The sequence below is a fragment of the Neopsephotus bourkii genome, unplaced genomic scaffold (genome assembly GCF_033783945.1).
Source record: "Neopsephotus bourkii isolate Nb327-2 ecotype Australia unplaced genomic scaffold, CSIRO-AGI_Nbou_v1 NB_947, whole genome shotgun sequence".
In the NCBI taxonomy this organism is placed as follows: domain Eukaryota; kingdom Metazoa; phylum Chordata; class Aves; order Psittaciformes; family Psittacidae; genus Neopsephotus; species Neopsephotus bourkii.
In genome coordinates this window covers 154,605-289,354 of record NW_026901441.1, presented here as the reverse complement: position 1 = coordinate 289,354, position 134,750 = coordinate 154,605, and the positions used below count along the sequence as shown (strand labels likewise).

Genomic DNA, 134,750 nt, shown 5'->3' with positions numbered 1-134,750 from the left:
GTGCATTGCAAAGGAACGGCGGGGCACAGAAACGCTATATATTGAGGGGTCCTTGGTGCGGTGGCAGCAGCCGTGGTGCTGCGACCATGTATGGCTGTGAGTGTGCAAAAGTGAGCAGCATCTCGGGCAGATGAAGTGTGACAGCCGTGTCCAAACTGGGGAGGATTTGCTGTGCAGGTGCTGGGTTTCTCTGTAAAATGCCCAGCCACTTGAGCAGAGTTACATCAAACATTACAACAATAAACGGCAGCATCTGCAGCACAGGGCCTTTTTATTCTGTATGCGCACAGTGCCCATTTCCTGGAGAGAGGCCTTAAAATGCACCAATATAAATGAATCAGCATCGTAGTTTATATTACATATAAACTCTATATGTAATAGGATTTTCCCTCCCAGAATCAGTGTTTTCCAACCTCAGACAAAGCTAACAACATGGTAGAGATCTTTAAGTTTTACAGGCTTTCAAATAGGAGCCTACCTCTGCTCCTTGGTGCCCTTGCCAGGGCTGAGTGCTGAGTCATTCTAAGGATCCCACCCATCATCTGCCGAAACCCTTGGCTTTGCTATATGTCAGTATCATCATCCTGATATCTAAATAACTGCCTGGAAAACTTAATATACTGGAAAATGGAAGAAAGTAAAAGACCTCTGGCAGCATATTCAGATATCTCATTTCACACGAGAATTTGCAAGCATCAGTAGAATGACTGAGGCTGTGTGCTAGTCATATAGTATTACATCTACATGAAAATGTGAAGCAAACCAGGACCTCTGTTCTGGTTCTGAAATTTAACCTAAGAGTGCCTTCTGTGAGTCAGACTTACCTGGAAGTCACTCTTAGAGCCAGAATTACAGAAAGAAACCCAATTGCTTTATTGTGGCAAAGCGTACATGAAGCACATTTTGCAACATTTTATGAGAAGTAAGACTTGGGTTGTAGTACTTGAAGACTTCAGCTTTGCATTTCTCACATTCTGTACTCTCCTTGGCCTTTCTGTACATACCACCAGAGAAAGACCCCAGTGTAGCTAGCACCCAGCCCATGAGGAAAAAAACCCGGGGGCCTATGGGCCAGGACTGATGTGCTGCACAGGGTCATGAGTATGATCACTTCATCCATAGACTGAACCCCTAGCTCTTCTTAGACTCATCATAACACAGGGAGGACAAGGGACTTCAGGGACTGGAGCGATAACCTCTTTGCTTTTACCTCTTATTTCTTCTCACCAAGGCAAGTTTTATCTTAAACATACCTACACTCTCAGAATGGGATAATGCCAACAAACCTTGCAATAGTAAGGAACGTGGATTTCTCTGCCTTGCTGCCTCCTTGGATGTTGCAGAAACTTGCTGGTGAGTGAATCTTCCTTGCTTAGTGACACACTGCAGGTTGTATGCTAGGCTGCTGCCTGTCAAACAGTGACACCTATAAATACAGGTTTAAGAGTGTGTGAGGAGGACTGAGCTTTGTCACAGCAGATAAGAACATAATTCCTTGTTCCCTGAAGGCTGACATTGTGTATAGCTGTACGTAAACAGGTGTCATTTGCCCCTGGCCAGCTGGTTGTTGCCTGGGCTCTGCTCTGCCAGGCTCTGTGTCATACTTGTGATGCAGTCCTGATGTAATGTATTAGAAGCATTTTCTGACTTTATTTATTTATATTTCTAAAAAGGCCTGTTGCTTGTATTCAACCACTTCTGCCCTGGTTACTTTCAATGCTGGATGCGGCTGTGCTCTGTACTAGGGTGGGGAAGTGTTGGAAAGTACTGCTCAGCACCCCACTTCCGTTGTCATCTGGCCCTACAGATAAGAGAGAAGAACAGCAAAGGTTTGCTCTTCCTTCCCTAAATCCAATCCTGACATTTTACTTAATCAAACTAAAAAGGCACACCACAGCATGTCTCGTGTAGAGCAGCAGATGGCTCTCTTTCCTCTGAAGTGCGAGTAGGAAAAGAAACGTTGCGATGGTGCCTATGTCTTAAGAGAAACTCCAGCCTTGTTCTTTCCAGTACCATGGCTCCTTAGGGCAAGCTCTCATGCTTATTCTGTGGAGCACACAGGGTACGGCTGTGATGATGTAGGAAAACATTTTAAACTGTTTAACACTACCTGTTCTAAATAGCAACCCTCAACCCTAAATGTTCATGTTTGCTTAAAAGATGAAGAAGGTGGCCTGGGAAAATATATCAGTGATGCTAATCTAAATTGCAACATTTCCTCATGGAGCAAGGTAATGTCTCTGCTGTCAGATTATGAAGTTTTGTGGGTAATAATAATAATAGTAATAAAGTTGCCTGTTTCAGAGTTCCCACATCCTTTTTAAGTATTTTTTTTAATTAGTATTACAACATACCCATATTTATTTATGCCTTTTTAAAGAATCTGACTTTTGAAGTCTTGTTTTTCAAGATAAACAGAAAAAAGTAGCAGAGAAATACAGCTCATACTCACAATATAAGAATAATCTGGTTATTCTTAAATAGCTGTAAGCAACATAAGCAGAGTTCAGTAAGTGAAAATTGAAATGCCTACTTTTAAATTTGCCTTAAGTCTCTATATGCAGTATAATATACAGCACTTTTATGTTATAAATGCCTAGCAAGAATATTTGTATTTTAGACTGATAATTTACAAAATGGAAGAATAAAAAGTTGAGGTACCCAATCATTTGGACAAGAAAAGATATGCACATGCAACCAAGGAAAAAATTCCTTAGGTTTCCCACAAAAGAGCAAGTTACAGTCAATCAAAAAAAGAAATATTTAGGACGCCTTCAGCTGTGCCGTCCTTCTCTACTGTAAAGTGAATATAAAATCATTACTAAATCATGCATAAAATGATGCTGACCAAATCAGAAATGGTTTGTGTCACTCTGGCAGTACAATGTGTTATCATCTGACTGGAAATATCCTGTCTGCTTCAAATGCCTCAGGGCTCCCTGTAGCCACGGATATTCTTCCCGGGGGGTTATGTTCGGAGAGGAGATATTCATCATACCAGCTTTTCTTCTCATTTGTTAGCAAAGGCACTCCATGCAGTTCAATTTTTGGCATTGGCCATGACAGCAGAAAGCTTGAGACTTCCCTCAGCAATGTTGCTTTCATGGGGAAGAAAGGAAGCATGGTTTCACGTTCTCTACAAAGTACTCCTCTGGGTTATATGACAGTGCTCAGATTCAGAGAAGTGATTTAGGATTCATATTGTTCAGATTTTAGTATTGTGGTATCCAGTGGCATTATAGATTGGAGGTACAGGCACTCTTGTTGTCTAGGCTCCCTTATATAAAGGTATTCTTCCTAAAGGAAATAGGAGTAGCAATGATGCTGAACATTTCCTATTGAACAGCTGGTGTCTGTTCAGGACACTTACCTGTGCATGGAAACAGGGATTCATATTTATCCTCTTTCAGTGGCATTTAGTTTTTACCTTTGCAGTGAATGCTGAATCTTAGGCAAGACACTGCACTGGGGCTTTGTGGAATCTTCTTTCTTTTTAACTATAGTTGTTTCCTCATGCATAGTAGCCATAAATGTCCTTAGGGAAAAGAGTAGATTCCCCATCAGCGCTGCCCCTCAGCCCTGTGGTTCATTCCTGTATTTGCTGGGTTAATGGTTCTAAGTGCTTCACTGTAGGGATCCCCCTCCTAAGGCATGTTGGAGAGCTCCTCAGAAGTGCAATGCTTTTGTCACTGGGCTTATAAAAACATATGAATAGCTATAGTGCATGAGACAATGATCCATTTCCCTCAGTATCCTGTCTCTCACAGCAGTCAACAACAAATGCTGAGGGAAGGACATGTACAGACCAAACATAGGATGATACATCCTCTGAATAGTCTCTGCATGTTTGAATACACTGACTGGTGACTCAGACCCTTCCTGAGTTGGATGTGGTAACTCCGCTCAGCAGTCTGACAGATCTGTCTGTCGAGACATTTATGTCACCTGTGTTTGAACCTGTGTAGAATTCAATACCCATGTTCTCTGTTGCAAGGAGTTTCACAGCTGAAATGTATACTATGGACAGGGGTATGCCTTTAGTGTCAGACTAAGCATGCTCTGAGAAGAAATGCTCATTTTCTGAATCCCTAGTGAAGATTTACCTCTCCCTGTGCACATGCCTAGCCATGGAAACATTGTTTTTAAGGCAAGTCAGGTGCTGAAATATTAGGAGTTTACAGGTTTTGGGGTGTAGTTTATGAATTCTAGTGGTGTTCACAAATGTTGGACTTGTGCTTTTAGTGGTTTGGTTCAGTGGAATCTTCTGCAAAGCCATGTATTTGTACCTGCCTGGTGCCAGGCTAGAATGTTTCTTTCAAGATTTTCCATCCCATGATGTGGTGCATTTTAATATTGCAGTGCTGAGGATGATCCAGTCTGTGTAAAAATTAAATTAGCTGACTTATGTTGTCATAAAAGATGGAATGGGATAAAAGATGCTGTTTTCTTATGGGTTATCTCAGTAGTTTTATCCTAAGCCTGCTGGGAAAGCCTGCTGGGTACTTGATTGTTAGCTAGATTTGCCAGAGCCCGGAGCTGCCAAAGAACATGCTGCAGCTGTCACATAAGTGTTTCCTAAAGTTGAATGAGAAGTCTGTATTGAAAGTTAATGAGGACATTTAAAAGAAATATTTCCAGTGGCGAAGAACCTTTACTTAATCTCTGCATAATAGGTGAGAGATCCTGAAAAGTATGTTTCTCTTGTCAATAACTAAGTAAATAATTCCTATTTACTAGAGAAGTCATTCAAATAGCATCCTGGTTGTGGTTTACATTATTTCAACTAAGATGGAAATGCATGAGCATTGCAGCTAAGGGTAAGTGCAGCTGGAAAATTTAAGAACTTTGTTTCAGACATAGTAAGGAATGCAATTGCAAACTTCTGAGCTCTGTACAGTCAGGTTTTGCAGTCTCAATCCTTGGAGCTTTTTAAGAACTTCCTGGATAAAGCCCCAGGTAACCTTGTTTGACCTCATCTCTCACCCTGATTTGAACAGCAGGCTGGATTAGAGGACATCCTGAGCTCTCTGCCTTGAATTTTCCTGTGATCCTGTGACCCCTCTCAGGGGTAAAAAACTTTTTAAATATAGTTTGTTTGGTTTTTTTTTAATATCTGAAGTAAATTCCTGCTAAGGAACAAAATGAGAAGGAAAGAAGAAACTCTGAAAAAACTGCTGTTAGTGGTAAGAAGAACCACAGGGTGAATCTTCAGCTTAAAAACAGGGCTAGGAGGCCTCAGAAAGTTGTCCAGCATAGGGCACATTTCAGACATATAACAGCAATTTCCAAACATTTGGTTGCTAGAGTAAGGTTTGGAAAGATGCAGCTCTTGGGTCCGCACCCTCTTCATTTAAATAAACACAACTGCTGCTGTGGTTGTTGGCAATGTAACAGTTGCTTTTTGGACAGCATGAATGAATATCCTATAGTGGTATTACTCAAGGGCTAAATTTATTTAGACTTCGGCTTATTTAGTGACTTGACATATGAAACCTTCAGTCACGTCCTTCATAATCACCAAGATCGGACTCCATGCCCTCCCTCCTTTCCTGTAGGCAGTATGTGGTAAGTTAGTCCTCAAGGAGAGACAACTGGTATTCACCTGTATTTAAACTAAACACAAAGTTTTGTGCAAGTTTTATAAATAGTGTTGAGTGTATTTTCAAAAACACAATTCTTAATCACTTACGTCTATAGAAGCCATTTTAGCTGCTCAATAAACTGATTCTGTAAGAAACAATTGTGTAACATGAGGCTGACTGTCATTATGTGATTGTCACATGGATGTAATCTAATATAGAATAGAGGTTCTGAGTGGTTTTACCTACATACCTAATGTCTAAATACCTCTGCTCTAAATACCTATTTCTTCTTGATACCATGGTGGAGCTAGCTGGAAAGTAGGAACTGCTTTCCTTGCTAGCAAAGGTTCAGTATGATAACCTCTGTTGATGTGCCTCATTGCTGCTTTGCATTTGATTGACTTTAATGCCTAACTATTAGTTCTTCTTACACTTTTCTCCCATAGATCAAACCCTGTTATTTTCTTCCTATGAAAGTGTCATGGAAGCTTCTCTCAGTCGTCTCTCTCTGATGAGTTAACATATATATCTCTTTACTCTGTTGGTTTAGGGCATTGTCTCCATACCTTGATTTACTTTTGTGTGAAATGTGGGAAACAGGTTTGTCTGCACTATGAATTCCTGTTAGGTCAGTCTACTTTTGAAAGGAAGCTGCCTCTGCCTACAGGGATACACAGGTCTATAAAACAGACTGCTGTACTAATACTCCTTTTTTTTTTATGGGTAAGTGAATGCTGTAAATAGCTATTGCAGAAACACACATTAAAAAATCTGCCAGTTTTACATACTTAATTACAAGTAAGGTTACAATGTATGAAAGCATGTACCCCAGAATACTGTGATATACGACGTTATGACATTATGGAAACACTGGTTTTAGAAATTCCTTTTTTTAAAGCTGTAATTTCAATTTACAGTTTAATTATAAGCTACAGTTTAAGATAATTGACCTCTTGGGGAATTCTCACCATCCTTAGAAATAAATAGTATGAATGCATACTAAATTATTTAATAAAAATAAGGTTTTTCTTGGCTGTTTCAGCAGTATTTACAATGTGGAGGGGTTGCACTGACATTTTGAAAACCTCCAGAGGACAAAGGGAATTCAGGCAGCTCAGATAAAATGATTAATGGAGCTTGGTAAATGGAATTTCATCACATACAATTGTAAAAACTACTGCCCTAGGAAAACAGATTTTTGAGGACAACATGTCGTAATTTGTAAGTTTTTAACTTCTCTCACTTTCATAAAAGCAGCATGTTTGTACATGTTTTAACATCCTCCTACTATATGATTGAGCATTTTACAATCAGATAAAAATGTTAAACAAAAATTCAGATATAACTTCTACTTTGCAACAAAAAAGGCATTATGTGAACCTTGTGCTCACATGTATCAGATAAGATACAGTATATCAATCAAAGTTAAAGGGCTAAACACAGCAAATAATACAAGAAAACTCAGTTCTTCATATCAAAGTTACAGAGATTTGAGTGAGGTGGAGGATACAGCTTTGAGTCCTGACCTCACTGAAGGCAATGATTTCAGTGCCATTGATTTCTGTAAAGCCAAGAGACTGCTCTGAGGATGCCTGTAGAGGAAATCTGAAAATTCAGCTATACATAAAAACCTGTTATGGACACCATGTTTACTTGCACCTTGGAAGACCTTCAGCACATCAGCAACAAGAACATAGGGTCTTTTAGCAGTAATTCATTAAGTTTCTGTGAGATCTGTGAAGTGCCAAGAGCTATTGTTCTGGGAAAAACAGAGCAAGGTCCTAATTTTCATTTCACTATCCTTCTGCATTGTTTGGTGAGTTTAAAAGGGCTGTAAGGCCAGAGATAATGGGAGCTGAGATTTGTCTTTGCTGTAGGGGAACTCCTAGATGTATAATTTGTAGATTTGCTCCTCTCACATTTCCCATAGTATAATTTTATCGTTCCTTCTTTAATTCTCTTTCTTTCTGAATCCCATTTCTAAAAGTGAATCTCTCAAAATCTCATGTAGTCTTCACCATGATGTCCTTCTACATTTGATGTGTTTCCCAAAAGAGAGTGCTTTATTTTGTGATATTTATAGTTGTGGTATTTCAAAGCACATATATAATACTGCACATAATAGAGTGTTTACAGGTTTGATCTGTACATCATTAATTTTTTATGGGTATGGTTAAAATTTGTGCAGGTATTTTAATAATAAAAATTAAAATATTATGAAAGTAACAAGCATATAATTCCAGTATAATAAGCTCTTTCTATGCTATATTAACAAAGAAGCATTTTTCCTATTTGGACATTGCTTGCTTGTTCCCATGCCAGCCTTTGAATAAATAGAACAAAATCCAACACCTTCAAACAGGCCCTGATCCAAAGCTTGTCAAAATTGATGTCTGTCTTTAGGTTTGATTCATTGAATACTCAGTGAGGATACTTAATCTATAGTCGTCTTACATTCTCTGCAGATAACAAGATATATTTCAACTACTTATCTTGAATCCCTGTTTAGACATTTAATGGAAATTGGTATTTTTAGGATGGGACTCACTTGATTCATTTAGAAGGCCACTTTTGAATGTCTGCTCATTCAGACATTGGTATCTTAATGAGTCTCATAAAGCTGGTCTGAAAAGTGCCTACTTCACTCCACTGTGCATCCAGCAAATGTAAATAACTAGTTGTAGACAATTTCAGAGTCCACATTTGACCAGGTGAATAGTACCCACTGTGCTTGGGATAACAGTTCAAGTTGAAAGAGAATTTGCAAATAACATTATTTATCAAGAGATGTCTTCAGGTACTGGCAAAAAAAAATATATTAATTGCAGTGCAGACCAGATTTTCATGAAGCTCCACCCAGATAGCTCAGGGCAAGTTTCAGTGTGTGGCACACCCTTCATCAGCATAGTGTGAGTAAAAGGTTTTGACTCATCCCATCATCAGAACCAGCATCAGAAGTGTTATTACTGGGCACTTCTGGGAGAGCATTATATGCTATGCTTCTATCAGTACTTTCCAGCAAATGCAAATTCTTCAGGCTTACATCCAAACAAGGAATGTACCCTCATACTGTCATGGAATGATCTTCCATCCACCTCTTTTTAACTATTTTCATATAATTCTTGTCCACTCGCTATGAGTGATAAAACAGACTTTTGCTTCCTTCCTAGTTCCATGAACTGCTGAATCACAGTTTCTGCTAGGACCTCATCCAAAGCCTACTGAAATTAATTAAAAGATTTATCCATCCCCTAAATGAGCTTAGTTGCAGGCCTTGAGTTCAGTGATGCATAAGGCAACTGGTTAAGCTTTTGAAAAGACAGAATATTGTGCTGGAAGAGACTATAGTGATTTTCTAGTTCAAATTTCCACATAACATAGCTCTTCAGATTTCCCTGAATTTGCCTGAATTTCATGGAAACATGCTTTGTTTGCACCACAGTCTGGTTGAATGCCTACTGAATCCAGCTGACCAGCCAAGTTCACTGTCTAATGCTAAAAGCAGGACAGGACATTGACCATTCAAGTCCTCACTGTCCTCATTTTTGCTGACATTTTCCAAAGTATTTTAAGTACTGCAGTGCTTAGGTTTTTACATTTACCAAACAGTTCTGTATGTGTGATACTAGAGCAAAGCAGACCTTGCTGTGCATGTGTTTATTTCCAGACAATCTTCACACAATTAGTAAGCTCTAAATCCTGCAATCCTTCTTCTTTACCAAGGCAGAAATAGCTTTCCAGACTCTTTAAGGAGTCATTACGGTATTCTGTATTTTAAACACATTTTTATTTAGAGTATAGCTAGACTGCAACTCAAAGGTGTGATTTTAGCTGATACTAGTGCATACATTTGGGCTAGGCTTAAGCTAAGTTGTATAGAAACACACAACAGTATAGGTGTTAGGTGCTTGAGACTGTAGCCAGTGCTGTAGATGACTTTTGCAGCCTTTACAGGCTCTGATTGTAAGAGACCATGAAAAAAAATAGGTTCCTGGGGAGCAATGAAGGTGGTAAAAGTGGAATTTTCATTATGGTGACATATCACAGATGGGAGTAAAATCTGAGTCTGGTAATGCTTGTTTAACCCCAAAATGTGAAAATTGAACAGAAGGGGATTTTTCAGCTAGCTTCTCTAGCTGGTATGCTGAACACAATGACAACCTGTTTTACCTCCCAAATGGTGTCTCCAGAGTGTTCACTTCACTGGCTTGGAGCAGTTGAAGATTATTAAATGCTTACATGCTAGGTTACACTCTTCCAAAATTATTCATAATATGCAGAAGTCAGGTTCAAAACAAATTTCCCTCTTATGGTGCTCTCAGTAAGTTGCTGTGCAGTTTGCTGCTTCTAGTTTTGTACAGAAATTAGTCTCTCAGGTGTTTGTCAGAGCTAGGCATTTAAAACCTGTTTATACCTGAGATACTGCCAAATGGTTGTTTCTATGGTCTTGACAATGATGTGTAGCCCTGCTAAGGTCTTTAAGTTAGTTAAACACAGAACTAGCAGTTTAATAGGACTAATGTAATTGGTTTCATTTGCCTGTGTTGGATGGACAGGTATGTTTTAGCTGAGGATGTTTTGTGCCCTATAACAGAAGCCAGTGATAATGCAAAAGTTTTTCAAATCTAGGTACCCTTAAGTTTAAATTTGACCAATTTAGCACAAACTGAAGTGTGGCTTGTTTTTTGTTTGAGTTACCAGTCTGACCTAGATCAAACCGAATAGTGATATGTAACTGCATAATGGAAACCTACTGTAGACAACCGTGAATGGGTTTGAGCAGATTAACAGTGTACAGTCCTGCAATCAGTCAGTAAGGTCACGAGATAAATTACGTTTACCTGAAGCACAAGTCTAACAAAACAAATAGTTAACACATACTGAGCATCAACAGGATACCAGCTTAGCTCAGTTCTCTCTGTATGCTTATTTCCCAATTACTCCTGGCTTATTTCTATTCTCTGCATACAGAGGAATGCGCAGAGGAGGTTTAAGATTAGGCTGGCTGTAGGGCTGAAGTTGGCCTAAAATTTCTTTATCTCATATCTGCTCATTCTCCACAGTTTTCTGTTTACATATTGTGCTAAAAACCACTGATGGGGCTGTATTCTGAATAGGGCCACTGAAATGTGCTGTTTTAGAAGTAAACCTTTGTCCAGAAAGAGCTGCATGGCATAAGCTGCAGAGCAGGACTGGGAGGGCTGCAGGCTGCAGAGCTGGGAGATGCCGAGTGGAAGAGAATGGGAGAGGTTGCTCCTGGGGCTGACTTTCTCATGGGAAGCATCCCACAGTACAAGTATGCTCTATTCGGGTATAGTATTTAGTGTCATTTGGCCATCAAAGAAGGAGCACATTTTATAAAAGAATGTAGGATTTGAAGTGGTGTTTTGGGGAAACCCCAACTCCTTTTACAATGAAAATTAGCAGCTGTGGAGGTGCAGAACACTTTTGAAAATCAAGACCTTGATTAGATGCTGGTAAGACGTCACTCTTAAAACTGTGTATGAAGTGGACTATTATGTATTTAAGTTTTCTGCCAACTGGGAACTTACTGAACCCTTATGTGCCACTTTTGTTTCCTAAATGGTATGTTTAATCATGAAAACCCTCCACATGTACCTACAGCACAGTATAACCTGTTTGGAACGAAATTACGAAAAGGGGCTCTAAGTGTCTTCTGACAAGGCAGACGAAATCAAAAGGTGGTATAACTCCAGAAGAGGAAACTCCATGTTGGATTAGGAAGTGAATTAATGGGGTATGTTCAGAGGACTCAGGGCTTCAGAGATCTCCAAGTATTAGGACTGTCATCCACTAATTTAACCTGTCTCTCAGTACATGGACATACCTGTAAGAAATGGAGCTTGCGTTGTTATGGAGTGGCACCTAACCCTTAATTTCTCTTTATCCATTTCTTACCAGCAATAGATCTATTCAGGACAGATGAAATCCTAATATTAATAATCCATTTCTTCTCTTACTTCCTTCTGTCAGATTCCTTTATTGGTATTTTTGTAGAACAGATCAAATACATATACAAAAGTATCTTTAAATAACAAGCCTTTACAATTAAAAAGGAGGATGGGAGTCCACAATACTATTGCACAAATGGGCAAAATCTGTGACATTTGTATACGCTTTGCTAACGGACTTTTGGGCTCCATCCATGCTAATGAATTAAACAGTGCCAGCAAATGTTCTTGGGACTGGAAATTGATTGTGTCTAAGCTCAAGCTGACCTTGGCATGGTTTTGCCCTGGCCAGCAAGTGCTCTCTTGAACAATTTGTTTGCTGTTTCAGGGTTAGCATAGACCATACCCAATAGGAAGTCTGGATATGGCCACCTTGTTTTGGAGATTAAGAGAGCTGATTAGTATTGATAGGTATAGTGGAGTGCCAGTTGGGCTCAGTGCCAGAGACTAGAGAAATGTGTACTGTGAGCAGCTTTACCATGCAAGGCTGGGGTGCTTGGGATGCAGCACTACTTGTAAGTACTCTTCCCCACCATCTCCAATGGAAAGGAGTAACAGCGACTGTGCATCTTCCCTGCCTGTTTCTCACAAGCAATGAATAAAGGACTTACAAATAACAACAGCAAACATCTGCTAAACTTTGCCTCATCATGCACTTTTTGCAGTTGAGAAGCTGCCCAGACTGACTGACCTTCCAGGCATCAGCTGTGGTGGCTGTAGTATCACCCCTTCCCTAGCCTACAGAGGTGGCACCCTCTCTCCTGTCACTACGAAGACTGGCACTCCAAAAAGAATCAGCAGAGGCATGAAAACTTACAAGGGCAAATTTAAAAGACATGAAAAGACTGCATGACTGCCTTGGATACTGTCAGAGCACAGCACTTATGTACATTTACTGTTCATACCTGATTTTCATAAGAACAAAACACGGTACTTCTATTCAGGGCTATAACTGACTGTACTTTGTCTGCAGAGGATGCCAGCCCAGAACTTGTGGTGGAATTTCTGAATGTCTTAGGTTTTTGCAAGGATGAAAGAATTCAGATGAATCCAAACATCTTTACGTGTGCATAGTCTACACAGTTACAATGAACATGCTAGAGGAACAGAATCTCATCCAAGCTGCTTTAGTGCCCTTTTTGGACTCTGAAAGTGAGTTAAAACATGTATGCAGACATGACCATATTTTGCACGTACTGGGCACACAGGACAGTCCAGTCAGAGCTACATTACCAATTGGTTCACATTTAAGGAGCTATGGGACTCCCTTAATTTCTCCCCGTTCAGACCCAGAAACGTTCCCTTCTTGCCTCCGCGCCCGAGTCCCAGGCCAGCGCGCCTCGGCGGGTTCACCAAGTCTCTGCAGTGCAAAGCCTTATCGGTACACGGGCAGCTCCCGACACAGGCTGCCACTCTGCTCGACGCTACAGGAGCAAAACGTTACTCCCCGCGTTTATTTTGTAGGACGTTGCGCTTGCCTGGGAATCCCACCCGTTCTCCAGCTGCATCGGCCCGAAGACGTCGGGTGCTAAGGCTGCGGGGAGCAGAAACGCACCCGTGGACGTAGACGAGTGCGTGCATGTGCCTCGCTGCTCGCCCCCCCCCCGCCCCCTGGCCGGCCTAGGGAACGCCCCCCGGGTGCTCATGCGGCTGCCAGCGGCAGAGAGTGCCTGGCGCTGGGGCAGCAGCGGCCTCTCCCTTCCCTTCCCTCCCCCGCCTGCGGCGGCGCCTCCCGCCCGGCCCCAGTCCCAGCGCCAGCCCCGGCCCGGTCCTGTCGTGCGCACAGCGGTGGACCCGCGGGCAGAGCTCACGGAGGGCCATGGCGCTGGGCTCTGTCCTCCTCTTCCTCCTCCTTTGCGGTTCCGCGGCGGCCGGGTACGTGGGGCCGGGTGGGTCGGGTGCGGGCGGGTGTGCGGGGCGCCGCGTCTCTCCTCCCGCCCCAGCGTAAAGCAGCGGGGCGCTCCCCCGAGGGCGACTGTGCGCCCGCCGGGCAGCCTGTCCGCAGCGCGGGCACGGCCAGCCGGCATCACCTCCTGCCTCCGCCGCGGGTGCGACAGAAGAGCCTTCCAACATGTATCGTACGTTGTTATGTGGACGCTGTTACTGGCCTGGGGATTTCATTTCTCTCTCTGCCCTTTCTCCCTCTGCCCGTCTGCATTTTCCAGCCCTACGTTCCTGGTGGCAGCTCCCTGGAACATCAGGCCTGGAGCAAACGTGAGTGTTGGGATAGCCCTGCTGCCGGATAGCCCAGCCCTGGTCACTGTAACGGGAGAAGTGATCAGAGATAACGAGACCATCTTGAGCAGGGAAATGGTCTTTGAAAAAGGTAAGAGAATGGAATTGGCCTGGGAGGATTTAGATTTGTGTTCTCCCACAACTATTTCGTTACTCTTAAAATATCACAGCTTCTAGGTGGTACTAAAATAGGAACTTGATTTTACCAAGTAGGAGTCACTTCTGGGAAAACAGTCTTGTATTCTGCTGGCTCTGTCTGCAGGCAGGTAACAGCACTGGATAGTGAGTGGTTGCATGGGTGTGCTAGCTCATTGTAGACTCTGCAAATAATCAGGTAGTAAAGTGAGATGGATGTGGGGTTTCTGAGGAGTCAAGAAGTACTCTGGTGGCCACTGAAGAAGTAGTACTAGCAGAGCTGCTCACTGGTAGGCGTGTTGTTAAGGTGCAAGGTGGAAGCAATTGAGTGGAATAATGGCAAGGGTGGAACAAACAAGGTGATACAGCATCTGGAGCTGGTTGCTTCTTATGCCCTAAGAAAGGGAGGACATGAGGACAACAGGAAAACGGAGATGACTGTGTGAGTTACCATTACTTGGAGGCTATGTGCATTTGCAGAAACATAATTTTTCAAGGATCAAGAACTGAATCGTGGGACAGGTTGCGAATTGACAGTAAGTAAACCTTGGAACAGGCTGATTTAGTGTTATGACGCCCTATGGGCAGTAGCAGAGTAGTGGTGGCAGCTCTGAGTAGTTGGAGAGCTGAGATATTTTTGTCATTGCCTCTTTTTATAAATGGTGGTTGGGAACAGAAGCATAAGATGTCCTGCCTGAGATTTGCCCTCATAAGAAGAAAATATTTTTGTCTGGATAATCCAGCGTTTGGACTGCTCGTAGCATGAAGAAACATAAATGACACCCAAGCTCTAGCTTTTTATTTGTTAGAAGGAGAGTCTGGGAGCAGCATAAAGCCCTAAAAAAATCTACCCTGCTATAATAAGCTTTCTTCTTGTTGGTGTCATCTGATTTTTCTGGAATGTCTTAATGTAGATGCCTTAACTGGAAGCATCACACCTTCATTTAAAAGCCTTCCTGAAACCCCACCTGTCTTCACAACCTATATACTCAGAGGCTTTGAATGTGATGGAGTGCATTTGACCAGATTAAGAAATTCATGGCCCCATATGCAGAAAAGCATGTCCGACCCAAACTCATCTGGCTATTTCAAGTATTCTGAAAAAGTTTTCCAGACCTGTGCCTTGGCAGGCTTTGCTTCAGATGGGGTATTGTTTATCCACTCTAATTCTATACTGTTATCAGATGTATGTCCTCCGGCAGCCAGTGTAAAAGCATAATCTTGAGGCAAATTTTATGTTGTGCTATGGGTAATTAAAAAAAAAAGAAATAGTTGATAAGTGTTCATTCCTGATTTATATCAAATTTATGTGCCTAATCTGATAGTGTCCACATCTAACACTGATAGTTGTGGTGATGGATGCCTAAGGCAGTTACTTTAGGAGCACAGATTTGCTGTTGTCTAAAATCTGCATGCAAATGAAACAAGCAGGCTGTTATGCCGATGGTCCTTTATCTCGAGTCTCCATAACACACTGCATGCCATATTTAGATCCTGTTTATGCAAAAGTACAGACCAAGCCTATTGGGCTAAATATGGTGGAGGAGTCAGCAGTGGATGAAGGAACATTCTTACTCTGTGGAGAAAATAACTTGTATTTGTTATGCTATCAGTAGTGAGCTTTCCTCTTTAATGTCATGATTCCTCCTCAAACCTTTCCTGACAATGTTTTGATACAAGAAAACCCAAGAAAAAGCAAACCCAAACCAAATTATTTACTGTTTTTAAAAGAAAAACTGTCTTTTCCTTTTCTTCCTCTAACTATGCTGGCTTTTATTTCCTGATTCTGTTCTGCTTAACATCAAGTTCAGTGAGCTTTCCATGAGTTTCAACCTGTGTGGTGGTGTCCTTTTCAACATTAAAAACCAGACAAGCAACTAGTAATTCCAGGCATGTGACAATGCATGGTTGTCTGTCTGCACAGCACACAGACAATGCTTGACACTAGGAGTTGCTGAAGTTAGAGTGACGGTGGGTGATAGGAACAGGAATGACATTTTATCAGGCTAGATACAGTGAGGAAGAAGAATAAATGCTATAGTACATTGCTTGAAATGCGTGCATTTATTGCTGATTTTCAATCTTTTTCCTGGCTTTAAAATATATATTTGGTTTTTCCATGCTTTTTTACTTGACAAATAGAACAGGGAAAAAATAAGAAAGGTGGTGAGCATGTAGTGTATTTCCTTTTGCAAAAACCCTTAAAATTTAGTATGTGGCCATCCATTCTTTAAAGTCAAGTTACATAATTTGTTAGTCATTCGTTCTCTGTGAACAAATTTGTAAGCAAAATTGTTATGGGCCAGGAGCAAGGGAACTGCCCTGTTCAACAGGATGTAGTGTTGAAGGCGTGTATCTCAAAGTGCTTCAGGAGTGGATACTCTGTTGTGAATAGGGTTGCTCAGAAAGAAGTCTGTTAGAACAGGATTCTGAAGCTTTGAATTCTTCACTGAAGAGCAAAACAACCTTAAAATAAGATATGTAGTGATATTGTTGTAGCTGTGTTAGTCTTAAGAATGTGACTAAAGGAAGATTGGGGGAGGTTTTATTAGGCCAGCTGTTGCAGATGAAGGAAAAAACGTAAATGTATCTCCAGGCACACAAAATCTTCTCTAAATGACATCATTGCTGCATATATTAGTGTGCAGAAAACGTTGCTTTATCTGTCACTTGGGCATTAGGTTACACAGAGGGGCTTATATAGTGATAGATATTACTGTTCCTGTGGTGCACATGAGTTTGATGACTTTTATTGCTGTATGTGTCTATGCAGAATAAATGTTAAGGAAGGCAGAGTGTAGCTGCAGTTGTTGACTGTGCTGCATAACCAGAAAGCTGGAACTGATTGCCTGTCTCGGTCATGCTGCAAATTCAGTGGCAACGTTTCCTAAGCTGGCTTAGTTATACTCTGTATTTTTCCTTGCGTGGTGACAGCAAAAGCAGGGGATTAGCTGCTTTGAAAAACTGATCTGACTGAAAAATAAAGTTTTGATTTTGTTGAATGTTTGTTTAGGCTGACAAGTTCCCTGGTTCAGTGTGCAAACATTTGTGTTGATGGAACTGAGGTGGGCACAGAGTTGGGAACTGGGGGCAGAGAAAAGGCTGAGGACAGTGTTTTTACTAGAGCTGTTTAATTTTGCGGCTGAGTTCAGCTGAATACCTAAGTGCAAGAGTTACTACATACCTGTCTGGCAAAGTGTATCTGGAGTTGCTTGAAGTTAAGGATGTGCTCTGGTTTTCCAGCAGCATCTCAGTATGGTGCATGTACTGGTCAAAATTTCTGAGTTAGTTTTGTAAAAGGATCTTGTTGAATTAAGGCACAGTTATTTTTCTTCATATAATGTAACTCTTGCTTTAGGTAAGAAATAGAGTGCTTGCTGTCTTACGGTTGATAAAATATTCCCTGCTTTAATGTTACTGGAAGTGGAATTTTGATAGCTGAGTGATTCTTGGGAAATGGTCCATTAGAGAAAGGCTTTATCAGTGGAGGTTGGTTCACATCTTTATCACGGTTTTCATATCACAGAGGGAAAAGAAATACATTTATTAATAAATGGCTACTTTTCATTTCTTGGAGTAAGGGAGAAAGTGTGCATACAACATACATTTAAAGAAGTGCTGATATTTTGGGCTTGTCTCAGTGTTCCAGAACCCAAATATACTGTGGTAAGGGAGACTGTTTAAGACCTATGTTTTGGTACAGAAATGAAATTAATTAGATTAAATATATGGAAAACAAACCAACTCAATGTCTGCAAGAAGGATGTTGCTGCTACAGGTAAACTTGTGAGCAAGCACAACCGAAAAAAAGGACAGTGCATCACCAGGAGAGAGTAAGTTTCCATTGTCTGCAGCAGACTTCTGAAAAACAGAGAACACTAACTAAAGCTGCTTCTGTGCACCGTATCAAGCCTTGACACATTTTTTGTGGAGATGCAGTATTGGAAAGATCCTCGCCCTGATTGAAAATGACTGCAGAAGATAACAATGCCTTATGTGCAATTTGAGTTGCTGGTTTTCTGGGTCAACACCAGAAAAATAATGACAGGAATAATAGGCAAGTCAAAATTTCTGCATGAATAGCTTGATTTTCAGTGATTACAATGAAGGCTGATTCTTGCCATGAATATTTATCCAGTCATTGATCAATAAAGATGTCGTATGCATTGGCAAGAAGCGGTGTCTTACAGGGTTTGCTACCCAGACATTGCAGTGTGTGTTAGTGCATGAGAAATCTTACACCTTGTTGTGAGAGCTTCTGAAAAGTCTGTCTTCCTTGCTGGTGCTAGAATGATTTGGAAAGAGTAAGTAGCATATAAGTTGAAAAACAAATCAGTTTTAAGAAAAGCTTTCATATGTATTGAGGTGTCATCATTTACCCGACTGCATGAAGGTTTTTAATTCTTAAGATTTAGTTAAAGCTTCTGGTGTTTAAGGTAAACATAATGTATTTAAGTCATGGTGAGTGAAAACTACTTTGTGAACTGAAGAATCTGGTTTTACAATAATATGAGTAGTTTGTATTCTCTGTAAATTTTTTGTTAATTAGTTTGCACTGCTTTTCTGTACTTCTAGAGGGGAATAAATGTACTTGTTGACAGAGCTAGAGCATGGTTAATACTCTACTAGGATTTACAAAACATGATAGAGTTTGTGAGACAATGTGTCAAGCTCAGACATGTAGTGATCATCCATATAGACAATGGAAAAACTGCTTTTACCAGAAGGCGTGCTTTGCATATTTAATAATACAGTTCTGACCATGTTAGTATGTGAACCAGTAAAACCTACCAGGAGTAGTAAGTTGTAAAGTAACAGCTAAATGGAAATAAATGGCCTAAGTATGCCAGTCCCTTTTGTTAACCTTGAGTTGTCTCTGCACCTTATTTCAGAATAAAATGGCAGACTGGTAACAACAAAATCCATGCTGAAAATCTACACAGTAAAGGGTTTTCCTGGCAGTTCAGTGGGACAGCTCCTTTATCTGCCCAATTCTGCATCAATGCCTAAAAAGCCAAACAGCAGGAGAGCAGGAGTCCCATGATTTTGCATCCATAACCTCCACCTCAACATGTATGTGTAACTATGCTTCATGAAAAATAAGTTGTCAAATAGTCAGCACATGCAGATAATCTGTGCAAAATCAGAATTAAGGCAAAGTTTTTTGGAAAGGAGGTCTTGGGGCTGGATCCAGAGACAAGGGAGCTAGTAGAGAAGAGGGTGATCTCTTATGAACTTTTCTATTGATGGAGAACATAGAAGAAAAAATTCCCAGATTTCTGTGTCCACTGTTGAATCCATCCAGGCTTAACTTTACTTTCAATTTCTTTATTTCCTCCACCCTAGCAGCGCAGGGGGATGGGGAATGGGGGTTGCGGTCAGTTCCTTACACCTTGTGTATGCTCCTGCTTCCCTCTCAAGGGGAGGACTCCTCACACTCTTCTTCTCAAGTGTGGGGTTCCTCTCATGGGGGACATACCCTGTGAACTTCTCCAGCGTGAGTCCTCCTCATGGGCTGCAGTTCTTCAGGAACAGGCAGCTCCAGTGGTGTTCCCTTGTGGGGTCACAAGTCCTGCAGCAAACCTGCTCCACCATGGGCTCCTCTCTCCATGGGGCCACAGGTCCTGCCTGGAGCCTCCTCCATCACAGTCTTCCCACAGGATCACAGCCTCCTTTGGGCATTGCCCTGCTCTGGCAGGAGGTCCTTCATGGGCTGCAGGTGGAGATCTGCTCCCCAGTGGACCTCCATGGGCTGAGGGCACAGCCTGGCTCACCATGGGCTGTACCGTGGGCTGCAGGGGTATCTCTGCTCCAGTGCCAGGAGCAGCTGCTGCCCTTCTTCTGCACTGAGCTTGGTGTCTGCAGAGCTGTTTCTCTGACATATTCTCACTTCTGTCTGTAGCTGAAGTTGCTGCATTTCCCCTCCCACCCTTCTTAACTGTGATGTCCCAGAGGCTCTACAACTGTTGCTGATGGAATTGGCCTTGGCCAGCAGTGGGTCCATTTTGTGGCTGGCTGGAATTGGCCCTATCAGACACAGGGGAAGCTTCTAGCAGCTTCTCACAGAAGCCACCCCTGTAGTCCCCGCTGTACCAAAACCTTGCCCTGTAAACCCAATACAGTGGGCCCTCACATGAGATGGAAGTAAATTATGGAACTCTGTCCCAGGTATAGTTGATGGAAAATGGGATTGCACAATTTCATGAGAAGTCCACCAATGGCTGGTCCAGTATAAACCCACTGATTTTGGCTTTTCAAGCCCCAGTCCTCAGATTGCATAGGCTGACAAGGCTATGCCAGGAAGGGTCACTCTGTACTTTATGCTGTTCAGATGTCTCTCCTTGACTGTTGCTGAAGATGGGACCTTGGGCTAAAATGACTTCTGGTTTGACCCTGGGAGTCTGTACTACGTTCTGGAAAGCGTTTGAAGAGAGATGGGAGGAATTGGGGTGAAGTGTCAGGAGAAGTGTGCTATGCACTTCACTGTTACCCTTCAGGTACAAAAAGGTAGCTTTAAAGAGAAAAGGAAGAGAGCTAACAGTGGAGCTCCAGATGGCTCAAGGGTGATGTTTTTAGTGGTGTCTAATTAGAAAGATCCAAACTGAAGTGTTGAGGGTTATACAAGTACCTGCAGCAGCAGGAAGCGGTTGGGAGATTCATGTGTCTCCAGTCATATACAGGTGACTTCTCTTTTCATGAGACTCTTAACGACTATTTGCACTAGCAGCATTGTGGGTTCCCATGCTCAACTATCCCTGACTACTTGCTTTTGAAGGCAGAGTTGAGATCGTGTCTGCAAAGGTTGTATAGTACATGGCAAGAGGTTGTGCTGGTTCCCTTGGGTTTGCTGTAGTCCAGATAAGTATGTGCATAGAAAACATGGCCAGGGATTTATATTGCCCTTATTTACTACTGAAGAAAGTCTCTGGTAATATTTTTATATATCTAAATAATTCTGTGATCTCAGAAAAGTTATGTGGCTTTATCATCACAGACTCTGAATGCATTCCAGAAAATGGAAGAAAAACGATATGAAAACAAACCTCCTTCTTTTACTCCCTCTTAATAGGAAACTTAAATACTTCCTGAATGCTTTATTTGCAGTGGCTGTGTTTCAGAGGTGACTTGGCTTTAGAATTTAAAAATAGAATTTAGAATTTTGCTCCAGTTGCAGCAACTGATGTGATGAGGGTGGTACTGATACTGCCAGATATTTGGTGTAGACAGGCTAAGCCACATTTTGTCCGAGTATGATTTCCCTGTGTTTTAAGTCAGAATAAAACTGCAGCTGCTTTAATCTGCAGTAATAGTGGCTTTTTTTGTGTTTACTTTATGGACAGCAAAGTGGGTAATAATGATGGCCAATAGCACCTTGAAAGCAGGATGTGTGGAAGCCTGTGAGTTTGTGTGTTTGTGTATAGTCACCAAGGGAAAACTAAATGAATGAAATTAATTTCCCGTTCAGTTACGTAAAAGGTTTAAGTCTGAGATTGGTCTGAATTTTTTGTGTAGTTTCATAGAGTGGATCTGCTGTTAAGAAAGGTTTCTTTGTAGTATTAAAAAACAGCTGACAGCTGTAAATGTATAATTCATGGGAATACAGTTTCTTTGGGTATGGTAGACAGTGATAATGTCATGTGCATGACAAAGAGTCCATGGATGGTTCTTAGAGGCCAGTCTTGGGCAGAAGCTGGAAGGAGCCTGCACTTGTGTTTAAGCGTCTGGGATGGTATCTGCTGGATAGCTGTCAGAAGGCCTGTGATTAGAGAGATGATTTAGTTCTGGAAACATGAAGCTTTTTGTTTTCCTACCCAGCATGCAGTGTCTCAGATAAACCACAGAGCATTTGAGTGCTGTCTTCTTGCAATTGGCTGCTCTATGACCACTCCGCTGACAATGGAAATAATAGTATATGCCATCAAGTTGGTTGTTTTACTTTAGGTGTGCTGAACAGAGAGTTAAATGACTGAATTATGACCTAAGTCAGAAAAGACATTGGAAGGAAACTTGGTGCTTGCCTGTGGAAGGGACTGTGGATGTACTACGTCAAGGGAATGGTCGCCTGGCACTGGCAGTGTCTGTCTGTCTGGGTGGGTAGGAGATGGAATTTTTCCTCAGGGGTGCATCTGGCAGTGCTGGTAAGAGAAGAAGGGCTGAAGTGGTAAAAGGGACAAGCAGGAAGGTACCATGACTCCTTTGGTTGTGAAGTAGAAGGACACAGGGAATGCCATGGTGAGGGGGTAGAGGAGATTAAGGACAGCAGTCCTTCTCTTCATATCTTGTGGTAAATCAGTATCTATTCTGTCCTGGCCATGACTGTTTCTGCTTGTGTTTCTTGTAGTTGGGTTTCAACCATTCTTATGATTGTGGAGTAAAACCAGACTGGAGAAAAACCTTTGGATTTAGCTGTAGAAATTTTTTTAGTATGAATTGTCCTGGTTTTCAGGAAAATATCCTTACACTGTGCATTGCGGACAGAAGATAGAAATTGTTAGTGACTGCAAACTGTGGTAACACGTGGCTTTAACTGCAAAAAATGTCTGTGCCTATTGCCTTTCTCCTGTCCTCTAGAGCTGAGGTGCCCTGTCTCTTGACCGGACCCTCAGGTGATAAGTTCTGGTACCATGTCAGATTGTTTCTTCTTTCCCTTGACACCTTTCCTCATAGGCAGCACTGCTACCCTGCCTCTCTTTACCTCCCTTTATAATTTCTTAGTGCTTTTAGCCAACAAAATTGCAAAAAATGACTGAAAAGACTGAAGGGTGGTGGAAATAGGGAGTAGGGTAATGGGTGGCTGTGGAGGGAACTGTATGTATTGCTGGCAGGCAGGAAGGGTTTAGAAGGCTTTGTGGAGCAAGTATATACCACTTTGCTGCAGGCCTGTTGGCTTCATTTAGCTTTGGATGTTAGCCTGCAGACTGCTATTTACTAGCAATCCCTATTGCATGCATTTGAGTGCTGTATTGCCCCTCCTTCTATCATGTGGCCCAAATTTAGCCATAACTCAACAGCAGTGGCTCACACTATGTATTTTTGGCTACTTGCAAAACTAACCATTGCTAATTTGGGTGCTAATCTTAGGATAATAGATGAGGACTATAACACATTTAAAGAAAACTCTGAACTTGACAGATTTGCAGGCCTTTTTTGACGAAGAAAAAAGTATTTTTCACTCCCTGGACAGTTTTGACCCTGGTATTTATGCTTCTTGTTTTGAGACCCTAAAATAGTATGTATTTTGGATAGGAAAAAATATGGGAGGGCATGGAAGAATATTACTTTTTACTTCACTGATGTGAGTTTTTTGAAATAGACTCTGCAGGAGAAAAAATTCCATTTACCACCGCAGAGAATATGCTTTCCTGTAAACATTTCCTAAGCATGGGTGTGTGAACACAGCTGCCAAAGAAAGACGTGGCATCATTTCAGTAAATCAGTCTGCAGTGTTCCCAGTTGCATTTTTATTTTCTCACACAAGACTAAGAAGGAATGAGGACATAGGTAGAAAAGGTTAAGTGAGAAGGTCTCTTTGTAGTGATACCTGCCACATGAGCTAGAATATAGAGTCAAGACCTGTGTTTGTGTAAATTAGAGACTGAAGTGCTGCTGTGCTGATTTCTGTTAGCATAACCTCTAGATCACTGTAACAGGCCATACAGTCATTTTTCTGGAACCTCTGTCCTTTTTGGGGAGTGGAAGATGAAACATTTAGGTGTAGTCTTGTTGCTGGTGGTGTCAGCTAAAGAAGGGGTAACATAAGTTTCTGGGTCCAGCTCAGGCCCATGCAATGGGAAGAATGTAAGATACCATGGTTTGTGCAGCTCTCCATTAGGTCTAAGAAAAACATGCATGTATTTAGCTCTGTAAATTTATTTCCTATTTGCTTTGCTGATAACAATACTACTAGACCTTCAAAAAATGGCATGGTGGCAAGGTACATTAAAAAGATGACTTAATTTCCCACTGCTGTGTGTACTAGTGACATGTCACTATCACATTGCCTTTGATTTCTCTTCAGCTGGACTGTCCTAAATGCCAGGGACTCTTAGGAAAAAGAGGCAGGACAATGTGGCATTTGTTTCCACAGTATTTCCGTGTGTTTCCTCAATGTGATATTTACTGAATGAATACAGTACCAACTTCAGGAATTCTGTGAGAGAAATGATTTTGTGAGTGACGAGGAAGCATATTTTTTCTTGAAGGATCACATGACTTCTGTGGTGATTTGTTTGTTGCTTGTTTCTTAGCTTTTCCTCAAGATGAGTCTGGAACAGTCCACTGAATTTTTCCTACCTCCCCCTGCAGCTAAGGCATGACTCCCAGCTGGGAATTTTCTCTAACTAATCCCTTGCAGTAGCAGGGACCCATGCTAATGCCTGGTCTTTTCCCTCTGTGGCCCACTGCAGGCATGTTGGTTAGTCCACAGCTGTGGAGAGCAGATGTGACAAGTCAGGAGGAAGCATTCTGTGGTCTATGAGGCGCTGGTGCAGATGGTATAGCTGTTCTGCACTGCTTGCTAAACCTACTTCTGCTGCCTGGAGTTAGTTACTTGTAATTGTTGGGAACTGTATTTAATAACTGTATTTAATAATCCCTTACAGGGATGTCCCCAGGGGTTGACAACTGCTGCAATTTCTGGGGACAGTGGACTTGCCTGTGTAAATTGTGTAGAAGTGTTGCACACTGCACGTGGGTAAAAATGCCCCGCTACATGACAGCAGAGCAGTGCCACATGTGGTTAACTCCTTATAAACCCGAGGTTGCCATATGATTAAATATAGCTTTAACTGATCAAGCAGGCAGAAGAATATGGTGAATTTCAGCAATTCAGCATTGGCATTGTCCTGGTTTCGGGTGGAGTATAGTTAATTTTCTTCCTAGTAGCTGGTGCAGTGCTGTGTTTCGGCTTTAGTCTGAAAACAATGCTGGTAACAAACCAATATTTTAGCTGTTGCTCAGTTATGCTTACTCCGATCAAGAACTTTTCAGTCCGTCATGCTCTGCCAATCAGGAGGATCATAAAAAGCCGTGAGGAAGCAGAGACAGGACACCTGACCCAAACTAGCTAGAGGGGTATTCCATACCACAGAATGTCATGCCCAGTATTATATAAACTGGGGACAGTTACCTGGAAGGCCCAGATCATTCCTCAGGTATGGCTGGTTATTGGTTGGCGGGTGGGGAGCAATTGTGTTATGCATCACTTGTGTTTATTGGGTTTTTTTCCCCTTTTATATTTTCTCCCCTTGTTATTTCCCTTATCATCAGCAGCAGTAGTAGTATATTATTGTTATTGTAAGTTATTAAATTGCTCTCCTCTCACCCTGTGGGGTTTACATTCTTTCGATTCTTCTCATCCTGCTCGGGTGGGGGAAAGGGCAGGGGGTGAGGGAGCGGCTGCGTGGTGCTGCATTACCAGCTGGGCTTAAATAACGATAGGCATAAAGGAAAGATTTTGCCTGCAGCTCTTGCTTGAGCACACCCAAAGCCATCTCTGTGCATTGCTGAGCAGAGCTCCAGGGAGTTGGTTGCGCCTTGGTAGTCTCTGAGAGCATGAGAAAATCTTGCATGACAGGGAAGTTCACCACAATGCCAAAGAGTTTTGAATCTACCCAGGCTGCTCAGTTCCTAACAAAATAATTATGTAGTGACATGAATTTGAACATTACCTCATGCCCCGGCGCCTCTTTTATGATTTTCACTGGCTGGGAATGAGACGGTGCTCTGAGCTTTATCAAGGCAGCCAGGGAGACTGTAGCTCCCTAATGCTGCTTCAGAAGGTAAATACTTTCTGAGTTGCACAAAAGCGAAGCTACTATGATTTAAATTTCCCTTCTACCCAACCACTTCCCCCTCTGCATCATGACTGTATCTGGCTCAGACATGATGTTACATCTTCCAGGCTTGGGAACATGGAAGAAACCCAGGATTACCACTCTAACGTTTCTGTCATTTGCATGCTAGTTGCTCTCAAAATAGGTGGAGACTAGCAGGCACTGCCCTGGTGAGAAAACTGCCAAGTACCTGCCATGTTATGTGAAAGGTTGCTTTGGAAGCCATTAGATGCTGCATAGAGCAATGTGTGGTAGTCCTCCCCTCCCCAGTGCAAGGGCTAGGTGCTCTGCCCTTGCACTGTGTGTATACTAGTGTGTTTGCCTTGGTGTAGGTAAAGATGGAAAATAGAAGCCCCGCGATGTGGGCTATGGTATGAATATCAGATTTGTGTTTAGTGTTTCCCAGTGTACTGATTGCTACAGTTAGCTGTGTTGGATAGATTCAGGCTATCATAGCAATACTTACCATGTGCATATATGCTTAGACACGAGATAAATAAAACTGAGTTCCTGTTTCTTTCAGCAGTGATGAAGTTTTTTTTTCCTGGTGACTCAGTCTCATAGCTTGTGATCATACAGAACCCAGTTTCAACACAGCCTTATTTTGCAGAGGGATGGGAACTAGAGAAGGGTTAGGCTTTTATTATACAACTGAGAGAAATTTCAGGAGGTAGTTTTGTGTCGACATTGTTGTTGATAGTTGCCCTACATCCAGCCTCTTTTACAAGTGAAATACCATAATCTCTTACAAAAAAAAAAAACACCAACAAAACCCAACAAAAAACTTCCTAGTTAACAGTAGCTCTGTCTCTCCTGAGTTAGGAAGATGTAAGTTTTCCTTTAGCTAAAATGATGTCTCTTTTAGTGCAGTTGTTTGGGCATGGAGTTGTTTGGGTAGATGGGAATAAATACATCAGTGAGTCTGGAGGGATTTACATTGCCTATGAATCAGGTGCTGGGCAGGACTATGTAATTCCTCTCCTGTAGCTGGAAGTTGTCCTGTAACCCTGTGTGCTAAGCAAGCTTGGCTGAGCATGGGTCTCCTTCCCAACATGCAGTGGGGCAGGGTGCCCTCTCTGCTGCCTACTGAGAAAAGTGTGTGTTTTGCCTGGGACTTCTGTTTGAAAAACCTGAAAGGCTGGTGGTGTTGCTCAGTCAGTGACTTCATGGACTGCTTCTCGAGTGGAGAAAGGGACAGTAGGAAAAAAACTGTGGTTTTAACGGTAGCATAAACATGTTGTGGAAAGAACTATGTTGCTTAGGGCTGATGCCACCCATCCCCATTAGACTTTTGAGTACAAGGATGAAGTACTGGAGTGTGCTACCCACAGACATCATTTGTCGGATGTGAGTCATTTGGTTTAACCCAGGTTATAATTTGAATAGATGGTACGTGCTGGATGGGATTTTTAAGTTAGGGCTCTAGCAGTGGCCAGGACAACCCATGTTCAGTCCATAGAGACTTCTGTTTGTCACTGTCAGAGGAAAGAAATCTTTGACTTTTAAAATTAATATTTATTGGACTTCAAAGGTCAGTGATTGCTTCATCGTGAAATGCTTTTATGTCCAGAATCAAGAAGGACATAAATGAAGTATCTATTTTTTTTCTTACTCCATGAAATAAATGAGTAGGTATAGGTAGGTATAAATTCATTGCTCTTTAGGAGGTATAAAAAGGTTTGGCTTAATACAGTTAGCAAAAGCAGACATGGGTCTGTTTGAATCAGGAGTGTGCCCTGGCAGCCAAGAGGGATAACCACATCCTGGGGTGCATCAAACACAGTATAGCCAGCTGGTTAAGGGATTGGTTGTCCTGATGTATTTACATTGGTGCAGTCTCACCTTGAGTCCTGTGTGCAGTTCTGGGCTGCACAATTTAAGACGGATGTGGAGGTACCCCCCAATGTATCCAGAGGAGGGCAACAAAGCTGGTGACAGGTCTGGAAGCGATGTCCTATGAGGAGCAGCTGAGGACTTTGGGTTTGTCTGGTTTGGAGAGAAGGAGGCTGAGGGGTGACCTCAACTCTCTACAGCTTCTGAGGAGGGGAAGTGAAGAGGGAGGTGCTAATCTGTTCTCCCTTGTACCTAGTGAGAGGATGCATGGGAATGATTCAAAGCTGCAGCAGGGGACTTTCAGACTGGATATTAGGAAGCCCTTCTTCAGAGAGAGGGCAGTCAAACACTGGAACAGGCTTCTTAGAGAGGTGGTCAATGCCCCAAGGCTGTCAGTCTTGAAGAGGCATTTGAGCAGTGCCCTTTGTAACATGCTTTAACTTCCAGTCAGCTCTGAAGTTGTAAGGCAGTTGGACAACATGGTCATTGTAGGTCCCTTCCAACTGAAATAGTCCTGGTCTGGTCTGTTCTGTTCTGTTCTGTTCTATTCTATTCTATTCTATTCTATTCTATTCTATTCTATTCTACGCTATGCTACTCTACATTTCTCTATTCTATCCTACTTTACTCTATGCTACTCTACATTACATAATTAAATAAAAGCTGTGGCACTAATGGCTCCATGATGTAATGATGTCCAGGATCTTTATATCTGCTGACCCGTTATCTAAAATAGCTAAAATATTAAGTTCTATTAACCCACATACATTAATATATTGGTAACATATTCTTATGGTGATGTAATGAAATGAGGATGGTTAATACTGAGTGCTCCTTTGCTTAAGGGTGGTAAATCCTGTCTGTGGTTTTGAAAATTTCAGCCTTTATCTGATCCTGCAGTATCAATGGAAAACAATAGTTCGTGTGGAGCAGAGGACTGAATAGATGGTAAAGGTGTTTCAGTTTATGTGAACGTAGAACACAAATGTTCAAGTGGATAGCCTGAACATCAGCCACCACCAGACAGAGAAGTAATGTTGCTCTAGATTGGATTTTGTACTTTTGCAACTCTTTACATGTTCCATCAACTGTGTAAGGGAGGAAGGGTTGGAGGGTTTGTTGGGGCTGAGGGTTGGTGCCCAATGGAGAACCAGCTTTAGATTGTTGTAGAGGTAATGGTTGAGCATAGACATGCTGCCACAATACTGACTTTGTTTTATAGCAGTGAAACGACCAGGTAGGAGGATACTGCTAGAGGGAATGGCCATGATTAATTTTTTTTTTTTTTGCCATTTTGCCTTTCTTTTATAACATGGGGTTTAAAGTATTTCTCTCTTTTATTCATTCTATAAAAGTTGTTAATCTTGATAAAAATGACTGCAAAAAGCAGTCACCTACTAAACTGCAGAGGAGATTAATACAAGATATCCTGGGTTTCTTTTACATGTGAAGAAGTTGCAAAATCAACTTATTTGCAGAGGCAGGTGGATGCTTTTGTTGTAGGGCAGTGTTATTTAAGAGGGGAGTTGTTCTCAAGGACAGCAGTACCAAACCATACTGTCCTTGTTCAGGTAGTTCTCAGCAGGGACACCATTGGTACCCTCAAACCATGGTTTAAGTGGAGCACTGTATTTCAGTTTTTCTGGGCTGTTCTGGGTTGTTCTTAGCAGATTTGGGACGGTAGTGATTTTTAGGTTGTTGCTGAATCTAATAGCCTGGTGGTGGTGGGACTGTGTGTCTGACTGGGGTACTGGGCTTACCCCATGCTGGTGTGCTTCTGGGCTTGTGGTGATGGATGTGTGACAGTCTGGGTACTCCCCTGGGATGGGGCTGGGTGTTTTGGGGACCTACACCTGCCATCCTTCCTTCATGTGTCTGTGGAGATGAGCTGCTTATCACATAACCTAATGGTGGCTGACAGTAGCCTTAACAGGACTTGGGAGGAATAAATGTGGTGAATAAGATGCTGAATGAAGTATAATCAGTGTGCCAAAACTGACTAATGCAGCAATTGCTTCAGGCTGTATATTTTTGTTTGCTGCCAAACACTGTCTGGGCATTAATCAGCTGCATGGAGGGAATTTGGTTGTCCAATGAGTTTTACATGCACATAGGAATGGGGGAGGACCACTGCTCTTCTAATTAACCTGTTAATGTTGATGTTTTGCCAAGTTTTTATAAGGCTTCTGACAACGTGCTATTTCTTCTTTTTTATTCAGATTCCTTTGGGACTCTCATACTTCCAGTAGTAAGTATTTCTTTCCTCCTTCCTGTTGACTCTGTAACTTTTCATCAGTTGGTGTTGATAAGATGATGTATTTTGTGTGTGATCCTAGCTATTTTCACATTCTCAGATGAGTGTATTTACTGACCAGTAAACCAAGGAGTTTTCAGATCAAGTGCTTTGCAGCTTCTTATAAGTAATTACAGGATTTTGGAGGTGACTTCCAGCATCAGCACATGCTATCATAGAACCTGAACACAGAACTTTGCTTTGTTTTTTCTTTTTGACTGGCTGGTACTTACATCTCTATTTCAGACACACCATAAGGGCTAATTAGAGCTGAAAGAATTGTGCAGAGCAATGATTGAGAAATATTGAAAAAGAAATGTGTTTATACACAATCTTCTTAAGGATTTAGAAATGCATATTCAGTGGGAATACATAGTAAACTAACTAGTCAACAAAAATGTCAAATACTGAATATGAGTCAAATACGTCAAATATGAATGTCAGTATGAATCCTGAATTTATAATCCGGGATGTTCATTTTGACAACACAATCTAAAGAATTTTGTATTTCTGTTAGGAAAAAAGTTTTACTAAAGTATATTTTTAAACACCTGTAACCCTAAGTGTCCTTCAATCCCGTGGGTTTAAAATTTTGATCTCAAATAAACTATATCTGATAAAATAATATGGAAATGTTGGATAGATAGATGGTTAATCAATGACAATGAGCAGCTCACCATTATGAAGACTACTAGGTTGAAATGCATCTGTATGAACTGTAAATTAGCCAACATAGAAAATTCAAATAAAAAAAAAAAAAGATTAAATTAACAAGTTCTTTAATATAATCTTACCAGGTCTTAAAAGTGTTCAAGCACCTAAGACTAGGTGAGGTGAATTCCTCCTTCTCTTGCCACTATCTGATGTGATGAAAAATGATTCGTTTTTTTCATTTGTGTAGCACAGTAGACTTATGTTTTGACCAAAGTGTAGTTGGCTGGTAACAGAAGGTGGGTTTCAGTTTTTGGTTTCAGCTGTCATATTTTCCAGAGGGAACAGTAGCTTCCTTGTCTGAGGTGCTTGTGATGGTGGCTGGTGTGGTCAGGAGACGTACATGAGATGGCCTCTTTCTCTCTTGCATTAGGAGTGCCAAAATGGGGATAGTAATAACATTCACTTGGGGGATGTACTGACTAAGATAAAATATTTTCACAGCATGTTCCTACTACCTGCTGGTCATATTTGGGTTGAGAAACGGCCCTTTAGAGAAATAGTAGGTGGGGCTCGAGTAAATAGTTATTTCCCATGATTGTAGCGGTGATCTTCTGAAAGTGTTGTATTAGTACAGTTTCTGTTAGGATAGATATGTGACCCAAAAGGGTTACTTTGCACCTCAGCTGGCCTAATATACTACTGTGGCAATGCAAACTTCATTGTCCCTGGCTTTTACATCAAGAAACCTACAACACACAGTTTTGTCACTATGCTGAAGTAAGGAAATACCTTTTGAAATACAAAACATATAAAAATCAAGGGAGCAACCCCATGCTATTGATCATTTTTTATGATAGGAAATAGATACAGCAAAATGCATGAGGTTTCTACATAGCATTTACAGACTTCTAAAGAAGATACCAAAGACAGTCCTTGCAAGTATGTTAAAATAATGGTGCAAATGTCCAATTTGTTGCTATGTTGAGGCAAAACAAGCTTATTTTTCCCCCATTTTGATTTTGAACGTTTACAATGGTTGCTGGACTTCTCGTAGGGAGTCCTGTCTGCTTTTTAGGGAATACACCATCTTTAATAAATGGTAATATTTGTAAATGAATTAATTTTGAGGTAGTATTTGACAGCTGCAGTAACTAAGGCTGTTCTTCCTATTTAGTATATTCCAGAATACTTGGCATGGAAGCTAGGGAGTGTCGAAATATGTGAATCATATGTTCTTGGCAATGTGTATACGAAATCCTGTTGAAGAGAATGCAGAATCTGTTTCAGTGGGGAGCTTTGCACCTAAAATTTAGTTATATAAGTCCAGATTTTAAATGGGAAATCTCTTCTTCCTGTATCATTGTATGTCTGCTCATGGGTGAAAAAGAGCCTGTTTATTTTTCTTCTTCCTGATGGTTTCTTTCCTGTCTTGTTTTTAAAAACAGAAAGTCAACAGAGAGGGATGAAATGTAGTTGATTCTTCTTTATAAGTTAACACGCAGAAACATATTCGATACAGACTTTTAGGTCTACCTTATTTATCAGCCTGTGACATTTTTCCCTATTTGGGAATTTCCGTTACCTCACTATGCACTCATTATGAGTTTTGACAGTGCAACAGCCTTTCATTATAGACCTTGACAGGATACTTTTGAAGTGCTGTGCCTGGTGAGTTAACGGCTGTAATTTTCATTACCAGTGCAAGAGGAGTTTTTCATTTCCATATGTTATGCTGAAAAATGCAAGCCTGTCTGTTTTAGTTGTCTTGACTTCAGAGGTTTTACTCCAGATTTACTGTTGTAACTGCAAACAGAAGCATGTGACGCTTAAGCTTTTTAGCAGAGCTGCTTGCTGAAATGAGCTATGTGTTGTGTTAAAACCCTTTTCCTTCTTCGAAGAGAAACTCCTAAGCAGATGATGGTACAGAAGCTGGCATCTGGGCTGGGGTGTCCCTGGGGTCATTCAGTCTCTGTTGAAGGTGAAATTCCCTTGTGCTGCAGCAGCTCTGCTTCAAGACTTTTGACCCCTGTGGCTGGGATTCCTCCCACCTAACTTTAATAAATGAACTGATGCATCTGAATTACAAGCTCTAGAATTTTCTGTCCACTGAAGGGACACAGAGAGAGACCTTTGCATGCTGATTCTGATCTTACATGGTCAAATTTCCTTCCAGTGATAGCTGTCTGTGTTCACTGCCAGCACTGAGGGAGCCTTCAGTGTCTATCCTAAATAAGCTAACCATACAAAATGTCTCTTCCTTTGTTCCTTAATATTTTGGGAAGAATATTTTTTTTTTACTTTCTAGATGAATAGCAATATGTGCTGTAATTCTGTAATTATTAAACAGAAATGAGATGAAATCTGTGAGTTTTGTATTGGAAAACTGAAAAACCTCACCTCAGGAGATTTTCAGTCTGACTTTTATTTTTTTACCTCATAGGACATGAAGCTAAAGCTTATGAAAAGAAGTGCAAGTTTTTCTTATGTCCTGCTCTTTCATTTTTGGAAAATTCATTACCAAAAAGTGATGAAATCAGAAAAATATTAGCCCCCAAAATAAACCCCATAAAATTTCTAACAAACTATGAAAAGAAAAAATTGAGGATGTTATGTTCTCCTGACAAGTTCAGGAATATCTCAGATCTTTATGTCAAATGCTTTTGGAATTACAGTATCTTCAAGCATATTTCAGATACTTAATAGAGAGTCATTATTTTCTTCATAGCTGCCTTTGAACAGTCCTTCTGGGAATTATGAATTACTGGTGGAAGGCCATGCTGATGGTCGGCGCATCTTCTCTAACCGTACCAGCTTGATGTACATGTCAAAGAGCATCTCCGTATTCATCCAGACTGATAAATCTATTTATAAACCAGGACAAGAAGTGATGTTTCGGATTGTCACCGTCTTTCCTGATCTCAGACCTTACAAAGCATCTCTGAATATATATATCCGTGTAAGTACCCACAGAAATCTCATTATACATTGGAATTTGTCATATGTTTCAACTTTTATATTACAAATAAAGTTCAGATGTATTGCTACCTAAGTCTTGCTAGCAAGACCACCCATGTTTAACATGCAGTCTGACTTTTCTCCTAGGACCCTCGGAAGAAATTGATTCAGCAGTGGTTGATGGAGGAAGGTGATTTGGGTGTAGTTTCCAAAAAATTTCAGTTGTCAATGAACCCTCCACTAGGAGACTGGTCCATAGAGGCAGAAGTGAATGTGAGTATAACACTGCCAAATTACAGATTTCATTTCTTATGGTAGCTTTGAATAAAGTTGTGTTTGCTTTGGTGAAGCAAACTCAGAAATAAACAGGGACCATGAGATGAAGTGATCCTTCTCTCACGACAGACCCAAGATACTATGCAAACCTCACAAGATTTTCAGTAGCGTATGGTTTTGTAAGGAAAGATATAAAAAAACTATGCGTATTTTACCCTAAGGTCTGTGTTTTGATTCTAAAATACAAATGTTATTTAAAAAGCAAGGGGTTTTAATATAAAAAAAAAGATATTGTGGAGGTTTGTTTTTTTTTTAAGTGAAATGTTCTTATGTTTATTTTATAAGCAAATACACAGAAATTCATTATGCCCTGCTGTGCAGCCAGTCACTGTCTCAAGGGATGTGGAATCAAAGACTATTTACAAATCTCTGCCTAGTTTTGGGGGTGTTTCAGCAATTCAGAATGACTGAGGAGTTACTGAGCTAAAAATGACTATGCAAAATGAAAAGGTTAAGTAGTAAAGCAGAACTATTGCATAACAAAACTGGTATGATCTAGTTTGCATGTTGCCCTTGATAATAGTTCTATCAGTACAGTCCTTTAAGCTGCACACTCCTCATACACCGTGGAATATGTTGCAAAAATAGCTGTTCAAAACTCTGTGTCAGGTTTATTCAGCCTGCCTTAACTGCCTGTAATTTGGGAACTGCATTTCCGACTTGGCTTGCAGTGGCCATTTAGCAAGTACAAACAGGACTGCTTAATGTTCTCTGGGTGAGATGATGGGGTAGAAAGTAAAGAACATGTACATGTGATCATGTGTTACTGTGGGAGTAATGTTTACCAGTACCGGTTTTATGCTTGATAGATTTCTATAGGCTGAGGTAGGTGAGGGTGGTGCTCAAGTGAGTGTCAAGACTGGATTTTTGAACAGGTTCTCATATGGGTGTGGAATTGTTACTTTTGTCTTTGATGGGAAATACGTTTTAAATTGTTCCTGCCCTTGTCCCTGTGCTCGACTGCTCCTTCCCATCCTATACTGCTGTTCAATAGCTTCTCAGTCATGCCGAGGCAGCTGTAGCAAGGCTGAGCTTTAAAGTGTGACAGGGAAGTGACCCAAATTGAAAAGCAGCTCTGTTTTTTTTTTGCCTAACCTAGTTGACTGTTCTGGTTCGCGGCACAGCCCCATTCACAGCTGCACAGGTGGTTTTCAGGAGGTGGGCTTAGATGTGGAATAAAGTCTGGTGTCAGTAGTGGACTTCTTCAACAGCTCACTTGCCAGGCGAAAAAGTGTTGCGTGGGCTTTCTGTGAAGTCTTGAGTAATCCTGAAATCAGGAGGACACTGCAGCAACTGTTTTCAGGTTCTTTAATATGAGTGCCACTTTCTCCTGAAACAAAACCAAAAATAAAACAAAAAAAAGAAATAATTGTAAAATTGAAAGAAAAATGCCATATACACTCTCATCTGTGCTAATGAAATAGGTGTGGGAAAACAGAAGTAGGCTGTAGTTGATGATATTCTAAATTTTAGCCATTTAGTACTACTACAGAAGGCTAATGAGCTTTGAAAACATGGCAGGGAATGTCTCTCAAGTCATGAGTGATAAGGAGAAAGTAAATAGGGAGCAGTTTTTCACCGTCTCTTCAAGTACATAGCTGGAGGGTGCCACATGAAGGAGATAAAGGGCAATTTCAAAGTAATTAAGACAGCATAACTAACTGTAGAGCACAGTACTGTTGGGTGTTGTGAATACTGGAAACTCATGTGGGATCAAGAAATGTCTGGGTAAATTCATGGAAGTCACTCCACTAAGAACTGTTAATTAGAAAGCCCCGAGGCTTAAGCTGACACAGTGCCACTGCTGGCTACCCTAGCTAGTGCAATTCTCTAGGTGTTGAACCTTAGCTGCTGCCAAAAGCTGGACATTGGCCTTCATGTTCGACCTACTGGGGTACAACCTTTCCTAGGCTGTCTTTATTATATTTTTATCTCATTTTCCCTACAACTAAATGTTTAAAACTTTTAGCATAGACTGTTTCAGGTTGTTAATAGAGCTCCAAATGCTTCAGTGGTATGAAGAGTATCCAGGGGCATGGATAGCTCTCATCATTCTCGGATATGCAGACAATCCTGCATGAAAATGCTTTCCTGTGAGGGTGGTGAGGCACTGGCATAGGTTGCACAGAGAAGTTATGTCTGCTCCATCCCTGGCAGTGTTCAGGGCCGGGTTGGATGGGGCTTTGAGCAACCTGGTTTAGTGGCAGGTGTCCCTGCCCGTGACCGGGGAGTTGGAACTGGATGATCTTTAAGGTCTCTTCCAACCCAAACCATTCTATGATTCTGTGACATCTTTCTCTGTTCACCATAGTTTCAGAAGACAGTACAAGGTGGAAACAAAGAAAAAGTTGTAGGTTTTGAGGTCCAGGAAAACCTGGCTATTCTTACAATGCTTATGTGGGAATGAAAGAGCAACCCCAAGCCCCACACATAGAAACTTACGTTGTTTACTTTCAGATTCTTTCTCCTCCACCTGTTCTGCTTTAATTTTCAAATTCTGTGTTGAATATAATGACAAGGCAATATGCATTATTTCTGTAGCATGTGCCTGCACAGCATTTTACATTGGATAGAGCTATCATATGCAGAGTATATTAAATAACTATTGCAATATTCACATATTACACTAGGTCTGTCTAGTGGGTGTCTCACAGGCTATTATTTTTCTGGTAGTACGTCATACTATTGGATTAACGAAATCTGCAAGAATCCTTTTGAATAAAGGAGAAGAAATTTTCTGATGGGAAGCTTTTTTTGGTTCTCTTGCTTAGAAGTGAGCTTATGCTGTGAAATACAAGGTCATATGGGATGGGATTCACTTTGAGGTTTAAGACATGTGGATGTCTCTATGTAGGTGCTGTGGCAGAGATTTAGTTGTGTTCAGTGAAGGCTACTGAGTGACCTGGATCACTCCAAGTGGGTATTCCCAGCTGTTGCTTGTATATATTCCTTGCAGTTCTGCAGCTGATCTGCTATATAAGGGAGGTACATTTTTTTATGTATCGTATATCAAGTTGAATGGGTTCACAAATCCTTTCCTGATGACAGAGGTCACGGAGAACTTGAAATGCTTAGTATATGTCTGGCATTTTTAATAGCTATGCCTACCTATACTTAATTAGTACTGCTAGCCCTGGATCTACACAACATCCAGTGCAGTTTATGGATCTACTCTGGGCTTTAGGAACCTATTTAGATGGCAAACCCAGGCTGGTCTCTGCATGACTTAGCCATTCTGGTGCCATGACCTGAGCTTTCTAGTTAGCTGTCCAGCCTTTCTATCTCAGGTTTCCCTCTTGTCTTTAAAGAGTGCTGTTAAGTGAGTAAATAACATTTCACTTCTAGTGGTTACAGATCAGTTCCTAAGTGTACTGAGTTTGGATTCCTGGAAGTACTGCCTCTGAATCCTGTTTCAAATCAGGTTCTGGCTGCTTGCTGCTGTTAAACGTCCTGTAGTACTCTTTAATGAGAGTTCAGGTGTTAGTACAGCTGTTCCAGGAAAACTCAAGACAGAGTAATTACAGTCTGGTTCCCAAGTCTCCATCTTGTATTTTAGTTGGATATCTTATATTTCCTGGAGCCTGTTGCTGAAAGGCTTTTAGTTGGTGAGTTTTAGTAGTAGTCATCTCCAACCAGAAGTTGTTTCTACTTTGTAACGCATTTGTAATTTTATTTATGGAAGGTTTTATTTGGAAATTTATGATCAAATATTGAAGAGTAGTAATGTTTCAGGTGCAACAAGGGCTTTATAAAATATTTCTGAAGAGTATTTTTTTTTTTAAGCTTCAGCTGTAAAGCAGCTTTGAAAGTCAACTGGGTTGATTATATACTTTACATTTGAATTTTTTAACTTTTGAGGTTTCATGTATGTTACAGTGTATCCACGTTGAATTCTGTGATGTTTTACTGCTACGACAGCTACAGATTTCATATTTGATCCATATATGTATCATTACTTAAAATGAGAGTCACCTTCCTTCAAAATGAGGTTTTATTGTAGGTGAAACCTTTGGAATTGGCTGTGTATTCAGTAGTTTGCAAATGACCACTGATAATTAGGATCTAATAATATTGAATGCTGGTGACATTGGTGGGAGTCTGCTTAGTTTCTGGAGACTGCACTAGTGGATTTGAACAGAAGTTTAGGAATTCATACATAATTCAGGGTTTATTTCCTGCATGTGAAAATAAAGCATGAAAATGACCGTGAAATGCTTCTGTTAATTCTGTCCAGCTAAAAATCAATTCTATTTAGCTGCAAAGCAGAAGTGGAGGAGTGTTTTTGAGATGGGCCGTGAGATAGCGGTGTAGCCATGGGAATACAGATGGTGCCAGCGCTGTGCTGCTTCAGGGCAAAGCCCTGAGACTACACCCAGCATCTTTCCTGATGCTGTAACTTGTGACACGTGTAAATGTCAGAACCAAACAAGAAAATGGACCTAGATTAGATTCATTTCCGGGACTTTCAGTTGCCAAAGAAGAAGAAATAATTATGGGGAACAATTCCTGTGATTTCACTTCTTGGATTAGACCCAGATAACTTCAAACAAGACTGGTTCGTCACAGCAAAGCAAAATTTGGACAGTAATTTTCAGTGATTCTCAGATGTCAGGATCCACAGCATCTAAAGCCCAACTGCAGGAAGCTCCATCATCCTTTTAATCTCAGAATATTTGTATAGATCTCTTTTTGGCCCTCTTTTCTTGATGATCATCAATGATTCATATACTCTGGGGAATGGGCACAGAATGTAATAGATGTTTTGCATTTTAAGAAATACTGATTTAGAGCAAAATGCTAATAATCTAGAAGGGTGAGTATGTTTAGAAGCAGGAGAAGGCATGAAGACAAAAGAATAAAGCACTTCTGGAAACATGGAATAAGCATGCTGTTGTTTTGCTATCTTAAAGAAAATCTCTTTTGGTTTGTATATGTAACTAACTGTGCAGATCATAATGCTTACAACACAAAATGCTACAGCACTGACATCCGGTTTACAATCAGATTACTTTTTTGCTTTTCTGAAAAGCCACCACTCCTGGAAACTGGTTCAAGAACTTCCACTTCAAAATGTTTGAACAATATTTGCCAGAAAGGCAGCCTTGTCCTGGGGGACTAAAATGATATGGAGCAGTTGAAGTGCTGTTACTTGTTCTGTTCCAAACCAGTTTGGCTGGAAAGTGTGTGTTAGTGGGAACTCTGGCTTGATGTTCAGATTATCAAGATGACCTAATAGGGTCTGTTACTTTTCCTGCACTGTGAGGCATGGCTTGCTTTCTGAAAGAAAGCTGTCATTTTAGAGAAGGTGCAGCCAAGAGTGCTAGTCTCATTTTAATCTGTTTGCTGCTGCTTACAGTTCTCCTAGATTATGATGATGATTATTATTATTTTTATGATGATGATGATTATTTTTACTTCTGTGGTAATGTGAAACAAACTTTAATTTTCCTGGGAGTTGTTTTTTCATCCTGCCAGCTGCAGTAATGTTCTATTCATGGTTTGCTTAATGTCAGGGATGACATATATATGCTTAACATTGGAAATAAAAGATGTAGAGAGAGACAGAGAAGAGATAAATTCACTACAGTTTATTTTGTGAAGATACTTGTTCTGAAGATTACCTGATAGTAATCTGATTGTAGACAGCATGTCAGTGCAGTAACACTTTGTGTTGTAAGGGTTATGATCTGCACAGATGTTGTGGAAATAGCAGATTCTGCCTATATCTTTTCAAACGTGGGAATATGAATATGACAATTATACTGGTGATTAGTGACTTACTAATAAAGTTGGTAGCAATCTGATTTTTACCTTAATAGAAGTCTTTTGTAGGAAAAGTGTAAATATAGCAGTATAAGGGGCTTTGAGATGCCTAATTTGCAAAGTCATTGATCAGATAAGAGACATCAGTTATAACTGTTTCCAGATTGGATCCTGGTTCTAGGGTTTTTCATGCAGGACTTCTTAGTTTATCCTTTATTGCCACAAACACTCATTCCCATCTGACATAATCTTGCTGATACCTGCAGTTGGTTATCCATGTTAAGTCTCTTTTGCCCCAAATTTCAAACCATGTTCTCTAACATACTCCAGCACATTTGATAACTTGTAATGATGTCACTGGTCTCAGGAATAATCAAAGTAATCAGATTTCTGAGCTACACATGAACATAACTTCATACGCAATTGAGCAGAAGCTCAATGTTAATGTTTCAAAATAACTGCCTCTTTGTGACAGACTGTTGTCTTTCTCGATCTTTCCCTATTTCTCAGAAGACTCTTTAAGTGAAGAGGTAAACAAGGCTTTCAGAGGAGCCTCTCCCTTCCTGTCCTTTGGAAAGTGGAGACTCTTTTGGTTTCTCAGCCCATTCTTTCAGCCCTGCTGAGCTCACATTTTCCTCTGGAAAATCATTGCTCTAGTGTAATCCCTGTGTCAATCCCTGCTGAGATGCAGAGCTCCAGTTTTAAGCATGTTGGTAAATCACCTCATATCATTTCCCTGCTTTTGCTATGATGCCTTTCTGAGCAAGGGTTGCACATCTGCTGACAAATGACCTACATGCTTGGTCAGAATCATAGAAGCATAGGCTCATGGAATCATTTAGGTTGGAAAAGACCTTTAAGATCATTGAGTCCAACCATTAACCCGGCATTGCCAAGTCCACCACTGAACCGTGTCCTTAGGCATCACATCTACACATCTTTTAACTTCAACCACTTTCGGTGGCAGCCTGCTCCAGTGTGTGATAACCTGTTGGTGAAGAATCTTTTTCTAATATCTGATTTAAACCTCCCCGGCACAACTTGAATTACTTGCATTTTAGCAAGGAATAACAATTGAGTAAGACAGTAAAAAGCAAAATTTATGTGTCCATGTACCATGACTATTTTGTCAACTGTCATTGTACCGAAGAGCAAAAATAGCTGCTGAGTTTTGAATGTTCAGAGAGTAGAAAAAAACCCCTTAAAATCAGTTTACCAACTGTGTGCCATATGTTTTGCCTCATGTACCACATCTCAAAGACGTGTCAGAATATGCTTTTAGATACCCTCCTGAGGAAAATAAGGAAGTAAGTGAAAAAATCAGAAAAAAAAAGAGAAGTGAGCACAAGTAAAAACATATTGTATAGTTTTTTATTTCTTGCACTGATTTTTAACTAACAAAACCTGAAATGAGACAATACAACCTTTTGATTAAACGAAGAACCTTGTGATTATACATGTTTTTAAATCATCTTCTCCTCTATATAGACAAAAGCTTAACTTCTGTAGAGATACTTGAGTTCATTTTACATGAGCTAGTAAAGATACTGCTGGTAAGTTGGTCATGATTCATTATGATGACTGATGCTAGGGAACTTTATGCTAAGCTAGCTTGGATATTTGGGGATTTTTATACAGAAATCAGACATGCGTAGATGTCTGCAGATACAAAGCTCTACAAGCTCTTCATTATATGGACTTATAATGTGCCACGTGAGCTTCTGTGTCCTTCTGTGGTGCAAATACATTCTACTGGTTCCTGCAGCAGCTTCATAATGGGAGTTGATAATGGTTGAGCCATGATAAAAACCACATCGTATCAGAAATTGTAATTTAACTTAAATATGGGTGGGATTTGGCCTAGAATGGTCTAGATGCCATTGCTGATCTAACCACAATTATTTTCTCATGTGATTTTTTTTCAATAGGGTCAAGTTCATTATCAAAGTTTTAAAGTGATGGAATATGGTAAGTATTAAAGGCATTTAGTAGTAACTAAAATTGTAATTGATTCTGCACTGGAGTAGCACCGCTTGGCTAGCATGAACCCCAGAAAGTTTAATTTCTGAATCTATTGCTTCTCTGAGACCGACCCTGTGTCCTGGGAAGAATAAAATCTTATTAGATGCCCTGTTTATCCGTGGTAGCCTTAATGACTTGCTACTGCTACTGTAGTGTCTGGATGCCATGCAGTCTTTATAATACTTATTTCAACTCTGAGATGAGGTTATTGTCTCTGAGAAAATAAATGTATATTTTTATTTATCTATCTCTCTATCTATATGTCTATCTATCTATTGATTATCTATCTATTTACATTTTACAATTGTAGTTTTTACTGGGGAAGTTTACTTTGCTGAGACCTTATTAGTTAAAAAAAAAAGGGAAGCATTTATTATTTCTTATGTGAAGTTAATGCTTTCTCTATTTTCTGTTTAATTTTTTTAGTTTTACCCAAATTTGATGTTATAATAACAACACCATTATATTATTCTTTGAGAGAGGAAGACGTAACTGGTGTTGTCACTGCAAAGTAAGTAAATTATTAATACTATTTGTCACTCTCACTCTTAGGAAAATTATCATGGGTCTCTAAGTGTAAAATGAAAACTTATATTTAGAATGTTAAATAAGTGCCTTCTAGTAAGAATTAGCTTCCCACCAAAAGGAGCATGACCAGAAGGTCGAAGGAGGTGATCCTGCCCTCTACTCTGCTCGTGAGACCTCACTTGGAGCATTGTGTGCAGTTCTGGTGTCCTCAACATAAAAAGGACATGAAACTGTTGGAACAAGTCCAGAGGAGGGCCACGAGGATGATCAGGGGACTGGAGCACCTCCTGTATGAAGATAGGCTGAGAAAGTTGGGGCTGTTCAGCCTGGAGAAGAGAAGGCTGCGTGGAGACCTCATAGCAGCCTTCCAGTGTCTGAAGGGGCCCTATAGGGATGCTGGGGAGGGACTCTTCATTAGGGACTGTAGTGATAGGACAAGGGGTAATGGGTTAAAACTTAAACAGGGGAAGTTTAGATTGGGTAATAGGAGGAAATTCTTACCTGTGAGGGTGGTGAGGCACTGGAATGGATTGCCTAGGGAAGTTGTGAATGCTCTATCCCTGGCGGTGTTCAAGGCCAGGTTGGAGAGAGCCTTATGTGACATGGTTAAGTGTGAGGTGTCCCTGCCCATGGCAGGGGGGGGTGGAGCTAGATGATCTTAAAGTCCTTTCCAACCCTGTTCAATGAGTCTATGATTCTATTTCCAGTTTCTGGATTTTGTTATAATAATGTTAGATTTTCAGACTTCTAGTTAGGTTTTTTTGGACTGGTGAAGGTATTTCTAGGCTATGGCCAAGATATTTTTACCTTCCTCAGAAAATTTCTTGAATCTTTGCTTAAAATGTATAATTTGAGGGTTTGTTTGTTTTTTTTTCCCCTTATGGCTATTGATGGACTAGAATGATTTTTGGGTCTGTGTTCCTTCCTCCTTATCTGTCTGAATATGATAATGTCATGGTTTTTGTTATGTACAACTTGGAAAAATTTATCAAAAAGAAGTTACTGCTCACTGACTGCAGGTTGTTAATGGCATTATAAGAAGTCAATATGGTACAGTTTCAAGTTTGTCATACCTGCAAATTATGTTTGCCATGTAACAATGCGATGATTTCTTTGGACTGTGATTAGTAAGTAATTTGAGTACAAATATGTTGTATCTTTTGTGTTAGCAGCATTTGGGAAGCAAAACACTTGCACTTCCCACATCCCATTTTACTGCATATTAGTTATGATGCTGCATTGGTGTTCTATTCAATAACTTGCTTCCAGCTTAGCTTTATGTAATTAGCTTTCCTACATTGTACAGCCCATAATAATAGGTATGTAGAGCTTGTGTGAGGGAAAGAGCAGCACTGTGTATCTTCAGGCTTTGGGTTTCTGACTTCAGTGTCAATAAACCGATCTGAGTATTGGAAACTCCATGTTTCAAATTGCAGATATGTTCTAGCCGTGTTTGAGGCCATGGAAAAATATTGTAGTAGAATCTTTTGCCTTGAAAGCTCTGCAGAAGCCCAAGCCCAGGAGTTGAAGTGTTTTTTGACTGATGTCTTTCAGGTATATGTATGGAAAGCCAGTAAAGGGAACTGTAACAGTCACTTGCCTTTCTGTGTCTTACTGGACAAACAAGAGAAATATAACAACAACAATGGAGGTGAGCGTTCTGCTAGCAGTTTGCAGCTGTGTAGACTTTAAGCCTGTGTCTTGTTTTGTAGCTTTAATATTCCTGAGACCATCCTTGAGTGCTGAATTCAGCTGGCATGGTCTATGGAGTGACTTGCATCGAGAGTGTTAAACTCTCTTTAATTTCCAGAATAAAGTGTCTACATTCAGACCGCTTGTTGAGAGTCATACTTGGCCATTGTGGTTCCTTGAACTGTGCCTGGAGATTATTTTGGAGAGTGCTAGCTGGCCCAGGTAGAAGAACTTCCCAGAAGACACTGTAGCAGCATAGGTGACAGAGGATCTGTGCTCAGGAGTGCACCCTGGCCCTGTGTGTGTGCCCCTTCATGCTCAGCACTGTGTTACAAGGCCAGAGGAGACCACCTCAGTTGTGTAGGTGGAGCTCTAGTGTGGTAGAGACCAATATGTACTAATTGCCTAGTTATTACGTTGGAGATATGGTACTATTTGTAACCTGGAGTATGAAATTAAAAAAGGCATGCAGTTTGGATCTGAAGACTTAAAAGTGGTGAATTTGTGGCATCCTTTTGCAAAATCAGGCATTTTATTTTTGAGGTGTGGACTATGTTTAGAACAGGTTCAATTTCTGCTAAAAGGTGTGCCTGTTGTTTTCTGTTGGCTGACTTAAGCAGCTGGCTGACTTCAGGGTCTTCAGCACTTAGCCTACGAAAACTGAGCTCAGAGATGCTGGATAGGGTAAGCTCCTCTCCTCAGGCAGGGGCTGGTTAATTGTATTTTTGATACTGTTCACTGTATATTTTGACACTGTTCTCGCCATGTAGAAGTGGGTAGTTCTAGATATTAGATAAAATACCCCACAACCAAAACTAACTTTCTCCATAAGGCACTGTTGACTCTAAAAACTAATGAACTCCTACTGGATTTAATAAAAAATGCTTTCTGAAAACAAAAGGTCAGTGTTCTTAAGTTTCTGATGTTGACATTCCAGAAATCGTATGTGGGTAGAGCTACAGGACTTAACCAGAAATAAGCTGTTGCAGGTGGAAAGGTGTCCTTGGGTTTGCTGGATCAACAATTTTCTTTTCTCTATGTTGCAGATAAATGGATCTGTGAATGTAACCTGTAACAAGCTTATGCTGCAAAGCTTGAACACTGATCGGTCATGGCACCAAGGTGATACTGATTACACAGACCCAATAGAAATTATTGCAGTGGTCACCGAGTCACTCACAGGTATGTGTCTGTGATGTCTTCTGAGAGAAATCCAAAGAGTAGGTGCTGGAAGAGCTTACCGCTATGTGGAAGGCTTGGAGTGCTAGAGAAGTGTCATGTGCTGATGGCAGTATGAACAATCTACATGCAAATACACTATCTGAAAAAAATTATTATCTCAGCTGTTGCTTGTCTAGATATTAAATAGTTTAACCAGCTGTTACCTCAGTTGAATACAGTTCTACACTAAATCATTTATTAAATAACCAAGAAATATGCTCAAATGGGTCCTTAAAGTCAGTGTCTGATCCCTTTTGATGAGAAAAGCAGGCATAAAGAATTGCTAGCATTGGTCTGAGTCTTAAACACTTAAGTTTAATCATAAACTTAACCTTTTTTGTTTCTAAACCACATGAATAGAAAAAGTTCTCTGGCCCCATTTTGTTCACTGTCTACCCTCTTCTAGACTGGCTGATTTGCAAACTGAGCCTTTTTGTGAGTTTGTGGTCCACTGCACATTGCATATTAGAAAAAAAATAGTTTGTAGAAATTTCTGCCTGTCCCAGAAACTAGGTTTCATGATAGAGTTTCTGTAGAAACCCCAGCAAGGTGAAGTTGGCTTATCTGGGATTCATAAGTTCCTTCCTTGTGTCATTCCAACATAATCTGTGTGGAATAAAGCACTATATGATATGGCTTATTTGGCCTTGTGAACACAGTACCAGTATGTACGTTACCGTTGTACTAATCCTTAGCTGAAAGGATGAAGAGCAATAAGAGTGGAAATGGTAAAAAATGTGAGTTATTTAAAAATCAGGAACAGTAACCAGTATTGCTGCTAAAGGAAATGTATGTTAAAAGCATGTTGTCTAAACACATACAATTATTCAACAGGAATCTCCCAAAATTCCAGTACCATCATATTTCCAAAACAAAGTGACTATTTTATTGAATTTATGGACTACTCTAGAGTTATAAAGCCTTCTCTGAACTTCATAGCTACTGTAAGTTCTTTTGTTTTATTATGATCTGTGCATAAGCAAATGTAACTTCTTTATTTTCATTTAGATGACAAAGTTTGCCTTGGACTTTTAAGTATAATTTACAGATTTGTTTTAAAATTACCTCTTTTTTGTTATACATATTGGCAAATACTAAACTTATAGGCATTTGCTCTAGAAAAGGATAAGGAGGCAGGTAATGCTGTAGTGTTTGCAGGATGTATTTGAGTGTATTTGTCATTATACTGGTGGAGAAATCTTTTCACTTTCTAGCTGATCTGTTTTCCATTATGTGACTGTGCTTTAGAACAATAGAATAGTTATTGAGTCCAAACCCTCTTAATTATATTTGTATTTTTGTGTGTATACACACACACACACAAATATATACTCTATAAAGGGCATTTATATAATTAAGCAGCTGCTACAGAATTCAGTAAAGCTTATCACATTGCTCTCGAGTGAAAATGTCTTTTCTGTCCTGTCTTTCTCATATCAGCTGCAGTCCTCTCACAGAAGTTTCATGTTCTTCATGCTGTCCATAGCCTGCATTCAGTATTCCTACATTTAGCAGAGGCTGCATTTTGCATTACTGCATTTCACTTGAAAAGGGGAATTGACTTTACGATTCTTGAGCCTTTACTATATGGAAACAAGACCTAAATGCCAATAAAATAGTCTGCATATACACTTCCGTAGTAGATTGGCTCAAGCTATACCTGTGTGCTAGCCTGATCATTTGGGTTTTCGCCCTTTTCATTTTCTTTGCCAGGATCCTAGCTTGACTCCAGCTCTGACCTGCTGCTTCTTCTTCCAAAGATGATCTGAGTGAGCGGTAGCTGAGGCATTTAGCAATGCTTGCAGCTGGCAGGGAAGAAGGTATCAGTTATGCTCCCAGAGGAATGTGAAGGAATAAGTGTTGATAGTTATTATCGCCACTAGTATGTGGAGATCTGCATATGCTGTACAGAGAAAGGATAGGAAAATAATGGCAGAGGAGGAGAAGTAATGGAATGACAGACCTTTTTACTGAAAAAGGGAAACATTAGTTAGGTGCTTTTAATTGTAGAAGTGGAAATTTTGGACTGTGTAATGCAGAAAGAGAATGGATTTACCATGGATAAGAATCTGGAGTTGATTGAGCTTGAATATGGGGATAAAACTTGATGCAAGTTAATTGCTGGATAATAGAGTGAACTCAGTTCCATCTGCTTTGATTCTGCTTTTTCAGACTCCCTGGAGTTACAAATAATTTTGTTCTTGGCTGACTTGCCTACCTGCAGTTTTCGCAAGGGATTAAAAATAAAGTTACTGATGTGTGAGAAGTCTGAGGATGCCCTTGGCTTTTTGATATGCTATGAGTGCAAATACATTGTTATATGTTACATGTTTGCATTTTAGCTTTACCCTGTTTGATGGATATTGTCTTTTGTTTTTTAGCTAAAGGTGACACGTTCTGATAGCAACCAGCTGACAGCTGAAGAAAGGCAGAATCTTGTTGTAATCACTGCACAACAGTCGGACCTGCTTTTTCACCACTCTTCACTTTCACACCTTGAGAACGAGGCAACAGAGGAGAGAAATCTGACAGTCCATGTGCTGAATTACACAGTGCCAGAAAATGGAATAATTGATGTTGAGTTTCCAATCCTGCCAGATACAAAAACTCTGAGAGTTCAGGTAATGCTTTGTAATATGTTGTGTTGGAGCTGTGGCACACCAAATTGAGCAGGCTGTGATCAATGATATGTTGTTCCGACCCTCTGCAACAGCTGATATGTCACCTAGTATTACTTTCCTTACCTTTTATTCATGTTAGAGCTGGAAAGAAAGTGACAGATCCCATCTAAATGTGATCTAATTGCACCAAGGTATTGAGGGAAAAAACCCAAAAGAGAGACTTAAAGGAAGCAGTAAAGTGATCCTGTACTTCCATTAAAGCTACCATACTCTTGTAAACAGTATCATGTATGTGAACATCACATTGATTTTGCTGTTTTATTAAAGAGATTTGTTTTGCATTGTCTCGCAGGCAGAGTTCCTCAGCAGTAGGACCGACATAGGTGTTTATGATGTGTTCAGCTCCCCCAGCCAGACTTATCTCCAGGTTAAAACAAAAAGCCAGGATATAAAGGTACAGTCTGAGACAAAACTTGCCAAGTTAAGAACCTATTCAAGTTACTCATCATGTTTCCATACTCATCTCTGTGAACTGTATGGTTTTCCTAGGCTGGGAAACCTTTTGAGCTGAGCATTTCAAGCAACAAGCCTGTGAGAGAGTTCCACTATCTGGTAAGTTACTGGTTTTACATGTGGGGACAATCCAAGATGACTTTTTACCAACTTGACGAATACTCTAGTGAGTGGGATGTGATTGGATGTTAGAGATATTCAGATTTTTTTATTGTGCTTTGTGAAAGAGGTGGCCTCAAAACTTGCTTTCCATTGGAATGGACCTTTTGGAAAGAGACCTTCATTTTGCTACCTAACAGAAAGGCCCCTGGCACTATAAGGAGGTGGTTTCTGGAAGAAGCATGTCTCTTATTTGGTTGTTGGATTATCTCTGCTTGCAGATGTGTAACAAGACACAACTGCAAGAGCAATGCTGTGCAGAGCACAGGAATGGGATGAAGTGATATGAGAAGGGTCAGGGATATCCCAGGAGCAGCCCAAGCTGGGGCTTGTCAGCAGGTCCTGCAGATGCTGGGTCCTGCAGACTGGCAGGGCTGAACCCCCAGGCATAAGGTGAGAAGACCTGCCTCTGAGAAGACATGGTCATTGGCAGGGTGGCATTGTTAAAAACAGAACTTCTTAGGAAGCTTTAAAATACAAGGCTTGAGTAATGACTTGTTCAATGGCTCAGCTGCTGTGTTGCATTTTACAGCATATGTATGAAAGGGTTTATTATATATACATCATGGTCTCCCATCCTGTCCTTAACACATGCCTATCTTGTGCACAGTCTTTACCATAAAGATCATGATAACTACAGTTCTTTTTCTTTCAGAGACTTTTAATAGTAAATTGAATAAGGAAAACCATATGACAGTATAAAATGTGGGCATTCAAGTGTGTTTTCTAAAATAGAAACACTCTCTAGAAAATTTAAAAAGAATCAGGTCCATGGAGTCAAGGACAGGGAACTACTCTTCATAGCTGTGTCTTAATTTGTAAGTGGAATGGCCCAGTAGGAACGGATTTAGAATAAAAAAAGTTGAAAAAAAGTTGAAAAAAAAGTGAAAAAACTCCAGGTGTTTTGAGGTACCTTCAGACTAGCTGTAATCTGATGAATGCCAGTTTTTAACTGAAGTATGTTAGTGGGCCCTGGTTCACACTTTCCATGGTGCAAAGTGTGCCAATAATGAATGTTTGGGAGATTTTCTTTCAAATGTCTTCCTGATCCAAATTCAAGTGCTATTATAGATGACGCACATGACTCAGTCCTATTACTGTTGTATTTTTATGTTCTCATATCATGTTATGCTGTGCACTCATTGTTGTCGTTCCTGTCCATAGTGATACAGAAATTAAAGCACAGAAAAAAGCTATTTATAATACTTAAGTATTACATTACTAGCCTGTTCCATACCCAGTCTCACAGAACTGGTCAACAATTTAATAAAAATTACAGCTATATGCTACTTCTTTTAGCAGCTATATGCAGAAGGAATTTCAGAGTTTGCTACATATTGAAATATCAACAGATTGCATTTTTAATTTTTCCCTTTAAGGTGTTATCTAAGGAACAAATTATGGCTTTTGGCACAAAGACTGCAAAAACATTCACTTTAACAGCAGAAAATTCCTGGGCTCCTTTGGCATGTATACTTGTATTCTACGTTGATGAGCTTGGAGTCGTTGTAAATGATGCGCTTACTGCCCCTATTCAGCCTGTGTTGGATGACAAGGTAACTATATTGAACTTGAGTCTGAGACCATGTTTTTATCTGTCTATTGCATGGTAAACAGTACTTTAGATCATAGAATAGTTAGTGTTGGAAAGGCCCTTAAGATCATCAAGTTCCAACCCCGCTGCCATGGGCAGGGACACCTCGCTGTAAACCGTATCGCTTAAGGCCTGATCCAACCTGGCCTTGAACACTGCCAGGGATGGAGCATTCACAACCTCCCTGGGCAACCTATTCCAGTGCCTCACCACCCTAACAGGAAAGAATTTCCTCCTTATATCCAATCTAAACTTCCCCTGTTTAAGTTTTAACCCATTACCCCTTGTCCTATCATTACAGTCCCTAATGAAGAGTCCCTCCCCAGCATCCCTATAGGCCACCTTCAGATACTGGAAGGCTGCTATGAGGTCTCCACACGGCCTTATCTTCTCCAGGCTGAACAGCCCCAACTTTCTCAGCCTGTCTTCATATGAGAGGTGCTTCAGTCCCCTGATCATTCTTGTGGCCCTCCTCTGGACTTGTTCCAACAGTTCCATGTCCTTTTTGTGTTGAGGACACCAGGACTGCACACAATACTCCAGGTGAGGTCTCACGAGAGCATGATAAAGGGGCAGGATCACCTCCTTCGACCTGCTGGTCCCACTCCTTTTGATGCAGCCCAGGATACAGTTGGCTTTCTGGGCTGCAAGTGCACACTGCTGGCTCATGTTCATTTTCTCATCAACCAGCACCCCCAAGTCCTTCTCCGCAGGGCTGCTCTGAATCTCTTCTCTGCCCAGCCTGTAGCTGTGCCTGGGATTGCTCCAACCCAGGTGTAGGACCTTGCACTTGGCATGGTTAAACTTCATGCGCTTGGCATCAGCCCACCTCACAAGCTTGTCAAGGTCCCTCTGGATAGCGTTCCTTCCCTCCAGCGTATCAACTGAACCACACAGCTTGGTGTCATCGGCAGACTTGCTGAGGGCGCACTCAATCCCACTGTCCATGTCAGCGACGAAGATGTTAAACAAGACCGGTCCCAACACCGATCCCTGAGGGACACCACTCGTTACTGGTCTGCAGCTGGACATTGAGCCATTGACCACAACTCTTTGTGTGCAGCCATCCAGCCAGTTCTTTATCCACCGAGTGGTCCATTCATCAAATTGATGTCTCTCCAATTTAGAGACAAGAATGTTGTGTGGGACAGTGTCGAACGGTTTACACAGGTCCAGGTAGATGACATCAACTGCTCTACCCCTGTCCATCAGTTCTGTAGGCCCATCATAAAAGGCCACCAAATTGGTCAGGCAGGATTTCCCCTTAGTGAAGCCATGCTGGCTGTCACCAAGCACCTTGTTGATTTTCATGTGCCTTAGCATGCCTTCCAGGAGAATGAGCTCCAAGATTTTGCCAGGCACAGAGGTGAGACTGACTGGTCTGTAATTCCCCAGGTCATCCATTTTCCCCTTCTTGAAAATGGGGGTTATATTTCCTTTTTTCCAGTCATCGGGAACTTCACCTGACTGCCATGATTTTTCAAATATGGTGGCCAGCAGCTTAGCAACTTCATTTGCCAGCTATATAGGTTTGTAAATGTAAAAACTTCCTCATAGAGGATCTAATCTGAGGTCTGTGTAAGTCCTTGGAAAGACTTCTGATAATGCCAGTGCAGTTAGGGTCCAGCTGTTGCCTACCTGAGAGAAATCTCTACTGACCCTATATTTTCCACATAAGCAGATGCACAGCATTTCTTTTTAGTTTTAATAGTTTGGTCAGTTACTGAGCCGTAGGTTGCTCTGGAAAATATAGTGGAAAGGTACTTATAAATCCTCTAAGTGTGTAACTACGAACGTTGATGAAGACTGTTTTCTAGCCAGGCAGTGGTCACATTGTATGTGGTATGTCATCAGTGGGTGTGACCAGTGCTTGTGTTTTATGTGACTGTATGTACTTTAACTCAAAAGTGCATGAAGGAGAGCGGGAAAACTACTACTGCAGCAATGAATTGATTTTTCCAGCTTACATATCAGGGTGAGATTTGGTTCTTTGTGCAAATAGAAGCTTCACTGTGACATTTTACAGGTGAGACCACTCAAAGGCTCTTCATGGGTTCAGGTTCTTCCTCCCCCCGTGGAAACTTGAATGCTTCTAACCAGACATTGGTAGAGAGGCTGTTTGTCTTACTCCCGCATGAAAAAAATTATCCATTCGCTTCATGATTTATCCAAACTCAGGTTATGAGCATTGTTATCACAGGATAAGGAAGTGTAAAGGCAGGATGGTGAGAGAGCTGCAGACACACCTTTGTTGATTGTGGTTATTATGTACCACTGGCTGAAGAATCTGAGCAAACAGAAAACAAGGCAATTTAGTTGAAACTTGGGAGATTTAGGGTACACATAGGAAGGTATTGTTAATGTGGAAGGCATAACAATTTGGTTCAGTCTTCTGCAAACAAATTGAAATCTTTTCACTGATTGCAGTCTTCACAGATAAGATTGCATTATGTTTTTAGCAATGAGGTAAAGTTTGATCTGATACCAGTTTGTTCAGATGTAGTTTTTGGATGAAAAACATAATCCTAGTGTATATACAGAGAGGATGAACAGTTGAAGACAATAAATTGTGAGAACTTAATATTAACCTTACTATATTTTCTATATTTCACTGAATAGAGAAAAAATGTGAGATAAGGAAAGCTACTTTCTCAAAGGCTTTTGAATTTTGAGCTTTCTCCATTTTGCCATTTCAACCCTACTCACTGAAATTAACTCAGGATCTTGGGAAGCTACTTTCTCTGTAATTTGTAGCCTTGCCAAGCATTTAATTTCTGCAAATGAGTTGGTAAAATAAAATACACAGAGCTGCAGTGCCACAGTTTACCTGGGAGCAAACTGTTTTTTCTGTCTGAATCAGTCTGATGTCCATTTACAGTGAAGCACATGGAGCTAATCCCATTTATGTTGTCAACATTAATGTGTTTGCTGTTGCTCTGTGATTTTCATACTGAATGTACTTGGAAGATACCACTACACAGATTTATCAGAGGAAAGGCATGATGGGGCTGTAGATTCAGACATCTAAATTCATGTATTTACATGTAGAGTCAGGATTTGGTTGCTTAAGCACAGACATCTAGTGTTTTCAAAGAGGCCACTGAGTATTCAAGGTGTCATCATGGGATGTGGGCATTTCAAAGGTCCTGTGGCAGACCTGTCCCTTTCTGGAATGGGAGCTGAGGGTCAGACAGTGTGCCGTGGGACATCCCAAGTGGTTCCAGGTGCCTTGAGGTGACTGAGTCTCATCTCTGTATCTGAGTTAGGCGTCTGAACTCAGCTTACAGAAAATCAGTTGCGCCAAAAGAGTGTGGTTTTAAGCTACTCTTCCTGGACTCCTGAAGCCTGCTCCAGAAGGAAAAGTTATGTGTCGTTGTCTGGCAGCACCACTGGACATGTCTTGGATACCTTTGAACACCTCAAATGGCACTAAGTGTCAGTGTTTATGTAATTGAATCCCACCCACAGCCAGTATTGTCAGTGGAGCCTGTAGGACTGTTTTTTTGACCACCGCTTGGATTTTCTGCTTTATGGTGAGCCGAAGTGCTCTCTAGCCTCCATTATTTCTTCTAACTGTGTGGTGGGAGCTTAAAAACGGAACTGAAACGTGGACAACTAAATGTAAGTAACTTAGGTGTGGAGTTGAGTTCCACCTCAAGTGTTTGTAGTAGGGGTATATTGATGAAGGAAAAGAGTAAAACTGTTTATTTCAAACAGAAATTCTGCATTGTCATCTGCTGTAGTGGAGATGAGGTGTATTAGAAATAATTTAAGTAGATCACTCTTCCTCTCTTCAGTACCCCGGGGAAAGCTGGTGCTGTATTATCCTATTTGTTTCCTTCTTCATTACCCATGCACTTATTATTTATACCCTTTTCTGTATTGATTTCACTGTGGAACACTTGTAAGCTTTGAGAGCTGAATAATTCTCCCCAAGTAACCTTTCCCTAAAGACGTTACATGCAGTGTTGTGCATTGATAAACTCCAGATGTGTTTCTTTTACTGCCCTCAGCTGTAGAAACTGGTGTATCCTTGTGCCTGAAGAGATTGGTGCTTGTATTCTAAAAGCTGGTCGAAATGACAGTGGATCCTGATGCTGACTTCCTACCAGTCCAAGGATCTGATGTGTTAAGAGAGCAAGAGAGCAAAATGAATGCTGTAGTATTTTCCCAAAGGTCCTAGGAAAAGCAAATCCAGAGTCTTAATTATAGCAAATTAAGCTAAGAAAATGCTTAGTGGCTGTAAATATCAGTGTATAATTTAAACCAGTGCTGTTTTTTACCTTTTTCTAGATTAAAATCTCTTGGAGCAAGGATAAGGTCAAGCCATCTGAGAAAGTCTCCCTTAAAATCAGTACAACAGAACCAGGATCAGTAATTGGACTTGCAGTTGTTGATAAAAGTACAAAGCTTCTAGGAGAAGCTAGTGACATAACAGAAGATTCTGTAAGTGAATGAGAGAAAAGGTTTCATTATTGTGTGTTTGAAAGATATATGTTTGTGGAAAAGTTTATGTTCTGAACGAGTAATATTCTTTGGGCAGGATTTTTAGCAAGTATTTTTTACTTGTTCAACTAGTTTAGGAACGTAAGTGGAAAAGACAGTAAGGCATGCAAAGTGATAACCCCAGCATTTCTAATTCCAATTAATATTTGATTGTTTTTATGTTGAGAAACTGGTCTGTTACCACTTGGCAGTTTCATCATTCAGGAAAGACAAAAAAGCCAGAAAAAAACTACTGAATGGTTTGTTCTTTGTGCTCTTTAAAATTAGCAATATGAAATAAAGAAATAATTTTTTTTTGAAGAATAAATTACTCATCTTTTTGAATTCCCTTTATTTGCAGAAGCTCTAGTGCTTCAACAATTTGGGAGAGCTTGCAATATGTGTCATTTCTAAAGTGCTCAAATGACATGGCCTGAGTGCCATAGAGTATCAGTGGGCTGTAGGCTCCTATTTTAGGCTTATATAGTCTTGGTCACTCTTCCATTGATTATGAAACCTTTGCAGGCAAATCTCCTTCATCCTGTCACAGATTCTTTTCTATTTACCAAGGAGGGCTAAGCAAGCTGGTGCTTAAGGCATAGCTCTATGAATTAGCACCTACAACAGTGAAAGTTCTGAAAAATGTGAGTTTGCATTCACTCTTTGGATGATTTTGTTTGGTTTTTTTTTTTTGTCTTAGGTGTTCCATGAGCTGAATTTATACAGCACAGTGCAATATTTCCCACTGGTCAGAGGTTCTTTTGGTGTCTTTCAGGTACTTGTTCATTTATTTTTTTAATTCTAAGCTGGGGTGTTTTACTGCTTAGTGATTTGCAAATTGCTGCTTAGAATTAAATGCCCTTTTTAAAGTCTGGGATTGTAGACAATATACTGTTTTCATGGCTTATATGATTTTTAAATTGAGAAATTTATCAACATATAAATAATCTGCAAAGAAATATGTTTATACTTTCATAAATTTGGATTGCTTTGTGCTTGATATTGCCTTCCCTCAAAAGTTTTCAGTTATTAAATGCAATACTCAGATGATCTGTTTTGTTGGTTCCTTGCTTTAGTTCTGTAATTGCTTTATGACTTTATTTTCTTAAAAAGAAATAAAAAAAAGGAAAATAGATAAGCACTGCTGATGTCCTGAACGTCCTGTATTGAGATATATCGTATAAATTTTATCCAGAAATGCAGCCTTTGGGTATCAACTGATGCAATTCTTGAGGAGGATAAGGAACATTTTCTTTGTAAGTAATAAAATAAGTTGGCCAAATCTAATTTACTTAGTGGGGAAGGAGGTCTGTGGGTTAGAGCCCCTGTTAGGTCTTTTTGCAATACTGTGTACAGGCTGCATCCAGCCTTACAGACTATTACCATTTCCAAGGCTCAGGACATACAAAATGCATATGACTACTATTTAAAAACCGTACTTTTTGCTGCTGTCCTGAACACCACTACTCCTGCAAGGCCTGAGGGTGGACGGAGTTCTTGTTTGCAGTTCCAGTTGATATATGCTGCAGTGGTTTGTTCTGTGTAGGCATATTACACCAGTTCCATAAGCACTTCAGGAAGGCCAGGTGGAAATTTAAGCTTGTGTGAAACTTTTTTTATTAAAAAAAAACAAAACTAAAACCCAAGCAAGAAAAAATAAATAGTTCCTAATGTGATGGGAGTAGTGTTTCCATGTGTAACAAAGGTATAGATTATAATCCAGACACTGTATTAATTTGACTTTTATTAACTCTACTAATTTGATTTTTGTTAAACCTAGATATTTGTAGGTAGGACAGTAATTTTTTGTTTTGTAGATGGTGGAATGATACCCATAGAGGATGGTTTTGGTGATGATATGCCAGTATCTAAAAATGGACCTCCTGATTTCAGCAATCTGTATGTGCGGACACATTTTCCAGAGACTTGGCTTTGGATCGACACTAAAACTAGGTAAGAGCTTAGAAGCAAATGGAAACTGATTTACATTTCCCGTTGTTATTTCGTAGTTTAGCGTTCTGCACTAGTGCTGAAGAACATAGCTTTAAAATGTAGTATTACTTACATTCTGCTACCACCTAGAGGCCACGAGTGAGATTGGAGACCCACCACATGAGGTGTTACACAACTGCACAAAATAGGGCAATGCCTGAGTGAAGGCCTTGTAGCTTCAGTAGAAACTAAATAAAAACCCTGGCGACAAAAGAAACTCTCATTCCTTTACAGATGGGGAGATAACAGATAGGGAGACCCAGTCTTTTTCTCTACAGTACATGAGAAGATGATGATTAGCCCAGAAAGAGAAACCTATTCCTGTCTGCACCTAATTCAGTAAGCAGTTCAAACAGTCAAATGATGGTGAAATCTGACCTGTGTTGTGCAGCACAAGTTTTCTTTCACAGTTGAGACGTTCAGGAAGAAACCTTCATCTGCGATTGTTTTAAAGGAAAAACAAAGTAAAAGTTGATTACATGTAATGTGATTAAGTGTAATTACCTTCAATACATGTAATTTAAAATAGTTTAATTTTTTTTAATCATTTTGATTCCATCACAAATTTTTTTAAATGATTAGGAAAAGAAGAACAGTTAATCAGCAGCTTTTCCTGCCAAGAGTTTGGACTTAATTTTTGATGCATTTTAAACATTTGTGTCCACTTACTGATGTCTGTAAGTGGATGCTTTTGAAAGCCTCTACCCTTCTGCCATCAGATCTGACACGGACACCACAATGGAAGTCACTGTACCTGATACCATCACATCCTGGGTAGCCAGTGCTTTTGTGATGTCTGAAAACAGCGGGCTTGGAGTGACGACTGCTCCCGTGGAGGTACCTTGGCACTAGACAATTCTCCTTTAAATGCTGGTAACACTATAGGTTATTACTGCATGCTCTATTTTGGTTCTAACAGCAGCTATCTCCTTATACTAGTAAAGGGATTGAGAAGCCATGTGTATTCAAACTGTAAAGAAAACATCATCACTGAAGACGTAGGTGATACTGTATCTGCCTCCCCTTCCTGCTCATGTAAATTTCTCAGTCACGCAGATGCTTGGGTGCCTATTTGTGTTGGAGCAGTTGTTTTATTAGAGCACTCTCAGGATATGCCATTTTCATATGTTGAAGCCGGGATTGACTGTCTGAGGATAGTGTGTTTCCATGTTTTCTTGGCTCTGCCAAGAGGGCTTTCCATGAGTTGATAGTACATGCAGGGACGTTTGTAAAGACTAGCTGGGAGGAGGTGGCTGGGATGGGAGAGGCATGTTGTCTGCTGGAAGGATCATGCCATTGCGCTGCTCTGCTAACACTTACCCAGGAGGGAGGATGGGAGAATTGCTTAAAGACCAGATTCTGCTCTTGCTTTAATTTATTTGTCAAAACCAGTCTTGAACTAAACATAGGTGTTACTTTTTGGGTGACTTAGCTTGAGGAGCACAATGGAGACTGAGAGCCAGTGGTGGGATGAGATGCTTCTTGCTGCCAAATTTCTGTCTTCTGAGGCTCTTGTGTTTCCAGGTGTTCAAGGAGTTTAGTGATTTAAGCTAAATTCATCACTCCTCAGCACTAACATTAGGTTAGATCTCTAACCTGAGATTCCCAACAAACACGTGCAGTTGTCCTAGGATCACTCTATATAGAAACAGCTACTTAGAGTTATTTAGCCTATTTAAAATAAGAATTATTTATGAAAGTGTCATTTAGCTACTATTTTATGTATGTTCATCTGAAGGTAGTTATCTCCTTCTATTCATTATGTAAAGACCTAGAGAAACTATATTTCTGAGACAACTCCACTTCAATGCCTAATGTTAGAGAGGTTGAAACTGCAGTACTGGGTCATAGATTACCAGCTTCATGCCAGGACTAGTGCAGGCATAGACTGGAGACAGGCATTTACCCATTTAAGTTCTATTCCCCTCAAATTCTTGGGGAGAGGCAACTTTTGGGATCCAAACTGAGATCTAGGTCCAGATTTCATAGTTGGCTGCTACACCAGACACAGAACATATGCTTTGAACATCCTGATCATAACTTCACCACAGAATTTGGAGCCTGACCTGGATTTTGCAGCTAAGGCTCCTTTGAGACTGGAATCATGATTCTCATTTCTTTCACTTGGCTTGGCAGAGATGGGAGAGAAAGAGGAATAGTTTTATGATTCAAACAGTATGAAAATATATCCTTGGCATCTCATCCTCAAACTTGAGAAGACTGAAAGTAGAACAGATGTTGAGATTTTAAACTATAATCACACACATGCACTGTTCAGTAATTCACCCTCATTGGGATGTTTAGATTGAGCCTGTAGTTCCATATGGCTGAAACACGTTAATCAGTACCATACAGAGAAGCAAACAAAAGAAATGCATGAAAACTGCAACAGGGAAATAAATAAGTGACATCTGTGTACTTAATGTAATTTACTGTTTGGCATCTTCTTTTTATTAGACTTCTGCTACACAGTGTGTCAATAATTTTGCTCTATCATATTTTGTTGTAATATACAGGAATATTCCTGAGTGTAAAACTTTAGGATTGCAATAGTGTTAGAGATAAGCAAAACAAACAAAAAAACCCAAAGAAAATAGCTACATAGGGAAAATCTCGACTAAGAAGTAGCCAAAAATTTTCCATCAGAATTTTTATTATGTCTAATATCTAAAGAAGTTTTTGACACTTAAAGCTTTAGCAAACTACTTTTCAAAGCTTTAAAAAGAAAACATTGGACTATTTGCTAGCTAGAAAGAAAGCTGAGGGTTTCTGGATCTGAAACTCAAACCACTTGGAAGAATTCTTTTAATGAAAAACAAAACCATTTTTGGTTGACATTTCAGTAATAAAGGATATTATGCTTCAGCCATTCGTATTTTATAGATGTTCATAAACAGTGAAATTCTGATAGCATTGAGCTTGATGAGAGCTTACCCCTGGCTTCTTAGAGCCAAGACTTAATCCAGGAATCTCTGTTCACAGATAAAAGTAACTGATTTCTGATATGTTCCTGCAGTTTTAATTAAGCAAAGATATATTTTTAGAAATATAACTAAAGAGCTTATACCAAAATTAGTCTTACAAAATAACACATGATTCTAAAGTGTCGATGAATTACAGAATTTAGATGAGTTAGTAATTTTGTATTCCAGCATGTGTATTGACATGGAGATAGGGCAGCTGACAGATTCTTGATCATCCATTACTTTAGCAGACAAAACAGTTCACAGTTAACCTTAATGAGGTCTCGGGACAGATCTCAGCTTCCAGTTTTGCCAGATTATAGACTTTTAGTCCTAGCAGCTCTCACCTGAATGGTACCCACAGAGGTTCAAATGACCACAAGCATCTTTGTCTTCTGCTTCAGCTCTGCAGCAATACATTTTTTTAACTGTAGCATACAAGGAAACATGTTCTGTCATCTGAATTTTAAAGTGATCAGAAGACAAGTTGTATAGACATTTTCTTTCTAGTATCTGATTGTAGGGGTTCACTGCTGATTTTGTTTTGCAGCTAGAAGCTTTTCAGCCGTTCTTCATTTTCCTGAACCTTCCATACTCTGTCATCAGAGGAGAGCAGTTCATTTTGGAAGTGAACATCTTTAATTATTTAAAAGAGGAAGCTGAGGTAAAATGTATTTTTGTACTTGAATGTTACTAAACACTGCAGGGTTTTCATCACTGGTGGAGACCATGTCTTTCTTTTGTGAGATGATATTTTCATCAGTGTGCAGACCATACAACTATTTCTCTATACACAAAAAAAAAGTTAGCTTATGAAAGCAGTTTTTAAAAATTAATGCTTTTTATTGCAAATGTTGTGTATTTACAGGTTACTGTGATCCTGGATATGAATGATGCTTTTGAAATCATTCTAACATCCAATGAAATAAATGCAACAGAAAATCAACAGTCTGTATCTGTACCAAGTGAAGATGGGAAAACTGTTCAATTCCCTATCAAGCCAAAACAGCTGGGAGAGATTCCCATCAAAGTGACAGCAATATCATCTGCTGCTTCTGATGCTATCATCCAGAAAGTTTTAGTAAAGGTAAACAGTCTGCAGCTTGGCTTGTTCTTGAAATAAATTGTTCCCTAAAATAGACAACAGAGTGCAGCAAAAAGGCTGCAATTGTCTACCTTGTCTGCAGTTTACTTGTCTGCCTCTTGCTCTTTAAGGTTGGTTTCAGGTCAGGTGGTTTTAAGTAGAAAACATGACTTTTTAAATAATTTCTCCTTTAAAATTCTTTAGATCCTCTTCTACAAATAAACATATAGACCAGTTCTACAGCAGAGAGTGTGTCAAATGCTTCTGAAAGCAAGGTGAAATTTACTTGTGCATCAGAGAACTGCTGGTACTACAGCTAGCTTAATAATCTGTGGAGAGTGAAACACATAACTGTGTTGTAGATAAGTGCAAACAATTTTTCCATACACCTGGCTTTAGTTCAAAGCCTATTTTATATGAATGTTCTTTTATTTTGCTATTGATGAAAATTTAGTCCCCAGACGTTCTCATAAAGCAGAAACTGGTAAGACTTGCCTAACTTTAGACATCTGATTCATGTTAGACTCCATTTCAGTGGAAGGTGGTAGATATTTGTACATCTCATCCTTAAAATAAATGCTTAAGACCATAGAATTGGAGAATGATTGAGGTTGAAAGGAATTAGACCAACATTCCTGCTCAGGGCAGGATCAGCTACAGCAGGAATCTTAGAACTCTGCGCAGTCAGGTTTTTAATGTTCCCAAGAAGAGGGCTTTCACAGCATCCCTGGACAGCTTGTTGTTTCAACATCCTCACAGTTAAAAAAGTATCCTTTTATTTGTGTGCACTGCCTTCTATTCTGCTACTGGGCACCACAGGGAGGAGCCTAGCTCCATCTTTCTTTGCACCCTTCCTTCAGGTACTTATACACATTGATGGTATTCCCCTGAGCCTTCTCTTCTCCAGGCCGAACAGGGACAGCTCCCGCAGCCTCTCCTTAGACCACTTAGAAACACTAAGCTGCAGGGCTGTGAGCTGTTTTCAGGTGGAGCCACTTACTGCCCTTTCTGTTGAAGTTCAGTTGTTGTGCAAAGTGAATAAAAGCCTGTTATACTAGGAAAGAAACCCATTTATTTCCCCTGTGTCAAGGACAGTTTTTCTCAAGGAAACATTGTAGAATCATAGACTGGTTTGGGTTGGAAAGGAGCTGAAAGACCATCTAGTTCCAACCCTCCTCCCATGGGCACGGACACCTTCCACTAGACCAGGCTGCTCAAAGCCCTTTCTAACCTGGCCTTGAACACTTCCAGGGATGGGGCAGCCACAACTTCTCCAGGAAACCTGTTCCAGTGCATCACCACCCTCACAGTGAAGAATTTTTTCCTATCAAATCTAAGCCTACCCTATTTCAGTTTAAAGCCATTGCTCTTTGTCCTGTCACTGCATGCCGTTTTAAAAAGTCCATCTCCAGATCTCTTATCACCCCCCTTTAGGTACTGGAACCTTCTCTGAGTTCTCCCCTGCACCTTCTCTTCTCCAGGCTGAACAAGCCCAAATCTCAGCCTGTCTTCACAGGAGAGGTGCTCCATTCCTCTTATCATCTTTGTGACCTTCCTCTGGACTTGCTTGAGCAGGTCCACATCCTTCTTATGCTGGGGAACCCAGACCTGAAAGCAGTACTCTAGGATTTTTCATGAGGAAATGAAACCTTTCTGGTCATGTACCTAACTTCAGTTTTAAGTCCTCCTTTTGTGTAACAGCCTGTAGAGTTGCAAACAGCATGAAAGGTACCACCTCCAACCTTGACATGTGCTTGGCCATGGAGCCAAGCATGGAGCTCTCTGGAATCAGAGATGCTGTCATTGATTTTGCAGGTGCATTTTTGTCATTGACACATGGTCTCGAGAAGCAAATAGTGAAGGTAGGTCTTTAATTGGGCAAGCCAATAGCTTAGGTTCTGGGTGTGTTAGTAAGCAGCACAAAATACCTGACATTGTTTTAGATCCCTCAGTGCGGTAAGCACACAACTCCTATCCTAATACAGTGATCTTGTCTTTATTTTAATAGGCTGAAGGATTGGAACAGACGTATTCTCAGACAGTCCTTTTGGATTTGACTGGGAATAAGCCACGATCAGTGTCAAAAACTTTGGATTTCACTTTTCCTTCTGATGTTGTAAGTGGGAGTGAGAGAGTGCAGGTCACTGCTGTTGGTAAGGATTACCTTATTCCTTTTCTATCTTTATTACTTACTGGTCAGCTATATTTTTTTAATAGTTTTTTGCCCCCTGGGCTTTTGTTGAACCCAGTATCTAACATGTGTGTTCATAATCCAGCTGCTTTCATCTTCTGCGTTGCAGGTGTAGGTGGTCTTTAAAGAACAGAGCAGTTGCTAGTAGTAACTAGAAGTAGTAATCTCTGTCAAGTACAGCAGGGAGGCTGGTGTCTAATAACCTGCAGGTTCTGGTGTCTAATAACCTTGCAGGAAATTTCTAGAGCTTTCAGGGACCCTTGCAAGATTTTGCTATAGGTTTTTAGGGAACTACATTTATTTTTATTTAAGTGATATTAATAGGTTGAATCATTAATTAAAAATAATTTAACATCATACATTAGACTAAGAATAGGAAGACCTTATGGATGGAGTGTGTTATTCCTTTATTTAATTTACACTATTATGGTATTGCTGTCCATTTTCAGAGTTACAGAGGGTGTCAGAGTTTAATAAAGAAGGTCCTTCAAAGCTTGCTAGTATCCTTTTTTAGTTCTGCTTGTCTTAATGGTGGCTGTTTGAAATTACTCCATAGTTGGAATGTAAGTAGGCACAAAGCTGATCACAAGATGAAGTATGTTTTCTACCTGTTTAGTGGGGTTTAGTACAAAAGTTCTTAATGTTGCATATTTTCTTCCAGTTTAGATGATACCACCCTTTATGTGTGAGGTATGCATTTATTTGCAACAAGCTTTAATTTATTTTAATGAAATTTTATATTTCAGGTGATTTACTTGGGCCTTCTATCAACGGTTTGTCATCATTGATTAAGATGCCTTATGGCTGTGGTGAACAGAATATGATCAATTTTGCTCCAAATGTTTATGTTTTGCAATACCTGACTAAAACCAGGCAGCTGAGAGAGGATATTAAATCAAAAGCTGTATCATTTATGAGAAAAGGTCTGTATGCTTAAAAGAAAGGTGTTAGACTTTTAAGAATTTTCACTAGTAAAAAGTTAATCTGTGACTCTGTATTTGGTATTTGAAATATTGCTCTATTGGTGTCATGAGAACTAGAAGAAAAGCCCATCTTCTCTTTATTTTCCTTTTCTGAGCTGACAGAATTAAAAAGCAAATGATTTTGTTTAGAAAGGCGAGTCTGCTCACAAAAAAACACGTTGTTTGTATATAGTTACTTTTTTCAGAGGAAAAACGTATTCTAGAATCTTTTGGAGCAAGTCCAGAGGAGGGCCATGAGAATGATCAGGGGGCTGGAGCACCTCCCATATAAAGACAGGCTGAAGAAGTTGGGGCTGTTCAGCCTGGAGAAGAGGTGGCGGCATGGAGACCTCATAGCATCCTTCCAGTATCTGAAGGGGGACTACAAGAATGTCGGGGAGGGACTCTTCATCAGGGACTGTAGTGATAGAACAAGTAATGGGTTTAAACTTAAGCAGGGGAAGTTCAGGTTAGATACAAGGAAGAAGATCTTTACTGTGAGGGTGGTGAGGCACTGGAATGGGTTGCCCAGTGAAGTTGTAAATTCTCCATCCCTGGCCCATGTTCAAGGCCAGGTTGGACAGACCCTTAAGGGGGTGACATGGTCTAATGTGAGGTGGTCCTGTCCATGGCAGAGGATTTGGGACTAGATAATCTTAAGGTCCTTTCCAACCATAACTCTTCTATGATCCTAAGGTAACTCATATGGATTTTCTAGGTGGTTATTGCTTCTCCTTTGGAAAAACCATGTGTGAGCAAGCAATTATGACCTCTGCTTGAGGCACAGGGGTTGAAAATTAGTCAGTGGGCAGAGTGAACCATATTTATCCTATGTGTGTATCTGCCTTCAGTGACACCATCCTATCCTGCCATGTCCTTGCAGAGGTCAAGGTGTGTTGGTTGTTCTTGTGGCTGGCTTTTGCCCACCCAAGTTTTAGATTTGGTCAGAAGTAAACTCAGTGTTGGAAATCAAAAGTTGGAAAATTTTAGTTGAAATTGTTGAATATTTTAATTGTGAAATACTCCAGGGCATCACAGAGTGTGGAGAATATAGTTAAACTATGCTTCTCTGTGCCTTTTGGATCAGTGTCTTAACTCCAGTATATCACTTTCCCATTGTCAATCTGCATGCCAAGAGCTGGGTTCATGGAGAGGAATGAGACCATCATGTGGGCTACACCCCTACTAAGCCACTATGATGACATTTTTAAATGTTGTTTACTCTCCTGAAGTCTTTGGCTTTTATGTGTTTATTTTTTAAGTTGTTGACATTTGCCTTGGAAAAGATACAGCCCCAAAATAAACTTTCCTTTCATCAAGATCCCAATTTTCTGTCAAAAGCAGTTAAATGATTTTTTTAAACCTTTCCTACTACATGCTCTAGTTGAAAAGTAAGGTGTTGGGGAAGAGATGTGCTATGTAGAAAGCTACTCTGAAGTTTGTAAACAGTCTACCTCTTTGAAGCCTGAGTTTTGCTACCATAGAATTCTGAAGTTTTCCACTAACATATTCGTTAGTTATTTCAAAGCAAATGAAAATTCTAGGATTAAATGTCACTTATATACAAAGCATTATGTTACTTAACTTGTTCATGAGACCTTGAATTTAGGTGCATGATTTTAACACTGTTAGGCAAAACCGTAAGTATGCTGACATATTTGTAATCTGAAGAAGAGACACAATCTAAAAAATACTGTTTTTTTTTTTTACTTTTTTTTGTAACAATTTCATTTTTTGCACTGATTTTTTTAAAAAGTTGAACTTTATCTGTAGTTTGAGATGTAACTTTAATAAGCTCTGTTTTTGAAAGGATTGTCATGAAGTTCAATTTAAAACAGACTTTATTTCACCTGTTAGAATTCAGTAAATATTTGAAAAAGGGACCTCAGAATCTGAAGTAAATATAATTAGTTTTAAGGCTAAATGCTTGTGAGAAGAAGGGACCATACAGGTGGCAGAGACTGCTGTATGTTCTTCTTTTATCAGTTTTTATTTACTTAGAACAAAAGCAAAGCAAAAGAAAAGTTGCCTTTTAAAAAAACCCAAACAACCCTTCAGTTGTGAGAATGACAGATCCTGTCTTGAAATCACTTCTTTAGAAATAAAAAAAAATCCTGGTCAGCCTAAAAACTTTGGTGTTAGACCCGAAGCAAACAATGAGTTTGAGCAGTATTTCCAAGCTATTTGAAATGTGAGACCCTCTAGTCTTCCACATATTTCTGAAGTCCTTTCCATCCTGATGAACTCCTCTTTCAGCCTTGTTCAGTGAGCCTCCTGCATCTCTTGGGTTCCAGCCAGTCCTCTGGGACTACTAGTATACATCTTCATAATAGGATCCTTCTTTTCCTTGCCTTTCCACTTGTATGTGTTGACATTTGAAGTATCATTTTTCATATCTGATTGAGTGTCCACTGGAACAAACACAGTAGTTCACAGCCCCCAGATCTCTTGTTCCAGCATTTCTACAGGCTCCCCTGTGGCAGATGCACGCGTGTTGAGAGACTTTTGTGAGACTGCAGTGGGGCTGGCATTAAGGAAAAAACCACCATACTGTAGGAAATAGCTGAGTGATCACTCCATTCTCCCTCTGGTTCTGCTCATCTTTCTTATCCCTCCTAATCTTAATAAATTATGAGATAAATTTTTCCCTATGTAAGGGCCACTCAGCAATCTTTGTTAAGCAGGCTGCTGGTCTTTGTTCAGTGCTTTTACACTACCAAAGGGGTGGTGATAATAATACTTACTGCTGTGTATTTCCCTTTCTGCTAAGAAGCAGAAAAAGCTCAGTTTCCAGGCCTTCCAGTCAGATATCTTTGAAGAGGAAGCAATCTATTTATATATACATATATTCATGTTCCTCAGAGCACATTATTTTGAGGCTTAAATTTGACAGTGACTTTTGTTTTCCTTGGTGATGCCACTCATTCCTTTATTCTTTCCACTCAAGAGTGCTTGATTCGTCAAGATCATTAACTGAAATGCCAGATTTGTCTGTACAGGAAAGATTCACCAGTTTTAATCATGTAAACAATAGCTGTCATGATAAATACATTGTAAGAAGCCTATACTTAAGTGGAAATTTGAATTTCAAACTCTTCTGAAGAGACAAAAACTAAACCTGATGCTACTGGGTTAAGAGGTCTTATGGGAAGGTGCACTGCTATACTGTAGCAATTAAGATTTGTATCTTTATATCTCTTCTACTTAGATTCTGACTAGGGTTTCATCTTACATTATACCTTAGATTGGGGATCAGACCATTTGATCCTCAGTAATTAAGGCTGTGGTTCACTCACTGTGTAGCTGTATACAGAATAGTATGTAAGCAGGTGATTAATTCTTTATCAGTAAAAACAAGGAACATTTTGCAGGGGAACACTTGTAGTTGTATGGACCTCACGGAACATATTTATAAATTTCTTAATTTGTGTAGGACTTAATGGTTGCCTACAGGTTTTCCTTCTGCCTGGCTGATTCAGCATTGTGTCTTTACCTCTCAGGTATAAATTAATGAATATACTTTCTTAATAGCCAAAATAGCCAAGGAAAAATACAAGGTAGAGGGAAAGAAGAAAAGATGTCTTCTGAAATGGTATAAATAGATACGATTATTGTTATGGCTAAACAAATGGCAAGCAAAACATAAGGGAAGGAAGATTTTAGATTTTAGAAACTACAGGGAGTAGCATATCGTAGGAAACTTTTAATTTCTAACATTAATGAACATTGGTTCTGCACTGAAGTCAACTATTAAGGATGCTGCTCGTGGTTGTGAGCTGCTAGTGAGCCCTTGGTGCACTTTTATTATAGACATTCAGCAGTCAGGAAAAAGCTGCGCTTGTTCTGCATACTGAAGAGTCTTTGCATGCATTTTAAATGGCTCCGTCTCAGGACTTCAGGATATTCAGGTCTTTTGATATTTTTCACTGGTTTTAGAGTAACCTCTTTCACCACTCCTGTTCGAATAACTAGTGCTTTGATTTGGGAAAAGCAAGCTGCTGAAAGAGTCTGGTTTTGAGCAGCATTTCTAGCTTTGCTGTACACTCTGCCCTTCCAGTTGGGAAATGCTTCATTTTTGCTTGTCCTTCCTTCTGCTGGAAAGATAGAGTAGTTCTGTAGGTGCACAGCTCCAGCTCCCCGAACTGATGAAGCACTGAACTATAGCTGCTACTTTGTTCTCTGCTCTTTGCTGCTGTGCTCCTCGAGCCATTGAGTACTGTTGTGAGCGTGAGCAGGAGCTTCTGGTTCTGCTTTTGTAGATGGATTTTTCATGTTACTGCTGTCGGTTTCTTATCATCTTCTGTGTGGCTTTGTGTGTTCCTGCATATTTGGGAGACTTTTTATTGAACACTATGTCAAATTTTGCCCTTCTCAACCTTAGAAAGTGCCTTGCTTCTCTTCAGCAGACAGTTTGTGCCAAAACCCACGAGAGGAAAGTTTTCAATACCCGTCTCTGCTTTTCCACTTCAGGCTACCAGAGAGAGCTGCTTTTCCAGAGAGATGATGGCTCTTTTAGTGCCTTTGGAAATGACGATCCCTCTGGGAGCACATGGTAAGTAGTTCTGCCAGATTCAATATGGAATTTAAGTATTTTAGATATTTTCCCCGCAACTAAAAATTTTTTGAGAAGCTGGTAAAAATTTCCATCTGTATTAGCCTTCTTCCTGGTTTTCATTAGTCATTCATTATGATTCTAAGGTCATTCTGCTGGATAACATGCTGTCAAAGCTATTATTAGGGCAAGGCTCTTTAATTTTGCAGAAGATGAATGATGCATTATTTCATCCAGAGAAATAGCTTGGTCTGAAAGTTTTTCTGTTGCTTTCCTCAAAGGAATGAAGAATAATAATTAACTGACTTTTTCTTCCAGTTGACTAGAACTATTTAGGGCTATGTGATCGTTAGTGCTTCAGAGTTCAGCTCGCTCCATACTGGAGACTAAAGAATGACTGAGGCATTTCCTAGGGGTTGAACAGAGTTACTGGTGCTAAAAATTTGTGCTACTTACCTCTCATACCTCCCTTTCTTAAGACTATAAATAGAGGTGAAAAAGCCTTTTTTTAGTGCTGAATTTCACGCTGAGAAGCATTGTGAGCATAGTAGTAGAAGTGAGATAGATAACAGAGACAAGTTCTAGCACTTCATTCAGCTAACCCAAGTTCAGTTAGTTTAAATATACTTGCGTGTATCAGTACACACTGCTGACTTTAAAGGGAACCATCCCAGTGACTGTGCTACTGATTGAGGCATTCCTTCTGGAGTCAGTGAGCATCTTTCATTGACATCAGCAGGATGTGCTTTTGACTCAGTGGGTTGGAAAATGAGTATAATTTATCTGACCTGGCAACTCTGGTACTTCAGTAGTGCAGCGACAGGTTACATGAATGTATATTTGGCAAAGAAGGGAGTCAAAGGAGAATTTGGGATTATTAGTAAAACAACAAAGGTTGTTTCAGTGATATAATTACGGGGAAAATGGTGGTAATTAACATCGTACTCATAACTGCATTACTTTGTAAATTACGATTTTTGCCATTTTAGCGCAGCAGTAGAAGCCAGGAGAGCAACGTTTGAATAAAGATGTACATGTGCTGGCAGACTTGGAGTCTATACTCTGTATTTATTTTTGAAACGTAACAGCTGCAAAAAGAGGCGATCTTTAGAAACAAGGACATAGTTTCATTTTTTTGTGGATTAAGTTTAGTCTACTTGCTTGTCTAGGGGAGGCACGTATTTTCCTCTGTGCTTGGGAGGTGTGTGTAGAACGCCTTATGCATCACAGTATTCATACATCATCTTAAACAGAAGAAGCTGTTAATATGTTGCTAATTTTGTTGTATGTGATTAACTTTCCCCCCAAGGTTGTCAGCTTTTGTATTAAGGTGTTTCCTTCAAGCTCGTCCATACATAGATATTGACCAAGATGTACTCACGGATACAGCTAAATGGATCATTCGGCATCAGAAGTTAAATGGAGAATTTCGTGAGCCTGGGAAGGTGTTACACAGTGATCTTCAAGGAGGCACCAATAATCCAGTCACTCTCACAGCTTACATCATGTCGTCCCTCCTAGGATTCCCAGATAAACAGGTATTGGAATTCATAAACAGAATTTATAATTACTGGAACACTTCATAAATTGCCACAGTACCTGGCAAACACTTAGTAGTTCAAGGAAATTGAAGGACATCTGATCAGAGACAAAATTTAAACTGATTTTGTTAAACTTCCCATAGCTACCTGAGATAATACAAAGTTGTGCTGTTGGCTTTTCAATTTTATGTGCCTTTGAAAAAACTGAAGGCAGTTGCTTTTAGTAAGAATATTGTCATGGCTTTAGTCCAAGAACTTGCAAAGAAATTTAGGGGGGAGCTATCCTTAGAGATGTTAGGTCATTCCAGTTGATTTTACTGCGATTCCTCACGTTCATAGAAGACAGTGCCAGATCAAAAGGCTTGCCTTTGAGGTGCATGTCTGTGACTCTGAAAGAGATTTTCAGTATTTTTGGGTTGTTGTCTGGTGATAGTAATGTTTCTGTACAAGTTTTTCTTTTAAATTCTAATGTTTCAGTAAATCACTTGCTGTACAATCTTCAATATAATCTTCATTTGCAGCATGCTTATGTCATCAAGAGTGCTACAAACTTTCTGGAAGATAAATTAGAAGAAGGCATTTCAGATAATTACACTTTGGCACTTGTGACATATGCATTGTCCTGGGCAAAAAGTATAAAAGCAAAGGAAGCACTGAATATACTGAACCAGAGAGCCGAACACCAAGGTACTGCACAACTATCTTATACAGTTGTATAGATGGACTTTTGTCAAATTTAAACATACTTATTATATATCTGCAGTTGCATATGGAATTAGACATGAACAGAACCATTATTCCGAATTCTGAATCTGTTTTGAGTATGGTATAGAGAATAAGCTAAGAACTTCCAAGACGGTTTTAATGAAAAGCGTCCAAAATAGAATGACAATTCAGAACAAAGCTAGGCCTTTCAGTCTCAATTACCATGTTCCTGATGGGGATGCCATGATGCTGCTGAAAAATATGACTTGTCAGTTCACCCAAGCTATTATGTACACTTGTAAGATCAGGCTGGTTAAAGAGAGATGGATGAGATTAGCTATTTGAGACTGGTTTCAATCAGGAGGGTGTTGGGTGGCAATTAGTTAAAATCAGTACCGAAGAGTTAAGGGATTTTCTGTAACACATTGTTGAGGTCTGTTGCATTTTCTCGAGGGACCCATCATCTCATGATGTTTAACCTGTTCCGAGTTTGGCATGACTGAATTTTATTCTTTGTTTTAGGGGAAGAACAAACCACATGGATGTAAGCAATTGAAGTTTGGGGCTCAAAATAGTAACTATCCTGAAAAATCTTGAGGAATTAATGTTGTAACTTAGTAACAGAGCCTCTGTCCTTCTGTGTTTACTGGGTTAAGACTTCCTTATGGTCACTTTTGGGAAGGGAGAAAATTGCTTTTTTGGAAGGCTTCACTCAAGAAAGAGGCTATTTAGCAGCTGTGCTGCATGAGATGCCTTCTCCAGTCCTGAAGAGAAAGGAGCAGGACAGTCTTTTCACAAAATGGCCTTTTCACAAAGGCTCTTTTATGTGGGCACTTTGAGCTGACAACAAAAGGAGCAATGTAAAGTTCACAGAAATCAATGGGAGTGACTGTTTGGACTCTAGCTTTTTTGTATCTAGATGCAGCCACTGCTGAGGAAATGCTTAAGTCAGTCGTTTATGTGACACATGCCTAAACATTAACACAATTTTAAAAAACCTGGATAGGTACCATAAATAAGCATTAATTAAGTCTTTCTGAGAAGTCCAAAGATGCCATTCTGTGGATCTGAGGTTATTATTGGTTCCTTCTGCAGGAGAATTTCGTTTCTGGATAACACCTGCTTCTGAAATTTCTGATTCATGGCAGCCACGGTCCATCGATATTGAACTTGCAGCATATGCTCTGCTATCGCACTTTCATCAAGACAGATTAGCAGAGGGTATCCCTATTATGAAATGGTTAAGTCAGCAAAGAAATCACCTTGGGGGATTTTCATCTACTCAGGTAGTATCTTGTCTCAAGGGGCTTTGTTATACTTTCTAAATGAGCACTGTATATTAAAAAACAAATTAAAAAGGGATTTTTTTTTTTCATTTTTACATAAAAATTACTGTATTTTGTTTTGCTGTAATAACCTTGGCTATGTGCAGGCCTGCCTTCTTTGTGGTATTGGCATCTTAAACCTGGACTATCAGTTCTACTATTTTAGCAAGTGTAATAAAAAACAGAATTAGAGGGTCACCTTGATTATATAAAATAATAATAACAAAATATCTTAAATGAAGAAAGTGATGCCCATGGAAAAATAATAAATCAGATTTTTCCAAGTATCTGTGCTTGCTTTCTTTCCAAGGAGAGAAACCTCTTTCTATTCTTTCCAATTGTGGGTCCTCAAACTTCTGAAATTAAGATAAGAAATGGGAGTATGTTTTAGAGAAATGTCCTAACCTAGTGCCTCTGTTGGCAGTTGGTCTTAATAATGTACTTTGTCCTCATTATTGCATAAATTTTTGATGGGCCATGAAATTTGGAATATCTTCATTATCTCCAGGAGGTTTCCATGTTATTGAAACCACATCTTGTACTGTGTGGTGGCATCCAGAAAGTCTATATAGTAATTTGGATTGCATTAGTTTAAACTAGCTTTTAAATTAATTGCAAATGCTGGCCACAGTAAAATGTCATATTTCATCATACTGCTTGGTACCAAGCTGTACAGGCTATCCTTCATTATTTTCCAATGTTTCTTGTATTGATCTGAGAGGAATTAGTTCTACTAAATAAAATGCAGCAACCAGCCTAGTTCCCCTGCGTTTCTCATATTTTCATAGTATGTTGATTCTTGCTTATTATTTGAAGAGGCTGATTGAAGCACTATATGAGTTTAAAAAGCTTTTCTCTATTCTCCAGAAACCATTTTTACTTGAAAGTTTGAAAATCCATCAGTGTACCATTTACTCCTGAGTGTGAAGTTAAGAAATGAATTTAATCTGTTCTTCCATAGTCTAAACTGTTTTGATTTCAAAATTACGCCAGTGTCTCTTAGGATGGCATTTTTATTTTGTGGAAATGACCCCATACTTTCTGTTAACTTCTGAGATTACTTAAAAAAACATGTTGGGAATGTTTTCTTCCATGAATTTCTTACATTAGAAATGTAATGTATTGTTAAACAATAAGGAGGAAAGTAATCAGTTGCATGTGCGATGTTTTGTAAGTTAGGGTGTCTAACTCACTGCAATTTGTGTATGTGGTGTAACTTATTACAAATTTGCAATCAGTATATTTTGTTTTATAATGCTTTTAATGTTTGGGCATAAAATGTGGATATTTATTATTTACAGGAATACAAGTTGTACAAAAAATAATGTATATAATGAAAGTAGATTTAAATCATAGGGAAGAGTAGCAAGATCTGCAAAGCCTGTGTTGCTGGGCAAGAGAGGCCTATGACTATGGGTTGAGACCATATTCTGAAACTTTTCAGGCTGTGTATTGGACACAGTGTTGTCATGCTGAGCTGTGCAACTCATGCTTCAGCTGTGAATGTTTCTTGGTGAAAAGCCATCTGCTTTAGAGCATGACAAGGGGATCATTTATCTTCTCTGTAGGTGGTTCTTTGCCCTCTTGATTTTCACCTGTGTTTCTGGGAGTCATTTGAGCCTAGGATGTGGAAGAGCTGTGAAGTTACCTTCAGCAACGGCAGATAGCTTTTCTAGACATCTTGAACTCTTTCTGAATTCAGGGCGAGAATACAAATGTGAGAAATGTAAGCATGAGAATATAATTATAAGGACTTGGAAGAGGCACTTCAAGTGTTCAACTTGTGTTGCCATCCCTCTTCTGTGCTGGGATCCTTCATGGCAGTGGAATCCCAATGGGGATGTGGGGGTGGCTGCATGAAGACTCCAACATAATCAACAAATAGGACAATGCAGAAATCATGAGTTCCCCAAGGCATAGCCTATATGCAAGTATTCACTGTTTATTACAGAAGGATTTATTTATCCTAACAGGACACGGTGGTGGCTCTGCAAGCCTTGAGTCTGTTCGCAACTCTAACTACTGCAGGCAGAACAGAAATGGATTTAACAGTGACAGCACCTTCTTTGAAAATACCAGAAATATTTTCGATTGATACTCGAAACCGTTTTCTGCTTCAGACCAAGGAGGTACTGTAGAAAGTGAGGAAGATTTCATAAAGTTTGATGACTGAAAGTACTTTGAAAATACTGATTTACTCATCTTTCTTTCAGCTTGACCCTGTACAACCAATGACAATTACAGTGACAGCGGATGGAACAGGATTTGCTGTCTTTCAGGTATGCAGTGTAGTTATTTTGTCCGATGGGCTGGCTTTTTAAGTACTGCTGGATGATTGACAGTTTTGGGGCACTTCCATGGGCCAGAGCCATATCAAACCAGGCCTGGTCCTTCTGTAGGAATGCAGTGTCCATTTGCATGACAAAGGACTGCAGTGGCATGTCTGCAGGCACAAAGGTCAGAGTAAAAAAGGCATGTGGACCAGGTAGATATGCTTCATTGGAAACCTGAGGTATACCATAATAAGGTGCAGATCAATACAGAACTAATTACACTACTAGTTATTAGACTTACTTTCCTTTTGTTGAAGTAGAATATAACCATAGTGCAAAACCTGAAAACGAGAGTATTGCAGTCAGGTTCTTCAGCAATTTTTAGAGTGTTCTGAAATAGTGTGAAAGACTAGAGTCAAAGGATCCTGCAAACTGTCAACAGTAATAGATGCTTCACGTCAGCCAGCAGTGGGGCATGGCAAAGAGTAGAAAGCAATATAGTGACTGTGTTTCGGTAGTAGAAATTCAAAGAACTTTACTTATATTTAAACAAATTAATCTGGGATAAGCACATGCAGTATTTAGAACTAGCAAAACATAAATAGCCTTTTCAGCTGCTTGCTCTTCAGCCATAAGAGATTGTGTTCTGAAAAAAATTCTGCCTCCAAGATTTTTCCTGACCCCATGAGAAGTATCCTGTGTGAAAAAGACAGTATTGGAACTCATTTGATGTGGCCTTTAATGGGTCTTTCTTCCCTGTTGTTCTCTCCATGATAGTAGCTAAGAAACACACAGGAGAAAGAGAAGACCTTTGAAAAGCTACAGATAATACAGAAATATTAGTCTCTGAGCATGACAAAGTCATTTTATTGGAAGTATATAAATAAACTCATGATTGCTGAATCTTACCATAAAACCAGACAGAGCTCCTGCTAGAGTCCTTATAGTCGCACTCAAGAAAACTGAACTTAGGCTGACTTCAATAATCTTGAAGTTTTGTGCCAGGTCAGATTCCATCTCAGGTTCCTTTCAACATGACCTTTACTTCAGTGTTCTTATATCTGGCAAACAAGGAAGCATGGTGATGGTAAATATGCTTTTGGACAAAAGACCATTTGAAAAGAACCTTCACAGATACCTCTCAGCAGTGAATAGCAGTGAGATACCCCTCATTCATTCAGCATCAGTCTGCAAAACCCAGAGTGCCATAAATCATGTCCTATGTTTATTAATTCCCAGAAGTGCCAACGAAGTTTACAGCAAAGTCAAAAGTTTCAGAGGATACTGTAGACTGAGACCTGCTGGCCAAGATAGGCATGAACATCTCAGCAGGATTGCATTCACACATCTGTGGTTTCAGTGTGTGAGTGTATGTGGAATGTATCAAAGTGGGGTTCCAGAATAGTTAAGCTACTTAACTTAATCACTGTTGAGAAATACTCCCTGATATTAAGTCAACCGATTTGTCAGATCAGCTTATCAAAAACTTTTCAGCAAATTGTTTCTTGCTGGAAGATGCTGATTTATTGAAAGGAATGCCTTTTGTGAAAGCTTATTGGTTCCAATTACATTTTTGCCAGCAGGAAACTTTCACATCCAAACCAGCATGTCTGGTGAAGACTGAGCAGAAGTCTTCCATCCAGAAGAGCCAGTAGTTGACTCTGTGGGTAGAAGACTTTTTGGTGGTGTGTAGCACTATAGGTTAAGTTCCTTGTTTGTTGTCTGAACATGCAGATGTGCTCCCAAATGACTGGTGTTCAGGAACCAACTCCGGATTATTTTCTTCTGTTGCCTTTTTTCATGCAGCTTCCTGAGTCAGAGGTGCTGTGACTTGTTTCAAAATTTTGTCCTTACTACAGTGGAGTAGCTTCTTCAAACCTTTTATTTGCTGGGATCAGTTCTTTCCTTTTGCTTCTTTTAGCAGGTCTGGTATTCTAAAAGACAGAGCATTGATACCATTTGAATGAGATTTCTCTTTTTCCCAGACACAAGCTAGATCTGGGATGCATTTAATAAATCAGATAGCATATGACAAGGCGATCACATTTCTTCAGCTGAGTTTCATTGTTTTAGGCCCGCCAAAGTACAGTGGTGAGATTCACTGTTCTGGGATTTGACTTTCTGGCCAAAGTAGCATGTCAAAACAGTAATTCATTTAAGTATCACAAAACACAAGATTCGGTCCATTAATGGAAAAAGTTGCTTTCCCAACAGAATGGATTCTTAGAAAAAAACACCTTATTTTTTTGTGAAATCTCACTGCGTGTGCGAGTTGGCAGTGTATTCATACTTGACCCTGCAGGATCTCAGAAAATTTATTTGTTTTGGATAGTATAATTGGAAAAGCAGACATTTAATTGTAGTTTTGTGGCCTTAGGGACAAAGTCTTCTAGTTCATCCGTTCATTATGTGATTATACACAATGGATGACTCAAGACACTGACTCTACAAGGGGAAAGACAGGATGAGTGTAAGGTTAAAGGTATATGAAAGATACTCTCCAGAGAAAGGAGTCAAAGAAGCCATCTTCCCTTGTTGAGCTGCTGAAAGTCTTGGAAGACAGAATTCTCTGCTGTCTTGAGTCGTTGTGGAATGGGCTTGGCCTCTAATTGGCATGGCCTGTGCCTTCTGGAGGGAAGAATGCCACTGAAATCCAGGACTAACAAGGGAACAGTGGGCAGGCTAAAGGAGTGTTGGTATGGGCAAAGTGGATAGGTGAACAAGATATTGATCTCCTGGTCATGTACAGAGAGGAAGTGAGGGAAAAAAATGGGAATCAGTTGTTACTCTTTACTGAAAAGCATGGACTGGGTTTTTTTTCAACTTGGTGTATTTTTACTACACTTAGTAAAATGCAAGAGACTAAATGTTGTCGTGATGGTACTGAAAAAGGTACACTTTAATATAAAAGCACACATACTTCTCCATTACAGTTTGAGCAGATACTGAGTCAAAAAGGGAGAGAAAAATATTGGAGATTATTTCATTGAATTTGTGTCCTCAATCAAGCACATATGTGCTGCTAGTTGAAGAACAAAAAGAAAAGGATAAAGAGATATGGATTAAGGCATTATAAATGAGTGACGTTTTTAAAATGTAGTGCTATTGATTGGGTCAGATACTATTGCAAGCACCTCTGTCATGGTTAGCTTTTAGTTTTCTCTTGGGCCTTTCATGAGGACTGATTACAGTATAACAAGACTGGATCAGTTCTGCCTTTAGCTGTAGCAGCTGTTTCTTAAAAGGGTTAAGAAGAAATGCAGTTGCCCATTTTTGTTGACTTAATGCTAGTTTCTGTATAATAGCATTCTGTCCCCAAAGTAAGAGTGTATAATGAAGGAGGCTTTAATTATTTGTTACAAAAAAGATTTTTCCTTCATTGTCATGAGAAATCAAGAAAGGAAAGTCAAACCGTAACAGAGATAACTTATTCCATGAAAATACTAGCTGATTGACCTGTTTGGTATGTGGTTTCAGACATCCTGCCTTGGCAGTAAATTCCCATTCATTAGCTTTTTCTGGCAAAAGTTAAAACAGCTTTGTTTTTGTGATGACAGATTGTTGAGGCACCACCAGCTTGTCTTCACCAAACTTTCTGCATGCCTGTAACTGGCAGGCTTTCTAGATTGGCTTAATCCTTGGTACTGTCTTCTCCTGCAGAGCAGTTGTACAGGATAAATCTTCCCTTTTGCACCACGGTTATCCTGAGCGCCTGTACGGATTTGGCTCTGCACTCATACAGCATGCTAAATTCAGCAATGCACGCAGGGTAGAGCAGGGGAAATTGTGTGTGTATTAGTGAGAGACGTAGCAGCAAAAGCAAAAATTAGAAATTAAAGACTCTTCTGTTTGCACAGATTTGCTAGCCTGTAACTGTCTTGCTAACCTATAACTTGTATAACCCCCAGTCATATCTTTAAATTTGGACTGACAGTTTTCCCTTTGCTGCCAGAAACTGTAAAGGGACTGTGATTTTCCAGAAGCATTCTACATTTCCTTTTCCTTAGCCAAGCAAAGTGTATATTGAAAGTATTTGAACCACTTTCTAATTATTTTTCTACCAAAATCAAAGAAGTTTCCCCCCTGCCTTGCCATATATTTTATCTTGATGACTAAGAGACATGAGGATTATTTGTTTGTATATTAAAACTGTTTGCAAACTTACTGTTCTGTTGGTAAAAAATCACTATTTTGCTAAATAACGTAAACTCTTATTTGATAGTAAACATTGTCTTAAGTTTCTTGTATTTGATTTTGAAAGTTGAGCTTTCTGAGTCATCACAGTGAAGTGTGAGCCAGCAACCTATTCTGTCAAGAGCTGGTGTCCCATTTGTGCCACAGGAAAGGGATGCTGCAATTACCATCAACATTGTCTTGGGTGTTAATCAGTCTGAACCACCTTAATATGTTTTCTCAAAGTTAAATTTTTTTTTTTTTTTGGTGTCTTTTAGTGGGTATAAGTACATGAGTATCCTAGAGCAGATGTGCTGGGACAGCTGATACTATTCATTATCCTATACCCCATAGTGGGAGTAAAGAGAAGATGACCAATGAAGGCTACTGGAACAGGGCAAACATGAAGTGATACCTCACTGATATACCCTCTTGCCACATACAGGAACCACAGTTTCTTGCAGCACATATTCTGCAGCTACTAGTATATTGTATAAAGAACCTTGAATCTGCTCCCCTAATTCTTGCATCTAGAGCTAAAGGGGTAAAAGGGACTGTTCTGGGTCAGATCGAAGCTCAGTCTAGCCCAGCATTCTGTTTCCCACAGTGGCCAGAGATGGATGCCCATGAGAGAATATAAGAAAATAAATAATGTAATATATTACTTAACTGTCTTCTACCTCTTACTATATATTATTCGAGACCTTCAGCTGGAGATATTTTCTCTGGGCTTAGAAAATTCCAGTTCCATGAAGTTCTCTATTTTGCCTTTGAACATTTGTACAGCTTAGTATCTGTAGCATCTTGTGGGAAGGAATTCCATAATTTAAACTTGCATTGCATGAAAAACTATTTCCTATTTGTCTTTCCCATGAAAGTAATTTTGTGTCTTTCTTCCAACTTATCTATCTGTGGCTGATTTTTCATGCATTTTACAATTTCTTAAATACTAAACAGATTTGGTAGTAAACAGTACATAACCCATTATTATATACATAAAAATTCTTTCATTCTGCAACTCTTTTCAATAATCCTAGTCTTTGCTACCTCAGATAAATTAGTATAATCAGCAAACTTTATGACATCAGGATTCACCCTTTTTAATATATCATGTATGGATACGTTTAATGGTAGTCATCTAGAAGAGATTCTTGTAGGACTCTGGTCCTTCTATGTATGAACTTTTGCACCCTCTGTTCCTGTCTTTTAACAGCCTTTATCCCTTGGCAGTTTCTTTTGTTTTGGCTAGTACCCTTTAGCTAGCACTCATCCTAATCAGCTACATGCCAATGTAATGTCCATGCAGGCTATACTAGACAGAGCTCTGTTGACTGAGTTTTTTCATTTGGTTCAGGTAGCTAGTGGGTTTATATCAACAGCTTGTTCTCCAACATGTCATAGTTACTCATTTGTCCACTAATTTGACTTTTTATTATAGCTTTGATTGTGTTTTCTGGTATAAATACTGAGCTTACTTGATAGCCGTAGTTTTCTAGACCCCTGGTACTCTTAAAAATTGCTGTCATCCTCCAGTGTGGTACTAAGGCAATTTTCAGCTGTTTCTTTATGTCATGAAGTTCAGGTCTGTAGGCAGTACAGACTGCAGATTTTTTTATTGCACAACTTTGTATGATGGCTGGTAACATGAGAGTGCTCAATTCCAGGTCCAGCATTTCTGATTTTGCTGTCTGCATTGGTAATTTTATAGGATATTGAGATAATCAGGCTATCTCCTTATTACTGAGACCTTGTTTAAGGGCTTCTGGTTTTGCCACTCATCTACCACTGTCTCAAGCATCTTATACATATCTACAGTAGAAGAATTGGAAAATCTCAAACTGTGCCTAATACATGAGTTTATTTTGTATTAATGTTACTGTCCTGCACTGGAAATCCCGTCATACTTCTTTACTTGGCTTGCTTAGCAGAGCTTGGCACTTGTTAAGCAGAAAGGGCAAGAGTTCTGTCTCTGAGACAGCCTGAAGACTAGCTTTGTCTTTGCACAGATGAACCAAATCATGAAACTACTTACTTAACAGCAAGGAAATTGTGTTCTTCTGAGCTTATAATGACATGCTACGCATCATCTCTTTTGACTGTATGAATGCTGTGACATGAAGACTAAAGACAAATTCTGTACATATGCTATGTATTTGCTCTTGCTCTGTTTTCATATGCAGCCTCTCTCTTTTAACCCAGTGGGAGTCAGTCTCTGAAGTTTGTCCTTATTTTTCTCATTTCACGCTGTCAGGAAGTAGCTGCACACATTACAAACTAGCAGACAACAAATATGGAGAAAGTTGCTGGTTGTCCTAGAACTTCCTTGTGTTTGCCTCCATCGCATCCTCCTAAATGCATTGGTTCTGCTGCATTACAAAGTGTTCAGAAAGGATATTTCCTTCAGAGAATTCCTATGAGTCTCATGCATACAGCTGTCATACAAGGCTGCATATCCTTTCATGTGAGCACTCCTCTGTCATTACACTGTTAGAAACTTAGTGTTTTAACCACACAGATTTGCTTTACACATGTCATCTAATGTCTCTACTTGAAATCCACAGCTCAATGTTATTTACAACACAAAGCACACTGATCAGAGGCTGAGATCTGTCCGAAAACAAGAAGCCTTTGACTTGAATGTTGATGTAAAGGATGACAAAGATGATAAAAACCATTTGACCTTGAATGTGTGCACAAGGTATGTAATTAAATTGGAGCATCTGATACAATTCTTTGTCTATGCAGCTTTAAAGTTATTTAAAATGGGCTAACTTATCCATTTGTTTGCATGTGTTTTACTAGTGTATGGGACGTAAATGTATAACTAAAGAGAATAAAAGAATTACTTTGTAAAAATGGTTGTAGTTAAACTAAATAGGAATTCATTAATACATAAATGGAGTGACAGATCTTTTGTGCAAAAATGTTGCTGGCCAGGTGGTATTTTATTACTGGTATGCATAAAGATGGTGGTACACTAAATGTTTGAGGTATATGGAAGAGTCTGTGTGAAATACAAGAAAAAACTCAAAGACTTCTGTGGTGCAAGTGCTTTTTAGCTATATGGAGAACTGTGGACAGACTTAAAAACTGAACCAATGTCTTCAACATTCTAACTTCTAGTAGCAGACTGTAACAGCTGGCCATTACTCTTGCCTTTCATGAATGGAATGCTTCGCTTTCTATCTAGAAGTAAATACACTTTTTTTTTTTAATTATTATTTTTAAAAAAGAGAAGGAAGTTCTGAAGTGCTGAAAACACCATGAAATAGAAGCATTCTACCTTTGGTCATCTCTATTAATAGAATTTGCTCAGAACGTTTTTGGCAGGAGTCAGAATCCATGTTTACATAATGATAAATTCAGCTGGGTTATCTTATTGTCAGGTGCCTTTGTGGTCTTTCATTTACCAGTAAGTCTTATAGTTATGAATTTGGTAATATAATATGTCAGCATCATTCTAGATTTGAAAGAGATAATGTGTTTTTCGGCCAGGCTAATTCTGTTCTTTCTGTGGAATAAGCATGTGTGTGTATCTGAGATGATGTTAGTTGTTCAGTAAACATCTACTAAGAACTGAGCTGAGGCTGCTAAAGTATCATCTCGGAGACCACGGAACAGCCACCACATGTTAGCTGGGTATAATTTGGATCAGATGAGAACAGGCGACATTGAGCAGTCATACTGCATATTCCTAGATCGCTTTGATGCCTTAGTTTTACTTGCTGTGAAAGGGCTTATATACGTATTTAAAAGAAATAATATGAGTATGTTTGCTCTCTGGCAGTTTCTTCAGTGTGAACTTTTTTTGTAGTTAAAGAGCACTGTGTATTTCACAGAAAACTGCACAGGACACTGTATCTCTCCACAGATATTTGTAATTTATCTTCTATCTTTTATCTAGAAGGATCTTGGGATGACTGCATTCTTTGTGTTTGGGATTCATCTGTTTGTGCATACTTCTTCTACAAACACTGTTTTCTTCTTACGACATTCTAACGTGTTTCTTGTAAATGAAAGATTTGCAAAGTACCACCTGGTCCACCGTGATTACTCTTACATTTGTTTCATCCACATACTCTTTTTGGTATTTATTTAAATTTTAAATACTATTTTTATACTCTGCTCTCACAAAGGAGCTGTGATTGGAGATGGGGCCTCTAGGTGACACCAACATACAAATAATCAGCTATAGTGAATATGATTTCAGTACAGAGAGGATTGACTGAATTTGGGAAATAGCCAGCAGGCACAAAGGCAGAGCCCTGTTTTTATGTGTTTCTAGTAACCAATTTAGTGACACAGATGGTGGGCAGGGACACTAGAATACATGAGAGCTCTTGAAATAGAATGGGGATGTTCTCTTAAAGTTTTCTATGAAGTGTCAACAACTTTCCAAAGCCTAGCACAAACTCCTGACATGTAAAAGGCTTACATGATGGGTCTAGGTTAAATCTTGGCATTCTGATTTTCTTGACGTTTGGCTCAGGGATATACACAGGAATATACATCTCTCTAGGAAGGCTTTAGGGTGATGATGTTTTAATTGCAAAGTGTTCAAAGGATAGGGGAAAATCTGGTGGCATTATAAAACTTCCCCAGGAGAATATTTGAAACATTCAGATCCATCAACTGTTATTATGGAAGGTGGACTGGTATAAATCCTAGTAAGTCTGTGTTTGTTTTCTTGGCTTGATAAATTAGTCATCCTCTTCTTTCTCTGCTCTCCCCTCCTTCCCCCTTCCCCCCCCCCCCCCCATTATATATAATGTATACATCATCTGTATTAAATTCCTGAATTGGTTTAAGGTTGGTCTACTTGCAGTCTTTACAATGGTTGACAGAGCCTTGGATGACATGGTTTAGTGTGAGGTGTCCCTGCCCATGGTAGGAGGGTCAGAATTAGATGATCTTAAGGTCCTTTCCAACCCTAACTATTCTATGATTCTGTGTGGCTTTCTGGTAGAGAAACCAAAGTAGGAATATAGAAAGACAGGGGCAGGAACAACCCCAGGTTCCAGTATAGGCTGGGGAATGACCTGTTAGAGAGCAGTGTAGGGGAGAGGGACCTGGGGGTCCTGGTGGACGACAGGGTGACCATGAGCCGACACTGTGCCCTTGTGGCCAAGAAGGCCAATGGCATCCTGGGTTGTATTAGAAGGGGGGTGGTTAGTAGGTCGAGAGAGGTCCTCCTTCCCCTCTACTCTGCCCTGGTGAGACCTCATCTGGAATATTGTGTCCAGTTCTGGGCCCCTCAGTTTAAAAAGGACAGGGACCTGCTGGAGAGAGTCCAGCGCAGGGCAACTAAGATGATTAAGGGAGTGGAGCATCTCCCTTATGAGGAAAGACTGAGGGAGCTGGGTCTCTATAGTTTGGAGAAGAGGAGATTGAGGGGTGACCTTATTAGTGTATATAAATATATAAAGGGGGAGTGTCACGAGGATGGAGCCAGGCTCTTCTCAGTGGCAAACAATGAAAGGACAAGGGGTAATGGATACAAATTGGAGCACAAGAGGTTCCACTTAAACCTGAGAAGAAACTTCTTCTCAGTGAGGGTGACGGAACACTGGAACAGGCTGCCCAGGGAGGTTGTGGAATCTCCTTCTTTGGAGACATTCAAAACCCGCCTGGACACGTTCCTGTGTAACCTTATCTAGGTGTTCCTGCTCCGGCAGGGGGATTGGACTAGATGATCTTTTGAGGTCCCTTCCAATCTCTAACATACTGTGATACTGTGAAGACTGCTGAAATCTCTATCAGTTTAGCCGCTGTTGGCATGCATGGCTAGGTAATGGAGGCTGCACCTTTGCAATTTTTTTCTTTCTCTAATCTGCAGAACATGCCACTATCTTTCAGCCAGCTTGGTCTTGATTGGCCAGAGTCATCTCAACTGAGTATCAGTTATGACACTGGAACAGATGATGTTTCATTCAAATTAAACTGATTCTTGGTTAGAGGGGCTAACTTACTATCTGGGAGGCAGATACCCAGGGCTGTCAGTTTCTTCTCTGGTCAATCTTGTTGCCTGCATACTATTTCCAGGTATGGGAAACTGTTTGCTGACAGTTCTACTCAACTCTCTTGTTTATGCTTTCTGCCTACACTAGCTTGGTGTTGTTTTCTCCTCTTTACATAATCTATGAGAGGGTCTCATACAAATCTCCTGTTGATGAAGAACTGAAATGTAAAATTCAACTCAAAACATTCTCAGTTCTGTTCAGGTACAAGTTTCAAGTCTTCATTCTTGCATGGTGATTTTATGGTGATTTTTTTTTTTTGGGACAGACTATGGAGTTGAAGAGATAATACCAGAAGCCATCCCCAAGGCCGTCTCTCTCTTCTTTGTTAAGAGAGGCAGATCCTCGTAACTTCTAGGAATATACTTTACTCACTTTTTGACAGTATGAAGCTGGTTTGGTTACCTGTTGGTATTTTGGTAGCACCCCAGGCTGGCTAGACAGCTTGAGTACTTTCCTCCCCTCTTACTGGTAATTATGCAGAAATAATTACATCCAGTTCCAATTCAGTTATTTGTTTTCAATAGCAGCTACTTTGGCACAGCACATCATGCAACAGATGGTTTCATTTGTTTCTAATCTCATGAGCCAACTGAAGTCAGCAGTTCTGCTGTATTCCTTTCAAAGTCATATCTGGGTTCAATCAGCCATGCTGCCAGGCTTAACAGCATTGCTTTGAAAGCAAGTCTTCCCTTTTTTAAAACCATCTAGCTCTGCAAAGAAACAGTTTTATTTAATTACTTTCAACTACTGTCAGGCCTTCAAAATGAGAATTGGAGACACTTCTATTCTAGTATAACAATTATCATTTACCCTCCATGCCAAGGCAGGGAGAAACTCTTCTGCCACCTGCTTTATTTAAAGCAATACAATTGTTAGCAGGTCATTTAAGTATCATTTGTAGCACAGAACTCCATACTTATATTTTGATAATTTTGTTGTGCACCATAGTGTGTAAGGCTTGCTCAGTAGAGCAAGCATTTTAGTCCAGCATCTGACTCTTACATTGGAAGAAGATGTAATAATAAGTACTATTTAGGAAAAAAGAAAGACCTCAACATCTTAAATTTTTTGCCACACCTGGATGATAACATGACTCTGAATTTTAAAACTGGAGCTAATAATATGATGATGATTTTGTCAATGGAACCATCAATCTCTGGAAAGGAAACATGAAAAGGTTTGGAAGATGGTTTTGGTGTGTATTTTTATCTCACCCTCCAAAAATGAATAAAAGCAAAACAATGCATCCATAGGAAGAAATATGTATATTTCAGTTCAAGAATTCCTAAGCGTTTTCTTAATTACTTCTTTAGAAGGATGTGTTTAGTTGTAGTATTTCCTGCATATTTGTGATATAAATTTGCACTTATGGATGCCAGTGGAAAGCTCCTAGTGGTGTCAGTGTTGTCTCTTGTTTATGTACTGTAGTTTTCTTAGTGTTAAACCTGCTTTTGCATATGTGATTGAAATTATCCAGTGGAATAATAGAGAAACCAATTATTACCTCTTTATTGTTAGAAATTTTCTTGTTGGCATTTTGTTCTATTTGTTTCTCAAGTATTCTTAAGCAATATTGCTTCCATAGCTGGGATTTAATCATCAGTTTATTTAGAGAGTGGTCTACTGTATTCCCACTTAAAGTTTCTTTGTGTTTTGAAAAGGTACTTGGGTTCTGGCACAGCTCCGAAGAGTGGTATGGTCCTCATGGAGGTTGGCTTACTCAGTGGTTTCTCTGTGTCACCAGATTTTGTTCCATTAGACAATACAGTTAAGAAGATGGAAAAGGACAATGGAAAAGTCAACCTATACTTAGACTCAGTAAGTTGAAAATAACAAAGAAATGTGTTTGTAGTGATGTTAATCTTGACTCTGCCATTGTTTGGTTTAAATTTGGAAAAACATTATGATTGTATTCTTTGGGGAAATCAATGTCTGCTATTCATATTGAATTAATAGCTCCACTGTTCTTTAGCAAGACTGACTGGATAGGTACAAGTCAGTTATATCTGTAAGGGGTTTGTAGGTTAAGTCTCTAAAAAATCATATATAAGACATTTCAAGGATTCTGTAATGTGGCCAAAATAACTACAAATGAGATAAGCATCTTTATATACGTCCTGAATCCAAGTCTTCAGGAATGGAGTGCTGTTGATCTAGAAGTCCTTACCTCTTACATGAAACCATCACCAGGGTTCTCAGATGTTTCTCTTCTGTTCTTCTAGCTAAATGAAACACACGTTTGTGTGGATATTCCAGCTGTGAGAGACTTCAAAGTGGCAAATATCCAAGATGCTTCAGTGACTATAGTGGATTACTATGAACCTAGTAAGTGTCAGTCATTCCAAATGGATGTTAGTGATTCAGAAGTTTAAAAGAAATTTTTTGTTTGTGGAAATAAATTTTAGGGAATAGTTTTTGTTTAACTGCAGCCTTTTTGGACACTGACATGCCAAATTTTCTCACAAATAATATTTTTTTCCCATATATATGTTTATTGTCATAACGTTTTGTTCCTCAGCCGGTGTGAACTGTCATGATTTAATTGTCAGATGGTATAAATTGGCTTCAGTCTGGCCCAGTGTGTTCCCAAAAGTACCAAAATGAACTAGGAACTTCACTGTGGTTCACTTACCAAGTTAATGATTATCTTTCAAGTAGGTTTTCCATATGTTTCTTGTTTAAACTAAGAGTTATTCACTGGAGAAAATGCCAGTGTTTTGGTTTCCAGAGTTACATAGAAAGATGCATATGGGAAAAAACAGTTTCATAGGTTTTTGTTTTGGGTTGGTTTTTGTTTTTTTTTATGTTTGTTTCTTTTTAGGTGTAGAGTGTGTTTTAGAGAAAAGCAGCAATGTACAAAGCTCTTGGGTAAAATGAAAGATTACAAGCTTCTGGAGAAGATACTCGAGAGGTTTTCATTACTCTAGCCAGCTGAAACGTTGTTAAGGATTTAGGCCTGATTTGAGCTAAGGCTTAAAAAGGTTGTATAGGCAATTTTCTTCATGTTGGTTTGTTTTAGCACAAGACAAAAGACAACCAAATATGCTATGATGTGCATTACTTTAGCGAGATGAAGATCACATTTACTTTGTGTAGGCTGAAATGTTTGTTCAATCACAGAATTTTAAACTAAAATAGGAAATTAGCAGAGGTAACTATACTGTCCATTAACCTAGAGCATGTTTTAAGGCATAGTGGCTTAACAAGTTAGAGAAATTTTTATTTGAGATAAATACATAACATTTGTATGGCCAAAAAAGATTTCTTCATACTTCTGTTCATATGAGAAGAGCTCAGGACCTAGTCTTTATAGAGTGCTGCTGAATAGGCTAATATGTATTAAAAAGTCACATATAAATGCACATATGTAAATAGTTTCATTATATGTAAATACATTTTGTACCCATAATTAATTTCTCAATATTAATTTAAAGATACGAATTAGTAGAATCATAGAATAGTTAGGGTTGGAAAGGACCTTAAGATCATCTAGTTCCAACCCCCCTACCATGGGCAGGAACACCTCACACTAAACCATCTCACCCAAGGCTCTATCCAACCTGGCCTTGAACACCGCCAGGGATGGAGCATTCACACCTTCCTTGGGCAACCTATTCCAGTGCCTCACCACCCTCACCATAAAGAACTTCTTCCTTATATCCAGTCTAAACATCCCCTGTTTAAGTTTTAACCCATTACCCCTTGTCCTATCACTGCAGTCCCTAATGAAGAGTCCCTCTCTGGCATCCCTGTAGGACCCTTCAGATAGTGGAAGGCTGCTATGAGGTCTCCACGCAGCCTTCTCTTCTTCAGGCTGAACAGCCCCAACTTTCTCAGCCTATCTTCATATGGGAGGTGCTCCAGTCCCCTGATCATTCTCGTGGCCCTCCTGTGGATTTGTTCCAACAGATCCATGTCCTTTTTATGTTGAGGACACCAGAATTGCACACAATACTCCAGGTGAGTTCTCACAAGAGCAGAGTAGAGGGGCAGGATCACCTCCTTCGACCTGCTGGTCACACTCCTTTTGATGCAGCCCAGGATACAGTTGGCTTTCTGGGCTGTGAGCGCACACTGCCGGCTCATGTTAAGTTTCTCGTCGACCAGCCCCCCCAAGTCCTTCTCCGCAGGGCTGCTCTGAATCTCTTCTCTGCCCAACCTTAATATCCTTAAGGACTTAATATCCTTCAGGCCCAACCTAATATCCTTAAGGACTAAAATTTGTATGACATAATTAGTCATCAGCTGCAATAGAAAGCTTTGGCTTTAAGAAAAAAATTGCTTCAAATATTCCTTTGCAAGGCACCATTCCTATTACTGTGTACATAGACATGTTATTGGTCAATTAATATACTCATGCCATGACTGAGTTCTTCTGAGAGAACTCCTTTGTATCTAATGCAGGAATATTCTTTTATTTGAATATATTCTTTCTTTTTCATCACTTTCACAGTTGGTGACCCAAGCTGCAGGTGTATATTTTGTGTGATAGTGTCAGTTTGATTCATGAGTTAGGAGATGACTGAGGAGTCCTTGTGCTCTGGCATTTACCAGAAAAGTTATGTCTGTGTGGCAGATATTACAACTGGCATAGGTATAAAGAACTGGCTTAGATGCCAGTACAACAGTGCCAGCAAGGAGATCTGCTAGGATTAATAGGCGCAGCTAGTAAGCACATTGAAATGATTGCTGCTTCTCTTACCTGATTTTGTTCAGAGCTAGTTGGGTGTCACTGTTGGGGAAGTATTTTGACTTGTAAAAGTACATTATTTTTTAATATCTTAAAAGTACATTATTTTTTTAATATCTTAAAAGGAAACTGAATATCATTTCAGTTAAAAAATACCAATGATAAAAAGAGAAATTGCAGTGTCCCTAGTTGGAATGAAAACCTTCAAACCAAAATTAAGCCCACTATGGGAATGAAACTTTGCAAAAGCTTGTTCTGTGAGCATTTACCATGCATTGATTTTTTTTTTAAATGAATACGGCTTTCCAGGCATCTAGAATGTTAGGCTGTGTCGCAACCCTTCAGGCAATGGGGGAGCAAGACACAGGAGTAAGGAGAATCTAGGTAAAGCGGGCTGTCCCAGATTCAGGAACCTAATGCTTCAAAAATAATAGTAAGAGAAAGAATCAGTTACGAGAGACCTATCTCTTAAATGTCATAGCCTGTAACCTGCCAGGTGAAGCATCCTCTTTCCTTTGTAATGAGGGTTGCTGTGTAAGTAGGGGAAAATTCCTTTTAAAAATGTTTGAGGTTTGTGAACAGATTGGGTCTAACAGCTGAGATTGACTCTATGAAGGTGTGCCTTTCACTAAGCATTTGCATGAATATATTGAGAACATTTTGATGTTTTGGGAGAACAAAGATTAATGCCTAGGCTTAAACACCCACTCTGGGAATTATTTTGCAATGTATGTTGAGATCTGCATTAGAGTTTAGTACATCTGTTAAAATGCTTGCTTTGTGAACCTGATTTGCTGGTCAGTTCTGAGTTCACTAACTAATGTTAACTAACTTTTCTGAACAGGGAGAAGAGCGGTGAGAAGCTACAATTCAGAAGTAATGCAGAGCATAACCTTTTGTGACTTCTGTGAAAGCGATTGTAGTCTTTGCCACCGAGATAGTTCTGCAGCCTTGCTTCAGCACTCTTCATTGGACTCCTTGTTCTGTCTGCTGTTTGTCCTTCATGTAAACTTGCTGTACAGCTGTGTGCTGTAAAAAGGAAACAGATTATGTTACACATCTAAGGTTTCCGTAAATTATCCAAACAAAATTTTATGTTCAGATACCAGCCCATCTTTAGTGATTACAGTGACCAAACTCCTGCTGTCTTCGGGAAGAGCTGGGCTGGCCCATATAGTGAATTTCTGGCTGTGCCAGAAAACTTCGTTAAGTGTCTGCTGGAAAAACTTTCCAAGTGTTAGTTTCGTACTGAAGTTATTTTCTGAAGAAGCACAGAATTACTGAGAAAGCAGTCTGAGAAAACACAAACCTAGCTCCATGCTTCCACTCCCTTTACCCCTGCTTTCCATTGTGCTTTTTTGTTTTTAGGGATATATGTTAAGTTTACCATGCTTATCTGAAACACTGTTTGCTTCTCCATTGGGTTGTTGGTAAGCAGGGTGCTGGAAGCTTAGTATCAGAGCTCACTTTGTTCTCTTCTGCAGATGTGACACTTAACTTGAATATTGAGTTTCACCATAAGCTCTCATAGGGAATAATATGAAAAATAAAGGAAGCTGGCTTCACAGCAGACACAAGAGCCAAAAAGTGCTGCATTCACAAACTGCTGAATGCCCCAAATAATTATCAGTCTTTTTTTATCATTACAGAGAAGCTGGGTGGATTTTTTACCAATTCATAAGCTGATCATGTTGGAAAATAAGGCCTTGTTTTCATGCATTTTACTCTGAAGGGCTTTTACTGTTAATGTATCAAAGATGGAGTCTATGTTTGAGACTTCATTTTTTCCAGGGTATTCAGAAACACACCTAATTCTCTTTCCACGGGAAAATGCTAGTATCTGCTGGCATATTTATGGCCAGCAGGATAAAGGTTGCTTGGACCCTTTTCTGATTTTTGAAAGTCTTCTAAAAATGTCACTCTGGGGTATCATGTATGTCTTGAGTTTGCAGTGTCATCTTGTCAATGATTTAAGTGCTGTAACCCTAAACAGCTGTTTACTGCTCCCTATGTCATGTCAGCTGGTTGGCCCTGAATGCCATTCATGCATGCAACTCCACTTGTTGGTTGGTGGAGAAGGCTTTTAGGAGGCATGGGCTGCACACGCATTCAGCCCAGCAAAAGAATTGACATGCTTGTTTAATTTTAAGCACAACCTTGTATGCTTTAGTGTTTTGCTGAAGTGGGGTGGATGAGAGCGCTGGTGAAGAGCAGTGGGCACTTCTACGCCCAAACCGGCTTTTTGCACATGGGGAGAATTACAGGTCTCTGTAAATATGGAAATATATAAGTTTGGAGCTTTTCTCCTGAGTGAGTGCATGAATATCTTTCCTGTCTGGCAGCTGACTAAGTCTTCTGGAACACTGCCTGTGATAGCTAATACTTACTTCTTTTTGACAAGGAAACCAAGCTGATAACGTTCGTAGTTACTAAAATGAAGTTAATAGCTGTCATGCCAACTAACAGAGGTAGAAGTTTTAAGGCTAATGATTCCCTTTCTTTCCTACCTTTTTGAGACGGAGTGTGTATGTGTGCACATGTAATAATATGGCAGTCACTTTTCTTGAGCATTTTCTAATTTTTATCCACATTTTGCTACTACTTAAAATGTATATTTTTGTATTTTATGCTAATCTATGCTTTTTTTCACAAAGGAAATTAGTGCATGGTAGTATGGGAGAGGCCTGAAGTTCCTGAACTGCCTGCCTTCTAATGCTGAGCTATAGGTTTTTAACTTGAAAACTAGTTTAGGTGGGGTTATTTGTTTTACTTTAGTTGTATTTAGAATTTAAAATGTTTTTTCACAAACATGAGGTTCTGTTCTGACTCTCTGGCAGAGCTTAGGCCTGGTTCTTTATAGTCAACTTACGCTTTTTACTTGTCTTTGACTGACTTTTGGTCTAGGGCCTTGAATAGTTGATTAACATCAGTGCCTTAACATGAGTGCCTGTGCTGTTCTGACCCATATGAAGTAATACTATACTTAGTGAAATCCAAAGCACTCCTTAGTCAACGTCATGCAGGATCCGACCCCTCTGTGAGTTGTGGCCTTGGTTACATAGGTCCAGAGCAAATAGAAACTAAGATACAAACTGAAACACATGTTTGTGTTTCAAATCCTTTACTCATATATGGGAGCATAGATTGAATTGTGCCAAGTGTTAAGCTCTGGAAGACACTGTGAGCTGGGATGTATTGTGCTGTGGGTTTGATTTCTTTGGGCACCTTGACATGTTGTTTGCCTTCATTTAATATAATTTCAAGAACCCAGAGCTCACATACTTTTGTGTTTTACTATACGTTAAGCTTCTCAAAGAGACATTAATACCTGATTAATGTTGGGATGAAAAGGCTTATTTTCTAGACAAGATGTACTCGAGATAAACTGCTCCTTTGCAGTAGACAGTAGGGATAAACTAGTTTTATTTTGCAGGCAGTCCCAGCTTCCTGAATATCTTTCAGAAAAATGGATTTAAACAGCTCAGCCTAATTTTAGACAGAGCAGCTTTTATTAGTATTCCCCTCCTATATTTGTTTTTGAAACAAACCACAGATGTTTTTAAATGATTTTCGGCTGCCTTGCATGTGTTACTGAGAAGCATCAGTCTTAGTGCACCACATCATGTAAAATGTTGGAGTCAGTGAAAAATATCCTCTTATTTTACCTTTTTCTGTAAAGCAGGCATATTATTACAGACATCAAAAATCTGCCTCTGTACCAAGCTATTTCTAAGGAACAGTTCTACATTGTATGACTTTAAATGCTTACACCAGGTGGCCTTTCACATTCCTATATTGATGCCTTCAGTCATTTTGCAGTTGTGGCTGGTGCTTCGAATGGGTTGCAGAGGACAAATATTGTATTGTGTGTTGGCAGTGAATAAAACCGAGGAAAGGGAGTATGGCTTTTTTTGGTTCCTCATCATTATATAGGAATCTTTACAGAAAAGTTCAGCGTATATATTTTTCCCATTGCTCTGTAAAGTTTACTTTTGATGTTAGAGAGGCCATGTGCCCACTGAAGTTACTAGAAAATCTGTTAGCAGAAGTTATGGAGGAACTCTTTAGGAGCAAGGTCTTCAAGGAGCTTTAAGGAGTGGTGCTAAAAGCAGTCAGGAAAAGTGATAGAGCCTTCATGTTGAATTGCCTGAACATTTCTGTGGTTGCTGTTTTGTTGAAATCTGAGTATTCTCTGTTGCACCCCATGCCCCTATCATCCACATGCTGTCAATGGACACGGTCTGCACATTGCCATTAATATGTTGTTAAATCAGTAAGAAATAGTCATTTATTTATATCATATATTGTGAGACCTCACCTGGAGTATTGTGTGCAGTTCTGGTGTCCTCAACATAAAAAGGACATGGAACTGTTGAAACAAATCCACAGGAGGGCCACAAGAATGATCAGGGGACTGGAACACCTCCTGTATGAAGATAGGCTGAGAAAGTTGGGGCTGTGTGGAGACCTCATAGCAGCCTTCCAGTATCTGAAGGGTGCCTATAGGGATGCTAGGGAGGGACTCTTCATTAGGGACTGTAGTGATAGGACAAGGGGCAATGGGTTAAAACTTAAACAGGGGAAGTTTAGATTGGATATAAGGAGAAAATTCTTTCCTGTGAGGGTGGTGAGGCACTGAAATAGGTTGCCCTGGGAGCTGTGAACGCTCCATCCCTGGTGGTGTTCAAGGGCAGGTTGGACAGAGCCTGGGTGACGTGGTTTAGTGTGTTTTGTCCCTGCCCGTGCCAGGGGGGATTGGAACTTGATGATCTTAAGTTCCTTTCCAACCCTAACTATTCTATGATTCTTTGATCCTAAGATGCAAAACTGTTATTGGACTCAGTTTCCTTAAGTCTATAAACTAGACCCCAAAGAGTTTTAGAAGTTCCAAGTTCAGCACTTGTACCTTTTTTACTAGGTACGACCTGATTATAGAGCTCTGGCCTTCAACTGAGTCAAAGGCTTTGCTGAGAAGGGTTTATATGGGGACAGACTGCATGCATACATCCACCACATATGGATTTCTTCTGCTTTTACTTTGCTGTTATTCATAAGGTACATTACATATCACTTTTTAGCTAGTTTGATGCAAAGACAGTTTTGCATTCATGTATAGACATAAGAAAGACATCTTTTATGATGAGGGAGGTGAAACACCAGAACATGTTGCCCAGAGCAGCAGTGGCTGCTCCATTTCCGGAGACATTCAAGACCAGGTTGGACAGGGCTATTAGCAACCTGAACTGTTGGAAGATGTGCCAGCTCATGGCAGGAGGGTTGGACTAGATGACCTTTAAAGGTCACTTCCAACCCAAACTGTTCTATAATTCTGTGATTTTATGATTTAGCATTGAGTTTAAAACAAAACCATAATGGATTTTGAAGGATCTCCCCCAGATTCTGCATTTGCCCCCATCCGTGATCTTAGCAGAGTTTTTTTCCACAGGCTTCACTGTGGGGGTCATCTAGAAACCTTCCATACCAAATGCTGTTGTACAGAACAGGGAATGAGTGCTGCCTAACAGGTTTACAGCACTTTGGAGTCTGCATGCTGGTCCGTCTCGATGGCTGATTGGGTTCCTAGAGTGACACTGGCATTCTCCCAAGTACTTCACAAGCAGGAGATTGTGGGTTGTGCACATCAGTGGCACACGATGAAAGCGGAAAGTGGCCACACTAGTGCAGGAGAAACAGAAGAGACATGATCCTATTTGGTTTAAGCATATTCCTGTAGAAAGCATATGTATATACATAGGCTTCAATCTACTACATTGCCATTAAAAACATACAAAATTTTCACAAAGTGCCCAAACTAACAACATTGTGTGATGTTCTGTTTTTCAGAATGTTGGGAAAAATTCCTATACATATTTGGAGAACAGTTGGTGCCCAATGGCATTAATGTTCTATCTCAAACACTAAGGAGTATTTAATTTTAATTCTAATGGGCAATAATAGTTCTGTTACAGCCTTTCTTCTACTATAAATCTTTATTAAGTGAACAATCTTCATGGGTTTAGTCCTCTAAATACATAGAAAATTTTGAAATTAAATGTTTTCACTAGTAATTTATCCATAAAATATAACAGCAGTTCAGTGATCCAGTCTTTTATTAATTTCTCCTTTTCCCCATGTCAAGATACAAGACTGCAATGTTATTTCTTATTCTGTTTGTTGTATTTTTGTGTGCCTCTTGGAAATATCATTGCACTAATGCTATTCTATGCAATAAAGTCTGGCAGTGTGCTGTATTACATCAAACTAGTGATGGGTTGGTTTTTTTTTCCAATGGATAGCTCATTATTTTCAGATGTGAGTGAGCACTGATTGCTTATGTGCTGCATTTGAGTCACCAGAAGACCAGTGTTAAAAATTCTCCTTAATTTCAAATTGTACATTTTGTTTCTGTATTTTCAGTGATTACCCAAAAACTTCATCGGCCTTGTTCAGATCTTACAATGTCATATTATTAATCAATATTTTCGTTGTGGTGTTCAGTAATGTTAGGTTGGGTGGGATAGTAATATGAAGAAGAAAAAAATACAAAAAAACTGGCTCTGGCTCAAAGGAAGCATCATATAAGCAGGTGTAATGTACCATACATTAGCTATTTTACTGGCTATTGCATCTCTTCTTTTCCATGTCAGGCCTTAAGCAATTTGAACTAGAGTTCTTGGCTGCCTTGAAATTTTGTCCTATGCTCACTTTGATCTAGTTGAGGATAATCAGATGCATTTCCACTTTTGATAAAATCAGAAATGGTAGAAAAAGAATGCTTTTATGAGCTGTTTTGAGCAAACAGAGGTGAACTAACATGCCAGCTATACAAGTTGCTTCTGTCTTTTCAAGTAATAAAACAAATGTTAAGGAACTAAACTGTTTCGCAAGATTTTGGAAGATTGTTATTGATTTATTTTTCTTTCAATAAAGTTTGCAATAGCTATTTTTGAATTCTGTTAAAGATGTCTTTTATTAATATATGTCTAGTATTTGCTTGTTTAACAGTACAACTAGCTGTCGTAAATTACAGTTTCTGTAGACTGTTGACAACTGCCCACCTTCAGCACACTTTAGAGGCTCCTCGTCTGTGTTTTAAACCTCATAATCTGAAGTGGTTGCAGTGGCGGTTTCCATCATCAGACTGCTGACCATCACCCTGCACATCATTGTCTGGGACTTTCCCAACTAGGGGTCTCCTCATTTTAGAAGCATATTGTTTTATTCAACATGAAGTTATTGGAAGCCTTGCTGTTATCTTTAACAGAAGTAGTATAAATAGTCCTATGTGATGAACTCACTTCAGGTAGGCCCCTTGTGTTCATGGAGAACTTCAGGATCTCTGCTGTTTCTGTGAACAGGAGCAAACCTTTCAGATACAGAGCCTGTTGCTGTCTGGAGTCTGAAGTGGCAGTAAAAGAGCTCCAAGGAATCTTTATGCCAAAGTGTTTTATAAAGAACCCTAATTGAATTCATGTGCAGAGTTTTCTTTTTCAGGTGAGCTTCTCTTTTCACTGTCATTTTTCAAGCTCTGGAAGTTTGGCCTGCAGGACACTACCTTTTCCTCATTCTCATAATTCTCTCGCCTTTCCTTCTGCCTGCCCTTGGAAGAGCTTCCTGGCCTGTTCCAGTTTTAAAGTCAGTACCTGCTCAGCCTTGCTCACGTGGGGTGGATAAAGGACACTTGGGATTTGTCAGCACAGACTTATGAAATTGAAATACTATTTAACCAACCTGATAGCTTTCTGTGATGAGGGGATTGTCTGCATGGTTGAGGAGAAACAGTGGATGTTTATATAGACTTAATAAGGCATTCTCTCACAACATCCTCATAGATAAAGTATGAGCTAAATGGGTTGCTGCTGAGGTGGGCTGAAAACTGGCCGAACAGCTGGAGTGAAAGGACTGTGACCAGCAGCACAAAGCTCAGCTGCAGAGCAGTCCCTGGTGGCATACACCAGGGGCTGAGGCATGATGCTTTGTGTGCTTTTATATGTACTTACAAAGCTGTATCACTGCTTTCCTGAGTTGATGTCAGCCAGCAGTGAAGCACCCACAAGCTTCTCATTCACTTCCCACCCCCAGAAGGATGGGGGGAGAGAACCAGGTGCATAAAGAGATAAAAACTCTCATGGGTGGAGTTAAAAACAGCTAAATAGGGGAAGAGGAAAGGAAAAAGCAAAAGCAAGTGATGCAGAAGCAGTCACTGACCACCCCCCCCACCACACTGCTAACAAGCCAGTGTCTGAACAACAGCTCCTTCAGAAAGTACTTCTGGTTTTATTGCTAAGCATGACATTATATGGTATGGAACATCCCTTTTGTCAGTGTGAGTCAACCATCCCAGCTGTGTCCTCTCTCAGCCTCTTGCTCACCCTCAACCTACTCTCTAGGACAGTGTAAGGAGTGAAGAAGCCCTTGGTGCAGCTAAAACACTGGCGTATTATCTCCAGTCATAAACTTGAAACACAGCACCATGTGGGCTACTATGAAGAAAACAAATTCCATCCCAGGCAGATCAGTACTGGCAAACCCCACCAGCAGGTCTTCTTTGCTGGGATTTTTCATGTGGCGGTATGCGTGAGCACTGATGGACAAGCCTTATGCCCCCATGGGGCTGGGAGCCACTGCGATGACCAACATCTTGCAGTTTCTTGTGTCCTCTGGCTGTGTGTGACTTCTGTTGCTCCTTCCCTTCTAGTGAGATTGCAAGCCTTTTGCAATCTGGGTAAAGCCTACCTTTTCCTGCATTGGTACATGTTTGTTGCAATAGTGTCTCTCACCGTATATTCCAATAAAGTATAAATTTGGAAATATTTTATTTTGATAGAACTGATAGTACCTTAGTTGTGCAGATCAGTAATCCCCTGAAGTAAAATTACTGTATTAGCTTGGAAAAAAATCCCATCCTATAATTTGTTTTGCTCATCTCGAGCAGTCCCTGCAATACCTAGCCCTTATAGAAAATATGCCTATCTTCAGATGGCAGCAGGTGACAAAAGATAGATACAGAATGTTTCAGTCTCGGTTCTTGTCTCTTTCCTCCCATATGTGTAACTGCATTAAGAGCTGCAGGTTTATGGGTTTATATTTTCTTTTTTGCCCAGTGTGAGAAGATAATAAAGCAACAAAAATACTCTGCTTATCTTATTGCCATGTTTTAGGTGTATGTTCTTTTCCATAACACACAACTTACGCTGATGTTCCTTTAATAGAAAAGCAGTTTCCAAAGTGGAATATGGTTTCATGGGTTTTATGGTTTCTAAAAATGTTTTTCCTTACTCTCAAGGCATTTGCCTAATGTCTGCCATTTGTTCTTGCTCCTTTGTGTCTCCTTTCTCCCCATTAGAGAGAGGCGACTTAGGGACTGAGAAGTTGTAGTCTTTAATGGCAATGAGAACTGCAGTAGTCTGTGACTGCTGAATGTGGAGAATATATGTTCCTCATAATATAAAATGGTGAATGCTGTTTGCAGGCTTTGCATATTCTGCAAATCATCCTTTTCTTGTTTCCCCTTTGATTCCTTTAATTTGAGTTTACTGCTTGTCACTAGCGGTTTGCTGGTGACTCCCAGTAAACACAGCAGAGCACAGTCCTGAGGGGTCACAGGACTGTGACGTTAGGGGAGTAATTGAAGAGGAGAATCTCCCTATACTGTCTAAATGATTGATGGGAGGAGATGAATTTCTGAAAAGGGTAAGTCAGAGCACCTAAACTGTCTTCTGATTTATTGCCTATTGATTGTGCTTCTGCTATTGAGGGAGCCTAAGGAGTGTGATACCCTACTGAAAATATCTCAAAAATCATCAAGCTCCAAAAGTTTGAGAGAGAGAGATGAGCTATACCTGTAAGGGGAAAAAAGGGTTAGTTATGAACTAGCAGTGCACTCTTTGGCTTCTCTTGGGAAAGATCCAAATCCCTGGCATGACGTAGAAAGCCCTGGGACTCTGTCAGAGGTAGACCAGCCCCTGAGCAGGACCTGCCCTGTGAGACATGGAGCTGCTTCATACAGTGACCATCTTTTCTACACATGGAAGGTTTTTTTTCCACGTGAAAAAACCCTGTAGTGTAGCCAGTCATGACTTCCAGGGTTGATCTAACCCCCAAGCATACTGTGAGTGAGTACAGCTGTACTTACCTGGGCAAAGAAGTTAAAACCTTATGCGTCGTAGTTTAAGATAGACTTGAACTGTGAGAGATTAGGAATACATTTAATGAAAAAAGAGTATTGTGAAGCTAAATCTTCAGACTTTGGAAGGATCCTCTGCTGGTTTCTTGATGGGGCTGGATGTGTTCCTGCTTTTAGCTACTATAATACAGTCCCTAAGTCCTTCTGGTGCAAGGATCCCTGAATGGAACTGCCACTTGCAATCCTCATTTGGGCTAAGAAAGCCTTAAAATAACTGACTGACTGTTGCAGTGGAGGAAGGATTATCTTCTGAAGTCCCAGAAAGGAAAGTTACATTCAGTCAGGTTTCATGGTGGTTTCTTGGGGCCCTGTCTGGAAAGCTAGAAAAGAGCCTTATTAAATTTGCAAGCAGCAATAGACTGGATGGACTTCCAGCACTCCAGACACCAGAATTCAAGTTGACCTTGACAAAATGCAGAAATGCTCTTAAAATAGGACTTCCACTTGAACAGAGATAAGAGCAAAGCCCAGGAAAGACAGTGCTGACCTACACAGATGTAGGCTGGGGAATGATTAACAAGGTAGAAATTCTGCTGAAGAAAAACCAGGATGCAAATGGATGACTGAACACAGGCCAGGCTATTGCAAAAGAAACAAACACACTGGGTTGTGTAAACAGGAGTGTTGTCTGAGAAGCAGTGCTTTCTGCATCCAACAGTGCTGCAGTCTCAGCTGGAGTAGCTGCTCCTGCATGGGCACAGCATTCCAGGGACACGCAGCTCCTGATAGAAACAGCAGCCAAAATAATCAGGGACATCATGGATGAGATGTGTGAGGAAGGGGTTAAAGAAAGCAGTGGTATAATCTACAGAAGAGACAGCAGAGGTTAATGCAATAACAGGTATTGTAGAGATTATGATAATAGCAAAAATAAGTAAAGAGATTTAAACAGCAGCAAGGGGCAGTTATTGTAGATATTAATGAAAAGAGTCAAAGGATCTTGGATACTTAAGTTTCTGAAAATAGCTTGTAGGTTAAATAGAATGGAAGCCTAAGATACAAAATCCAGCTGTTCTAGCTGGACAAAACCTGATAGTGGGGCTTTTTAGCAGTTAGGTACAAACGAGCTAGAAATGTCTCTACTGCACTAGGAGACTAAGAACGATGTAAGAAAGTGCAGGAGTTCATGGGGTAGCTGCTGTAAAACCTGCATGGGGAATTAACATAACTTGTCAGTGTCCCTGCCACTCCTATTTATCTGGATCCAAATACCTATTATTGGCTCTACTTCCTAATGCCATAACAAGCACTTGAACAAACGCATAGCAAAATAGACTGATTTAGGTGCAAACTTGCTTTCTGTTTATATTCCTACTGGCAATTTACATTTAGTCTTTATCTTGTATTTGAGATAGTTTGTTGCTTTTGGTATCCTGTTTTATTTTCTTCATTTGCCTTCAATTATAGGTCCTTTATGAAATCCATACTGCTGATTCCTTCCAAGCTGACTACAAGGACTGCTCTGTAGTTTTACCTTATAGCATATTTTATGTAAGTATATGCACTATTGTCTGCCATAATCTTGCAGTTGATATATGAACCGATTAATAAGCCTAGAAGTGTGTCTCCTAGGCCAACACTTTTATTACGGTCATTGAGAATTGAATAAAACTGATTTGCTGTTCATGAAAGCATGTAAAAAAAGGGAAGCCCACTGAGTTTATTACAATGTCATTCAATATACTTTATTATTAGAAGAAATTCATATGCAGTTAAATTTTCAGATGGTTTAAAATTTGCAGAGTGGTGGGTAACAGGAAGTTAATTTTGCAGTCTGATGAGAGGTACTTGCTACTGTGGTCTCTATACTGAGTCACTTATATGGAAATGTTAATTTCAACTTTGTCAATAATTGTGTAGTTTTAAAATATTTTTGTGTTGCATATGAACAAAAAGAGATTGTATAAATGTAACATGTAACAGCTTAAATCAACTTTGTCAATCAAAGCATTATGGGTTTTTTTTTGATTCAATGTTTATATTAGTCTAAATAAAGCAAATTGGGAAGATGAAGTATTTAGACTACGGACCCATTCCTAGTAAGATGGTTTTGGTGCAGGCTAGATAAAATGTAGGATCAACCAGAGGTTGAGTTTAAGTGTATGTATTGATGTAAATATATTGTCTTCTCCTACGTGAGCATTCCTAGAAGCGTCATGCAGATGCATGTGTAAATGGTGCAGAATTGTTGACTCCTTTCTTTTTTTGTGACCTATGGACACCTTTAAAATACCTGTGACCACTTACAGAGGAAGCGCAAGTTGGTGGTTCTTGCTTTCAGACTGCAGCATCCTGTTCCCCATGCTGTAGTAGCACACATCTGTCTGGCACTAGCAGGGTGTTCATGTCTTGAAACCAGCCAAGACCTTAGGCACTGCTACTTAAGCAAGAGGGGATTTCAATATGTCTGGAGCAAAGAATGGGAAATTGTATCCCTAATAAAGAGGAATAAAATCATATAAAAAAGAGCCTCTTGATCTGATTCACAACAGCCGCCTACCAGGGAGACTGTATGTGTATCACTGGGGATTATTCTGGCTCAGTCTGATGGAAAGGGAGGACTGGGCTGAGGGATACTTTAGGTAAGTGGATAGACATTTCTTTATATTTTTATTTTAGAGATGAATGCTTATTAAAATGCTGGATCAAGGGGCAGGGATAGTAATATTGCACATGTGGAAATAATGTACTAAGAAAGCTCTGTGGTTTCATATGGAGAAAAAAGATAGCAGCCAACTCTAGCTGAGTGGGCAACTAATTAAGCCAGAGATCTCTCTGTACATTGTATTCTAATGTGTTCAGTACAAGAGCATGTATCAGCAAGGTGCCATATGATTTCTCCTTTATAATTTGCAGTTTGATTTCAGAAATGAACTATGCGTCATCACTGTAGTGATCATTTAAAGATGAATGGGGTTGGCTGGATGTTAGATAAGAGTCAATATGATTAATGTGTCTTGTTCTTGTGCATGGTCATTTTCCTTGGTCAGATGTTTACATGCAGCTTAGGTCTGTTGTTTCTCCCTCCCTTATTTTAATTGTATCATAGTTATTTTAAAAAATATGAACACTTTTAATGTTTGACAACATTAGAATATATTGAAACAGCTGTAGGGAGTGATTTTGCCATTGCTATATATTTTGCTTGCTCCATTTAAATGGGGTGCTACATCCTTCATGGTACCATTCCCGACTTCATCCACCATTTTTCCAATACAGAGACCAACCACAGCCTAGAGGGTTTTTATTACAGGATACAGGAGAAGCAAAACCCCCCAAAGGTGTGAATTCTTTGTGATCTCAAAAGGGTACCTCTCACTAAAGTATCTCAAATATGATCTCAAAAGGGTACCTCTCACCAAAGCAGTATGAGAAATTTAACAGCGCATTACATAGAAAACAAAGCCTAGCATGACCTATCCAGCTCTGCCTCAGGGCTTCTCTACTTTCATTCTTTTTCCACTCATTCACAATTACTTTATTCTTCTGCATTTGCAATAAGTAGGACTGGGATAATGCTACACAAGGGCAAGTACAGGAACAATCTCAAATGCAAACCTAAATCCCAAGTCCCTCCTGATGAGCACATTTCACCTGGCAAATGGTGGGGCACATCTGGCTTGTAGGAGGTTGGTACCTAGCCCTTTCCCCTGGTGGTTATTGAAAACAAGTTATATGTACTACAACCAAAGCCAGGTGCCTCCTTGTGCTTCCTAAGCCCAGGCAGCTGCAGGAGAGGGGCAGTGAGCTGCAGTGGTTCACTGCCTGGTGCAAGAGCAGCCTGGCAGGCAGTGCTTGCTCTTTGAACTGTCCTGCCCCAACACCCAGGCATGAGGGTGGCCATCTGCTACCTGAGGCAGCAGCCAGCCTCTGTGCCTGCTTGCTCACCATAAGTACCTTTGGCAATAGGATGCCTGAGAGAAACAGAGAAAGCAAGAGAGGGAGAAGGAGCAAAACTTTAATCAGGTTGATGTTGGATTGTTGGTGCTCGATCAGTGTATTAATCAGGGTTTTAGTCTGTGCTAGTGGCAGCAAAACTGACTTTTCAGACTGACATTATGTGACCTGTTTTACAGGTCACAAAACACATTCCTACATGCTTCCAAGACATATTTTATTGGCCTAAACATGAATCTCTGGCTGTACATCGCATGTAGTGTACGTGTAATGTAGATCACTCTGTGAAAGATGTCAAGGAACAGGACATGCTAGCATAAACAAACCCAGCAAAAGTCAACAACATCAAGCTGCAGTGGAAAAAGGCAAACAACAGTCTGATGTATAAACAGGAGTACACTTGGGAGAGACGTGACCCCCTTCCACTTCTCGGCTACTAGGAATTCCACAGCCATATTTTGTTGAGGCCTGTGACAGGAAACCAGTGGTCTGGCTGTGGGCCTCCCAGGGGCAGACAATAAGGGTTGTCTAGAAAGCACAGCCACTGTGGGAAGGTTAAATGAATTAGGGTTGCTTGAAGCACTTGGAGGTAGGGGTGAGGGATAAGATGATGTCAATTATGTCTAGCTATATCAAAAACTTGAAAAACAGAGGAGAATAATGGGTTTGCTGTGACCATAAGAGGTAAGATTCAAAGCATGTGATTAAATTGCAGGAAGAAAGTTTCAGTTTAAACTTCGGGAAGAACCTTCCTATAGGACAAAATGTAGGATAGGCAGCTGTGGGAGACAGCCTGCTTCTTCAGCAAGACACTCTTTATAAGCAAGTTAGACAAACAACTGCTAATAATGACCTGGGTCTGTATGAGTCTGTCTAGGTGTCCTTTCCAGTGCTGTTTATTTAAGAGCTGATGGCTGCAAGCTCTACTGCAATGACACAGCATTGGACAGCTTTTTAAAGAGACCTGCTGGGATGTGCAAAGCATAACTTTTTCCTGATGCTAAGGTAAATACTGAAAAACTGGAGTTACAGTGGGGTTATCTGGTGTAAATAAAAATCCAGCCTGCAAATATCTCCATAGGTCAGTGGTGATTCTTAAAGGCACATTGAGACAACTGGGACACCTGATTTATAACAGCATTCACCGTATTTGCAGAATTAAGCAGTCACTCTTGAGAAAATGCCACACTGGAAAGCATAGGGTCAGGAATTCTATAAGAAAGGGTATCAGATACAGTGATATGAATTTCTGAGTCTTTCAGGGGTTGTCTATGCCTGATAAAGGTGAGCAGGCAACCTAAGCTGCATAAACACCAGGGACTTTTCTCCCAGGCCATTCCTACAGTGAGGCCGAATCATACATAGGTTTTATAGGTTTCAAAGCCCAGATGCTTACAGAGAGATTTGAATGATGTCTTTGTGACTCTGAAGTTACAACTGTGTCCTTAGATTACAGATTTAATTTTACTGTGTACGAGTAAGCTACCTGGGGAATGTTTTAATTAGTGACTACGGTTCTGTTCCAGGCTTTGTTCTCTATATCGTATTGCTGCTGAACTCCCCTACTTCTTCACCATTGTCTTCCTCAAGGATAAACCCAAAATTCTGGAGGTTACAAAACCAGAAAAATAATACTGAATATACCTTGGGCATATAGTAACACCCACAGAAAGCAAGACTGATAACCAGGATAATGAACACTTTTGCTTTTTAGTTATACTTTTCCATGAAACCAGAGCTTACGTTTGCTTGTCCAAATAGATGTTGAACATACGAACTATTAAGTTGATTTAGTGCATGAATTAAGTGTGTGATGAAGGTAGGCAGTCAGTCATAAGGTCAGCTTTACACACAATACCTGTAAGATTCATCTATAGATGAAGCTGGCATGGTCCCAGTGCTTTCTATACTCATATTTCTTGCTGTAGGTACAGTTTAGCCATGTTTTAAGTGCTGTGACTGGCTGTGCAAGGACCTTATGAGCCCAGAACTAAACAAGACCCTGAGTCAGAGCCCTTCTAGGGTGTCTTAGGCTTAGGAGTCTTCATGAACCTTCTTAGTGAGTAGCCCTGCTCTTGTTGTTCACTGCCACCGAAGCGGGGGAAAAAGGCCCCTTATTTAAGTGACTAAATATCGTGTGTAATATATTCAATCTGCTGGAAAGCACGCTGTAATGGGTGGTTGTTTCATATTTATCAACAAACTGCTTCTCCAGGAAAGGTTCTGTTGGGGATCGAACCTTGAAGGGGTCAACCATGCAACAGACTACTGTAGGGCATCGATCTTGGTGGGAGACACTGGCTACTGGATGTGACTGTTGGCAATGACAGCTGTCAGCTATTGCCCGACTATTCAAAGCAGAAACAACCCCTGCTCCTTGTGAGGCTGACACAATTGCAAGATGTAGGTTGATGACATGGGTAATAAAACAAACGAGGAATTTCTCTTTTCCTGATGAGAATACTCACCACCACCATAATGACAGCTTGGGGAGAGAGTGAGTAAGGATATAGAGCTTTCTATACAGCTTTAAACTTTTAGGTCTTGAGAAATTCTTTGGCACTATCCTGCACCTTTTCAAATATCCCATTAACATTTACAGAAGGAAGTCAAACCTGGTTGCTAGAGCTGCTAGTCACCATTTCAAGTGACTGAGAGAATGACAGAGAATGTAACCGGTAGCACACACTTGTCAAGCAGAAATCACAGAATTATAGAATAGTTAGGGTTGGAAAGGACCTTAAGATCATCAAGTTCCAACCCCCCTGCCATGGGCAAGGACACCTCATATTAAACCATCTCACTGAAGGCTCTGTCCAACCTGGCCTTGAACACTGCCAGGGATGGAGCATTCACAACCTCCCTGGGCAACCCATTCCAGTGCCTCACCACCCTCACAATAAAGAACTTCTTCCTTATATCCAGTCTAAACTTCCCCTGTTTAAGTTTTAACCCATTACCCCTTGTCCTATCACTACAGTCCCTAATGAAGAGTCCCTCCCCAGCATCCCTATAGGCCCGCTTCAGATACTGGAAGGCTGCTATGAGGTCTCCACGCAGCCTTCTCTTCTCCAGGTTGAACAGCCCCAACTTTCTCAGCCTGTCTTCATACAGGAGGTGCTCCAGTCCCCTGATTATCCTCGTGGCCCTCCTCTGGACTTGTTCCAACAGCTCCATGTCCTTTCCATGCTGAGGATCCCAGAACTGCACACAGTACTCCAAGTGAGGTCTCACGAGAGCAGAGTATAGGGGCAGGATCACCTCCTTCGACCTGCTGGTCAAGCTCCCCTTGAATCAACCAAACACAACCTGCAGGATTACGTGGGAGCACTGTTACTGTAAGGGGAGATATTTGACTTCTTCAGGTTCCTAGTTTTGCACATCCACATGTGTATGGCTTGAGTAGAAACACAGCAGTTTGCTATTTTCTGTTCTACTGCTTGCAGCTGCATATATAAACGCTTTAAATTTGAAGTCCTCCCAAATCTGTGAAATCCTCGATGATGTAGGTCTTATGTCTTGGCAGGATCTCCAAATGAGTGTTGATGAAGTATGCACACTGATCAGATACTTTCCGTATTTCCATTCTTCTGGGGTGCAGATGCCTATGAAAGTAGCCACAGTGTTGGGCCAAATACCAGAATTGCTGCCCTTGAATCCTTGTAGCTTTACCATCTGGGAAAGAATTGATTGCATCCATTTCAAAAATCAGCTGCTGCATTATTAACTTTTTATAAACCATTATTTCTTGGTGAAAGCAGTGATCTAAACATTAGCACAACTTGGTGCATACCTTGCAGCACTTAGAGCACAGACCAACACAGGCATGGAATTTTCTTTGAAGGCCACAGATCAGTCTTACCTGGGGCACCTTCTCAAAGTGTGGATGTGATTCTCAACTGCCAGCTGTACATACTTTGATTTTCTAGGCGATCTTGACTATTCTGGCTCATATTACTGAGTCATATTTCAGAGTCAGAAATTGAGATGAATTTCAGGGCTTGGTTTCTGAAAATCCCAGAGTCCCAGGGAGCTGTAAGTGATGTGCTTCTTTGAAAATGAACTTACTGCTGTTCGGAGACCTAACTATAAGAGCTTATTGGTAGGTTCACATTGGAAAAAACTGCCAATAGCCAAAATGAAGAATCTGCACATGCAGAATTGACATAGCTGTGGTGGTGCTTCAAGGGTGAGCCTGGCAGGGTCTGAGAAGCAGGTGACAGGTTTTTTTAATCCTTTTTCTCCTGATGCCAACAGACAACCCAGTGTAACTCTAGTTCTACTCCTCAGGATGCTATATTGGATTTTATCTGGTTTTATTGGAGTAGTCAGTTTTTGTGTGAGTTTTTCCATACATGAAGTTAAGCAGAGAAAATAAAGTAGGTAGAAAGATCAAGTGACTACACTGTTAGGTATTTTTTTTTTTCCTTTTATTACTTACATCAGAGCATAAAAAGGTTATGTATCATCGAGTTTATGAAGGAGGCTGATGCTCAAGCAGAAGAGGTTCATATATAGTTTGTGACGGAAAATACTGGATTTTTATCTTACTTGGAAAATGCCACTATTTTAGAGAAAATGCACATTCAGCCACTGTCTGTTTTCACTGGATCTTGTGCCCAAACCACCCTACGACAGAGTCCCAAAGCCACAGGAACTCACCAATATTCCTTTCAAGCTTCCATGTGATCTACAAGTATTTCAGTAAGTCTTGTATAGACTCCGGATACAAAATTAGATCACTTAAAGAAAACATATGCAATTCAGTACCCAATGGAAACCTTGTCAATCAAAACTGCTCTAGTCGGATCATTAATCAGCTGATTTGTGTTCTTTTTCCTAGGGTATGTGGAACTTCAGACATGCACACACAATATCCTGTTTCAAAAGGTGTGGTGGAGGAGCAGTTGTCACTTCAGTGTGTTCAGGTAGGTGAGGACTTGGTGCATATGCAGTTGTCACTGTATCATTACTGTTAGCTGGGACAGCTGAAGAGTCCTTCTCAGTGGCCCTGACACACTTATGCCAGGCATTGTACAAACATGAAGCAAATATATGGTCCCTGCTCCAGAAGACTCACTGTCAACACATGTATACCGGGAGGACACAGAATGATGCATACAGACAGATGTAAGAACACGAGGAAATATCGAAGCAGATAAAAAGCAGCAGGTGGATCAACCTTGATTTGTAGTATCTATCTGGTAGAGCCGAGGTGCAGACAAAATTCTGGACCACATCCTTGCATCTTCCCTCTGAATCTCATTAAAGCTAGAAAGCATTGATAACTATAAGCTTCCTTTAACCATGTAATTAAGTGGGGCTTGTGCTGTTTTTCACAGTTGGTACTTTAAAGGCATGTAAAGATCATTAGGACCGATTTGATTAGGACTCTTAGTGGTGTCATGATCAGTTTTAAGGATCAGAGGAAGAATCATGATGGTATTTGTGCTCAGCTATAAACGTTCGAAATGATTGCAATTTTGGGGTGACAGTTGGCCTCTTGCTTTAAATGTTAAAAAAATTTGCCTTCCTTTGTTTTTATTCCCTCCCTATGTAACTAAATAGTTATTCTGGAAATATCATTAAAATGGATTAAAAAGAAATGTTATCCATAAAGGAAGTTTCATCACTGCATTCAATTTTCTCCATGGAAAACAGTAGGTTTTTAATGTAGCTGAATGTCAGAGCTCTGCAGATGTTATTGTTGTGCTTTTTAAATGAAAAAGTTAATGAAATAGAAATGATACTCCCTTAACTAGCTTTTCTCCATGTTGGATGACTGCTGCTCCAGCTCTGTATGCAGAACTGGTGAGCAGAACAATCACACAAGAAACCGAGAAATTAAATAAATTGAAAGTAGCCTAAAATTGCTGGCTCTGTGTCCTGCTCAGCAAATGCCATCTTCATAAATAGAAAGGATGACCACAGTGTTCTAGAACTGCCTTGCCATGCAGAAGGTGATTCAGAAACAGAGGAGGTCCAGAAGAATGATGAGGGAGAATTCCAGATTTAATAACATTGGAGAATTTGAATCAAACCTGAACTTCATTAAAGTTTCCGAGTTTGTATCCTGAAATTTGGAAATATCAGAACTCCAGTGGTTTAATACTTGTCTTTTTGTAGCTGGGGGAGAGATGATAAAGCAGCTCAATTCAGAGTTAACTCCAGAGAGCTCTTGCATCTTACCGGCACACATGCTGCCAAGTACTGTAATAAAGCCAACAGTTTTATACCTCCAAGAGATCAACCTCATTGCAAGAGCTTAGGAAGCAAAGCAGTTTAGAACTAAAAAGGGAAAATGAGTTTTGAAACAACAGGATAATAAGCAAGAATTAGATGCAGATCCCCATATATTCAGAAGGCATGTGTTACCTGAGAGTCAAGCACAAGAGCCTCCAGAGTACCCAGTTTCAAGAGTCCAAGATGGGTCAGGTGACTGTTTGGGCATGAGATTTATTATTGACAGTGCATTGGGATGAAAGAATGAATATTGTTCACGTTGATATAATTCCAGGAGATACCTACAGAAATTTATCAGAATTTCCTGGTTTTCCCTTTTTTCTTTTCTCTTTTCTTTTCTTTTTTTCTTTTTTTCTTTTTATTATTTTCTCTTCTTTTCTTTTCTTAATTTTGAGGCTGAACTTGAATTTTCAAACCAAGATATTCTTGAGAGATTTCTATTTTGAGAGTTTTTCAGGATGAATGCATTACATATCTTTGCAATGTCATCATTCAGCATTTTATGGCAATGATTTCATTCTGTAAAAGTTGTCATTCACCATAAAGTTAGGGAAAAGGCCATAAAACTTTGCTGGAATTGTAGAAAAATTGTGAAGTCTAACTCACCTAGCAGAAGTTTGGAAATTTCAGTAAATTGAGGTTCCGATTTGATTCAAATATTCCAGATTCACTGAGTTGTGATAGTTTTCCTCAAATGATCTTCCTGACCTCACTTAATAAAAATACCTTAAACTCAAGATTGATTTAGTCTCTATCCATCTGCAGACAGCAGAAGAAAACTGAACATTAGTAAAACTTAGCTTCAAGTCTTGCAATGAGTGTCTGCTACTTCGTTTCAGGAGTCTCTATGTCTATTATTACAGCAATTACCCATTACTTAGAATTGATAAACTGAATTTATAGATAAAAATTACAGGATTTCTCCCTTTTTTCCTGCACTCATATGAAATGTCATTACTTACCTTGAAAAACAGAGTCTTTACCTCATAGCATACGGAATGACCAAGTACGTTATCTTTTTTCCAACTGTAAAGAATGCCTACCAGTAAAACTTGTTTAACACACTAAGTGGTCCCAGTGAGACAAGTATCAGCCTTTGCCTTTCCATGAGAAAAGCGGTGTGTTCTCCAGATGACACTGGATCAAATTTTCATGGTACTTAGAGATTCATACAGAGATGCTGGGCAGCCTTAACTCCCAGGCATGTGAGAGGGGCTTGGCAGTGCTCAGAAACCTGTAACTGTGTGGGCTTCTAGATGAGGTGCTGGTGTAGTGCTTATTCAGGCTGATGAGCTCCATTCTCAGTCTTATTTCCTTCTAGAGGTGGATAAGACCTTCCATCCAGCTCATGAACTATGCTTTCCTTTGTCTCCTGGGCAGCATCTTGGTTCATTGAGATAGAGATACCCTGAAAATTGTTCAAGACTGAAAATTCACAGCTTCTGTATTGTGGGTCACAAGGGGAGATGACAAGACTTTGGCCTGCCTTCTTCTTCCCCATGAAAATCTCATATACTTCAAACTAACCAAGTGTGATCAAGCATTCTTTACTGTCATCTAACCTGAGATAGCCTCTTGGAAGCACGTACCTGTTTTCTACTCCCTTTCCTTGTAGGTATTTTCCCACTCACTTTAGCTACTCAACAGCTGGTCTCTGCCAGGCTTTTCTGCATCTCTTCCCTTGCAGTAGCAGGTCACTCTCGGGGTTGCCCTGAGGACTCCTGTGCAGATTTCCTCCTCCTCTTCTTCTGCCTATGTTTTGTTGATTTCATTGTTGGGGCTTCTGTTTCCCTTAAGAGAGTTTATGACCATCCAGGAATTACCTCTGCTAGGAAATTCTTTTCCTTAAAGGAATGTGTTTTTAAAAATAACACTAACCTTTCAGAATAAACCCCAGGGATGACTAATATTTTGGCATACTCTCAGCAGTTCACATTCTCTCCTCTCCTCTTCTCGGTTGGGTGGAAGGAGGTGACAACCCAGTCTTTTTGGAGAAGCCCAGGCTTCATGGAGACTTGCAGCAGTGGGAGGTGTCTCTGTGATCAGGCTGAGACCAACAGCCTGCTGGGGACATGGTCCTGGAGGAGGTTCTCTAGATATTGACCAGAGGTGATTTGCATTAGGCAAATCCTTCTGATAGCTGACTGGACTTGTCCAAGAACAGTCTGGGATCCCACTTCATTTTCTGTCCCCCATGCCATTTAGTCCCTGTGCTGGGAATCTCATTTTTACCACATTGTTTTGCTCATTAGAAACCCTCTCCTAACATTGAGCTTAAATTTATTATTCATGCTTATGGTCTGGTCTGCAGAAAGCAGCAAGAAGGCACAGATCCAAGAAGAAGCGAAGACCAGTGGTGTGTTTTACTGGCTTTTTTATGGATGTTCAATGCTTAGGTTTTTCTAAACAATTAAACACTGCTGTCAGTCGTGACAACTTTTTTCTTTGATTTCTAGCCAGAGGTGAGTCTTCTCTTAGGATGCCACTTTATCCCATCTCATCAGCTCAATGCCATCATCAGATGAATGCAGTACAATATACTTTCTGTGGGACAGTTGCCCTTGAGAACATGGGAGTGTGTCTGCTAGTGAAAGTAGCTCAGAGAAAGAGATGTGCTTGTATCGTGGGGACTCCATCAACTACACTTTGGACATAACAGTGAGGTAGTAAATGAGCTCCAGAATAGGTCTGACAGCTTGAAGTCATTCATCAACCCTACCAGAAATACCATTTGCTTTGCTGTTGGAGATGTAAGCAATGAGGGCAGGTGAATAGGAGCCCCATGGAAATAAAAAGAAAAGTCATTTTCCACAAGGACCTTTTGACAGTGCCACTGTGATACAAGATCGGCAATGACAGACCTTCAGGGCACATTGCGGTGTGTCCCATCACTGACAGTGTGGATCAATAGTGTGCTGCCCTGTTTGTTCTACACCTGTTGTGTATGCCTTTCTGTTTGGCTCATTTTCCTTTTCCTCAGTCTGATACAATTTTTACAGATGAGGCATAAATGGAAAAATTTCAACAGACCTATAATAGCTTTTTCCATTGACATAATGCCTTATGCTTCTAAAACCATTTCAAATAAATACGATAATTAGAAGAGTCGACAAATTAGGAACATAAGGCATTTTTGGAAGATGAGCAAAGACCACCCGGTATATCACATATTTCCCTCACACACATATCTTCCCAGCCTTCTCTAGCCAACAGCTACTCAAACAGCTCTAATATTACAATCCTAACTGGTTTATTGGTTATGTCTAGATTTGCCACACTCATAATTAAAAAGTGTGCTATACGCTTGACCAAAGAAACACAGAGCATTTGCAGAGAAAGAATCACAGAGAAATTATAGAAGACAGGGCTGGTAGGAACTTTATCTCCATTATTTCCATTGCTTCCATGACCAGTTTGTTATGTCTGACAGATGGTTGTCTAACCTGTTTGTAAAAGTTTCACATCAGCCATTGCGCTGCTTTGGTCTCACAGCTAAACCATGTTGCACATCAATAACCATGCCCCTGGCACTCCTGCTCCCTAAAATCAGGAGTTCTTACTCCCCCAAATTCTCATCCTCTGCCCTAATGAAATTGGGCTTGGGGTGACAGTTCAAATCATGGCAATGTTTTAGTGTTCCTGCGTATAAAATGTCTCCCTAGCGTTCCATTCCATAAAGCCCACTGGCAGAAATTAGAGCTGCAGTTTCTCACCTGAGCATTCAGAAGCATGTTGTTTTTGACAGTCACAGTATAAAGGGTATAAACCTATTTTTCAGAAGTCTTGAGAATCTGCTTCTCCTTCCTTTTCATGTGTGACTTCATTTATATAGATGTTCATAACAGAAAGCATTCCCAATGATCTGGCATGTTTGGCAGACTTTGAAGTACATGAAAATGATTACTTTGCATTTCTTTGAGTGTAGCCCCAAAACACAGCTAGATCAGAAGGAAGGAAATGAGTTCACCCCTCTGCCATCTGCAGATTTTTATGTCACTCAGCTCCCCACCCACCTCCTTGCAGGCAAGGAATACGATTCTCTCTCAGAGACTAATAGCTGCATGTGGCTCAGGAGGGAAATAATTTCCAGGACATTGAGTCCTAATAAGGAATTTCCTGCTGTGCTCCTGCTTCTGCAACAGTGGCACTCAGCAACAGCACAATGCTAGGGTAGCTCTGACCAGCCACCATGGGGAAAAGAGGATATCTCTTAGGAAAGACCTGGCTTCCTAAGACTGGTTTTAAAACCCCAGACTGGCAGACAGCCCGTTGCCAGTGCAGGTCTGTGGAGATCCCATATTTGGTATCTTCATGAAGAGAAAAGCCTCCTCAGAAGTGTGAGTTGCATCCTCCAAACGGCCGGACCATTGCCCTGTGCAGAGCATAGCACTGTTATCTCCAGCTAACACAGACTCAAAAGACTTTCTAAGTTTGTATCCAAAAAAAGGGCACAATCCTTTAGCCATCTGGTAAGTGGAAAAAGCAAACCTTGCTACAGCAGTTGCTAATCTTTGCCTGGCAGCGGGGATGCTGACCAAACACCCCGACTGCAGAACCAAACAGCAAAAGGCAGGCACACACCTGTCAGAAAACAAGCAGAAATACGGCTCTTCCAGCTGCTTGGCACAAACAGCCAGTGTCACCTACCCAGAGCCAACCCCGCGATGTCCCAGAATGTTACGTGATGCAACTGACCCAGCTCTGGTCAGCACAGTGATTTTAAAGCAGACTGTCACTGGTATATTGCCCTTGCCACATCCCGTGGTTGTTTATTAATGCAGTCTGGAGGCTTTCAAAGTTGCATATGATCCATGTATCTGAGAATAATGCTGACAAGGCAACATCTCAGTTCCTCTTTTGTGAGCATTCTATCCTCATTGAGAGGACAGTGTGGTGGGAGGAGATCTGGGTGCCATTTGTCTCACCTCTGCAACAGGGGTAGGGATAAAGAGTAGGGGCAAAGGGAACAAGCAAGTGACCCAATGCTCTTTTTTGAGACCCTGTTTTCAGCAGTCTGGGTTATGACTCCTGAATGAATGGGGGAAAATCCTAAAAATCGAGGTGCAGTACCAGAAGCAACGGAGGAAGAGCAGAAGGCCCTGACCTAAAGCACAGGTGAGATTTGCTGGTTTCCCATGCAGTGCTGTGTTTTTTGTGAAGCTCCTGTTAGCTCACCTCGTGCATTGCATGGTGAACTGAAGCCAGACACTGGAAACAGATCTTGTGAGGCCTAGGGCACCCTAGATGATTTGATCCTAATGAATACCCAGTTCATATGAAGGGTGGATAGACTTTCCTGCCTGAGAGCAGATGACATCCACAGCCCATACTACTGAAATAAACTAATGGTAACAGCAACCCAGCTCATTCCAAAGCCCTCTGAGTGACAAGTACACCTTCTGAGCATGGCTGTCAGTGGGGAGCTCTGAGCTCTCCTTTCAAAGCTTACCTTTGAAAGACAAGGTGTAGATCTAGCAGAGCTCTGCCAACCTGCCTGAGGCTGGGTCTGGGCAGAGCCTGTGGGTGCTACTGCCTGCAAGGCAGGCAGGGCTGGAGCTGCCTGTCCCAGAGCTGCGCCAGGGACTGGTGCTGCCTTGGCTGGAGGGTCTGCATCCTGCCCAGGGAAGAGCTGTGCAGCAGACATCTGCCTAGCCTGGATATTTACTCAGGAGGGGATTGTTTTCTGTGGAGGCAAAGGAGATGTCAGACTTTGTTGCCAGAAACAGGTGACTGATACAAGCCCAGCTTGTACGGGGATGTTTTCTAGTATCAGTAGTTAAATGCACTGGAGGCAAAAAAGGTGAGATAAATCCTGTTTATAGACTTACTTTGGCAAAGAAAATTAAATTTGCTTTTCCTGTTTTTGGCTTCTTTCATATCTCTGTAAAAGGGGTTCAGTTATGGAGGTCGGAGTAAGTGTAAAAACTGGCATTATATTCCCCTTATTTCCCATTTCATTCCAATGGGGATTTAGGGAGGAACTGTACCAGACACCACATTTGTTAGGGCTTTGGTCTTTATTTGAGCCCAGAAAGCTCTGTTTGTATTTGATCCTGATGAGACTGATGTTGAGGAATTTGCCACCAGTGAAAAGGCCACTGAGCTTTCGGGGAGGGTGAAACCGCAAATTTTCGCTGTTGCTTCTGGATGAGAAAGGAAAACGGCATGCACGGTAGCCTTATTTAACCTGCGCACTGCCCCTCAGACAGCCTGACATCAGGCCTGCCGCGATGGCAAAACAGCGCTGCTCTGAGTCTGCAAAAATAATCAGGATATTCTGCTGCGGCAGGGACTGGGGCCAAGCGGTGAAGACAATCTGCCTTTGAATGCAATCAAATGCGAGTTTCTGCTCCGGAGGCTGGAGGAAATGCCAGGAGGACAATTTAAGCACTAGCAGGACGTCTGGCCCCAGGGCCAGGCAACGTGCCAGCCTGCGTCGACCCGCTCGGGCACTGCCGCCTGCCTCCCTCTGAGGAAGTGCTGTAACATCTTAAGAAGGTTTGTCAACTGAGACCTTTGGTTGTCCAGTATTTAAAAGAAGGATACCCAGACTGTTACTGTGGCTGCTATGGCTAATGGTAAAAATCACATCAAATTCTAACCAATATAATGATTTAGCTTGAATTATCTGGACCAAGAGTAATGGGGAAATGTTAATCATCACTGTTATCATATTTATTCATGGTTTAAAGTACTTTCAGGACAGATTCAGTTTCTTTTTCAGGCTGAAGAAAAGAAGGTTTACAAACACTGCAGATGAGCATCTGTTAGACCTCTTGCCAGTCTCTGTCCAAGCTTGGATCCAAACAGTTTTCACCATCAAGGTAAAATCCCCAGCTGCAGCAGTGCTGGAAATTTGCTCTTCATTCATTTTTTCTCTAGTTCCAGGAACGAAGTAACACTATCAAAAATGCATCAAAACAACCCTGGAAAAATATTTGCTGTAGTATAGAATGCAGGAGATAAGAAGACTCACAAATCACAGCAGTTTCTGTGCATATATCCTCAAATCAAATGTGTATGTTATTTCTTCCAGACTAATTTTTCTACAACAGTTGAACTACCACATCATTTGATGTAATGTCTGTGTGTTTTTTCTAAGAAAGACAGCTCTTGCTTGTACTCTCCTTTGAAGCAGGGAACAGTAACTCTTACATGTGATGGGATTTATTGTCCCAGCTGCTCTTGAACAACACAGGCTTACAGTCAAATCAGTCTGACAAATAAAACTATTAGTTAAACCAATATGAGCAGTGAAAGAAACTCAGTGAAACTTCTCATCAGTATTTCACAGTCTCCTACCTGAATAAAGCTTCTGCTCAGACTTTGTGAACAGCTGGGTCCATAGAGTATATATTTTACAACCCCAGCATTAAATATAATGTCTTTCAAGCAGAGAGCCAGATGAAGTAAAGGCAACTGAATACTGGATTGTTGGCATTTGCAGTAGGAACAGAGCAAAGCAGCTGGTCAGAGCCATCTCAGTGAGCAGAGCAGCCCTTGCTTCAGCTGTGCTTGGGGCTCACTGCCTGGGGTTTTGATGCAGGGGATGGCAGGCAGCTCTCACTCCCATCAGCCTCTCTCCAATCATATACTCAGGCACTCTGATCTTCTGATTCATGGCCTGTACTGTTGGAAACTGGGTTGCTGAACCACCATCACAGCTGAATGTCATTGTTGGTGTCATTTCCCTGGTACAGAGAGGGACTTGCTGCTTTTTCAGTCATTCAGGAATAACCATTACTAGTCTGTTCTGTCAGGCACAAAGATATCCCACTAGCTCAGCAGATCAAGACATTATATATGACTGACAGTCAGTTATAGCCCCCATTTTAGAGCTGAGGATGAAGATAAGGAGGGCTTTTCCTGCCAGCCCACATCATGGTTGGTAGCAGACCTCTCAGCCCTTTATCTTCCAGCTCTGCTGACTTTTCTCCCTTTCCCTTGCCTAGTCTCCCCTGTGGTTTAACACAACAAAATGCCCACTGGAAAAGAAGAAACCCAAAACTATTTCTGTTCACGATGTCAGGGAAGCTGAGCTTCACTCTGATGGCACATGGTGGGTTCCTCTCCAGGGGTGGCTCTAGGGGTGGTCCAGCCTTGCCACAGTGGGGTGGCTGGGGGGCTCAGATAATCCCCTCCCAGAGGAGGGCTTTGAGAGGGAAAGCCCTTTAGAAAGCAAAGAAATTAATCACATCTGGAGGGTGTGGGGGGAATGGCAGATCAGTAGCACAGAACAAAGGGAAAAGAAACTGAGCACCTGGGGAAGGGAGTGGGAGGGAGAAACAGAGGCTTTGATTTCTTTGTGTTTTTCTTGGGTCACAAAGCAGATATCCAGGGAATGCTGTACCCTGGCCCTGCTCTGTCACACACCACCTACTAAGAAATAGTTTTCATCATCCTGCTCTGCCCATGAACATCTCCTGGGGGGATAAATCCTCACCCCTTTCACAGGCATCCAGGCTGGGAGCTGTGTCCTTGGTCCAAACTGAAAAGACATTAACTAAGACTGCTTGTGGGTGTAAGCAAAGGCAAACCATCAGTTGTACAACTGTGACTCCTCTGTGCAGAGCAGACCTTTGCTCCGTTTCCCTGAACCATCCAAGAGGAAGATTTACACAGTGGAGCAGCAATGGATGTCTCACAGGGACAGAGATCAGGGATGTAGCTGCTCGGAAAATTTCAATGTGAAACTGAAAATAATTAAAATTTAATCAAAAAAAGAAAACTGCAGGTTAGGTTTCAGCCAAAAATATTAAATGTTGGGGGGAAATGCTTCAAAATGGCAAGTGATGAAACAATTGTGGTTTCCTATGAAAAAAGCAAGAGAAAAAATTCCAGGAGAGTTTTTGCCTAGTCAAAAATGTTCTTTTCCATGAAAAAAAAACACAACAACCCACAAACCAAACAAAACTAACAAAGAAAAGAAAAGATTGTATCAGACAATGTCTTTGCAGTCCTGGTTAGGCCCAGCACTCCTGAGAGGACCACATCCACTAGATGTCAGTCTATTTCCATGCAAGGAAAACAAATGAGCCAGAAACGTTCTCAGGAGTTTTCCAGGATGAGGATATTTCCACTGAGCTGTCTTCTGTCAAAGATGTTGCCAATAACTCCTTAATTTCTATAAAATTCCTCAGCTTTGGATTTCCAGAGTTTTTCAGAGCCATTGCAACACATTCCATGGACTATGCCAGCCAGATAATTTTCCACTACCACATCTAACCCCCATCTGACCTTTGATTCACCAGATCTTTAAAACATTTTAAGCAACATCTGAATAGCACGTAAAAAGAGTTTAATCCCCCCTAACTCCTCCACCCCTCACACCTCCCCCTTCAGCTCATGTTACTGATTTTATAGAGACAGAGAAACAAGCACCTTATTTAGCTGAGGTGTGTGTCTGCAGCACAAAATGTCTTTCTGCAATATTTTACACAGCTGAAGTAGATGCCTTTCTCCCTGATACCAACATGTGAAGACAAATGGGGTGTATTTCATGAAACATGGCCTTTAACAGCATGTCTGTGATTGTCCTGCTCTCAACAATCATTCATTCTGGGCTGCAAGTGTTCCAAGCAAAGGCCAAAAAAACAATTAAAGGTAATGCCTACAGAAAAGGATATTCTTCCTACCACATGTGACGAATGCTGTGATACTGTAAATTTCTGACATTGACTTTCACTGCTGAGTTGACTTCTATGGAATTTATGGCAGTTGTATCACAGGAAAACATGGCCATCGTTTCCTTAAGGCTTTGGTCTGGGTTCTTTCAGTGTATTCTGCTGCTTGTATTTTCATCAGTATTGCTTGAGCCTTCTTCAATATTGATTCTGTTCCAACACAAATACACAGGATTTACCTGTGGCATGGAATGCAACAAGAGAAATTACCTAGACCCCAGATTAGAATGGTACTTTATCCCTAGCTTCAAATATATAATATTAGGAGGCGTGTTCTCTCAATCATCCTGCTGAATTAGAACCTGAATTTTCATAACATCAAGATTCCCATTTACATACACATGTGACCACAATAACAAGGGCAGTTCAGGTTGAGTGAGCCAGCTCTTTTGAACAGCACACAGAAAACACCTGGTCAATATTGTATAAATGTGCCAGGACATGTGGGTTGAAGCCTTTTCCTGGTGATCAGTTGTGATTTCTTCACATTTCGATGAAACTGTGAATTAAGAAAAGTTATAATCTTTTTTTTTTCTGAAAAAGGTTTTTTTTTTTGGTACAATTAATTTGCAGCCAGTACTTGATGCTGAACTTCATAGGCTTCCATAGCTCCTACACTTTTAATACGGGATTATTTGGAGACAGATAATCACTTGACAAGAGAAAAAATGTGTGTATTAGATTTGGGTTTGCAAGACTGGACAAAATAGGAAAGAAAAAAGGGCCCTCTCAGTCATAAAACTTCAAACCCTCACCTTCCTTGCAGAGTGAAAGTTGAAAAATGTGCCTCCTCATATTAAATACTCTCCTGTTCTGCTAGGAGGTGGGCATCGAGACATGCTTCATAGTAATGGGTCTGGGAGAGACCAAGGGAAGTTTTTTGGTGGCCAGCGCTCATGCTGGTAATGAAAGGAACACACTGAATTACAAATACTGATGCCTCATCTTTCCCAAGAAGCTGCTGTGACTGAGCTGTAAAAATCAAACCTTTATTTCTAAGAGAAGTGGCTGGTATAAGAGAGAGATGTAAATAGGTAGTTAGTAAGTTGAGTGTCTTGGTCTTGACCGAAGGTTAGTGCCAAGAAAATTGTCAGTAACGAGACCCAAGGAGCCATACATGTGTAGCTCACTCAAAAGGAGCCTAAAGAAATCAGCAGCAAAAGTCTGGGCAAAAGCGCTGTCTAGATACATGTTCTGACTTGCAGGCACTATTTCCAGCCACATTTGGCTTTCATTTACAAATCCTGCTTTGCACATGGGGTCTGTCTCACAGGTGTAGTGTGTTCCAGACAGCAGAGATCAAACAAAATTGGATAAATCTGCCTATTGAGACTTAACACATGATGTGTGCTGGAAGATATGATACAACACCTTTGGTTCTCTGTAGTTATTCATGAGTTGGAACATACTCTTATTTAAAGAGGTTCACTGGAAAACTGTTTTTTACTTTGTTCTAGCCTAACACTTGCCTTCAAACAACTGGGGGTATTTTCCCTGTAGCAGCAACAGTTTATATGAGCTGTGACCTCTCAGGTAGGTCCTCTTTGTTTTTCAGCTAGTCAAGGATCTTTAGTCTGTCTGCTGGTGCTAATTATTTCTCTCGGGTCTTTGGGAATACAGTAATCAAGCAGTTAAAACAACAAATGAGACAGCCCAGCCCTGCTCTATCCTTGCCAGTTTCACTGCTGCATGAGCCCTAGATTAGAGGTTAATAGCTTTAACTCTTCTCACATAATAGTCCAGGTGCTTCTAACAGATGGGAAATAACAGTGATTTTGGCTTCAAAGTTTGTTGAACTTGCTGCAAAGCCACATTTCCTTTCAGCTAGATAGCAAGTTTAGGCTTTGCATATAAAATCATCTGGGAGAAGACATTCTCAGCACAGATATTTTGGGCTCTTCCTTTGACCAAAAATGTATTGCTTCCTTTCACATCATTTTCTTTCTGGATTTGGTTCCAGGGTTAGGAAGTACAGAAAAGTTTATTCTGAAAATACTGCTCAGTAACAACAACAGAAAAAATCCAAGGCTCTTTTAATTTTTCTTTTCACCACTCACTGGAAAGAATCTGCTAGAAAATGTGTTGCTAATAATTGCTCTGTGTAAGATGTCTTGAGGATTTATTCTGAAACCCCTTTCCCTGAAGAGCGTCCTTAAAATAAAAGGAAGGGTTATATGTTCCCACAGTCCTAGAAACTACGTAATGTGGGTTTTACCTCAGGCTATGGCCACCTCAGCTTAGTTGAAAGAATAATGGCTGGGTGAAGATCCTTCTTTGAAGGACCCACGGTAGTTTTTCAGATTGTGAATGAAGAGGTAAACCATCATTCTATTCTTGTACAGAAACCCAAGAAGTGTTTCAAACCAGGGATTCATTTAAAAATGTCTCTGTTGTGGAAGGATTCTCTGGGACAAGCACTGGGAAGTGGAGGAAAGACTGAGCAAAGACTAAGACAGAGCAAACTGTTGCAAATGGTAGGAATAGGTCTCCAAAACATTAGTACAAAGCCTGCAATGACAAAAGTGGTCCAGAAATGAAACTCAAGGTATAGTACTACTTTTGCAATGAGGAAAAGTGGCTGGTTGAAAGGTAATCAAAAGTAACTGAAAAAAGGAACAAGTTTTAATAAATCTAGGGAGGCATCTGTGAAGAGGAAAATTTGTGTCTTCTGACAGAAATGTCAAGTCTACAGTGGATTGTTTCTCTCCAGTCTTGAAACCAGTCTTGAAAATGACAATTTGGAAATGTCACACACCAGCAGAAAATTTGAATGAAGTGACTGGATCAGCAGTTAAAACGCTGACTTATGAAGCTCCAAGAATGGTACCTGCTCCATAAGAGAAGATAGGGAGGAAGTCCACTGCCCTGAGATGCTGCATCTTGACTTGGTGTGATAAACTGGGAGACCAAGAGGAGTTAAGTAGGCTCCTAAAAGAGAAGCTGTTGGCCATCAGACCCTCTTTTTGAGGCCAGGAAAACCTAACTCAGAACTGTCCCTTAGAAACACACAGATGACAGGGTGCCATCCTAGGATGCATAATCTTTGCTATGCTGCATTATGTATTTTTTAGGAGCTGTGAGACTTGTTTGGGCATTCCAGAAAGTCCTGTCACAGTGCCAGGACCAGACATCAGGGCTGGTGTCATTTCCCTGGTACAGAGAGGGAGGTAGAAGTATCTGGATAGATATTTAAGAATTAAACAGGTTGCTCTGCCAGGACGATCTGCTGGAAAGAAACAAGAAAACAGCTGACTAGCAGTAACCTTCTGTTGAAGTCAGGCTGAGAGGGAAAGTTTCTGTCTGAGCATCAAGATGTTAAGACAAAGTTGAGAGATTTACATTGTTCTTGCCCTAAGCAGTGTTTGGCAGACTAAATATGATTCCTCTTCAAGGTACAAATTTAAGTTAGTATTTGAGTCTAGGATATGGCCTAAAAGGAGGTGTGTAGTATCCATATTACTGATTACTGATATTAATTGTATTTAAGTGTTTAAGGCTATGCTGGATGAGGCTTTGAGCAGCCTGTTCTAGTGGAAGGTGTCTCTGCCCATGGCAGTGAGGTTGGAACTAAATAATCTTTATGGTCCCATCTGACCCGAACCGTTCTGTGATTCTATGATTCTATGATTATCATTTGCTAATTGTACTCTGGTGCAATACAGAGTTTAAGGATGAGTTTTCCACTGCCAGGGTAATGTTTAGCAAGGTTATCTTTTATGACCAACACTTCAGGAATCAACTTTTCCTCCTGAGATTTTTCAGAATGGGAGATTTTGACACAAGCTCTAAGAAGGTCACAAAAAGAAATGAATGGAATTGTTTTGCCCATATAAAAATAACTGGGGAACGCCAAAATTCATCATTATTGGCAGCCTCAGGTTACATTGCTGCAAGTCAGTGTTGCTGGGACAGCGCAGGGAGGTTTGGACCATGTCTGCTTTCAATTTGCCAAGTTCTCATCGTTGCTTATTCATTTCTCACTTTCCAGCACAATAAAGTCAACGTTTTTCATATTTGGATGGCAAAGTCCAGCTGAGTTAATTAAATCAGAAGTGAGCAGGATACCAAGTGATTTCATAGAGTGTGTCAGTTGTGTTTCTTATGCAGGAGATTTTCTCAGTATACTCTGTTTGGAACACGGAAGAAAAATCAAAATGTCATAGTATTTCTTCATTTTAATGTGCATGATGAGTAATGCCCTTCTGACTGTGCCATCTTTGTCAGGAGATGTTGGCAGCTCCTCCCAAGGTCTGTGCCTGACTGAATAAGTCACAGAAGAGCAGCCTTAGGGTTCAGACAGCCATCCAAATTGGTGGAGTTTGACAAGTTATTACATGTCATCTGAGCCACAGTAATTCCATGGATGTGCTTTAAGCATGTGGCAGATCTAAGTTACTGTAGTATAGCTTTAGATGCTTTCATTGCAGGCTAAGATATCTCTAGCATCCAATTAAGAGTTATCTTCTGTACTTGCTTTGCTGGGAGACTTACAATACAAAGAGAACAGGAATTTTGCATCTGGGCTATACATATGATATGACTATGCAATGATTATGAAATAAGCTTTCTACAGTTCAAGACTAGGGATTGACTAGGTCAGACTTTGCCTTCAGTATGTTTTGACCTTTATTTGCCCAGAGAGCTGAATAGCTCTAAGCTGTCCTCCTTTCTGCTCCCAGCTGTGGCTGCTTTCCTCTCACACCTCTGTATAACATTGCTTGGTCAGACTTAGTGAAGACTGGCAGTAGCTGGTAAATAACTGTGATAGAGAGTTTTTGTAGTAAGGAGGCTTCCACTCCAGGAACTGCTACAAAGGTGATGTACTTCACAAAAACTATGAGCAAAGCCAAGAAAGGAGGAGTTTATTTTGCTTAGGACAAGGATAGCAGGATTTGAGCCCGACAAACTTAAATTTGCTCTTTCCTTTTTTGTTTTGTTGACAGCATTTTCTTGCCAGGTGCTTGCACTTTCAAAGTGATATTATTCAGTGAATCTCATTGTAGAAGAAATGAAAAGTGCCTTAGACTTTTATCTGTGATAGTGAGATGCAGAACTTGGCAAAACTGAAATCTGCTTTTCTTGCCGTTAGGGATATCACAAAGTTACTTTTTAGGTCTGTACTCTCATTAGTTTTTGGATTTATTTATTCATCAACAAATACATAGTACAAGCCATTCCTATTAAGAACAGCAGTGTTAGGCTCTCACAACATGACTTCATGAGAATTCAATGAGGTCAAAACACAGTAAGTAGCTAACTGATTCCCTCAGGTAGCATTAAAGGAGAGGAAACTGAACTGCCCACATGCATAAGACTGCTTTCCATGGATTTTCCATTAAATGTTCTGTCAGTTTGCTGAAGTTTTCTTTACTTGTTGAAAGCAGCCAAACTAATAGTACAGAAAAGAAGAATTAGTTAGAGGTGAGAGAATAGTACTCTGGGAGTTTTCTTCAGATTTGGGAATTTCTCTTTAGTTTTTTTCCAGATTCCCAGCCAACGACAGGATAAACTGATACCTACCTCAGTGCTGTACACAGTGTTGTAATGTCTTCCAGGACCAGAAGAAAATGTTTTTGTGACATGCTGAAATTGTTTTTCTAGTTTTTAGCCTTTTTGTCTTAAATCTATATTGTAAATAGTTCTAGAGGAATGAAGTCAAAGTGGGATCAGTTTAGAGAATGATTGCTACTAGTGTGTATACTAGGCATCGAAAAGAGTGAGAATGAGTGTGGATGTCTGAAAATACCCAAAGGGAAACCTTTGAGTATACACCACAGTTACGTTTAAAATACACTTTTAGCCTGCAGTCACTTGGTGATGCTCTTGAGTTGTATTTAAGCTTTGAAACAGATAATTTGCAGAAGGGAATATATTACTCAATTGTTCTTCCATTTTCACTCCTCTCTCATCTGAATACTGAATTTAGGATAGGGTCCCACTGCACACTTCTGAGCTCTTTCCTAGGACTCTCCTGCATAGACTCACTGTAAGTTCTTCTGTGCCAGAAATTATTAGTCCAGGAGGGGGGATGCAGCTCACTATTTCCAACCATCTAAAAATATCCACTGAAAATTACTTGTTCAGGCTTTCTTCACTGTTGCTAGAGAGAGGTCCTTCCATGAAGTACTTCATCTCAACTTACCATAAGTCAGGCAGCAGCTCTCCTTTGACCAAGGAGGAAGCCTACACAGGTATTGTACTAGATTCCCGCCCCCCCCCCCCCCCTTTTTTTCTTCTTTTTTTGTGCCCCTTCATAAATTTTTTTTTTTTTTTTTTTTGTTATTTGTTCCTGTGGGCCAATAGAGCCCCATGTTACATTCAAACCACAGCCAAGCTGTCATCTATCTGAGATAAGCAGAGCTTGTCATGTTATAGGAACCAGCATGAGGTATATGACCAAATGTTTAGAGATTCTACAGTATCTCAACTGTAACAGGAATCTGAAGAGCTAAACCATGCCTTGAAATGATATTAAAAGCAGCCGCATCAGCTCTGCCCTGGTATTTCCAAGACTTTTGTTCATGTCAGCCTTCCATGGATTCACCGGGGAGCTAAGTCTTCTGAAACTGCAGTTATAGAATCATAGAATAGTTAGGGTTGGAAAGGACCTTAGGATCATCAAGTTCCAACCCCCTGCTATGGGCAGGGATACCGCACGCTAGGCCACGTCACCTAAGACTCTGTCCAACCTGGCCTTGAACACTGCCAGGGATGCTGAAGATCTGGTCCTGGCACTATTCTGACACATCACTGCTCATCTGAAACACTTCAAAAAGGTTATTAGACTGATAAAATGGTCCAGTCAATTCTGACTTGTTTACAAGGCCAGAGAAGCCAGTCACCTTTTATTTTTCAGCATATATATCTTTCTGTGACAACTTTTTGCTCAGATGGTATGATCTCCAACATGCTGACTTCTTGGATGTCACAACAAAAATTACTGTAAAACCAAAATTACTGTAAAGCATACATACTTACATGTGTGTGTTATGTTTTGCGTTTTAATAGTGTATAACAAAAGAAGCCACCTTTGTGATGTTAGAAAATGTATCTTAAATAACTCATGTTTATAAGTAAATAGCTGCAAGTTATGCAACTGATGATTTTGTACTTATGGGAACTCAGTGGGAAGTGAGTGGCTTCTAATCCAGACTCAAATAGGGAGGCTTTTTTAATGGCAATGTCCTTCCTCTGCAAAGCACATGCTTTAAAGGTTTGAGTTATATTCTTTGGCCTCATGATCTGACTAATCAAACAGCTTAGAATTTGCAGACATTGTATCAGCATTTGTTTTCCTTAAATTCTGGGTATGTTGATAGGCCTTTTGTCTAGGCGTGACTTTTCAGTTAGTTCTTGATCAGCAGCAATTTGAATGTGATGCAGCAGACCCCATCTGGACCTAACACTGCATTTGTGTTGCTGTGAGATTTCAAGTAAATGTTATTGGAAAGTTTTATTATCTGCTGGGAATACCATCAAGGAAAGTCAATTAATGTCAAACAGTATTTTCACGTTGCCATACCCTGAGGGTTGCTAAAGTCTTGTCATCTCTATGAAGATGTAATGGAAACAGAGCACAGTTAAAGTTGAAAAAACTACTGAAGAGCTTATTGCACTCCATCCATCACATGTATCTGAGGAATTTTGTTCTTACAGATAAAACGGTGCTCTATGGGCAGCTTGCCAGACAAACACAGCCTCCTGTGGCCCAGGGGGTTGATGGCTGAGCCACTCCTACTGTCAAGTGAGGCTCATCTGAACTTGGACTACATTTTTATTTTCCCACTCTGCAGCGCATTGATTGACGTTGCTGGCATATTTACCACTGCGGTATTTTCCCCCTCTTCTTGTGTAGAACAGATTGTCCTGTTGCAGCAACAAAAGGGCCATAGCAGTTTTATCTCTCACTCTAGGAACAGGAAGCAAAATAAAGAATCGAACCAGACTGTTCATAAGCTTTCAAAACCAAAATGCACAAGGGTCAGAGTTCACCTGTGCGCTCCATCTATGGAAAGAAATAATTCATTGTTGAACCAGTGAATTCCTCTCCAGCAGAGTTCTCAAACACTATAAGGAGTCTGATACATTGAATGAGACATCTGTGTTGAAGAGCTGAAGAAATGCTTACTCCTATTTTGTCTCAATATGGCTTTTTTTTTCTTCTTTGTATTTATTTTTCAAGAAAAGAAAACATTCTCAGTAGCTGTCAGCCCGCTATCTGTAAAATGTTCTGCTTTCTCTGAATGACCACAGGAAAAACTCTGAAGTTTCTGGAAGTTGCATGAATTATATGAATTACTAGTCCTACCAAAAAATATTTGTATGAACAAGGAAGAACACATGTTTCCTATTTGATGTAAAATACAGTTTTATTACAAAGAAACAGAAAACATTGAATTCTGTACGACAGAAGAAATAGTAATTCAGAATATTTTTAAAGTATATTGCTACAGCCTGTCAGTCATTGATGATGTTTTCCACTCCTTGCACCTGTTATTTTTTTATTTCATGTAAAACCACACTTTGCAAGAAGTGGGATTTTATGTCAGGACTTGATTAACAACTGAATGTAAGTGATGTTTATTAACTACCAGGTTTATCAACTATCCAGTATTAGCCATTTCTGGCAGAATGGGTTCCTTCGAAATGTAGATGATTGTTTCTGCAATAGTTACTTATTCACAGGATTCTCTATTTTAAATACAGCTTATGCTGCAAACATAGTGAAATACATACAAATGATTTTAGCAACCTCAGAATTTAAGATTATTTGTAGATCTTATGTTGTTTATAGACTAAATGCTGTGAACAGACACTTTTTTACTATATTCTAAAAAATATCTATGTGATCTGTCAATAAAATTTAACTGATGCATCCAGGTAGGATACATCTTGCTGAAAGATAGTTGAGTGATATTTCTTAGGTTGGACTTTCCTAAACTTGAGTGGTTATCACTGAATACCATGGAAGGTTCTGCAAATTTCTACTGCAGAAAACTTCATAATTTGAGACAAGCTTGGTATGGGTGGAATGGGAATGAATCGATAAAATGCTTTTTACAATAACTTCTGGCATATCAGTCTTTTTGTAATTTCTACACCACAAAAAAGCATTGATTGATGCTTAATGATATGAAGAGTGTATGAGCCTAGGTACAGTTACATCTGACTTAAGAGATTTCTTTATTCATCTGGGAATCAAATTGTGTGCATTTCATTCCTGGCTTGTTGAGTGGTTTTAGGCATATTATAGAATCATAGAATCATATAATAGTTAGGGTTGGAAAGGACCTTCAGATCATCAAGTTCCAATCCCCCTGCCATGGGCAGGGACACCTCACACTAAATCGTATCACCCAAGGCTTCGTCCAACCTGGTCTTGAACACCGCCAGGGATGGAGCATTCACAACCTCCCTGGGCAACCCGTTCCAGTGCCTCACCACCCTAACAGGAAAGAATTTCCTCCTTCTATCCAATCTAAACTTCCCCTGTTTAAGTTTTAACCCATTACCCATTGTCCTGTCATTACAGTTCCCAATGAAGAGTCCCTCCCCAGCATCCCTATAGGCCCCCTTCAGATACTGGAAGGCTGCTATGAGGTCTCCACACAGATATTCTGAACATATTCCCCATGTGCAGAAATGAAGGGTCACTGGGGATATGGCTGAACTGTGGAGCTTGGGTATTTCATAGCTCCCAGCAGCAGCTAAACACCACTTGTGATCCAACTCCATTTAGCACAAGGTCTGCATGAATGGTGGCTTTCCATTGGAATTGGTCACTCGGTAGGAAGCTATGGATGACGGGGGCCAGGATTTTAAGGCATTGGGGTGTGCTAAATGCATCAGGACTGGAGCCCAGACAACCCAATTCTCTGCACAAATGAATTTCTGAAATCAAATAAATAGCATTCTTTGAGCTGCTATTTAATAATTGTTAATGACAGATCTGCTTAATAGCTTGAATATGCTATGCGGTCACTGAAATGTGTAATTTTCTGGCAAGCCAGGAGCATATGGTACTTCTGCCAGCAGCTGTTGATGCAGAAGACCAGATATAGTCTGCAGTTACCTATGCTTCAGTTTCCATCTCTTTTGTTTGTATGCTGTGGTGTCTTAGAGCTAGCTGGGTCTAATGGGACCACAAAGCTGCTGGGCACTGCAGAGGATCTGGGGAAAGGGAATGAGATGCTGACTGAGAAGCACAGATGCCTGAAAAGGTGTTAAAGGGGTCAAAGAACAGTGGGTAGATAGTAGGGAAATAAATGCCTTGAAAAGGTAGCTATGTCAAGAACAAACGTGGCACAGGGTATTCCTACTAAGCACAGGGAGGTCTGATTTGAACATCTCAGCAAACTTGGGAATATCATCTCATGTTGCACTGGGTCAGTTTGCCCCAGGGTCCCTCGCAATGGAGCACTGGGACACAGTGACATGGCTGCAGTGTTATGGACTCAGAGATATTTCCACGAGACGGACCCTATCTTTTGCAATTACTGAATGATGACCCTGAACATAAATTTGCACTATTAGTGGGTCATTTTAACCTTCACTTTGTTTTCTGTAGAGCTGCTGCCCAGCTGAACTTCTGTGCCTATACAAGCGCATAAGAGGGTTCTTACTGAGCTGCATAGTATTTTTTTTAAGGTCAACTCTTAATTTTGTGAAGATCAGTCAGAATTCCCATTCTGCCCATCCCAAAGTTGACTCCAGCATTCTTGTGCCTTCCCCACTCTTTACTCCAGCATCACCTGCAGTTTCAGTGGCAGTTCTGTCTGTGATTGAGATCCTAAGAGTAACAACTGTAGATCAACCAGAGGTTCCTCTGGATGCTCCTTGAGGTTTCCAGTTTGGCAATTATTCTCTGATAATTTAGTCCCTAGGCACATTTATACGAGAAAATTAAGCATGCCAGGGAATGGTCCTGGAATCGGAACTCAGTCATTTGTGATATTTATGAACTGTTAGAACAGTCATGGCTGTGACTTTGGTCCAAGCCAGCTAACATTTTCTATAGCAATGTTTGAGCATGGGTGAGGTTGACATGGGCCAGAGACCACGTAGGCTGAGCAAGAGGCACCTTGTATGTGGTCACCATGTATGGAGGCGAAGAAAGTTAAACAATGTGGACATAGGATGGTCTGTGCTAGAAAATGTGTCTAAGCACAGTTTAGTTCACTTGTAGGTGTGTATTGTTTGGATCTAGGTTTTTCATTGTAGTTGCAGATTATTTTTTTATTTTTTTAGCGTTTTGTGCACTATTTATTTATTTCTAAGTTATTTATGAAAATGTGATGTGGGACAGTGCCAGAAAGTTCGCGGATATTAAGACACACAACACTGTGTTTCCTTATCGATAAGGCACAAACTTCTTTTGCAGGAGGAAATTAGATGGATTTGTCATAATATATTTTACTGTGACTTCTCTCCTTGCTATTTTCAAAATGTTTTCAAATAACATGGATTTTCATTCTAGTACTCACCTGGACCTAGGCTGGCTGACCTGTAATTCTGTTACTGCCATTTACCTCATTTTTCCAATGGGAGACCCTTGAATTGCCTTTGCCAGCCTTCTGAAGCCTCAGCTATCCTCCATGAACTCTTCAAGGTGATGGCTTTAAAATGATATTGGAGTGAATCTTATCAAACCAACCTTTATCACCACTCATTCATCTTCTATTTCCCTGCTCTAAACTGAATTCTTGCTCTCTTCTCACTTGCAGTAATACCATTATCTACTTTGAACATTTTAATGTTGTTGTAAGCTTTCTTTTTCCACCAAGCAGGGAACCATTCTTTGAAAAGTGTTCAGATACTACCTTGAAATGAGACACAATTTTAATAAAATATTCTGTTGGGCTCTAGGAAATCAAAGCATTCACAAGTCTATAACCCCAGAATATAACCTGCATTTTGTTAGTTGTTAAATATGTGTATGTGAGACATTTGAGCAACTGTGGGAATGAGTTGTGTCAAAAGCTTAAAGACTCTTTTGTTCGCTATAATGATTCTTTTACCTTTAGAACTTGTTACACTGTTTAATTTAGGAAAAAATGGCTTATGCATGCACACATGGCAAGGCATACAGAAAACCACTTTATTATTTGTCAAAATTTGTGCTGAACTATTTGAGACAGTATTATGCGGACTGTCTTTTTTAGGGAGTTATATGGGTGACTAGTTTGGTAATGGAATTGGCAAACATGATGTTGGCTAAGTGGCTGGATCAAGAGCTTTGATGTAATAAAGCACTTTCAAAGCCTTTTCTACAGTGTTTTGGACAGTCAGGAGATCCAGCTATCACTGTTCCATTATGTTAGTCACTGTGGATATTGCATGCTGATACCCACCAAGTTGCATAAGTGCATTAACTTCTGAGAACTTACAATTTAACTAACACAGTTATTTTTTTTATCTAATTCTGGATTAGATTTATTAATTAGTCTTGCATGGGTTTAGAAATTCCATGTATTTCATGTTTATTTCTGGTAGGAATTTGAGAATGCTTCTGAGTCTTAATGGAAATGTAAAAGACAATTTAATATTTCTGTATCAATTTAATTTTGATTGAAAACTTCTGTTTTCAAATGGACTCTAGTTAGGAGCATTTTAATAACATGGTTACTGGTAGAATAATTACAGAATGTTATCTCTGCTCTAGGCACAGTCTGCCCACTAAGACATGATCTGTTCTCATTTGTAGAATATAGAATCATAGAATATTTAGGATTGGAAAGGACCTTAAGATCATCTAGTTCCAACCCCCCTGCCATGGGCAGGGACACCTCACTAAACCATCTCACCCAAGGCCTCGTCCAACCTGGTCTTGAACAGTGCCAGGGATGGAGCATTCACAACCTCCCTGGCAACCCATTCCAGTGCCTCACCACTCTAACAAGAAAGAATTTCCTCCTTATATCCAATCTAAACTTCCCCTGTTTAAGTTTTAACCATTACCCCTTGTCCTGTCACTACAGTCCCTAATGAAGAGTCCCTCCCCAGCATCCCTATAGGCCCCCTTCAGATACTGTTCAACCTTCTCTTCTCCAGGCTGAACAGTCCCAACTTTCTCAGCCAATCTTCATATGGGAGGTGCTCCAGCCCCTGATCAACCTCATGGCTCTTTTTATGTTGAGGACACCAGAACTGCACACAGTACTCCAGGTGAGGTCTCACAGGAGCAGAGTGGAGGGGGAGGATCACCTCCTTTGACCTGCTGGTCACGCTCCTTTTGATGCAGCCCAGGATCTGGGCTGTGGGCTGTGAGCGCACACTGAAGCCAGCTCATGTTCATTTTCTCATCAACCAGCACCCACAAGTCCTTCTTCGCTCTGAATCTCTTCTCTGCCCAGCCTGTAGCAGTGCCTGGGATTGCTCCAACCCAGGTGTAGGACCTTGCACTTGTCATGGTTTAACTTCATGAGGTTGGCATCAGCCCACCTCATAAGCGTGTCGAGGTCCCTCTGGATGGCATTCCTTTCCTGAATTTTCTGACCTGGTATTCTGGAATACCATATTTGTAGAATTAGAATGCTATCATTACAAAGTAACTATCACATTTTCTGGAAAAATCCAATAGTTCATCCTGGATATTGAATACCTAAATGTTGTTATGACACTGATGTTTTCACTCTACCATCAGAATTTCCATCAATTTACTGAGTTCTGTTATTAACATACGGTAAAAAAAGGTAAAACGCTTTATCAAAAGGTTGGTCAGTGGTATTTAAGAGACTGATCAATCTCTCAGGGTAGAATTCATCTGAGGCTGAGAAAGATTTAGATCTGTAAATATAGGTGCTCGGGAGGTCCTGTTATGGAGTCAGTGGTGCTTGGAGATCAGTCATTGACATCTTAATTTGATTGCCTTAACTTAAGGTGTCTACCACTATTTGAGGGGCCTCAGGATGTAGCAGACATCCACACAGTACATCCACAAGACAACACCCCTTTGGAAGACCTGGGCCCTTCTGGAGTGGCAAATTAAGGTGTAGTTGAATGCCTTGCTCAACATTATACAAAAAGCAGTATGTGTCTAATTTCAGGCAAATACGGATCAAGCCCTTTACATTTATTTGGGACACAATGAACAGTTCTACAGGCTTCACTGACTGGGTTGTCCAGAACACTGCTGTTGGTGGAAACCTTACACATCTGGCTTGCCAATGGATGCCTGCATGTAAACAACTGAATTTAAGTATTTGAATCTGAAGCCTAGTTCCTGTGTGGTGCAGGAACCAAGTATTTGCAAACAAGTTGGAATATTACGCATATGAAATCTTTTCAGATGGAACAAAATAAAATAATTCCATGTTTTAAAAAATATTTCTGTGAAATTAATGGAATACTGTTAGGAAAATATGTTTTTTTAATTCTTTATCTTACATCTGTACAATTCTTGTTTTCTTCAGTGGCTAGAAACATATCCTCTTCCCTACCAAAAAAACGGTTTTGACTTGTGCGAATTCATGGTTTGCTGCAGATAGATAACATTTGGGTTCCTAAATATTAGTCATACCTGTGGTTAACATAAATGGGTGAAATCAATCAAACTAAGATGTACTCTTGAGAAGGGTTTAATCCTGTTTGCATGGAAAGGCATTCTTTAGCCTTCATATGACCAAACCAGACCTTTTAAAGGTGTCCACAAAAATTCATTGACAGTTCTATGTTCTCAGCTTTCTCTTTCCTGTGGATAAAATTCCAGAGAAGATCCTGACAGCTAAGGACAGAATACGTGTGATAGGGAAGTCTCAGAGTTTCCTAGTCTAATTGCACAAAAAGCATTGGGGGCATATAAATGCATTCCAAAGTTGTCAGGAAGCAATACTGTTCAATTCCTCATCATTCAGAAGGTATAAAATGACCCTCCATGTATGGGAAAGACTGTAATAATACATTTATGTCAGTCACATGTACTTTAGATGATTGGGGCCTAATTCTCAAATCCATGCAAGGCAGTTTTCATGAGTGAGCAGTAAAATGTATCTTTTCGCTGCATTAAGGCTGAACATTTCTCCTTATGTGGGTGACCTTAGCTGCTACAAAGACTGCAGGATCATTTTCTGATCTCTAGTGCCAGCTCCCTTGTTCCTCACGGTAATGGAAAATAATTGTTCTTATGTGTGCTGGAGCCTCATCACAGAATGGCGACAGGCACTTTCCTGCTTGCTTTTAAGTTTGGGCAGAATTTAGCTGCAATGAACTAAAGACAAAAATATGAAGCCTGAAGTAATCCCTCTGTTATTGGGGGACAATGCTGAATGAAGTCTACGAACAAGGTTCAGTGTAGGGGCTCTTTACACTGTGATGTGCACTCATTAAGCATTTCTGTATTGTTGGTTCAGCATTGCTCTAAATCTGTATGCTAAACTGATTACAAATACCATCTATCTGGGTATTAGTTACATACTAGTTATCCAGTTTGAGGCTTTCAGTTGCTGTCATGACCCATAGCTGGGTTGAAGAAAGTAAAAAATGTTCAGTAATGCTCGTGGTTTCCTGATGTAGGCTTGGTTTAAAGAGCTCTCAAGATCTGTCACATTTTAGTAAAGTGGAAGCTGGGAACTCTTTCAAAAGCAGAGAGATGCTGATAGCATTAGCCACAACAAAATCTGGTGTTGCTAAGAGAAGAAACCACTAACAGGCATTCTGCTCTTTGTTGAGAAGCAGATAAAACATGTAAGGCACCACAGTACACAAGTCAAGGTTTTGCTCTAAAGAAACCACTGCCTGACATACATTATAGCACTGGTGCTCAGTTTCAGCACCAGCTTTTACGCCTTGATCTGTGGAGAAGGACTATTCCTTCATTCTAACACCTAGAATGCAATTAAATTGGTG

At 40.2% G+C, this 134,750-nt stretch overlaps 1 protein-coding gene across 2 annotated transcripts; it reads left to right on the top strand.

The window, feature by feature from the left end:
• Nucleotides 1-13,595: 13,595 nt before the first annotated feature.
• Nucleotides 13,596-90,888, top strand: CD109 (CD109 molecule). Of its 2 annotated transcripts, XM_061358518.1 has the most exons (32): nucleotides 13,598-13,880; nucleotides 29,811-29,839; nucleotides 33,264-33,494; nucleotides 33,641-33,766; nucleotides 41,521-41,560; nucleotides 42,041-42,125; nucleotides 43,697-43,793; nucleotides 44,881-45,016; nucleotides 45,890-45,999; nucleotides 47,437-47,676; nucleotides 48,029-48,130; nucleotides 48,226-48,288; nucleotides 49,728-49,904; nucleotides 54,236-54,388; nucleotides 55,128-55,202; nucleotides 55,623-55,683; nucleotides 56,245-56,380; nucleotides 57,139-57,256; nucleotides 59,933-60,046; nucleotides 60,251-60,469; nucleotides 62,475-62,619; nucleotides 63,404-63,580; nucleotides 68,090-68,171; nucleotides 69,481-69,709; nucleotides 70,234-70,399; nucleotides 71,513-71,703; nucleotides 73,716-73,871; nucleotides 73,956-74,021; nucleotides 80,750-80,886; nucleotides 85,870-86,026; nucleotides 86,431-86,533; nucleotides 89,743-90,888. In XM_061358518.1, the coding sequence occupies exons 1-32, from the start codon at nucleotides 13,643-13,645 to the stop codon at nucleotides 89,931-89,933; spliced, it is 4,350 nt and encodes a 1,449-aa protein (XP_061214502.1). In that variant the 5' UTR covers nucleotides 13,598-13,642; the 3' UTR covers nucleotides 89,934-90,888. The 2 variants fall into 2 exon arrangements, 1 of the variants encoding a protein (XP_061214502.1); XR_009726291.1 differs by lacking the exons at nucleotides 85,870-86,026; nucleotides 86,431-86,533; nucleotides 89,743-90,888 and adding an exon at nucleotides 80,440-80,649 and having other exon boundaries at nucleotides 13,596-13,880; nucleotides 80,750-80,843.
• Nucleotides 90,889-134,750: the final 43,862 nt, after the last annotated feature.

Coding starts and splice junctions, on each gene's coding strand:
- CD109 (XM_061358518.1), top strand. CDS start 13,643: ATGTGGACGCTGTTACTGGCCTGGGGATTTCATTTCTCTCTCTGCCCT. Junction 56,381..57,138: donor TGGATCGACACTAAAACTAG/GTAAGAGCTTAG, acceptor TTCTGCCATCAG/ATCTGACACGGACACCACAA. Junction 86,534..89,742: donor AGTGGATTACTATGAACCTA/GTAAGTGTCAGT, acceptor TTTTCTGAACAG/GGAGAAGAGCGGTGAGAAGC.